At 41.6% G+C, this 144,179-nt stretch overlaps 1 protein-coding gene and 2 pseudogenes across 1 annotated transcript; all 3 read right to left on the minus strand.

Annotated features, from left to right (window-relative positions):
• Positions 1-1,934: 1,934 nt before the first annotated feature.
• LOC133248195 (antigen WC1.1-like) lies at positions 1,935-66,759 on the minus strand. Its single transcript, XM_061418017.1, is given in 21 exon segments — positions 1,935-2,109; positions 5,079-5,216; positions 6,093-6,182; positions 6,568-6,705; positions 7,249-7,281; positions 7,525-7,839; positions 7,928-7,969; positions 15,241-15,555; positions 16,639-16,953; positions 17,030-17,122; positions 26,043-26,360; positions 26,454-26,636; positions 26,639-26,752; positions 32,204-32,518; positions 42,721-43,035; positions 44,175-44,489; positions 44,566-44,658; positions 53,113-53,430; positions 53,521-53,829; positions 60,965-61,285; positions 66,301-66,759. Coding segments are annotated over 21 exon segments (4,299 nt in total). The 5' UTR covers positions 66,374-66,759; the 3' UTR covers positions 1,935-1,963.
• A 16,756-nt stretch (positions 66,760-83,515) lies between these two features.
• Positions 83,516-117,112, minus strand: LOC133248781 (antigen WC1.1-like; annotated as a pseudogene).
• An 18,755-nt stretch (positions 117,113-135,867) lies between these two features.
• On the minus strand, positions 135,868-136,436 carry LOC133248782 (transmembrane emp24 domain-containing protein 7-like; annotated as a pseudogene).
• Between the last annotated feature and the right edge of the window lie 7,743 nt (positions 136,437-144,179).

The following is a 144,179-nucleotide window of genomic DNA, read 5'->3' on the forward strand; positions in this document are numbered from 1 at the left end:
TGGAGTTCACTGAGCTTCTTTGTGTGTCTGCCTTATTTCATCATATGTCTTCTATTTCATCACTTCCCAAGTGAATAGCCATGTGAGCTGCCCTGGAAGAAGCCCTGGGCATCTTCCCATCCCCAAGCACAGCCTCGAACTATGAAGACTGCAAGCATGAGTGTAGGTTGGAGTCCTAGAAACCATCCCGAGTCATCAACCAAGTAACTGGGTGGGTCCAGCTCACAACCAGGCCAGCACTCTCAGGTTTTTTATTAGTTCAGCAGCTTCTCCACATGTCCAGAATGGAATTGGCTGGGGGTGGGGGTGGGGGGGCAGGGAGGGTTGCAGGGGTAGTGCTGTGTAAACGTAATCTTTACTTTGTCACTTCTTCATGCCAGCTCTGTCTACACTGAGGAGTCACAGCAGGATCACAATTACATTTTCAGTTCAGTTCAGTTGCTCAGTCGTGTGCCACTCTTTGTGACCCCATGAATCACAGCACGCCAGGCCTCCCTGTCCATCACCAACTCCCAGAGTTCACCCAAACTCATGTCCATCAAGTCGGTGATTTCATCCAGCCATCTCATCCTCTGTCGTCCCCTTCTCCTCCTGCCCCCAATCATTCCCATCATCAGGGTCTTTTCCAATGAGTCAACTCTTCCCATGAGGTGGCCAAAATATTGGAGATTCAGCTTCAGCATCAGTCCTTCCAATGAACACCCAGGACTGATCTCCTTTAGGAGGGACTGGTTGGATCTCCTTGCAGTCCAAGGGACTCTCAAGAGTCTTCTCAAACACCACAATTCAAAACCATAGCCTTGACTAGATGGACCTTTGTTGGCAAAGTAATGTCTCTGCTTTTGAATATGCTGTCTAGGTTGGTCATAACTTTCCTTCCAAGGAGTAAGCGTCTTTTAATTTCATGGCTGCAGTCACCATCTTCAGTGATTTTGGAGCCCAAAAAAATAAAGTCTGACACTGTTTAAGCAATCTTGAAACATCTGAAAAATAGATGTTTTCAAAGAAGCCCCTGGTCTGAAATTCTTCCTCTAAGAGATCAGTCATGTCAGATGCTTCCATCCATATCTCTGAAACATAAATAGCCAAATGTTCTTATCTTTCTATCTACATCTATTCTTCTGGATCCCCTCTGCCTAGGTCTCCACTTTCTTGCCTTCTTGTCCCATCTGAATACAGGGTGCGGGTGAGCACCAATTTGCCTTCCATCAACTTGAAGATATATATGAACTGATATAATTCACTTAGAAGGAGAGATCCTTGGAGAGACAAGAAATAGCAGCATCCTAAAGAAATGGTAGGAAGAGATGGAAAAGAAAGAATGGATTTATAAGGATTGGATAATCAAATAGACATGGGAGATGAGCAAAGAGGTGTCTGTATCCACTAAAGGAATAAATGAGAGATGAAAAAGGAAGAGGTAGTTATGTACAGTTAGAGTTTTAATTGGCCTGTGAATATTGAGGCAGGATAAGGAAAGCTGTATCCATTCTCTCCCACCAGCCAACCTTCCACTTTGAAACTCATACCCAGTCTGGTGTCCAAGGACAAGTTACAAACTGGTGATGTGACATCTTAGAGGTGTTTATAACTATTTTGTTTTGTTTTGTTTTTCCATGAGTTCATCTTGTTAGGAAGGAGTATGTGAATATAGACCAAGTTTACATCCTTAAGAGTGACCTGGAGCACTTGTGTGCGTGCCCTATTTAGTCTCTAGGACAAGTGAGAAAGCAGGTCAGCTCACTCATCTTTCATTTCCTTTGAGAAAGATGGCATTTGAGGACTGATCTTCTAAAAGCGTTTGACATGGAGCTTGCTAAATTAACAGCACAGCAAAAAGTGAATTTATTAAGAATATTTCATTTTCAGCAATTTTCATATGACACAATTATAGGTCAGCACTACTCTACTGAAATACAGGCAATTAGAATATCTGAGGCTTCATCTCATATTTAATACAGCATCACGAGAAAGTCACTGGGGATGTTCCCAGGGCACTGAGTTCAACATCATCATACCCAGCATCCCCTTTCTTCCCCTGGAGCAGCCAGAAGCTCTCTTCTCCTTCCCCAGGATCAGCTGCCTCTCTGGAGAAGTTCAGGCAAGAGCCTGAAGTAGAAAAGAGAAGTTTGATTAGAACTGAGACAGGAGGATGGGACAGAACTCTCTGGTGGAAGGGAGACAAGCACGTGGTTATAACAAAGCATCCCTGGGACCCAGGTTGGGGAGGGAGGCTCAGGCTATTTCACATGAGTTCCAGTGAGGATGGATCCCAGCTGTCCTCTCAGATCCAGTGCATGTGGTCTCCTGGGCCTCAGTGTTGGGGAAATCCTGCATCACAGGAGACCTGTGCTCAGAAGTTCTGGGAGACCTGCTTCCAGGCAACACAATACCAAGGAGATGCCCAGCAACGGTAAGAATCATAAAAAGGAATTTAAATGTTCTCCTTTCACAGGTGATAGATGCAAATTCACAATAAGAGGGAGACTGGAGACAGGAAAAATCTGAATTCCTCACTCACAACCCAAGTCTGCTCTTAGTTGACTTGACTCCTGTCCCCAAATGTCCACAAATAGTATCACAGGTACACCCACAGATATCTCCTCCCCAGAAACTACACAGGCCCTCAGATGGAGAAATACTCTTTTCTAGAGAATGAGGGTCTTCTTGCAGCTACTGAAATATTAGTTTATTGTGATACACACAGTCAAAGGCTTTGGCATAGTTAATAAAGCAGAAATAGATGCTTCTCTGGAACTCTCTTGCTTTTTCCATGATTCAGCGAATTTTGGCAATTTGATCTCTGGTTCCTTTGCCTTTTCTAAGTCCAGCTTGAACATTGAGAATTTTATGGTTCATGCCTTGTTGAAGCCTGGCTTAGAGAATTTTGAGCATTACTTTGCTAGAGTGTGAGAAGAGTGCAACTGTGCAGTAGTTTGAACATTCTTTGGCATCACCTTTCTTTGGGATTGGAATGAAAACTGACCTTTTCCAGTCCTATGGCCTGGAAAGATATTATTAAAACTGCTAAGTTTTCCAAATTTGCTGGCATATTGAGTGCAGCACTTTCACAGCATCATCTTTTAGGATTTGAAAGAACTCAACTGGTATTCCATCACCTCCACTAGCTTTGTTCAGAGTGATGCTTCCTAAAGCCCACTTGACTTCACATTCCAAGATATCTGGCTCTAGGTGAGTGATCACACCATCTGATTATCTGGGTCATGAAGACTTTTTTTTGTATAGTTGTTCTGTGTGTTCTAGCCACCTCTTCTTAATATCTTCTGCTTCTGTTAGGTCCATATCATTTCTGTCCTTTATTGTACCCATCTTTGCATGAAATATTCCCTTGGTATCTATAATATTCTTGACCAGATCTCTAGTCTTTCCCATTCCATTGTTTTCCTCTGCTTCTTTGCATTGATCAGTGAGGAAGGCTTTCTTATATCTCCTTGCTATTCTTTGGAACTCTGTATTCAAATGGAGATATCTTCCCTTTTCTCCTTTGGTTTCACTTCTCGTCTTTTCTCAGCTATTTGTAAGGCCTCCTCAGACAACCATTTTGTCTTTTTGCATTTCTTTTTCTTGGGGATGGTCTTGATCCCTGCCTCCTGTACAATGTCATGAACCTCCGACCATAATTCATCAGGCACTCTGCCTATCAGATGTAATCCCCTGAATCTATTTCTCACTTCCACTGTATAATCATAAGGAATTTGATTTAGGTCATACCTGAATGGTCTAGTGGGTTTCTCTACCTTCTTCAATTTAAGTCTGAATTTGACATAAGGAGTTCATGATCTGAGCCACAGTCAGCTCCCGGTCTTGTTTTTGCTGACAGTATACAGCATCTCCATCTTTGGCTGCAAAGAATATAATTAACCTGATTTCGGTACTGACCATCTGATGATGTCCACGTGTAGAGTCCTCTCTTGTGTTGTTGGAAGAGGGTGTTTTTTATGACCAGTGCATTCTCTTGGCAAAACTCTATTAGCCTTTGCCTTACCTCATTTTGTACTCCATGGCCAAATTTGGCTGTTACTCCAGGTATCTCTTGACTTCCTACTTTTGCATTCCAGTCCCTTATAATCAAAAGGACCTCTTTTTTAGGTGATAGTTCTAAAAGGTCATGTAGGTCTTCATAGAACGGCAACTTCAGCTTCTTCAGCATTACTGATCCGGCATAGACCTGGATTACTGTGATATTGAATGGTCTGCCTTCATGTATGTGACCGTGAAAAGATATTATTAAAACACTTGTTCCACCTTTGAATTTGGTTTAGTTCAGTTCAGTCACTCAGTCATGCCTGACTCTCTGTGATCCCATGGACTGCGGCACACCAGGCTTCCCTGTCTATCACCAACACTCAGAGCTTGCTGAAACTCATATCCATTGAGTTGGTGATACCATCCAACCACCTCATCCTCTGTCATCTTCTCCTCCTGCCTTCAATCTTTCCCAGCATCAGGGTCTTTTCTAAGGAGTCAGTTCTTCACATCAGGTGGCCAAGGTATTGGAGCTTCTACTTCAGCTCAGTCCTACCAATGAATATTCGAGATTGATTTCCTTTAATATGACTGGGTTGATCTCCTTGCCATCCAAGGCTCTCTAAAGAGTCTTCTCCAACACTATAGTTCAAAAGCATCAATTCTTCAGCGCTTAGCTTTCTTTTAAATATGCTCAATTAATCGATAAGTTTCTCTTTTGGCCATGACATAATGCTTGTGGGATCTTAGTTCCTTGACCAGGGTTGAACCTAGGCCCTAGCAGTGAAAGTGCAGAATCCAAACCTCTGGACCACCAGGAAATTCCGTAATCTATAAACCTTTATGCAAGTATATCACATACAAAGTGATAAGTTTATGTCACATTATGGAGACATAAATGCCAAAAGCAGAGTGATTCTCACTCCTTGCAAGGAGTCTGACAGCATTAAATATGGCATATGGTCAAGATAATGCTACCAAATATATGAGATTACCTATATTTTGAATCTCTAGGGAGGCTGGGCATTGAGGAGCACAAATTCACTCTTTTCAGATAGAAAGATTGCAGGAGATCAACTGACCCCACTCACCTGTCTGAGAGGACCTCACCCCGTCCTCCTTCTCTGGGGGCACTTCCTCCTCATTCCCCTGAGAGGGAGAAGGAGTTCCAGGCACTGGTACTTCTTCAGCATCATCGTAATTTTCATCAGGGACATCAGTCGTCTGATCTGGGGGTTCCAAGAGCAGACAAGGGAGTGGATGAAACCACAGTAAGTGGGTTGGTCTGGGGAATATCTAAGATACCTTCTGACCCAGAGTTTCCAAGTTTCTGAATAGAGGCACCAGTCACTCCTTGTTTCAAAAGACTTTTTTCTCTAAGACCATGTTTCATTTTGATGTGTCCATAGCCAAAACATAGTATTACATATCTCAATATTTTCTGGTGGAAACTACATACCTCAAAGCAACTCTTCCACCATTGAGCATGGCTAAAGTACTTTGACAAATTGTGCTTTACAGATGTTAATTTTTTTTAAACATTGTGTGCCTGTTGTGATTCTGTACACAGAGAGACCAGTCCCAATGTGACACATCACAGAACAGCCAGAGAAGGAGAAGGACGAACCCCATCTGGACACAAGGGATGCCTCTGGTCCATCAAAGGAAAACCATTCCCCTTAAATCTCCTCTCTGTGAGGGAAACTCTCCTCCCCAGAGCCCAGCCAAGGCAGGTCCACCTCTATTTCCTGGACTGGATCTGTAGTCACTGTTGTCCTCACCATCTCTGGTGTAATACAGCAGTTTAGTCAGTGAGAAATCTAACGGGAAGCCTCATGTGGAGACAAACATCACACATCACACAACACACAACATGACCCTCCCCACACCCACGGGACCTGTGTTAAGGCTGAGAAGGGACAGGCCTGGATTCGGAAGTGTAGACAGAGGCTGGGAGGTCACGGGACTCTGAGAGGCCATCCTGCCTCTTTGGAGGAGCTGTCTCTGTGAGCCTGGGGCACACATGGGGTCTGCAGATGCTGAGAAGATGTGCACAGCCAGTGGGTGGTGACAACCAGAGATCCCAGGAGGGCAGAGACACTCACCTGGGCTGCCCAGACCTTCCTTCTGTGTCAGAAGGTAATCGAGCTCCTCATACACAGCTTCAGCAAGAGCATCTTCATAGCTGGATAAGGCTGAGAGATCCCCCAGCAAGTCAGAGAAGCTTCCCCAGATACCCCGATCCAGCCAGCCCACCTTCATCTCCCTAGTGCTCACATGGAGCTGCCAGGACCTCAGCATCGTCTCCTACCCCATGCACCATGTCAGCACCTTCTCCCTCATCTGACCCTGATTACATCTCAGTGCCAACTCTGTCTGGCCTCACAGGAGAGGCCATGACTTATGAGAGTTCACACCCCAGTCCTAAGAACCTCTGTCTACTCAGCCCTTAGAGCTCAGCACGGAGCACATGGAGTCTACAACTCCGAACAGTACCTGGCCCAGGTTCCCCTCCTCATACCTGCCCCATCTCCTGCCTCCACACACTCTCCCTGGTCCCCAGTTCCCCCTGCAGCCCACCTCTGCGCTCTGCTCTCCATCTGAGTAGCTGAGTCACCAGGATGACGAGGACCAGGAAGAGAAGCGACCCCAGGATAAGGCAGAGGACCCCGGGCAGGGAGAAGATGCCAGGGAGAGAATTTGAGGTTGTTCTGGTCCCTAAGGAGAACAGGAAAAAGGGCTGGAGATAGTCTTGGGCACAGAGAAATCTCCTGTGTCAGCATTTTCAGGAGCTCTGGACAATGGCGTCTCAGCCTCATACTGTCAGGGCTCCCCCGGGTCTCGTCCTGAGACAAGTCAACTCCACTCTGGCCAGTGTGGCCCCGAGGCAGAGATGGGGATTGTCAGGGAGCTGCCCTGCAGAGACAGTCTCTGAGGACCCAGCTGATCCCTTCTCCTTGGGCTTCAGGAGACAGAGCATCAAACAGTCCAGGGACTTGCACCTCTCTGATGAGGAGCAACACTCAAGGGCAGGTGGGAGATCCTTAGATTCTACAAGGAAGCCAGACTTCCTTGGACCCCAGGCATGAGAACATTTGACCCTGGACATCAAGGCAGGGGATTTCCCCAGTGTAATGCCCTGGCTCTTCCCCAACAGCCATGGCTCCTCAGACTCTTTCCTCTTCTGAGTTGTCAGAGGGCCCACAGAATAGGTCCCCAGTATTTGAGTGTTCTCTCCTGCCCGTGGATGGATCACAGTACCTGCTGTGGTCGTGGGCAATGTTGTCCTTACACCTAAAGAGAAAAACAGTAGTGTGGGGAAGAAGAATTGGCCAGAATGCAGGGCAACCCATTTTTCCCTCCTGAGCCTGAAATCACCCATCTCAGTCTCCACAGCATCAATGTACAGGCCTCCCAGCTCCCTCATCCTAGATCAGAGGCCCAGCACCCGGGATGTCTGAACACACACTCCCCACCACGCCCGGCCCAGCCCGCTGCCCCAGGTCACCCAGGGCGGACCCCGAGCCCCTCACTCACCAGAGCACCTCACACCAGCATCCTCCTCATGCTTGCAGTCGCTCTGCCCCCAGGGCTCCGCAACACAGTCCCACAGGGAGGACTCCCGGCCCCCGCACTGCACCTCGTCCAGCCAGATGCTCCCATTTCCAGGGCCAAATGCTGCAGACCGCACGGCTTCCAGGGCCTGGCCACAGCCCAGCTGCTGACACACCACCTCAGCCTCTGCCAGGCTCCAGGAGTCATCGCACACGGTGCCCCAGGAGCCGTTGTGCCACACCTCCACCCGCCCTGAGCACTCGCTGTCTCCTCCCCTGAGCCGGAGCTTCTCTCTGTCTGAAAAGGCAGCAGCCCCTCCTGTGACTGCCCTGGTGGGAGGACGGAGCCCCTGGGAGCCACACGGAATGGGGCGGGGCCGACGTACCTGTGCAGGCGGCAGCAGTTGGACAGCTCTTGGGTCTTCTTCCTGCACACAACAGGGAAACAATGGATCAGGAATAGCTGAGGGTGTTCCTGTCCCCACATAAGATTATCTAAGGTCCATGGCTCGGTGCAAATGACATGTGAAAACACAGGCTCATTATCTCCTGGGCTGAAACGTTCACTGCATCTGATCACCTGCTGAAATTACTTTAAATATTTACTTGTTTATCAGTCTTCACACCCCACAGCAAATATAAACACAGACATCTACGAATGTACACACACCCCTCTGAATGAAAGTTCCGTTAGAAGAAGGACCTTGTACATCTTATATGTGCCATGTTTCTGCTACTAGGACAGTGCCTGCTCATTGTATGCACTCATTCAACAAATATCTATGGAAAGCCATTTCAAAATACCTAGAGAGGGGCTTGATAAATATTTATTATATGAACGAATAGACAAATAAAATTCAGTGAAATAAAATTTCTTTTTTTAAATTCATACTAATCTGTGAAATAGTAAACCAAATATAAATTAATGGTAACAGCCTATGATAATAGTTCATATTAAAAATATTCAGTCCAGAAGCACAGAGTCAATTTATATTCAAAATCTCATATACATAATTTTAATGGAAAATTATTAGATAGATTATAAACTACTCTTACCTATTATTCAATGTGACAAGTGGGCAAGTGAAGACTACTGTTGTAAAAGGAAACTCTCTTTTCTAAATTTATTTTTAATTGGAAGATAATTGCTCCACAATGTAGTGTTGGTTATGTGTGTGTGTGTGTTAGTCACTCAGTCATGTCCAACTCTTTGTGACCCTATGGACTGCAGCCCACCAGGCTCCTCTGTCCATAGGATTTTCCAGACAAACACGCTGGAGTGGATTGCTATTCACTTCTCCACTGGATCCTCCCTACCCAGGGATCAAACCCAGGTCTCCTGCACTGCAGGCAGTTTCTTTGCTGTCTGAGCCACCAGAAAAGCCCATAGTGTTGGTTAGGAATCTCTTAAAAAGGAAGTATACAGGAAAGACTTAGTAGAATTCTGAGAAGATATATGGACACATATATGTACACACTGAGTAAGCCAGAAATGTTTGCAATAGTTAAAAAAAGCATATTGATATATCTGTGGCGGATTCATGTTGATGTATGGCAAAACCAATACAATATTGTAAAGTAATTAACCTCCAATTAAAATAAATAAATTTATATTTATAAAAGAAAAAAATAAAAATAAAAATCTATTATAATCTTGAAAAAAAAACTACAGGGGAAAAGTGATGGTACAGGGGAAAAGTGATGGGGGAATGGAAAAAAAAAAAAAAAAGCCTACTGAGAAAAATTTGTATTGAGAAGATGCAGAAATAATAAACAAAAGACTGAAAATATATACAAAAGAATTGAAGCTGAGAGAAATAAATATAAATTCAATAAAACAGAAGGGTAAATAGTACCTGTCATAAAGTATCAATATTTATATATTCTTTCCAGATCATCCTTTCAAAACTCCTACCCACTCTATGCAGAGAACCTCTGAGAAAACGATGGCAGGACCTCTGTGAGCGGGTTGCTCATTTTCATGGTCAAAGACTTTACCACCTCTCAATTCACAGGGTTTAATTGTAGGGAAAATATCATCAACAAAAGGTCTCATAGTTTAATGCCTCTTTGGCCTTCAAATGAAAAAGACAAAGAGATGAGCAAAGAGAGGCAAGGAAGGGAGTGAGCCTCTGCTTTTAAAGTATCTGATCCCACATTCTCTTAGCTATGGGTTTCAGGCAACATCCAGCATACCCTTCAAGGTGCACCTGAATGGGTGTGTGTGTTTGTGTATGTGGAGGGGGAGGGAAGGAGAGAGAGAAACAGAGAGAGAAATGTTGAAGGAATAAGGTGCTATGGTTTGACTATTTGTTGCCCTCGCAAACATTTATTTCATTCAAAATTTACTGCTGAAATCTCATCCCCAATGTAACAGTATTTAGTGGTGGAGCCTCCTCAAACTCTTCCAAAAACAGAAGAAAAGAACACTTCCAAATTCATTTTATGAAGCCAACATCAGTCTGATACCAAAGCCAGATAAGGACACCATGAGAAAAGAAAATTATGGGCTAATACTCTGATAAATACAGGTGAAAAAATCGTCAACAAAATATTAGAAAACTGAATTTGAGAATACACTAAAAGAATCATACACCATGATCAAGTGATATTTGTTGCAAGGATACAAGGATAGTTCGACATTCACAAATTAATCAATGTGATACACCAAATAAACAAAATGAAGGTAAAAATCATATCCTCAAAGGATACAGAAAAAGTGTTTGACAAATTCAACATCCACTTACAGTAAAAACTCTTTTACTAAGTAGGTATAGAAGGATTGCATCTCAACATAATTAAGGCCATATGAAAAGTACACAGCTAACATCATACTTGACTGTAAAAAACCAAAAGCTTTTCCTCTGAAATTAGACACAAAACAAAAATGTCTACTCTCACCACTTTTATTCAACTTAGTTTTGGTAGTCCTATCCAGATCCATCAGGCAATAAAAAGAAACTCAAAACATCCAAATCTGAAGGAAGAGGCAAAACTGACACTATTTTCAGATTGAAAAGTGAAAGTGTTAGTCACTCAGTCGTGTCTGACTCTTCACAGCCCCAAGGACTGCAGCCTGCCAGGCTCCTCTATCCATTGGGATTCTCCAGGCAAGAATACTGGAGTGGGTTGCCATTCCCTCCTCCAGGGGATCTTCCTGACCCAGGGACTGAACCCGGGTCTCTTGCATTGCAGACAGATTCTTTACCATCAGAGTCATGAGGAAAGAAATCCCCTTACATGATATTATATGTAGAAAACACTAAAGACTTCAGCAAAAATATGAGAACTAATACACTCAGTAAAGTTGCAGAAGAAAAATCTGTATACAAAAATCATATGCATTTCTTTACACTAACAACAAACTGCTATAAGAGAAACTGAGAAAACAATTCTATTTACATTTGCATGAAAATGAATAAAATGTCTAGGAATAAATTTAACCAAGGAGGTGAAAGACCTGTACACTGAAAACTATAAACACATCGATGAAAGATACTGAAGATGACTCAAATAAATGGAAAGATATTCTGTGCTCATGGATTGGAAGATCTAATATTACTAATATGCCCATACTACCCAAAGCATCTACAGATTCACTGCAATCCTTATCAAAATTCAATGGAAATTTTCACAGATACAGAAGAAACAATCCTAAAATTTGCATGGAACAACAAAAGATGCTCAATACCAAAGCAATCTTGAGAAAGAATAACACAGCTATAGGTGTCATGCTTCCTGATTTCAAACTATATTACAAAGCTATATTAATCAAAACAGTATGTCGATGGTATAAAAATGAACACAGAGATCAATGGAATAGAATAGAGAGTCCATAAATAAACCCACATTTCTATGTTCAATTAATTTTTGACAAAGAAGCCAAGAATATACACTGGGAAAAGGACAGTTTTTTCAGTAAATGGCATGGGGAACACTGGACAGCCACATGCAAAAAATGAAACTGGACCACTATCTTACACCATTCACAAAAATTAGCTCAAAATAGATTAAAGACTTGATCATAAGTCCTGAAGCCATAAAATTTCTACAAGAACAAACAGAAAATAAAATCCTTGACACCAGTCTTTGTGATGATATTTTGGATTTGACACCAAAAGCAAAGGGAACAAGAGTAAAAACAAGCAGTTGTGATGACATAAGGCTAAAAAGCTTCTGTCCAATTAAGGAAACCATCAACAAAGTGAAAAAGCAACCTGTGGAATTGGAGAAAATATTTGCATATTATATCTCTGGTAAGGATTATTATCCAAAATACACAAGGAGCTCATACAACTCAGTAGCAAAAAACAAACAATCTGATTTTTTTTAATGGACAGAGAACCTGAATAGACATTTTTTTAAAGAATACATACAACTTTCCAATAGGTACATGAAAACGTGCTCAGTACTATTAATCATCAGAAAATACAAATCAAAACCACAATGAGATATGACCTCATATCCTCTAGAAAGGCATTTATCAAAAAGAAGAAATAACAGGAGCTCAGGAGAATGTGAAGAGACAGGAAAGCTTTTGCACAGTTAGAGGGAATGTAAGTTGATGCAGCCCCTATAGAGACAGTATTGAGGTGCATCAAAAATTAAAAATAGAACTGCAATATGATTTAGGAATTTCACTATGGGGTATTTATCTGAAGAAACAAAAACACTAACTTGAAAACCCAATGTTCACTGCAGCAACATATGTTCAGTTGCTAGGTTGTGTCTGACTCTTTGCAACCCCATGGACTGCAGCATGCCAGGCTCCTCTGTCCTTCACTAACTCCCAAAGTTTGCTCAAATTCATGTCCCCTGAACTGGTGATGCTATCTAACTATCTCATCCTCTGTGGCCCCCTTCTTCTTTTGCCTTCAATCTTTCCCAGCATCGGGGTCTTTTCCAATGAGTCAGCTCTTCTCATCAGGTGGCCGAAGTATTGGAGCTTCAGCATCAGTCCTTCCAATGACTATTCCGGGTTGATTTCCTTTAGGATTGATTGGTTTGATCTCCTTGCTGCCCAAAGGACTCTCAATTCAATTGTGGCATCCAAGCAGCACAATTCAAAAGAATTAACTCTTTTTAGCTTCTTCTAAAACCCGGCTCTCACGTCCAGATTTGACTACTGGAAAAAATACCAGATCAGATCAGTCACTCAGTCGTATCTGACTCTTTGCGACCCCATGAATCGCAGCACGCCAGGCCTCCCTGTCCATCACCAACTCCCGGAGTTCACTCAGACTCATGTCCATCGAGTCAGTGATGCCATCCAGCCATCTCATCCTCTGTCATCCCCTTCTCCTCTTGCCCCCAATCCCTCCCAGCATCAGAGTCTTTTCCAATGAGTCAACTCTTCGCATGAGGTGGCCAAAATACTGGAGTTTCAACTTTAGCATCATTCCTTCCAAAGAAATCCCAGGGTTGATCTCCTTCAGAACGGACTGGTTGGATCTCCTTGCAGTCCAAGGGACTCTCAAGAGTCTTCTCCAACACCACAGTTCAAAAGCATCAATGCTTCGGCACTCAGCCTTCTTCACAGTCCAACTCTTACATCCATACATGACCACAGGAAAAACCATAACCTTGACTAGACGGAACTTTGTTGGCAAAGTAATGTCTCTGCTTTTGAATATGCTATCTAGATTGGTCATAGCTTTCCTTCCAAGGAGTAAGCGTCTTTTAATTTCATGGCTGCAGTCACCATCTGCAGTGATTTTGGAGCCCAGAAAAATACAGTCTGACACTGTTTCCACTGTTTCCCCATCTATTTCCCATGAAGTGATGGGACCGGATGCCATGATCTTCATTTTCTGAATGTTGAGCTTTAAACCAACTTTTTCACTCTCCACTTTCAGTTTCATCAAGAGGCTTTTTAGTTCTCTTCACTTTCTGCCATAAGGTGGTGTCATCTGCATATCTGAGATTATTGATATTTCTCCCAGCAATCTTGATTCCAGCTTATGTTTCTTCCAGCCCAGCGTTTCTCATAATGTACTCAAATATAGCTTTGACAATATGGACCTTTGTCAGCAAAGTGATGTCTCTGCCTTTTAATACTCTGTCTAGGTTTGTCACAGAGGAACAAGCCTCTTTTAATCTCATGGCTGCAGTCACCATCAGCAGTGATTTGGGAGTCCAAGAAAAAAAAATCTGTCACTGTTTACACTTTCTCCTCTTTTATTTGCCGTGAAGTGCTGATGATCTTAGGTTTTAGAATGTTGAGCTGTAAGCCAGCTTTTTCACTCTCCTCTTTCACCCTGAATGAGAGGCTTTTTAGTTCCTCTTCGCTTTCTGCCATTAGAGTGGTATCATCTGCGTATCTGAGGTTGTTGATATTTCTCACAGCAATATTGATTCCAGCTTGTGATTCATCCAGCCTGGCATTTCCTATGATGTTCTCTGCATATAAGTTAAATAAACAGGGTGACAATATACAGCCTTGACGAACTCTTTTCCCAATTTGGAACCAGTCGGTTTTTTCATGTCCGGTTCCAACTGCTGCTTTTTGATCTGCATACAGGTTTCTCAGGAGGCAGGTAAGGTGCTCTAGTATTCTCATCTCTTTAAGAATTTCCCACAGTTCATTGTGATCCACATGGTCAAAGGCTTTATGTAGTCAATGAAGCAGATGTTTTTCTGGAATTCTCTGGCTTACTCTATGATCCAACAAATGTTGGCAGTTTGATCTCTGGTTTCTCTGCCTTTTCTAAATCCAGCTTGTACATCTCGGAAGTTCTCAGTTCACTTACTGCTGAAGCCTAGCTTGAAAGATTTTGAGCATAACCTTGCTAGTCTGTGAAATGAGCACAGTTGTGAGGTAGTTTGACCATTCGTTGACATTGCCCTTCTTTGAGATTGAAATGAAAACTGACCTCCTCCAGTCCTGTGGCCAGTGATGAATCTTCCAAATTTGCTGAAGTATTGACTGCAGCACTTTAACAGTATCACCTCTTAGTATTTTATAGCAATATATATGAGTCAAACAATGTAAGTCTTCACTGATGAATGGATAAATAAAATGTAATATAGATTTATATCCACCCATAAAAAAGAAGAAAATCTTGCCAGTTTCAACAACATGGATGGACCTCAAGGGCATTATGCTAAGTGAAACAAATCAGACAGAGAAAGAAAAATACCATATAATCTCATTTATATGTGTAATATTAAAACAAAAACAAGTTCAGAGATGCTGACTAGTTGGTGGCTGCCAGAGGTGGGGGATTTGGTGTGGGCAAAGGTAATAAAAGGTATAAATTTGAATTATAAAATTAATAGGTGAAGAGATATAACATACAGCATGGTGACTATAGGGAATACTGTATTGTCTATTTGAAAGATGGCAAGAAAATACATCCTAAACATTCTCACCATGTAAGAAAAATTTTAACTATATATATGGATCTATATATATGGATTCATATATATAGATATAACTAGACTTACTGTAGTGATCATTTATCAATACACACAAACATACAAGCATTATGTTGCACACAGCAAAAAATTTAATGCTGTATCAATTACATCAATTAAAAATTTTTAATAAATCAAGTTTGGAACATGTAGATTAAATAAGCTCCATCCAAACTTCATTTTATAAACTCAACTTAAACCCATCACTTCGATTTTAAAATATCAAATCTCACTAACAACATCCTACAGGGTTGGGAAAGACACAGAAATAGACATAAGTCACCTTCACATGAGATGTAGGCTTCCTCCTTTGGAGAGCATGAACTGTATTTCCATGGGCCAGAAGGACACTGCCAGAGAGAGGTATCCATTTTCCGACACTGAATTAAATCTACCCACCGGGGTCTAGAACCTTCCCTGAGGCCAACAGAGGTGTTGAGACTTCCACTGTCGCCACATCCAAGCTGTCTGCAGATCACGGACACAGTGATGTCTTCCATGGGGCTGCGGCAGACACTGCCCCAGGTCCCGTTGTAGAAAACTTCCAGCCACCCAGCACACTGCTGGTCCTCGCTCACCATCCTGAGGGCCAGGAACTCTGAGATTGAAAGGGAGGAGACAGGACACAGTGAGAAACCCACTCAGAGCTCTGGGTTTTCCTCTCTCCCCAAACTTGTGAACACTCATCTCTGACCCAGCTGAGGAAGCAAATCCACTAGATGACCAGAGTCAAATCTGTCTCCTTTTTATCTGACTTTGTCCATCTGTGTCTGTCTTTCTAAATATTTCTACCACCATGATGTAGTGAATATAAACTGAGGAAGACCAACCGGGACACCTGAAGGGAGAGGGAGCTGACTCCTGCTTCCTGACAAAACATCTAAAAGAGTGTATGAAAGGGGTGTGATGTGGACAGTGTGGAGGCAGATAGACTAATGGGCCTGTGACTGTTTCCTTATCTGGCAAAGGGGACTTTACAGATGTGATTAAGGTAAGGACCTTGAGATTACCCTGAAATATTATGGATTAACCACCTGAGCACAGTCTAATCCCAATCTTAGACTCACTATCCTTTAGAGTGGAATACTTTTCCTCGTTCTGGTTAGAGGGAGATGTGAATATGTATAACAGTTAGAGAGGTGGAGCGTTGCTGGTCTGATGATGAACAGAAGGGGGTTATGACCAAAGGCAGGCAGGCAGTTTTTAGAAGCTTGAAAAGACAAGAAACAGATTCTTTCCCAGAGGCTGAGAGGTGATGTGACTCTACTGAAACCTTGATCCCCATCCTGTGAGATTCCTGCTGGATATCTAAGCTACAGAAGTGTAAGGAAGTAAATGTGTTGTTTTAAACCATTAACTATGTGCTAATTTTTTACAAAGCAAAAAAACTAGCACCTTGGCTTTAAGACTTCTCTACCATATGTACCAGAAGAGTGAGCCCTGATTTCAAGGAAAACTGAGAAAAGGCTATGCCAGCAAACACTACTGAGAAGAAAGGACCAGAATCTCAAATGCTGCACGAGGCAGTGAAGGCACCTCGTCTTCACGTCTGCTGGAAAGACAGGCTCCATGGGAGGAAGCCTCCTTCTCTGGTCCTTTCAGCATCTCTCCCTCAGGGTTCAGACCCCCGTCCTCCTGGGCCCTCCCCTCCCCCTGCCTGTGGACAGTGTGGAGTGCTGACCTGAGCAGATGACCCCGGCATCCTCCTTGTGTCTGCAGTCGTGCCGCCCCCAACCCCGGGAAGGGCACCTCCACACGTGGGACTCCTTTCCTGTGCAATTCAGGTCGTCCAGCCAGATGGGCCCTGATCCTGCCCCGAAGTGAGCAGACCCCGTGGCATTGAGGGCTTCTCCACAGCCCAGCTGCCTGCACACCACGCGGGCATCATCCAGGTCCCAGTCATCATCACAGATGGTGCCCCAGGAGCCCTGGTCAAGGATCTCCACTCTCCCGGCGCAGGGACCGCCCCCGTCCACCAGGCGGAGCTGCCTGCTGTCTGAGGAGAGAGAAATGGGACAATGGGGCGTCGACCTGGGGAATGAGAAGGGTCTTCTGTCCTGTGGGACCCTCACCTGAGCAGTAGGGGGCGCTCTCCTCTGAGGCCGCAGAGCCTGCAGGTTGAGACAGGAAGTCGTTGCACTGGGGCAGCCCCTGGGTGTGGTTTCCTGAAAAAAGAGCAATGATTAGAAGGTTGGGAAGGTTGAAGAACAGGAAACTCAGTTAAGCAAAATAATTTTTAGGAGGGGAGGGGACTTTGGGGGGAAATGGATACATGTATATGTATGGCTGAGTCCCTGCCTGTTCACCTGAAACTGTAACATTTTTAATCGGCTAAACCCAATACAAAGTAAAAAGTTCAAAATAAAATAATAATAATGACCTAGTGATGGAGCTGAGATGAAAGCTGTAACATACCAGTAAAGTTACCATAATCTTAATGTTCCCTTTCTTTATGAACAGCCCTGGTCGTGACAATGCCACGATTACTGTTTTAAGCCAAGCTTTGCCCTAAGAATGAGTTAAATAAGTTGCTCTGTCCTTAATCCACCACTAAATAGAAGAAGCAAAACAAAATCCTTTCTGAAGGCTTTGTACAATTTTTTATCTACAATGTTTGTGATTTTAAAAACACATATAAAAGAGATCTCATGGAAAACAAGAGGAAAAAGAAACATTTAAAAAATTTCCCAGGGTATTTGGCTCTTAGCGTTACCTGACAGAGAGTTCATTTATTTTTATTAATTTTTATTTGAGCATAATTGCCTTACAACGTTGTGGTAGCTTCTGCTGTACAGCAAATTTAATACATTATATATACATGTAAGGGTTTCCTAGGTGATTCAGTGGTAAAAAAAAAATCTGCCTGCCTAATAGGAGACTGGAATTCCATCCCTGGTTGGGAAGATCCTCTGGAGAAAGAAATGGCAACCCACTCCAGTATTCTTGCCTGGGAAATCCTATGGACAAAGAAGTGTCGCAGGCTACAGTCCATGAGGTCACAAAAGAGTCAGACACAACTCAGCGACCAAACAACAACGAAATATATATATATATATATATGTATATATATCCCCTCTTTCTTGGATTTACTTCCTATTTACATCACCACAGAGCACTGAGTAGAGTTCACTGTGCTATAAAATAGGTTATTATTTATCTATTTTATGTGTTCAGTTCAGTCGCTCAGTAGTGTCCGACTGTTTGTGACCCCGTGAACCACAGCACGCCAGGCCTCCCTGTCCATCACCAACTCCCAGAGTTCACCCAAACCCATGTCCATCAAGTCAATGATGCCATCCAACCATCTCATCCTCTGTCGTCCCCCTCTCCTCCTGCCCTCAATCTTTCCCAGCATCAATGTCTTTTCCAATGAGTCAGCTCTTCACATCAGGTGGCCAAAGTATTGGAGCTTCAGCTTCAACATCAGTCCTTCCAATGAACATTCAGGACCGATTTCCTTTAGGATGGACTGGTTGGATCTCTTTGCAGTCCAAGGGACTCTCAAGAGTCTTCTCCAACACCACAGTTCAAAAGCATCAATTCTTTGGTGCTCAGTTTTCTCTATAGTCCAACTCTCACATCCATACATGACCACTGGAAAAACCATAGCCTTGACTAGATAGACCTTTGTTGGCAAAGTTTATGTGTGCGTGCATGCTAAGTCACTTCAGTCATTTCTGACTCTGTGATACTATGGACTAGCCCATCAGGCTCCATGTCTACGGGATTCTCCAGGCAATATCTATTTTATACTTAGCATCAATAGTGTAGGGCTTCTGAGTCTGGTGGCTGAGGCAGTAAAGAATCCGCCTGCAATGCAAGAGACCTGTGTTTGATCCTTGGGTTGGGAAGATCCCCTGAAGGAGAGCATGGCAACCCACTCCACAATTCATTCCTGGAGAATCCCCATGAACAGAGGAGCCTGGCGGGCTACAGTCCATGGGGTTGCAAAGAGTCGGATACAACTAAGCACACAGCACAGCACATCAATAGTGTCTATATGTCATATATGTCAATTTCAATGTCCCAATTCACCCCACTCTTCATTTCCCCTCTTAGTATCAATATGATGTTCTCTATGTTGGTGTGTCTCTAATTCTGCTTTGCAGTAAGTTCATCTCTACCATTTTTCTAGGTTCCACATATAAGTGATGTTATACAGTATTTGTTTTTCTCTTTATGATTTACTTCATTCTACATAACAATCCTATTTCAAATCCTAAAAGATGATGCTGTGAAAGTGCTGCACTCAATATGCCAGAAAATTTGGAAAACTCAGCAGTGGCCACAGGGCTGCAAAAGGTCAGTTTTCATTCCAATCCCAAAGAAAGACAATGCCAAAGAATGCTCAAACTACCACACAATTGCACTCATCTCACTAGCAAAGTAATGCTCAAAATTATCCAAGGCAGGCTTCAACAACACATGAACCGTGAACTTCCAGATGTTCAAGCTGGTTTTAGAAAAGGCAGAGGAACCAGAGATCAAATTGCCAACACCCACTGGATCATTGAAAAAGCAAGAGAGTTCCAGAAAAACATCTATTTCTGCTTTATTGACTATGCCAAAGCCTTTGACTGTGTGCATTACAATAAACTGTGGAAAATTCTAAGAGAGATGGGAATACCAGACCATCTGACCTGCCTCTTGAGAAACCTGTATGCAGGTCAGGAAGCAACAGTTAGAACTGGACATGGAACAACAGACTGGTTCCAAACAGGAAAAGGAGTATGTCAAGGCTGTATATTGTCACCCTGCTTATTTAACTTATATGCAGAGTACATTATGAGAAATGCTGGGCTAGATAAGCACAGCCTGGAATCAAGATTTCTGGGAGAAATATCAATAACCTCAGATATGGAGATGACACCACCCTTATAGCAGAAAGTGAAGAGGAACTAAAGAGCCTCTTGGTGAAAGTGAAAGAGGAGAGTGAAAAAGTTGGCTTAAAGCTCAACATTCAGAAAACAAAGATCATGGCATCCAGTCCCATCACTTCATGGCAAAGAGATGGGGAAACAGTGGAAACAGTGGCTGACTTTATTTTTTTGAGCTCCAAAATCGCTGTAGATGGTGACTGCAGTCATGAAATTAAAAGACGCTTACTCCTTGGAAGAAAAGTTATGACCAACCTAGACAACATTTTAAAAAGCAGAGACATTACTTTGCCAACAAAGGTCCTACTAGTCAAGGCTATGGTTTTTCCAGTAATCATGTATGGATATGAGAGTTGGACTATAAAGAAAGCTGAGCACCAAAGAATTGATGCTTTTGAACTGTGGTGTTGGAGAAGACTCTTGAGAGTCCCTTGGACTGCAAGGAGATCCAACCAGTCCATCCTAAAGGAAATCAGTCCTGAATGTTCATTGGAAGGACTGATGCTGAAGCTGAAGCTCCAGTACTTCGGCCACCTGATGTGAAGAACTGACTCATTTAAAAAGACCCTGATGCTGGGAAAGATTGAAGGTGAGAGGAGAAATGGACGACAGAGGATGAGATGGTTGGCATCGCCAACATGGCATCACCAACATGGCATCAAACAACATGAGTTTAATCTCCGGGAGTTGGTGATGGACAGGGAGCCCTCTTGTGCTACAGTCAACGGGGTCGCAAACAATCGGACATGACGAGCAACTGAACTGAACTAAACTGAACATAACAATCTCTAGGTCTATCCATGTCTCTGCAAATTTCACAACTTTATTCTTTTATGGCTGAGTAATATTTCATTTTATATACATACAACATCTTCTCTATCCATTCCTCCTGTGAGGGACATTTGGGTTGCTTCCGTCTCCTGACTGTTGTAAATAGTGCTTCAGTGAACATTAGGATGAATGTGTCTTTTTGAATGATGATTCTCTCCAGGTATGTGCCCAGGAGTGGGATTGCTGAGTCATATGATAGTTCTATTTTTAGTTTTTTGAGGAACCTCCAGACTGTTCTCCATAGTAGTTGTGCCAATTTACATAGCCATGTGTAGGAAGATTCCCTTTTCTGCACATTCTCTCCAGCATTTATTGTTTGTAGATTTAACGGTAGACATTCTGACTGGTGTGAAGTAATACCTGACTGCAGTTTTGCATCTCTCTAGTAATTAGTGATATTGAACATCTTTTCATGTATTTGTTAGCCATCTGTATGTCTGGAGAAACGTCTGTTTAGGTATTTTTCCCATTTTTCAATTGGGTTGTTTGGTTTGTTGATATTGAGTTGTTTGTGCATTTTGAAGATCGGTCGCTTGTTAGTTGTTTCATTTTAGTTGCAAATATTTTCTCCCATTCTGACAGTTGTCTTTTTGTTCTGTTTATGGTTTCCTTTGCTATGCAAAACCTTTTAAGTTTAATCGGGTCCTATTTGTTAATTTTTGTTTTTATTTTCTTTACTCTAGAAGGTTGGTCAAAAAAGATCTTGTTGCAATTTACGTCAAAGAATCTTCTGCCTATGTTTTCCTCTAAGAGTTTTATAGTCTGACAGAGAATTTAAATAGCCATGATTAAAGTGCACAAAAAATTAACAAGATGTGTGTCTTGGCAGAGAAATGATAACAAAAACAGACGAAAATTCGACAGCTGAAAAAGTTAACAGCTGAAATTAAGAACTACAGAATGAATCTATCAGCACATTAGATCAATATAAAGTAGAAATAGTAAAATGGAAGATGAGAGGATAAATATTCCTCTATATAGAAAAGCTGGTTACATGGTAAGTGCCTGGTTAACAATACTGTATAACAAAGTTTCCCCCCAAACTTAGCAGTTGGGGGAATTTTTTTTAAATTTTGATCATAATTTCCTGGTCAGTAATTTGGAAAAGACTCAACTTGGCAGTTCTATCTTTGGGGTCTCTCATGTGGTTGCACTTAGATGTTATCTGGGGCTGATATCTCTAAAGATTTGATTGAACTGTGGTTATGTAAGGAAATTCCCTGAAGTTTTTTTTTGTTGTTTTGGGGGAGGGGGAGGGATAAAGGAGCATCCTATCTGCAACTTAATCCAGAAGGATTTTACATACTCAGGGGGAAAATGGGGCAGGAGAGGGACAAAGCAGGAGAGAGAGGGAAAGCTAGAGCAAGACAGAGAAAACTAGAGTGAGAGAGAGAGGGAGAGAAAAGAAAGAAAGAAAGAAGGATTAAAGCAAAATACTAACCTAACATTTGGGGAATCCAGATAAAGTTCAGAGAGAATTCACTCCTTGAAAACCTTCACTAAAGTAAATACTAGTAACATCAAACCCATAAAATGCCTAGGAGGAAACCTAGGTAAAGATGTGCAAAACATCAGAGAGAAATTCAAGACCGAACTAAATGAAGGGATATATTTTGCCAATGAATTGGGAGACTCAATGTTGTCAAAATAAATCATTCTCAAATTTATATACAGATTAAAGCTAACCTCAATAAAATTCCCTGATGCTTTTGTGTGTGTGAAACATGACAAGATGATTCAAAATTTATGATGTTGTTCAGTCACTCAGTCATGTCTGACTCTTTGCAACCCCATGGACTGCAGCACGCCAGGCTTCCCTGTCCATCACCAACTCCCAGAGTTTACCCAAACTCATGTCCATTGAGTCAGTGATGCCATCCAACTATCTCATCTTCTGTTGTCCCCTTCTCCTCCTGCCTTCAATCTTTCCAAGCATCAGGGTCTTTTCTAATGAGTCAGCTCTTCACATCAGGTGGCAAAGTATTGGAGCCTCAGCTCAAAAATGTATACAAAATACAAAAACCAAGAATGACCAAGGCAGTTAGGAAGAACAGCAACAACTGGTGCACTGAGACGACCCAGAGGGATGGTATGGGGAGGGAGGAGGAAGGGGGGTTCAGGATTGGGAACACGTGTATACCTGTGGTGGATTCATGTTGATGTATGGCAAAACCAATACAATATTGTAAAGTAATTAACCTCCAAGTAAAATAAATAAATTTATATTTTAAAAATAAATAAATAAAATCCAACAATCTTAAAAAATAAATAAATAAAGTTACCCAGACTTACTATGTGTGCTTAGTCACTCAGTCATTTCCAATTCTTTGTGACCCAATGAACTACAGCCCACCAAGCTCCTCTCTCCATGGGGACTCTCCAGGCAAGAATACTGGAGTGGGTTGCCATGCACTTCTCCAGGGGATCTTCCCAACCCAGAGATCAAACCCAGGTCTCCCGCCTTGCAGGCAGATTCTTTACCATCTGAGCCACCAGGGAAGGTTCAAGATTTACTATAAAATTACAATAATTAAGAAAATGTGGTACAGGTGGAAGGATAGACAAATGATACAGTGGAACAGAAGAGAAAGTCTAAAAGAAGTGCTCAGACATATGTGCCTTTGGTTTATCACAAAGGTGGCACTGAAGTAAGGAATAGTCTTTCCAGAAAAAGATTCTGAGTCAACTGGATGCCCATGTGAAAACATGACACTTGACCCTTATCCTACACAGATATCAATCCTAGAAGCGCTGTATAATTACATGCAAAAGAAAAGTAATTACACTTCTGTGAGATACTCTCAGAGAATATTTTTGTGATTTTGGAGTAGACAAAGTTCTTTCTAGGAGGATATAAGGAGCTCTATGGACTGGAACAAGGGACTTGTTCAAAGCTGAGACAGGAGTACATCAAGCCTGTATATTGTCACCCTGATTATTTAACTTCTATGCAGAACACGTCATGCGAAATGCCAGGATGGATGAAGCACAAGCTGGAGTCAAGATTGCTGGGAGACATATGAATAACCTCAGATATGCAGATGACACCACCCTTATGGCAGAAAGTGAAGAGGAACTAAAGAGCCTCTTGATGAAGGTGAAAGAGGTGAGTGAAAATGTTGGCTTAAAACTTAACATTCAGAAAAGGAAGATCATGGCATCTGGTCCCATCATTTCATGGCAAATAGATGGGAAAACAATGAAAACAGTGACAGACTTTATTTTCTTGGACTCCAAAATCACTGCAAATGGTGACTGCAGCCATGAAATTAAAAGATGCTTGCTCCTTGAAGAACAGCTATGACAAACCTAGATAGCATATTAAACAGCAGAGACGTTACTTTGCCGACAAAGGTCCAACAAAGCTGTAGTTTTTCCAGTAGTCATGTATGGATGTGAGAGCTGGACCATAAAGAAAGCTGAGCACTGAAGAATTGATGCTTGTGAACTGTGGTGTTGGAGAAGACTTTTGAGAGTCCCTTGGACTTCAAGGATATTAAACCAGTCAATCCTAAAGGAAATCAGTGCTGAATATTCATTGGAAGGACTGATGCTGAAGATGAAGCTCTAATACTTTGGCCACATGATGGGAAGAACTGACTCAATGGAAAAGACCCTGATGCAGAAAAATTCTGAAGGCAGGAGGAGAAGTAGATGACAGAGGATGACATGATTGGGTGGTATCACCAACTCAATGGATATGAGCTTGAGCAAGCTGTGGGAGATGATGAAGGACAGGGAAGGTTGATGTGCTGCAGTCCATGGGATTGCAAAGAGTCGGACATGACTGAGTGACTGAACTGAACTGACTGACTGAAGGAGCACTACATGTACAGTAAAAAAGGTGAATGAATTAACTTAAGATGAGTAACTTGGCTCATTGAAATACACCATACCATTAAGAAAATAAAAATATAAAACAGAATTAAACACAAAAAAACATAATAAATATTTATGCCAAAAGTCATTGTCATGGTAATTTGCACCACTGTATTTGTAATAGTCAAAACCTGGCAACAAACTGAAATCTCTGGCACTAGTTGAATGGATCAATGCATGGTCATGTGATCATTCAAAGGACTACTCTATAGTAATAAAATTGAATACAATGTTGCCATAAACAACATCATGAGTGGGAAATTAGACACAAAATAAAATATTCTATATGGTTATACATAAAGTTCAAAAACTGAAAAAATATTCTATGGCAGTACAAGTCTTAGGTAAGCAGTCTTCCCTGGAGAGGAGGACACAGCTATTGGGAGGCAATAGTGATTCTGTGGTGCTGTCAATGTTCTCTTTGTGGATCTGGGTTGGGAACATGACCTAGGTATACACTTATTGTTTGTACTTTGTTCTCTATTATTATCCTTAAATAATAATGTTTCATAAAAATATTATTCATCTAAGCATTTCTTTCCCTGACATAGCATTTCTTAGCACTTCTTTCCCCTGAAAAAATGAGTGAACAATGAGAAGGTTATGGAGCAGGACCTTACGGAGCCTTCTCAGGACAGACCACCCTCATGTCCTGCACCTGCTTCTGTCTGTAGAAAAGCCTTAGCCAAAGAATAAATTTAATCACAGAAATGAAAATTTTTCAGAAACAAAGGAAAACAGTCAAATCGGATAAAATAATAATAGTTTAACCCTAAACAAAGTCAAGTATTTTTAGTGCCTCCTCATGGGCTATAGCTAACATTCTGAGCCATATCCTTTGAGCTGTTTTGCAGATGCTGAAATCCCAACCAGGTAGTAGAAGTAAATTACATGATGACCAGACTAGTGGGGTGCCTTTTCCTTCTCCAGGGGAATCTTCCCAACCCAGGGATCAAACCTGAGTCTCTTGCATTGCAAGCAGATTCTTTACCATCTGAGTCAACAGGGAAGCCCATAATCTTCTTCATCTTGCACAATTCTAAGAATTGGCCTCAAGGAAATGGGAACAGACCAACACTAGAACTGATGATTAACTGTATTTCAAACAATAAAGGTGACACTGATCAGACCTATTTCAAGATGACTGTCGGAGCTAGCTGTACTATTCTGCAGGTAACCTGTCCCCTACCTCCACCTGTGCACTCCTGAAATTCCCATTTAAAAAGTCTTGTCCCTGATCAGCAAGGGGGAGCTAGTTCTTTGGTACATTAGTCCTCTGTCTCCCCAGAACTGCTGGTTTCCTCAACAAAGCTATCTTTAATTTTATCCCACGCTTGTGTCTCAGTATTGGATTCTTGAGTAATGAGCAGCTGAAACCTGAGTTCAATAATTTCACTACAGAATATCTTCCTTTTTAAGCCTGTTTTCTCTTACTCTCTGCTTTGGGGAAATTTCACTCCATGAGAATCCTAAGTATAGTAGCCCTTCCCTCTCTTACCTGAGCAGATCACAGAGGCTGTGTTGCCATTGGAACAGTCAGGACCACCCAAGGCAGTCACAGGACAACTCCACAGGAAGGACTCAGCCCCTGAGCAGTGAAATCGGGCTGTTGAGATCTGATCACCTCCTTCCACCAAGTGTGGTCCTCTGGGGGTGGAGATGGCAACTCCACAGCCGAGCTGACGACAGACAACATTGGCACTGGCCAGACTCCAGTGGGAGGCACAGAGCGCTCTCCATCGTCCAGAAATCTTCATCTCCACCTGCCCCTCACATTGAGAGGTGCCATTTTTCATAAGCTGGACTTCTGTGTACACTGATAGAAAAAGACAGGATTTCAGTAAAATCTGATTTCTTTTTTAGCTTGAACTGAGTGTACACGGAGGTTAAGTCCTGATGTGCATCTCACCTGAACAGACAACCTGAGCAGCTCCACTGTGGAGACACGTGCCTCCTGGACAGGGCACTCTGGGGCAGGACCAGAGCTCAGGCTCCCCCCCATCACACCTGAACTCTTCAGCCCAGACCTGGCCATCGGACTCTCTGAATGGCATGTGTCCCAGGACAGACACAGCCTTGCCACATCCCAGCTGACCTGGGCAGTGGGGAGTGTGAAGTTTCCATCAGACACTGGGGTCCAGGCTTCTCCAGAATGCACTTCTACTCGCCCTGAGCAGGGTCCATCCCCTCCAGCCAGACGCACAAATCCTAAGAGAAACAAAGAACAACAAACCCGGTGAGTGTTCATTAACCTGGCTTGACAATTGGAAACAACATTCACAGGCGTGAGATGGTGTGAAAGCTTTTCTTTCCAACAGTGGAATAAGAGGGGATAAGAAAAGATAATTTGACTGTCCCTTGTCAAACTGCATTTTCATGAGCAAGTTTCTGAAGAGATATCCAGAAGGATTGAAGGATCAGTTCGGAATGGCTGAATCCCGAGAATATATATTGGTTAGGAATGTTAATTCCTATCTGGGGCATGGAAACTACAGTGCCCAAAGAAACCACACAGTGGTAGACATTCAAACATGTGTGCAGAGCTGAAGTGAGAGTGAAAAAGGTCCATGTGATTCAAGAGCTTAGAGGCCTAAGAGCCAGAGAAGTTTAGAAGTTTAGAAGACCATCCTGAGATTTCTGGGGCTAAAATTCTTGCCAGTTTTCTCTCAGAGCCAATATTCAAATCACTGAGGACAGGGAATATCACACGGGCTGGATCGGAGTGCAGGTATTATAATCTAATTGTGAAAGAAGTTGTCCACGGGTAAGTTTAGAAATGACAAAAGCTCAGAGAGTCATAGGAGAGGGAGGGAATTGTCCTAGCCATCTTTCTTAAAAACCTAGGATTTATCAAGACACCTGGGAGAAAGTGAGGTCTCAGTGGGATTATGCAAGACAATTGAGTTAGTTGATTACTTCATACTAGACATGAGATTCTCAGCAAATGTGAAAGAGTAATGATAATTCAATGTATTCTAACCTTACCTATATGCTAACTGCATATGCCTTTCCTATTTGGATTTCTGAGATAAGAAGCCAGCAAGCTATAAAAAAGGAGAATGAGAGGAAGAGAGCAGACAGCAACAAAGCCATATATACTTTCAGTTCAGTTTAGCTCAGTTCAGTCCCTCAGTCGTGTCCGACTCTTTGTGACCCCATGAATTGCGCACGCCAGGCCTCCCTGTCCATCACCAACTCCAGGACTTCACCCAAACTCGTGTGCATCGAGTCAGTGATGCCATCCAGCCATCTCATTCTCTGTCGTCCCCTTCTCCTCCTGCCCCCATTCCCTCCCAGAATTAGGGTGTTTTCCAATGAGTCAGCTCTTCGCACGAGGTGGCCAAAGTATTGGAGTTTCAGCCTCAGCATCAGTCCTTCCAATGAACACCCAGGACTGGTCTCCTTTAGAATGGACTGGTTGGATCTCCTTGCAGTCCAAGGGACTCACAAGAGTCTTCTCCAGCACCACAGTTCAAAAGCATCAATTTTTCAGCGCTCAGCTTTCTTCACAATCCAACTCTTACATCCATACATGACCACTGGAAAAACCATAGCCTTGACTAGATGGACTTTTGTTGGCAAAGTAATATCTCTGCTTTTTAATATGCTGTCTAGGTTGGTTACTAGGTTGCTGTCTAGGAAGGTTACTTTCCTTCCAAGGAGTAAGTGTCTTTTAATATATACTTTAGAGATTTCTAAATTGCAAACGCCTCAATAGGAATGAAACATAAAAACATTTGGGGGAAAAAAGACTTGTTCAACAAGATTTTAACACTTTTTATCCCCTGTGCTCCTCCCATTTGCCACATAACCCTGCTACCCTTTCTGATTTCTCCCAATGCAGAAAAGAAAAAACAAGCTTAAGAGCTGCAAATAGATGGAAAGGAGACTCCAAAAGGAAAGAACTTCTGTAGGGAGTGAGGTGGAGTGAGTGGCAGGTTAAATGGGGAGTGGATGGAGTATGAGAGAGAGAGACCAAAAAAAGATTGATGATAATGATTTCATCCTTCAGAGACCATATTTTGGATAGAAAAAAGGTAATCCAATAGGAAAAAAACCTGCACATCATAAAGAACAACTTTTTAAATAATTTTCCTGGTTTCTGAGTGTGCTCATGATTATTTATGTACATGGTGGAATTTGTTCAGGTGAAGGACTCTGATTGCATACATTTGTGAACTTTGAAGTCCCAAAAAGAATGATGTAATAGAATAAAAATCGACTATAGAGAGCAGGTGGAGAAGGCAATGGCAACCCACTCCAGTGTGCTTGCCTGGACAATCCCAGGGACAGCAGAGCCTGGTGGGCTGCTGTCTATGGGGTCGCACAGAGTCAGAGATGACTGAAGCGTCTTAGCAGCAGCAGCAGCAGCATAGAGAGCAGGAGAGAACAGAAAATGCACTGCAGAAATTAAAGAATTGAAGGATTAGCTTGACCACTCATACAAGAATGAATGATGAGACAGAGGATGATCTGCTTGCCTTTTTTGTTAATCCATTTCCATCTCCCCAGAGAGGCCTAAGTTAGGACCCCTAATCTATTATGGCTGGGAGTTTGGTCACAGGATACACATCCTAGATAAACGATTTTTAATTAACTGTTTGTTGTTGTTGTTGCTCAGCCACTCAGTCGTGTCTGACTCTTTGCTACCCCATGGACTGAAGAATGACAGGCTTCCCTGTCCTTCACTATCTCCCTGACTTTGCTCACACTCATGACCATCGAGTCTGTGATGCCATCTAACTATCTCATCTTCTGTTGTCCCCTTCTCCACCAGCCTCCAATGTTTCCCAGCATCAGGGTCTTTTCCAGTGAATCAGTTCTTCATATCAGGTGGCAAAAGTATTGGAGCTTCAGCTTCAGCATCAGTCCTTTCAGTGAATATTCAGGGTTGATTTCATTTAGGATTGAGTGGTTTGATCTCCTTGCAGTGCAAGGGACTCTCAAGAGTCTTCTCCAACACCACAGTTCAAAAGCATCAGTTTTTCAGTGTTCAGCCTTCTTTATGGTCCAACTCTCACATCCATACATGACTACTGAAAAAACCATAGCTTTGACTAGATGGACCTTTGTCTCAAAGTAATGTCTCTGTTTTTTAATATACTGTCTAGGTTTGTCAGCTTTTCTTCCAAGGAGAAAGCATCTTTTAATTTCATGATTGCAGTCACTGTCCACAGTGATTTTGGAGCCCAAGAAAAAAAAGTCTGTCACAGTTTCCATTTTTTCCCCGTCTGTTTGCCATGAAGTGCTGGGACAGGATGCCATGATCTTAGTTTTCTGAATGCTGAGTTTCAAATCAGCTTTTTCACTCTCCTCTTTCACTTTCATCAAGAGGCTCTTTAGTTCCTCTTCACTTTCTACCATTTGGGGTGATGTCATCTGCATATCTGAGATTGTTGATATTATATTAATTCCATGAGATTAAAAATTTAGAAAGACAAAGAGAGAAGTATTTCTTGTATTCTGTTTTATATACCCTGATAAAAGTTACATATTCAAATAGGTGCTGGATAATCAGTAAAGTCTTAGGACATATTAAGATAGAGACTTCTGAGATATATTATTTCTTTTTTATTTTCTACTTGATTTTAAAATTTACATAGAAGAGTGAGTGTGTGAAAATTCCAAGAAAATTATTAAATAGAAGGCTGAATAGGAAAAGGAGTACATCAAGGCTGTATATTGTCACCCTGCTTATTTAACTTATATGCAGAGTACATCACGAGAAACTCTGGGCTGGAAGAAGCACAAGCTGGAATCAAGATTGCCGGGAGAAATATGAATAACCTCAGATATGCAGATGACACCACCCTTATGGCAGAAAGTGAAGAGGAATTCAAAAGCCTCTTGATGAAAGTGAAAGTGGAGAGTGAAAAAGTTGGCTTAAAGCTCAACACTCAGAAAACAAAGATCATGGCATCTGGTCCCATCACTTCATGGGAAATAGATGGGGAAACAGTGGAAATAGTGTCAGACTTTATTTTGGGGTGCTCCAAAATCACTGAAGATGGTGACTGCAGCCATGAAATTAAAAGACGCTTACTCCTTGGAAGGAAAGTTAGAACCAACCTAGATAGCATATTCAAAAGCAGAGACATTACTTTGCCAACAAAGATCCGTCTAGTCAAGGCTATGGTTTTTCCAGTAGTCATGTATGAATGTGAGAGAAGGACTATGAAGAAAGCTGAGCGCCGAAGAATTGATGATTTTGAACTGTGGTGTTGGAGAAGACTTTTGAGAGTCCCTTGGACTGCAAGGATATCCAAACAGTCCATTCTGAAGGAGATCAGCCCTGGGATTTCTTTGGAAGGAATGAAGCTAAAGCTGAAACTCCAGTACTTTGAGCACCTCATGTGAAGAGTTGACTCATTGGAAAAGACTCTGATGCTGGGAGGGATTGGGGGCAGGAGGAGAAGGGGATGACAGAGGATGAGATGGGTGGATGGCATCACTGACTCGATAGACATGAGTTTGAGTGAACTCCGGGAGTTGGTGATGGACAGGGAGGCCTGGCGGGCTGCAATTCATGGGGTCGCCAAGAGTCTGACACTACTGAAAGACTGAACTGAACTGAACTGATGTGAATGAGTAAAGATATTAAATATAATAAAGATATATCCTTGTCTGGTCTCTTGCTGTGTAGACATCTTGGGTCCTTAGGCACACATAGCATCTTCCACACCACACCTGGACCTTCAGTGCTGCTCAAAGAACCTCAGAGTTGCCTTCCTCAGCTCCCATTGCCATTCCCCTTCCTCCCAACTACTATAAAACCTGTTCCACCTTCTTCAAAAATTACATTTGTCCTCTTGCTCAAATAAGCCCCCAAACACAAGTCTCTTATATCACTGAAATCATCAAATATAAACTACATAATCTATCATAAAACACAGAAATTCATGTTTTATTACCTCCACCTTTGACTTGCCAGTGCATGACTAAGTGTTCCTCCAAAGTTTGCATTTATTCAGATATCTTAAAGGAAAAATTGGGGAGAGAGACTTTTCTAGTAACAATGAAAGAATATATGACTCGGAGCATTTCATTCACAGTTCTCTAGTTCTACCATCAAAGAACTATGAACATTTACAACTAAATTTCCAAAGGAAACTTGAAATCTGCCACAAATCCATAAGAATCTCTGATTTGTTAAATAATATCCCTTTAGGGATCACCTCTATATATGTAAATGATATTCTCCTATAGTAAGAGTAACCTCCACTCCTACTAGCTTAGTGCAAAATAATGTCTCACATTGTTTGTACAGAAACAACTCCACCCAGGAAAGTACATCCTCATTCTTGTCCCTGCCTCTCATAGCCTCCCTGTGCAAAGAGAATGTGTATGTGGCAGTTAGCAAATGTTTCACTCTTACAAAAAGTGAATTATGAAAAAAAATTATGAGGATTTATTTTAATTGGGAGAATGAATAAAGCTATTTTAGCATCAGGTAAGTCCACTGGAGACGAAAAGAATAGCAGAGACTTATAAGAGGAAAGTATACGATGCTCATCACTCATAGCCACAGTGCACTCAGGGAGGATGGGTAGGCGTCTGAGTCCTCTCTAGCCCACCTATCTCCCATTGCCCTGCTGATCAGACACCAGCTTTCTTGGAACTTTCCATTTTCTCAGCCTGTGGACAAAGAATTGACCATACCTGAGCAGATGACTCCTGCATCTTCTTGATGATCGCAGTTGTGTTGCTGCCATCCCCAGGTAGGGCACCTCCACACTTGGGACTCCTCTCCTCTGCAGTTCACTTCATCCAGCCAGATGGGCCCTGATCCCCTCCCGAAGGAGGAAGAGACAGTGGCGTCCAGGGCTTCTCCACATCCCAGCTGCCTGCACACCACGCGGGCATCGTCCACGTCCCAGCGGTCATCACAGATGGTGCCCCAGGAGCCCTGGTCAAGGATCTCCACTCTCCCAGAGCAGCGACCACCTCCGTCCACCAGGCGGATCTGTCTGCTGTCTGAGCAGAGAGAAATGGGACGCCAGGGGGTTGGGAAGGGTTTTCTGTCCTCTAGGACCCCCACCTGAGCAGTAGGGGGCGCTCTCCTCTGAGGCTGCAGACCCTGCTGGTTCACACACGGAGTCGTTGCAATAGGGCAGCAGCTGGGTCTGGTTTTTTATACCAGTGGCAAGAGAATAATAAGGTTGAAGAACAGGTAGAAAATAAAACAGGAAGTAAGTAAGTTGAAAACACTCTAGTGAGTAGTCTGAGACAGAAGGTGGTACAAGGTTCTATCAGAGTTAACATTCTGATCTGTAGAGTTCTGCACAGCATCAGAGAAAGATTTACAGGAAATGTTAGTCTCTCTACCTGGAGCAGTTAAATGAGTTCAGAGTCACAGGAATGAGCTGGCAGCTGGATGGATTCCTTTCAAAGCACACACATTTTGATGCCGTTGACCTAAGAGTTAAAGGGGTTGAGTAAAGGGAGTGGAGTCAGGAACTGCCCTTATCAGATGCCTCAGATAGCAATCATGAATCCTCTACCATTAGAATCCTTCTCCTTGGTACAGTCATTCAGAACTGAAAAACAAATGGATTCTGTGATATCTTGGTTTACCCCAGAATATTTCATTTGTGGTTCTAAGCTTCAGACTTCAGATCTGGATACTTACTTTCAAAGAATGTGATCTCTTTGAGTTGACTGAACAACTTTGCATGAGGGATGATGTCAGGGAACATTGACACTGGCCAGATTCCATTGGGAATCATAGAATGTTGCTTCTTCTCCCCAAAAAAATATAATCCCTCCTTGGACTTTGTGTCAAGAATCTCTGTTATTCAAATTTTGGAGTTATGTGATCTTTAGGGGGAAATAGTGTGTATGTTTGCTTAGTCACTTCAGTCATGTTCAACTCTTTAAGACCCTATGAACTGTAGCCCACCAGGCTCCTCTGCCCATGGGATTCTCCAGGCAAGAATACTGGAGTGGGTTGCCATGCCCTTCTCCAGGGGATCTTCCTGACCCAGCGATCTAACCAGCGTCTCCTGCATTGCAGGTGGACTCTTTACAGCTGAGCCACCGGCAAAGTTCTTCTAGTTCTATCACTGAGCAGAAATAGGTCACATTCATGCAAGCCCTTGAACAAATAATATTAACAAGCTCACTGTATTCTCCTCTCCTTTTATACATAAAAGTGATGTAAAGAAAGGTTAAAGAATGTCTATCAATGTTGCACTTTAAGTAAATGATGAAGTAGAGAATTAAACCTAAATTGTTCCACTTCCATGGAGAATGGAGGAATTCACAGCAGGCCAATGTGTTTTGCTGGGTCTTGCTGGATACAACTTAAAAAGCTGAAAAATGTTTTTTAAGAAAGAGTAAATGTTACTTTCCCAACAAAGGTCCATCTAGTCAAGGCTTTGGTTTTTCCAGTAGTCGTGTATGGATGTGAGAGAAGGACTATGAAGAAAGCTGAGCACCGAAGAATTGATGTTTTTGAACTGTGGTGTTGGAGAAGACTCTTGAGAGTCCCTTGGACTGCAAGGAGATCCAACCAGTCCATTCTAAAGGATATCAGCCCTGGGATTTCTTTGGAAGGAATGATGCTAAAGCTGAAACTCCAGTACGTTGGCCACCTCATGCACAGAGTTGACTCATTGGAAAAGACTCTGATGCTGGGAGAGACTGGGGGCAGAGGGAGAAGGGGACGACAGAGGATGAGATGGCTGGATGGCATCACCGACTCGATGGACGTGCGTTTGAGTGAACTCCGGGAGTTGGTAATGGACAGGGAGGCCTGGCGTGCTGTGATCATGGGGTCACAAAGAGTCAGACACTACTGAGTGACTGAACTGAACTGAACTGAAATGTATTCAACATTTGTTGACACAACATGGACTAAATATGTTAAAATTCTAAAGAGTGGAGGTTATTTCGATGTTAGCTAAGGATCTATAGCTTCTTTTTCTCTGGGAATTTGCTGATTCATTGCATAATTTAATGATTCTGAATCTGGGCTTGGGAAAGCAGAGGACTACTGTTGTGACAGGAAGCAATCATAATTTGGGAGTTACCTGGTGCTGGAGTGACAAAATTAGAGTCTTGAGAGCCTCTCTCACACAGCACGTTTTCTCCTCAAATATCTGCCCAGTATGTAAGCTGTGAAGGACAGGAGGCTAAAGAACTATATAAAAAGACTTGGAAAGCAGAGTCTTTCTCATTCTCTTGGGTACTGAGCTACCAAAGAATCCAGGCTCTGAACTGAAATCTCTGAAATCCCCTGTCACAGGGACAGAAAAATCACAGGTGGACCGGGTGCTACCAAAACTGCAACCCACACTTATTACAGCTCAGTTTTAGGTTATATTTAGATATTTGAGTGATATACACCCCTTCCCCCATCTGCCTAGCAAAACAAAGGGTAGATCCTTTCAGGTATTAGAAAATGTATCAAGAGTATCTTACTTTTTCATATATAATTTATAGCATTCAACAAAAAATGACATGACATTTGACAAGTTAGGATAACATGACAAATGACCAAAGTGAAAAAAAGAGATAAGAGAATGCAGAGACACACATGATAGAAATGCATAAGGATTTTAACTACAATCAGTGTATTTAGGGGAAAGGAGAGAAGGGGAGAATATACAGGTACAAAGATGAAAAAATTAGCAAATAATCATAAACAAATAAAAATAGCAATGGAACCATTGTTGACCTAAAATAAAATATCTAGGGTTAAAAGTGAATGGATAAGTCAAACAAATTTTAGATAGAACTTAGAATACAGTGATTTAGGGGAGTCATAAAGATGAGAGATGAGAAGTAAAAGAAAGAGTAGGAGAGGGAGAAGAGATACAGAGACAGAGAGACAGAACTACAGAAGTCATATTTGAAGGTATAATGATAGAGAATTTTTTAAAAATATAAATGGAAGAGTTTTCATACTCTTCCTAGTAAAGCTGCTGAAAATTAAAAGGAAAATCTGAAATAATAACAGATTTATTTAATACTAAAGGAAGGGGGAAAAGGGGAGAGAAAAGGGAACATAAAGCATGTGGATCAATTAAAAGCAAATGGCAGATACCAACACATCAATATCACTAACTGCATTTACAGTGAATGGATTAAGATAAAACAAAACTGGTGCAAATGTTACTTGCAAAACGATCACCTTATATTATGAAAACAAAGAAAGGTTGAAAGTAAAATGATGGAAAAAATGTACTAACTATAAGAAAACTGGAGTAGCTTTATCGACGTCCCAGAAAGTAGACTTTAAGAAAAGATACACTAATTGACAGTAGTGCTGAGAGAGGGCATCAGAGGGCAGACAGACTGAAACCACAATCACAGAAAACCAGCCAACCTGATCACATGGACCACAGCCTTGTCTAACTCAATGAAACTAAGCCAGGCTGTATAGGGCCAACCAAGATGGACAGGTCATGGTGGAGAGGTCTGACAAAATGTGGTCCACTGGAGAAGGGAATGGCAAACCACTGCAGTATTCTTGCCTTGAAAAACCCCATGAACAGTATGAAAAGGCAAAAAGATAGGACACTGAAAGATGAACTCCCCAGGTCAGTAGGTGCCCAATATGTTACTGGAGATCAGTGGAGAAATAACTCCAGAAAGAATGAAGGCAGAGAGCCAAGGCAAAAACAATACCCAGTTGTGGATGTGACTGGTGATAGAAGCAAGGTCCAATGGTGTAAAGAGCAATATTGCATAGGAACCTGGAATCTTAGGTCCATGAATGAAGGGAAATTGGAAGTGGTCAAACAGGAGATGGCAACAGTGAACGTCAACATTCTAGGAATCGGTGAACTAAAATGGACTGGAATAGGTGAATTTAACTCATATGACCATTATATCTACTACTGTGGGCAGGAATCACTTAGAAGAAATGGAGTAACCATCAAAGTCAACAAAAGAGTCTGAAATGCAGTACTTGGATGCAATCTCAAAAACAACAGAATGATCTCTCTGTTTATTTCCAAGGCAAACCATTCAATATCACAGTAATCCAAGTCTATGCCCCAACCAGTATTGCTGAAGAAGCTGAAGTTGAATGGTTCTATGAACACCTACATGACTTTTTAGAACTAACACCCAAAAAAGATATCCTTTTCATTATAGGGTACTGGAATGCAAAAGTAGGAAGTCAAGAAACACCTGGAGTGACAGGCAAATTTGACCTCGGAGTACAGAATGAAGCAGGGCAAAGGCTAAGAGAGTTTTGCTAAGAAAACACACTGATCATAGCAAACACCCTCTTCCAACAACACGAGAGAAGACTCTACACATGGACATCACCAGATGGCTGACACTGAAATCAGATAGATTATATTCTTCACAGCCAAAGATGGAGAAGCTCTATACAGGCAGCAAAAACAAGACCAGGAGCTGACTGTGGCTCAGACCATGAACTCCTTATTGCCAAATTCAGACTTAAATTGAAGAAAGTGGGGAAAAACACTAGACTATTCAGGTATGACCTAAATCAAATCCCTTATGACTATACAGTGGAAGTGAGAAGTAGATTTAAGAGACTAGATCTGATAGACAGAGTGCCTGATAAACTATGGACAGAGGTTCGTGACACTGTACAGGAGACAGAAATCAAGACCATCCCCAAGAAAAAAAGAAATGCAAAAAAGCAAAATGGCTGTCTGAGGAGGCCTTCCAAATAGGTGTGAAAAGAAGGGAAGCAAAAAGCAAAGGAGAAAAGGAAAGATATACCCATGTGAATGCAGAGTGCCAAAAAATAGCAAGGAGAAATAAGAAATCCTTCCTTGGCAATCAGTGCAAAGAAATAGAGGAAAACAAAAGAATGGGAAAGACTAGAGATCTCTTCAAGAAAATTAGAGATACCAAGGGAACATTTCATGCAAAGATGAATAAAAGACAGAAATGGTATGGACCTAACAAAAGCAGAAGATATTAAGAAGAGGTGGCAAGAATACACAGAAGAACTGTACAAAAAAGATCTTCACGACCCAGATAATCACGATGGTGTGATCACTGACCTAGAGCCAGACATCCTGGAATGTGAAGTCAAGTGGGCCTTAGAAAGCATCACTACTAACAAAGCTAGTGGAGGTGATGGAATTCCAGTTGACCTATTTCAAATCCTGATGATGCTGTGAAAGTGCTGCACTCAATATGCCAGCAAATTTGGAAAACTCAGCAGTGGCCACAGGACTGGAAAAGGTCACTTTTCATTCCAATCCCAAAGAAAGGCAATGCCAAAGAATGCTCAAACTACCATACAATTGCACTCATCTCACACGCTAGTAAAGTAATGCTCAAAATTCTCCAAGCCAGGCTTCAGCAATACGTGAACCGTGAACTTCCAGATGTTCAAGCTGGTTTTAGAAAAGGCAGAGGAACCAGAGATCAAATTGCCAACATCTGTTGGATCATTGAAAAAGCAAGAGAGTTCCAGAAAAACATCTATTTCTGCTTTATTGACTATGCCATAGGCTTTGACTGTGGATCACGATAAACTGTGGAAAATTCTGAAAGAGATGGGAATACTAGACCACCTTACCTGCCTCTTAAGAAACCTGTATGCAGGTCAGGAAGCAACAGTTAGAACTGGACATGGAACAACAGTCTGGTTCCAAATAGGAAAAGGAGTACCTCAAGGCTGTATATTGTCATCCTGCTTATTTAACTTATATACAGAATACCACATGAGAAATGCTGGGCTGGATGAAGCACAAGCTGGAATCAAGACTGCTGGGAGACATATCAATAACCTCAGATATGCAGACGACACCACCCTTATGGCAGAAAGTGAAGAAGAACTAACGACCCTCTTGATGAAAGTGAAAGAGGAGAGTGAAAAAGTTGGCTTAAAGCTCAACATTCAGAAAACTAAGATCATGGCATCCAGTCCCATCACTTCCTGGCAAATAGATATGGAAACAGTGGAAACAGTAGCTGACTTTATTTGGGGGGCTCCAAAATCACTGCAGATGGTGATTGCAGCCATGAAATTAAAAGACGCTTGCTCCTTGGAAGGAAAGTTATAACCAACCTAGACAGCATACTAAAAAGCGGAGATATAACTTTGCCAACAAAAGGTCCATCTAGTCAGAAGCTATGGTTTTTCTAGTAGTCATGTGTGGATGTGAGAGTTGGACTGTAAAGAAAGCTGAGCAATGGAGAATTGATGCTTTTGAATTGTAGTGTTGGAGAAGACTCTTGAGAGTCCCTTGGACTGCAAGGAGATCCAACCAGTCCATCCTAAAGGAGATCAGTCCTGAGTGCTCACTGGAAGGACTGATGTTGAAGCTGAAACTCCAATATTTTGGCCACCTGATGTGAAGAGGTGACTCATTTCAAAAGACCCCGATGCTTAGAAAGATTGGGGGCAGAAGGAGAAGGGGATGACAGAGGGTGAGATTGCTGGATGGCATCACTGACTCAATGGACATGAGTTTGGGTAAACTCTGGGAGTTGGTGGTGGACAGGGAAGCCTGGGGTGCTACAGTCCATCGGGTCGCAAAGAGTTGGACAAAACTTAGCTGCTGAACTGAATTGAACTGAACACTAATTGAATTAAAGAGAGAATTTTCATGATTATAATGAGATGCACCCTTAATAAAGATATAAACATCAAAATTCAAGAAAGGTAACAGAACATAGCTTTGAAATATACTTGACAGAATGAAAAGAAGAAATAGGCAAAATCACAATCAAAATGGGGGATTTTTACTGTATCTTTTTCAGTAGCATACAGACCAGACATACAAAAAAACAAAGAATACAGTAGATGTACAACAAAATAATCAGCACGTTTAAGTAAGTAACACATAGAGCAATGCACCCAACAATGCAAGAGTTCACATTATTGTAAATGCACTAGGAACAATTATCAAAAATGACCACATAATAGGACAAAATATTTCACTCTTTGAATTCATACAGAGTATTTACTCTGACCACAGTGGAATAAAATTAAGAATTAAAAAGAAAATATTGTTAGCCATCCCTATTTTGGGAAATTCAGCAGCACCCTTCCAAAAAACACCTGAGTCTGGGAATAAATTTAAAATTTACCAAATATTGTGAAATAATGGTAATAAAAATACAATAATAATAACAAACACAAAATAATTATATTATCATAAATTCTTCTAATGAAACTCAAGTAGTGCCTAAGGGGCATTTATACCCTAGATTTAGAGAAGAGGAAAGACTGAAAGTGAAAAAAATGTAAGCTTCAATTAAGAAACTAGGAGATGAGAAAGCCTAAAGAATATAGAATGTTGGAGTTAATTAAAAAAGGAATAATAATGAATGGAAAAGAAGGTAAGCGTAAGATGGAAAACATAGGAAAAAACCCTTTAAACATGGCTCATTGAAAATTGATGAACACTGATCAATACCAATGAAGAGCAGAGAGTAAATGAAGTTAACAATACCAAGAATGAAAAGGGACATCACTACAAATCATACAGATTTTTTGGTCATAGTTTTTGTGTTGTTGTTTGTTTGTTTTTGGCTGTGCTGTAGCTCGTGGGATCTTAGTTTCCAGGTCAGGAATTGAACCTGGACCCATGACAGTGAAAGTCCAGAGATTTAACCCCCGGATTGCATAGTTTTATTAATAAAATGTATACATTTCATGTGGATAAGTACACAGAAAGTGTCAATTTCTCCACAGCCTTGCAAACATTAGGTGTCTTTAAAAAAAAAAAAAAAACAGTCATTCTGACATGTGTGAGATGATATCTTTCTGGTTTTGATTTACATTTCCCTGATGATTGACAATGTCAAGCATTTTTCATATACCCACTGGCCATTTGTATGTCTTCTTTAGAGAAATGTCTATTCAAGCCCTTGGCCTATTTTTTAATTGAGTTATTAGGTTTTAGATTATTTTTTTCTTGAGTTGCAGGAGTTCCTTATTTGTTTGGAAATTAACACCTTATATAATTTGTGCTAGCTTGCTTTTTCACTCTGTTGATGTTTCCTTTGGCTTGAAGATTTTTAGTTTGATATATTCCCACTTGTCTATTTTTGCTTTGTTGCCTGTATTTTTGACATCATATCCATGAAATCATGAAGCAATGTGTTTTTATTTTGTGATGAAGCTATCACATATCTAAAATATAATTCTTATCTGGTGATGATATTATACAATCACACATAGTAAAATAAATTCAGATAAATAAATGAATTCAAAATTAGGTTTTGAATATTCTTTAGTGGAACTGTAAAATTATTTGCAGAAAATAAAACTTGATTCAATATTATTTTGAGATTAAGAATGGCATATGAAACATTTCATTAAGGGCAGAAGTCAAAAGTAAACCATTATAGATTTGATAACATAACCCCCCCATTCATATATATAACCTTAAACATATATGCAAAAAATGGGGGAAATATTTACAAAAATATTTAAGAAAGAGTAAGTGATGTTTGTTTATAAGACTATAAAGAAAGCTGAGCAGCTAAGAATTGATGCTTTTGAACTGTGGTGTTGGAGAAGACTCTTGAGAGTCCCTTGAACTGCAAGGAGATCCAACCAGTCCATCTTAAAGGAGATCAGTCCTGAGTGTTCATTGGAAGGACTGATGTTGAAGCTGACACAACTGAGCAACTGAACTGAAGTGATGTTTGTTTATAGAGAGTTCCTATAAATAAATAAAAATTTTAAAACATTCTAGAGAAAAAAATATTGTCATAAAAGATATCTTAACTGTAATAATGAGGTGGATGAAACTGGAGCCTATTATACAGAGTGAACTAAGCCAGAAAGAAAAACACCAATACAGTATATTAATGCATATATATGGAATTTAGAAAGATGGTAATGATAACCCTGTATGTGAGACAGCAAAAGAGACACAGATGTATAGAACAGTCTTTTGGACTCTGTGGGAGAGGGCGAGGGTGGGATGATTTGGGAGAATGGCATTGAAACATATATAATATCATATATGAAACGAGTCGCCAGTCCAGGTTCGATGCATGATACTGGTTGCTTGGAGATGGTGCACTGAGACGACCCAGAGGGATGGTACGGGGAGGGAGGAGAGAGGGGGGTTCAGGATGGGGAACATGTGTATACCTGTGGTGGATTCATGTTGATGTATGGCAAAACCAATACAATATTGTAAAGTAATTAACCTCCAATTAAAATAAATATATTTATATTAAAAAAAGAAAAAACTGTAATATAGGAAAGAAGATAATATTTTTGTATATAGTGTTTGTGAAAGTCGCTCAGTCATGTCCAATTCTTTACGACCCCATGGAGTATACAATCCCTGGAATTCTCCAGGCCAAAATACTGGAGTGGGTAGCCTTTCCCTTCTCCAAGGGTGTTCCCAAGCCAGGGATAGCACCTAGGTTTCCCACATTGCAGGCAGATTCTTTACCCACTGAGTCATCAGGGAAGTCCAAGAATACTGGAATGAGTAGCCCTATCCCTTCTCCAGTGGATCTTCCCGACCCAGGAATCAAACCGGGGTCTCCTGCATTGTAGGCGGATTCTTTACCAGCTTAGCTACCAGGGGAGCCCTAATGTGGATTAAAAAAAAAAAAACATGATGCATGTTCTTATGTCAAGACTATGAAGAGAATAATGCTCTCTTTTAAAATTAATTATTTATTTGATTGTCCTGGGTCTTAGTTGCAGCATGCAAATTCTTACTTGTGGGATCATAAGAAAAAAAAATTGTAACTACATGTGGTGATGGATATTACTGTACATGTGGTGATGATTTACCAATATGTACAAAAACATAAACACTATGTTTTATACTTAGAACTAATATAATGTTACAAGAATTACATCTGAATTAAAAATTTTAACAAACAAGAGTGGAATATGTGGATAAAATTAATTTCATCCTTACCTCATTTAGGCTTCTCTGGTGACTCAGACGGTAAAGAATCTGACTGCAGTGTGGGAGACTCAATTGCGATACCTAGGTTGGGATGATCCCCTGGAGAAGGGAATGGAAACCCATTCCAGTATTCTTGCCTGGAAATTCCATGGACAGAGGAGCCTGGCGGGCTATAGTCCATGCAGACACAAAGAGTCGGACACGACTGAGTTGGACACTAACATTTTCACTTAATGTCATTTTGTGGACCCAAATTAAACTCATCACTTAGATTTTAAAATATCAAATCTCACTGCATCCTACAGGGTTGGGACAGACACACAGAAACAGACAGTAAATCACCTGCACACCAGATATAGGCTTCCTCCTTTGGAGAGCATGAAGTGTAATTCCAAGGGTCAGAAGGACACTGCCAGAGAGAGGTGTCAGTTTTCCGACACTGGATTCCATCCACCCACTGTGGCCTAAAACCTTCTCTAAGAGCAACAGAAGAGTTGAGGGTTCCACTGTCCCCACAGCCAAGCTGTCTGCAGATCATGGACACAGTGATGTCTTCCATGGGGCTGCGGCAGACACTGCCCCAGGTCCCATTGTAGAAAACTTCCAGCCACCCAGCACACTGCTGGTCCTCGCTCACCATCCTGAGGGCCAGGAACTCTAAGGTTGAAAGGGGAGGAGACAGGACACAGTGAAAATTTTGCTGCATGTTCTAGGTTTTCCTTTCTTCTAGAAATGGTAAACATTCATCTCTGACCTTGTTCAAGAGATACCCACTAGATGACAAGACTGACATCGCCTCCCTTTTAACTGACTTTGTCCATTTGTGTCTGTCTTTCTATTTCTACCACAATGGTGTAGTGGATATGAACTGAGAGGAAGACCAAATTGTGTGGGCACTAGTCAGGGAGGGGCAGCTGAATTCTGCTTCCTAAGAAAATCGTTGAGTATGTTAAGGGATGTGATGTGGATATTAGGGAGATAGGCAGAATAATTAACCCAAAAATGTCTACATCCCAGGCTCTGCAACCTGTGAATATGTTACCATACTTGACAAAGGGGATTTACAGATGTGATTAAGAAAAGGACCTTGGGATGGTGAGATTAAGCTAGAATATTGTATGAACAATGTGAGCCCAGTCTGAGCACATCCTTAGACCCACTATCCTTAAACATGGAATACATTTCTTAGCTCTGCCTAAAGAAAGAAATGTGACTCTGGCTCATATCTGGAGGCCTGCAGCATTTCTGGTCTGATAATGGATGAAGGAGGCTGTGAACCAAGGGATGTAGACAGTTTCTAGAAGCTTGAGAATTCCATGGACAGAGGGGCAGGGCAGGATATAGTCCATGGGATCGCAAAGAGTCAGACACGATTATGTGACTTTCTTTTTTTTTTTTTTTTTTATCTAGAATATTGAAAAGACAAGAAATAGATTCTCCCCCAAAGGAAATAAATATATGTTGTTTTAACCCACTAATTTAAAATTGTTACTGAAGCAAACGGAAACTAGTACTGTGGGTTTAAATTTTTTGTATGTAACTGGAGAGAGAGCCCTGCTTTCAAGAAAAACTGTAAAAATCGGCTCTGCCAGGAAACACTGCTGAGAAGAAACGACCAGATCCGCAGCTGCTGCGGGAGGAAGTGAAAGCACCTCGTCTTCACGTCTGCTGGAAAGACAGGCTCCACGGGAGGAAGCCTCCTTAGCTGGTCCTTTCAGCATCTCTCCCTCAGGGCTCAGACCCCGTCCTCCAGGGCCCCACCCCTCCCCCACCTGCGGACAGTGTGCAGCGCAGACCTGAGCAGATGACCCCCGCGTCCTGCTTGTGTCTGCAGTTGTGCTGCCCCCAGCCCCGGGAAGGGCACCTCCACACGTGGGACTCCTTTCCTGTGCAGTTCAAGTTGTCCAGCCAGATGGGCCCTGATCCTGCCCCGAAGTGAGCAGACCCCGTGGCATTGAGGGCTTCTCCACAGCCCAGCTGCCTGCACACCACGCGGGCATCGTCCAGGTCCCAGCCGTCATCACAGATGGTGCCCCAGGAGCCCTGGTCAAGGATCTCCACTCTCCCGGCGCAGGGACCGCCCCCGTCCACCAGGCGGAGCTGCCTGCTGTCTGAGGAGAGAGAAATGGGACAATGGGGCGTCGACCTGGGGAATGAGAAGGATCTTCTGTCTTGTGGGACCCTCACCTGAGCAGTAGGGGGCGCTCTCCTCGGAGGCCGCAGAGCCTGCAGGTTGAGACAGGGAGTCGTTGCACTGGGGAAGCACCTGGATCTGGTTTCCTGAAGAAACAACAATGATCAGAAGTCTGGAAGGGTTGAAGAACAGGAAACTGAATTAAGGGAAATAATGACCTGGTCAGTTAGTTAGTTAGTTAGTTCAGTCACTCAGTCGTGTCCGACTCTTTGAGACCCCATGAATTGCAGCAGGCCAGGCCTCCCTGTCCATCACCAACTCCTGGAGTTCACTCAGACTCACGTCCGTTGAGTCGGTGATGCCATCCAGCCATCTCATCCTCTGTCATCCCCTTCTCCTCCTGCCCCCAATCCCTCCTAATGGAGCTTATATGAAAGCTGTATTCAGTTCACTTCAGTTCATTCACTCAGTCGTGTCTGACTCTTTGCAACCCCATGAACCACAGCACGCAAGGCCTCCTTGTCCATCACCAACTCCCGGAGTCCACCCAAACCCATGTCCATCCAGTCGATGATACCACCCAACCATCTCATCCTCTATCCTCCCCTTCTCCTCCTGCCATCACTCTTTCCCAGCATCAGGGCCTTTTCACATGATAGAGTTCTTCACATCAGGTAGCCAAAGTACTGGGAGTTTCAGCTTCATCAGTCCTTCCAATGAACACCCAGGACTGATCTCTTCTAAGATGGACTGGTTGGATCTCCTTGCAGTCCAAGGGACTCTCGAGAGTCTTCGCCAACACCACAGTTCAAAGCATCAATTCTTTGGTGCTCAGCTTTCTTTATAGTCCAACTCTCATATCCATACATGACTACTGGAAAAACCATAGCTTCTGACTAGATGGACCTTTGTTGACAAAGTATTGTCTCTGCTTTTTAATATGCTGTCTAGGTTGGTTATAACTTTCCTTCCAAGGAGTAAGCGTCTTTTAAGTTCTTGGCTGCAGTCACCTTCTGCAGTGATTTTGGAGCCCAAAAAATAAAGTCAGCCACTTCTTCCACTGTTTCCCCATGTATTTCCCACAAAGTGATGGCGCCAGATGCCATGATTTTCATTTTCTGAATGTTGAGCTTTAAGCCAACTTTTTCACTCTCCTCTTTCACCTTCATCAAGAGGCTTTTCAGTTCTTCACTTTCTGCCATAAGGGTGGTGTCATCTGCATATCTGAGGTTATTGATATTTCTCCCAGCAATCTTGATTCCAGCTTGTGCTTCATGCAGCCCAGCATTTCTCATGATGTACTCTGCATATAAGTTAAATAAGCAGGATGACAATATACAGCCTTGAGGTACTCCTTTTCCTATTTGGAACCAGTCTGCTGTTCCATGTCCAGTTCTAACTGTTGCTTTATGACATGCATACAGGTTTCTCAAGAGGCAGGTCAGGTGGTCTGGTATTCCCATCTCTTTCAGAATTTTCCACAGTTTATTGTGATCCACACAGTCAAAGGCTTTGGCATAGTCAATAAAGCAAAAATAAATGTTTTTCTGGAACTCTCTTGCTTTTTTGATGATCCAGCAGATGTTGGCAATTTGATCTCTGGTTCCTCTGCCTTTTCTAAAACCAGCTTGAACATCTGGAAGTTCATGGATCACATATTGCTGAAGCCTGGCTTGGACAATTTTGAGCATTACTTTCCTAGCATGTGAGATGAGTGCAATTGTGCAGTAGTTTGAGCATTCTTTGGGATTGGAATGAAAAGTGACCTTTTCCAGTCCTGTGGCCACTGCTGAGTTTTCCAAATTTGCTGACATATTGCATGCAGCACTTTCACAGCATCATCTTTCAGATTTGAAAGAGCTCAACTGGAATTCCATCACCTCCACTAGCTTTGTTAGTAGTGATGCTTCCTAATGCCCACTTGACTTCACATTCCAGGATGTCTGGCTCTAGGTGAGTGTGAGTGATCACACCATCATCATTATCTGCCGGGAGCTGGTGAGGCATTCCACTCATGACAAAGGTCATGAGGAAGGAGGCTCGGCATACGCAAAGGCGGGATCGAGCCTCAGGAGTCCCCCGGATATTCTCGAGCATCTACCCACCAAAAACCAGAGTCTGCCTACTTTATTGCTTTGTGCTCTCACCTCTGACTTTACTGGGGGCTGTCCCCCACCACCATCTCGCTCTCTCTGTCAAAGAGTTAACTTACAGCTCCAATTAATAAAGTTCCTGGGCAATTAGGAGTGTTTAAATCCAAACCCCTCAGATGGCTCTCTAACTCGCCTGACAAGTTTACCCGGACTCCTACAGCTATGTATACGATTGTTTACAGTCTCCCAACCTCGAGAGACACAGGAAGCTTAAGATATTCAAATAGTTTAGAACCTCTCAGAGAGTTAGAAACTGTCAGAATAAACTAGTAAAGGATTTCATTGATGAGCCAATGCTTGTTGCAGAGTTTCCACATCCCCTGAATTGTATCCTTGAATGTGTATTAATTAATACAGTTGGTACGTAGAAAAAATAAGTAATGGCCTTGGTGTTAGTAACTTTAGACCCTTAAGGTAATAAATTCTTTCCTTTGTTGTAAACCCATTACACATCTGCCCTATAGGAATGCAATTTTATCTTCGGAAGATGGCGCCAAACCTTAAAATAATTACTCTTAGAGAAAATAAGTCTTTGTTGATAAGTCCTTGTCAAGAGTCATAAAATGTTAATAGGCCTTCTGGCCAGAAGATGATGTAAATCACCTAAACCATTTGTATATAATAAATTTGCAGGAAAGAAACCTTGGTTTTTGATAAGGATCAAAAACTACTGACTTTGCATCCCCTATTATCCTCTATGTGTAACTTAGGGTATATAAGTCCCTGTTAAAAATAAAGCTACGGGCCTTGCTCACCAACGCTTGGTCTCCCCATGTCATTCTTCCCTTTAACTTCTGGCTGAAGTCTCCATCTGGAACGTGGATATCCTCTGCGACCATTTATCTGCCTGGGCTTCTAAGACCCACTCAAGAAGGTGTCTAAAGTGGGGCACCTTCCGCTATTCGAGAGGGTGCCTGCGGCCTCCATGGTCAGAGCTAACCTGGTGTCACAGGTTATACTGATTTTCCACATAAACCAAGCTACTCAGCCTCTTTTCTCCACTGAATTTTCCTACTGAGCTATCCTCATTCTATTACTCTTATATCTCTAATTAACATTTGAATAGTCGCCTAGGCCGTCTCTCCTTCGAATACCCTGGATCAGCCGGGGCTGGACCTCGGCAATTATTCAGGTTGTGAAGATCTTTTTTGTATAGTTCTATGTATTCTTGCCACCTCTTCTTAATATCTTCTGCTTCTGTTAGGTCCATACCATTTCTATCCTTTATTGACCCCATCTTTGCATAAAATGTTCCCTTGGTATCTCTAATTTTCTTGAAGAGATCTCTAGTCTTTCCAATTCTGTTGTTTTCCTCTATTTCTTTGCATTGATCACTGAGAAAGGCTTTCTTATCTCCTTGCTATTCTTTGGAACCCTGCATTCATATGGGTATCTTTCCTTTTCTCCTTTGCTTTTTGCTTCACTTCTTTTCACACCTATTTGGAAGGCCTCCTCAGACAGCCATTTTCCTTTTTTGCATTTCTTCTTGGGGATGGTCTTGATTTCTGTCTCCTGTGCAATGTCACGAACCTCTGTCCATAGTTCATCAGGCACTCTGTCTATCAGATCTAGTCCCTTAAATCTACTTCTCACTTCCACTGTATAGTCATAAGGGACTTGATTTAGATCATACATGAATGGTCTAGTGGTTTTCCCCACTTTCTTCAATTTAAGTCTGAATTTGGCAATAAGGAGTTCATGATCTGAGCTACAGTCAGCTCTCAGTCTTGTTTTTGCTGCCTGTATAGAGCTTTTCCATCTTTGGCTGCAACGAATATAATCAATATGATTTCGGTGTTGACCATCTGGTGATGTCCATGTGTAGAATCTTCTCTTGTGTTGTTGGAAGAGGATGTTTGCTATGAAAGCGGTGACCCAGCAGTAAAGTTATCATACTCTTATTGTTCACCTTCTGTGTGGAGAGTTCTGCTTCTGACAGTATCACAATTTTTGTTTTAACCCAAGTGTTGCTATAAGAATGAGTTAAATAAGTTGTTGTATCCCTATATCTATCCCTGTGCTGTGCTTAGTTGCTCAGTCATGTCAAACTGTTTGTGACCCCCATGGACTATAGCCCACCAGGCTCCTCTGCCCATAGGATTTTTCAAGCAAGAATACTGGAGTGGCTTGCCATGCCCTCCTCCAGGGGATCTTCCCAATCCAGGGGTCAAACCCAGATCTCCCACATTGCAGGCAGATTTTTTACCATCTGAGTCACCAAGGAAGGCCAAATCTATCCCGAAGTAAAAGCAAAACAAAATTCTTTCTGAAAGATTTCTACAATTTCTTCAATGTCTAACTTTAAAGCAAACACTTAAATAAAATAGATCTCGTGAAAAACAGAAAGGAAAAAGGAGGCATTGGAAAGAATTTCCCAGATTTTTCACCTGCTAGATTTACCTGACAGAGAATTTAAATAGCCATGATTAAAGTGTTTATGGAAATAATAAACAAAATGTGTATCTTTGCACAGAAATAACAAAAGTGAAGTACATCTAGAGCTGAAAAATGTGTTAGCTGAAATTAAGAACTAAAGAATAATAGTAGTCATGCACTAGCTCAGCATAAGGTGGAAACATCACAGTGCAAGATCAGAGGATAGTCTTCAATGTAGAAATTCAGGTCACATGACAAGAGTTCTGGTGACATTGTTGTATAGAAGATTTTCCCCCAAAATTTAGCCCAGTTCAGTTCAGTCACTCAGTCATGTCCAACTCTTTGTGACCCCATTGGCTGCACCTCGCCAGACTTCCCTGTCCATCACCAACTCCTGGAGCTTGCTCAAACTCATGTCCATCAAGTCGGTGATGCCATCCAACCATCTCATCCTCTGTCATCCCTTTCTTCTCCCACCCTCAATCTTACAGCATCAGGGTCTTTTCCAATGAGTCAATTCTTCTCATCAGGTAGCCAAAGTATTGCAGCTTCAGCTTCAGAATCAGTCCTTCCAATAAATATTCAGGACTGATTTCCATTAGGACCTACTGGTTTGATCTCCTTGCAGTCCAGGGGACTCAGAGCAGTCTTCTCCAACACCACAGTTCAAAAGCATCAATTCTTTGGCGCTCAGCCTTCTTTATGGTCCAACTCTTACATCCATAAATGCCTACTGGAAAAGCCACAGATTTGACCAAATGGACAATTGTCAGCAAAGTAATGTCTCTGCTTTTTAATATGCTATCTAGGTTTGTCGGAGAAGGCAATGGCACCCCACTCCAGTACTCTTGCCTGGAGAATCCCATGGGTGGAGGAGCCTGGTAGGCTGCAGTCCATGGGGTCGCTAAAGAGTCGGACACGACTGAGCGACTTCACTTTCACTTTTCACTTTCATGCATTGGAGAAAGAAACGGCAACCCACTCCAGTGTTCTTGCCTGGAGAATCCCAGGGAAGTGGGAGCCTGGTGGGCTGCCATCTCTGGGGTCGCAAAGAGTCGGACACGACTGAAGTGACTTAGCAGCAGCAGGTTTGTCGTAGCTTTTCTTCCAAGGAGCAGATGTCTTTTAATTTCATGGCTGCAGTCACCATCTACAGTGATTTTGGAGCCCAAGAAAATAAAATCTGTCACTGTTTCCATTGTTTCCCCATCTATTTGCCATGAAGTGATGGGACTGGATGCCTTGATCTTAGTTTTTTGAATGTTGAGTTTTAAGCCAGCTTTTTCACTCTACTCTTTCACTTTCATCAAGAGGCTCTTCAGCTCCTCTTTGCTTTCTGCCATAAAGGTGGTGTCATCAGCATATCTGAGGTTATTGATATTTCTCCTGGCAATCTTGATTCCAGCTTGTGCTTCATCCAGCCCAGCAGTTCACATGATACACTCTGCATATAAGTCAAATAAGCAGGGTGACAACATACAGCCTTGACATACACCTTTCCCAGTTTGGAACCAGTCACTATTTCCATGTCCAGTTCTAACTATTGCTTCTTGATCTGCATACAGGAGGCAGGTCAGGGGGTCTGGTATTCCCATCTCTTTCAGAATTTTCCACAATTTGTCATGATCCACACAGTCAAAGGTTTGGCATGGTCAATAAAGCAGAAGTAGATGTTTTTCTGGAACTCTCTTGCTTTTTCTGTGATTCAACAAATGTTAGCAATTTGATGAACATGAAAAGGAAAAACTTTTAGCTGAAGAAAAAGAATATATACTTCATTTTGCTTATGACTTTGGGTCATTAATCAGAAAAAGACTCAGTTTGGCAGTCTTCCAGTGGGGTCTTTCAGTGCTGCAATTAGATGTCACCTGGGGCTGAAGACATTTAAAGACTTGACTGAACTCTGGTTCTGTAAGGAAATTCCCAGAAGTGTCCTAAGGGTAAAGGAACATCATGGCTTCAACTTAATTCAGAAAGATTTTACATATTCAGGAAGAAATGGGGCAGAAGGGGAATCGAGAAGGAAAGACACTCAGACACACACAGAGATTAAAGGGAAATATTGATACTAACATTTAGAAACCCAGGTAAAGGTCATAAAGGAATTTTTATATAACTTTCCCAACATTTTAATGTCTCAAATGACATCAAAATTTTAAAAATTAAAAGATGAAAACAACTCAAAGAGAATTCATTGCCAGGACACTTCCACAAAAATACTCATGACATCAAAAATAAAATACCTAGGAGAAATCCTAGTAGAAGATGGGCAAAATCTCTGAGAAAAATTCAAGATCTAACTGAATGGAAGGATGTATTCTGTCAATGATTTGGAAAACTCAACATTGTCAATGTCAATCATCCTCAAATTTCTTTGTCTCCTCTCAAATTTTTAAATGTAATCCCAGTGAAAGTACCCTTAAGCTTTTCTTTTGGCAAAAATGACAAGCTGATTTCTAAATTGATACAAAATACAAGCAACCAAGAATGACCATCACAGTTGCTAAGAAAAGCAACAAAGTTAGAGGAGTTAATATAAAGTAACTCTTGTAAATTAAAGTTATTAAGACTAACTACAAAGTTTGAAACTCTGCTCCTGCTGCTGCTAAGTCACTTTAGTCGTGTCCAACTCTGTGCAACCCCATAGATGGCAGCCCACCAGGCTCCCCCGTCCCTGGGATTCTCCAGGCAAGAACACTGGAGTGGGTTGCCATTTCCTTGTCCAATGCATGAAAGTGAAAAGTGAAAGTGAGGTCACTCAGTCGTATCCGACTCTTCGAGATCCCATGGACTGCAGCCTACCAGGCTCCTCCGTCCATAAGATTTTCCAGGCAAGAGTACTGGAGTGGGTTGCCATTGCCTTCTCCATTGAAACTCTGGGAGATAGTAAAGGACACGGAAGCCTGGTGAGCTGTAGTTCATGGGGTCACAAAGAGTCACACATGACTTAGCGATTGAACAACAACAATGACAAAGTTATGATAATTAAGAAAATGCAGTAATGGTGCAAGGATAGACAAATGATAACATGGAACAGAATAGAGAGTCTTAAAAAGGACAGACATACTTGCCCTTCTGCTTATGACAAAGGTGGCACTGAAGAGGGGAAAAGAATCTTTTCAGAAAAAGATTGAGTAATTGGATGTCCATATGAAACCTGACCCTCTTCTTACACCGATATCAATCCCAGAAGGAATGCACAATTATATGCAAGAGAAAAAGAATAAAATTTCCATAAGACGCTCTTGGAGAATGTTTTTATGATCTTGGAGTAGGCAAAAATTCTTTTTTAAAGGCTATAAGAAGCATTAAATATACAGGAAAAAGTTGGCAAGTTACGTTTCCATAAGATTAAGAAATGAGTTCATCAAAGGACACCATTCGATTAAGAAAAAGAAAATAAAAGACCAAGGGTTAAACATGGAAAGTAAGTAACACATATTTGCATCCAAAGACATTGTCATGGTATGTTGTAATATCATATTTGTAATAGTCAAGAACTGGAAACAACTCAGATTGAAACTGTCAGTAGAATTGATCAGTACATGGCCATGTGATCATTCAAAGTCATACTCTACAGTAATTAAAAAAAAATAAAGTGCTACAATATACAACATCATGAGTGAATCCCAAACATAATCTTGAGTCTAAAGAAATTAGATACAAAAGATGCATCATACTGCATCATTTTATATAAAGTTCAAAAATTGATAAAACTTTCTACGTTAGTAGAAGTTCAGTAAGTGCTTTTTCCTGTCGAGAGGAGACGACAGTGACTGTGGTGCTGGGGACATTCTCTCTGTTGCTCTGGGTTGGGGTTCATACTGAGGTCTATACTTACTGCTCCTACACTGTTTTCTGTGATTATAAGTAAGCAACAATGTTGCTTAAAAATATATTATTCCCCTTCACACTTCTTGCCCTGGCCTGAAAAATGAAGGAACAATGAGAAGATCCATATTTCACCATGAAGTATCTGACTTTGAAGTCCATTTTCCCTCACTCTCTGCTCTTGGAAACATTTCACTCCAGGAGCATCCTGAGTACCAGTAGCCCTTTCTTCTCTCTTACCTGAGCAGATCACAGAGGCTGTGTTGCCATGGGAACAGTCAGGACCACCCAGGGCAGTCACAGGACAACTCCACAGGAAGGACTCAGCCCCTGAGCAGTGAAATCGGGCTGTTAGGATCTGATCATCTTCTTCCACCAAGTGTGGTCCTCCAGGGGTGGAGATGGCAACTCCACAGCCGAGCTGACGACAGATAACATTGGCATTGGCCAGACTCCAGTGGGAGGCACAGAGCGCTCTCCATCGTCCGGAAATCTTCATCTCCACCTGCCCCTCACACTGAGAGGAGCCATTTGTCATGAGCCGGACTTCTGAGTATGCTGGTAGAAGACAGAGTTTCAGCAAAATCACATTACTTTCTCACCTGAATAGGGTGTTCACAGATGTGAAAGGCCTGACCTGCATCTCACCTGAACAGACAACCTGAGCAGCTCCACTGTGGTGACAAGTGCCCCCTGGACAGGGCACTCTGGGGCAGACTGAGAGCTCAGGCTCCTCCCCCTCACACCTGAACTCTTCAGCCCAGACCTGGGCACTGGACTCTCTGAAGAGCTCATGTCCCAGGACAGACACAGCCTTGCCACAACCCAGCTCTGCACAGATGATCTGGGCAGTGGCAAGTGTGAAGTTCCCATCAGACACTGGGATCCAAGCTTCTCCAGAATGCACTTCTACTCGCCCTGAGCAGGGTCCATCCCCTCCAGCCAGACGCACAAATCCTAAGAGGAAACAACAAAACCAGTGTTCATGGTACTGACTTGAAACTGCACATTACAGGCCGTGGTGTGAAAGTTTTTCTTTTTAGAAGTGGAACATGTAGAGAGTCTTTGATAGTTAGTGTCATAATTGAATTTTCTTGAGCAGGTTTCTAAACAGAAATTCAGGAGGATTACAAGGTCAGTTTGGAGTGGCTGAATCCTAAGAACATACACTTTGAGACTGGTTAGAAATCTGAATTCCTCGGTCTAGGAGCCTAGAAACTACAGAGCCCAATTCAGATCATTGGAATGGCTGAATACTGGAAACACATCTTTTAGCATTGGTTGAAGAAGTGAATTTCTCATTTAGCAGCCTAATACCTACAGATCCAAGGATAATGTGTAATATGCCAGCACTTGAAAGTAGAGATATGCAGAACGGAACCCACCCAGAGAAACATGGGCTATGATATGAGAGACCTAGCATCCAGACAAGCTTAGAAATCTTTCCTGGAATTTGTGGGGCTAATATTCTGATCAGTTTTCTCTCCCAGGAGCTAGTTCTCAAGTGACTTAGGTGAGGGAAAGTCTTGAGGCTGGATCCATGAGGGGATGCCAACCTGTAGATGGGTGACGCCTCCAGAGAAGAAATATGGACATTATTACTAATTCGTGTTTATGTCATCACATCTTGTCTTTTCAATGGCAAAAATTCCATTAATTTCTTCAGTGACCTTAGTGGGAAAGAAGATGAGTTAAGAAAACTCAGAGAGTCACAGAGAGAGAGTCCCAGCCATCTCTCTTGAAATCCTAGGATTTGTCAAAGGACCTGGTAGAGTGTGTGTTCTCAGTGGGACCTTACCAGACAGCTGAGTTTCCAGATCATCTCCTATTAAAGGTTTTTCTTCTGAAACAGGACTCATAGAAAATGCTAATTGATTTTAATACTATCATTGTACTAATTCTAACAACAGAACAATATGCATTCTTCTCAAGCACAAATGAAATATTCTCCAGGCTAGGTTACAAATAAGTCTTAACAAATTCAAAAATATTAAAATAATATCTTTCATGACCATAAAGGAATGGAAATAAAACTCAATAGTAATAAGGAAACAGGAAATTCATGAATATATAAAAATTAAACCACACTCTTCTATTTTAAGACTGTTTTCTCTACTTCTATTAAGAATGCCATTGGGATTTAGATAGGAATTGCATTAAATCTGTAGATCACTTTGACAAGTACAGGCATTTTAACAATATTACTTCTTCCAGCCCAGAAGCACAGAATGACTTTCCATTGATTATATTGTCTTTAATTTCTTTCATGCATGTTTTACAATTCTAAAAGAAGATGGCATGTTGAATGGTTTACAATTCTAAAAGGAGGAAGAAGAAGGAGAAGGAGGAGGAAGTGAGCAAATAAGCCATCATTTGGAGAGTTCCAAGTTGAAAAAGCCTCAATACAGACAAAATATGTAAATATTTGTGGGAAACACTTGTTGAATAGGTTGTTAGCATATTACATCACCCTCTGCTCCTCCCATCTACCACTTAAGCTGCTATCCTTTTTCATTTCTCCCACTTCAGACAAGCAAACACAATTTTAAAAGACACAGATGAATGGAAAAGAAAATCAGAAAGGATAGCTACTGCTGTAGAAGTAGGGTGTAGGTGGGGCATACGGCAGGCAAGGTGGGATCAAGGAAGTTTTAAAACTAAAGGAGAGAAAAATAAATTTTTTTTTTTTTATTAAAAATAAAAGTTCATCATTTGGTCATTAGAGGAACACATTTTGAACAGAATGAAAATAACCCAATGAAAAAACTTTATTTGATTCATCAAGTACAATTCCCTGATTTTTAGATGTGTTCTGATTATTTATTTCTAAAGTTCTTACTGGTAAAGGACTGCTTAGTGATGCCCAACATCCAACCAGAAAATTATTAGAATTTCCAAAGGGGAAAAATGTAACCCATAACACATTTTAAAAAATAATCATTTAAATCAACTTCAGAAATTACAGAAATGATTGAATTGGCTGAAGATATCTTTAAACCACTAATATCAATATGCTTAATGAACAATCAAAATAAACAGGGAGGAAAACTAGGAAAAATAAACAAATGAGACTTCTAAAACTGAAAAAATATAGTATTGGAATGAACAATTATTTGGATTAATTACACAAGAGACTAGACATTGCAGAATAGAAGAACTGGGAAGTAAAACACAGCAGTAGAGACTATCTAAACTGAACCAAAGAGAGTAAAAAGGCAGAAAAATATGAATGGAAACTCCATGGCATGTAGGATAATATAAAAATATATAAAATATGCATATTTGGAGATTCAGAATAAGGGCTATGCTGAAAAATATTAAGAAAAGATAAATGAAATCTTTTCCAAATTTATTGAAAACTATAAATCCACTGATTCAAAAAGCTAAACAAACCCCAAACAAGGTAATGAAATCATTCTCAGAAAACATGACAATGTAAATACTGAAATTCAGTGGTAAACAAACAAACAAAAATATCTTAAGAGCAGCCAGGGAAATTTGACACACTATATACAGCAGAACAAAAGGATAAGTATTATTTACTGACTTTTTGTTGGAGGCAGTGAAAGTCAGATGACAATGTAAAAACATATTTAAAGTATTGGGGTTGGGCATTTGTTACTCCAGAATTGAATCACCTATAAAAATACTTTTCAAAACTGAATGAAAATTAAGATGACTTCAGATAAATGAAAAATGATAGAATTGGAGGCCACCAGACACACACTACACAAAACTGCCTCAGAAAGTTCTTCAAGCTAAAGGGACATGACAGCAGATGAAACCATGGATCCACTCAAAGGTATAGAGTCTGTGCTAGATGTTGATTCTCTATTAGAAGATTTAAAGCAAAAATATTAGCAACAAACTACAAGATTCATAATAAATTTATAAGTAGAACGTATGACAATGACAGCACCAATGACCAAAGTGGAAGAAAAGTATAGTGACTGACATTGCATGTTGTGACATAACGTCATTTCAAGGTAGAATGTAATTAAAGATTAGTAATTCAACATGGGCTTCCCCAGTGGTTCAGTGGCGAACAATCCATCTGCCAATGCAGGAGATGCGGTTTTGATCCCAGGTCTAGGAAAATCCCACATACCATGGAGCAACTAAGCCCATGCACCACAGTGAATCTGTGCTCTAGAGCCCGGGAGCCACAACTACTGAAGCTTGAGCACCATAGAGCCTTGCTCACAGCAAGAGAGGCCACAGCAAGAGAGGCCACCGCAGTGAGAACCTCATGCACTGCAACTAGAGAGTAGCCTCTGATCTCCATAGCTAGAGAAAAATCTATGCAGCAATGAAGACCCAGCACAGCCAAAAATAAATAAAAATTATTTTAAAATTTAAAAAAAAATCAACATTATTATCACCTAAAAATCTGATATGATTAATAAGCCAATAGAGTTTTAAGATAAAATAATACACTCAATGATTAAAATAGGAACAAAGATATAACAAATAGCAGGCAAGTACACTTAAACACAATTATATCAATAATTACATTAAAGGTAAATAATTTAAGTACTCCAAATAAAAAACAAGATGATCAGACCAGATAAAATAAGACAAAACAATATACTGCCTATAAATACATATGTGTTTGAATATAAACACAGAAACATATTAAAAAGGTAAAAAATTATATACTATGCAAACACAAATCAGAGAAGGCTGTATACAGTGTCTATATTAATATCATACAAAGTCAGACTATAAGACAAAGAATACATTCAGAAAAAAAGAAACATTTTATGGTAATAAAATACAAAAGAAATTATATACTAGCAAATCTGGTGGCTTAAAAATAAAATGATGCTTGGAAGAAAATTTAGAACCTTGATGCTTCCTTGATACCTACATTAGAATAAACATAGAAACAGAAGAAAGTGATCCAAGACTCAAGAATCTACAAAAGCATCAACAATCATAACTGGAAAGTGAAAGTCACTCAGTCGTGTCTGACTCTATGACCTCGTGGTCTATACAGTCCATGGAACTCTCCAAGCCAGAATACTGGAGTGGGTAGCCTTTCCCTTCTCCAGGGGATCTTCCCAATCCAGGGATTGAACCCAGGTGCCCTGCATTGCAGGCAGATTCTTTACCAGCTGAGCCATAAGGGAAGCCCAAGAAAACTGGAGTGGGTAGCCTATCCCTTCTCCAGGGGATCTTCCTGACCCAGGAATCAAACAGGGGTCTCCTGCATTGCAGGCAGACTGTTTACCAGCTGAGCTATCAGGGAAAATCATAACTGAAAAAGAGGAGTGAAAACTGAGTACAGAAATCAATTAAGTAGAAAGCAAATACAAATCAAAAAAATCAATAGGGTCCATTAGTGATTCTCTTAAAAAGAACATTAACACGGATAATCTTCTAGCAAAACCAATTAAGAAAAAAGAGGGAACACAAATTAACAACACCAGTAACAAAAGGAGGAATATCATTATAGATCTTCCCAACATTTAAAGATAAGAGATATGAACCAGTGTTATTCTAAGTTGAAAATTTTTTGTAAAGTGGGCCTAGTCCTTGAAAATGCATTACTTGTGAAACGCAACTCACCAAAATCTGATACAAAAAAAGAGAAAAATATGAGTAAACTTATATTTGTTAAATAAACAGAATCCGTATTATAAAAACTTTCCTCTAAGAAAACTGCAACCTCCAAATGCTAGCACTTCCACAGAGCTCAGAAATTACTCCCACAACAGGATAAAGGAAGAGAGGGAGGGAAAGAATGAGGGCAGGAAGGAAGTGTAACACAGAGGCTGTGGTGAATGTATGAGTTGACCTGCATCTTTCCTCCTGCAATCCTCGCATCTTCATCCCCTCACCATTTTGCACTTCAGTACTGTAGTACCTGGTGGCTCAGAAGATAATCAAGACTCTGCCTGCAATGCAGGAGACCCAGGTTTGATACCTGGGTGAATACGATCCCCTGGAGAAGGAAATGGCAACCCACTCCAGTATTCTTGCCTGGAGAATCCCATGGACAGAGGAGCCTGGTGGACTAGGGTCCATGGTGTCACAAAGAGTAGGACAGGACTGAAGCAACTTGGAACACTTGCACCACAGTCCTTCTCAATTTGTTTAGCCCCTCATTGAAATCTCCTCCTTATTTCAAACAAGCTTCTCTACAGTCTTCTCTAGTCATTGTTTCTACTCTAGATTTCTCCTAAACACAGTACTCCACTTCCAACAATCCACTACTGAGGGTGAAATTTCTCTTCCATACCTGACTCCTAAGATTAAGCAGAAGAAACTCCAAGAGTTCAATTTTGATTAAGATAATGAAAAGACAAGCTATTCTAATCTTATCTCTACTAAATCACCACCACTTAACTTCATCATTAAAACATGTCTGAAAATACAGAAAAGACAGACCAAGGGGAGGGAACTAGTGACAAAAAGAGAAACAGAAGGAACCTGGAACCATTCATAAAAATGTGAGAGCCTAAGTTAGAGCAATGGTAGTCAGGGAGTACAAACCACAAGCAGTGTTTAAATATCAGAACATTCTCCAATTCTTTACTTTTAAGTGTATCTTAACTGGAATTAATATCAAGACATCAATCTTCTTAGGATGACAACATTCGGAGTTCTAATTTCACAGAAAGTTCAAACATCACACACTCCATTTTCATTCAGATGCTGATTTATCAAAATATGGTAGAGACACCTGTAGTGTTTCCACAAATTTATCTGCAGTTGGAACCATGATTAGGACATTGTGACAATGACAAAGGTTACTTGAGATGCCAGAAAACAGGTTTGCTTAAAGCAAAAGTTTCTAACTAAAATTTAAAAGCACCTTGAAAATAATTATTTTTAATAAGAATAATAAAAAGAATGGAAGAAAACTTTTGAAGAGATGAATAGATTTATGACATAGTGCTGTAATGATTTCACAAATGCATACTTACCAAGCAGTTTTGTATGTCAGTCATACCTCAATAAAGTACCTTTTAAAAAGGAAAAGAATTGTTTTCTTAAGGGCTTCAACTAGAATCATCAAAGATCTGCTGAAGGTGAGATTAGAAAAGATCACTTTTCCAATGATCTTCCTCAATATAAATACCCAAGAGCTGATTAGCTGTGGCTGCTAAAGAACTACTGCAGATGTCCTCAGGGCTCCCTTGTCCCATGATCACATCAGACGGAGTGATTCTTGCCTAAGACCAGCTCCCTATCTTCCTCCAGTCCAGCTGCTCTGATGGGATTAATATCCTGAACATCTAATCCACAATTATGATAACAACTAGAAGCCTCTCTGTCAAATACTGTGACCACCCACCCACACCCTAGTTTCACTGCTGTCTTTACTGCATCCACCTTGGCACAGGTCAAACACATAGACAACACTGAGCACTTCTTAGGAGTCACTTCAGGTCCTCTTAGCTTCACTGCTTCTTATACGTGATGCACTTCAGTTGCTGTGTTGTAAACTTCAAGCCTGCATTTTCCTGCTCCCTCAACATCCCTGCAAATGTGATGTGAGCTCCCCACTCGGTTGATCAGGTGCACCAGTGTGATGAGATTGTTTTCTGCCACAAGTCCAACTTTGGCTTCCTCTGACTGTGACCTAGAGACATTTAAATGCACCAGTGAAATCCCTTCACACCTTTTCCTTGTGTAACTGCACCCTGACCCCTAGTATGGTCACTTGTCCGAGGGTCTTCACATGCCATTTGGGGTCAGGATTGCTTGGTTGAGCATTTTCTATTGTCACATCCTCCACATACCAACATGGAGCAGAGTGACTCTTTTAGACCCTATGAGTATGATAAACCTTGTTGCCCACAACTCTTCTGTGACCCCCCCCCCACCATGTTGCCACACCCTAGTGACCATTACATCAAAGAAAACAGAATAATTACCATGATGAGACTACGTCACAGAAGTCGAACCCAGAAGCTGTATCTGTATGAAACTTTTTACCTCACCTCTCTGTCTCCTGTGACACATCACAAAGATCCTTTATCCAAGTATGCTCTAAAGGCTGTATCCATAATCTCAGTCATTCTGGTAATAAGACAGAGGCTTTTCCTGCTAGAGATCCCCACACAGACCAGACAGGACTTACCTGAGCAGACTACTCCAGCATCATCGTCATGGGAGTAGCTATCATTACGATAGTCTTTAATATTAGAATGCTCACAGTCACTGACAGTTGACTCTGTCCCTTCACAGGAAGTATACAAAAGCCAAATGGGGCCAAGTCCTGGCCCAAAATAAGCCCCTCCAGGAAAACCAATGGCAGCTCCACACCCCAGCTGTCTGCACACGACAGATGCATCCTTCAATCTCCACCTGTGAACATACACTGTGCCCCATTCTCCTTGGTGCTTCACTTCCACTCTCCCCTCACAGCGATGGGCTCCATCCTTCAACCTCAGCTCCAGAGCTGCAAGAGAGACACGGACACAGGACACAGGAGAGATTTTAGGAGACCATGTAGTGGTGTATGTTTAAAATGTAAGCTCTCTGAGGAGTAAAAGAGTGCATGGGATATAGTTTATTGACCTCTGTGGTATAAACATTCCCACCGTGGCTAACTCTAAGCTCCCGATGTGCCATCATTGAATGTGGGGCAGGAAGGGATGCACCAGGTGTTTCTCATGAGCCTGTAGAACCAGCTCCAGGGACACTACCGAGGACAGGCCTTCAGGGACTCTGGATGCTGCCCTCCCTGTAGATGTGCCCAAGGCTACTAGGGCCCAGCTTCCCCATCAGTTACAGCTTGTGGCCCCGGATCCAGGGAGGAATTGTCCCTCTCCTTCCCTGTCCATAGGGAGCATCTCATCCAGCTCAGGAACTGAGGGCTGAGGTAACAGGCTCTGAAATGTCCTGGCTATTCCTGCCACCTGGTGTTCATGTTCTTGTGTAATCCTCACTCGAATGTACCTAGTAACACACTTCTAACAAGTGGAATTTGACAAAAGTGATCAAATGTCACTTTAGCGATTAAGTTTAAAGATGACTCTGGTTTCTGCATTAAAAAGGAGTTCATTTGTAGGAACATTATAGATGGAGACATTACTAGTGTTCAACAACATTTAAAATTCTCTTTTTATGAGCATGTGGAAATAGTAATACTTCCTTGCCTATTTGAAGTTAAGCATAACCATGTGATCTGGCTCATTCAACAAAGTGGCAGAACAAATGATGTCACCTCCACATAGAAATATTTAAGAGCCAGTATATTTTTCTACCACAGTGAATACTGCAGCCTTGTATCACAGTGGGATATAATACAATGGTGGAGAATCCAACAACTTGAGCGCTTGAAGAATTACGATAGCAGAAGTCCTGCCAAAGTGAACTGAACATGTTATATTAGGATAAATTTTGTTTTTTGTTTTTTTTACTGCACCATACCTAGCTTACTTTTACTAAAATGGAAAATAACAGCAGAAAATTGACAGAAAGAAAAATACTAAGATAAAGACTAGGTATATAAAATTGAGAAACACCTGTACTAACATCTAAAACCCCAAGAACAAAAAGAGATGTCAGGGTAGAGTAGACTGAAGCCTTAGATTTACTGAAAGAGAAAAATAAAATCACCAATCTAAAATTCCATACTCAAAACCATTCTCTCAAAGAATAAAGACCTCAAATGTGCCATTACCAAAATGCTGATGTAGGAGACAGCAGCCTCCATCCTATGAAAAAAAGACCAAACTTAGACAGCAATCAGTAACAAAAACAGCTCCAGAAGATCTGAGTACCCTAAGAAGTTTGACCATGGCAAGATACTATCATTTTGGAGGCATCATTACATCCTCCAAACCAGAATTACTCAGTGTCAAGGGTGCCAGGAAAGTTCCTCTCACCAGGAGGGTAAGAGCAGGCTGAGTAACCAGTGTCCCTAGCCTTTGGGGGCACCATATGAAAGTCCTGCTTAAGGTTCACTTCACGCAGACCTGCAAAGCTGAGCCAGTCTTATAGAGATGGCTAGGCATAAGAAAGAAGAGCAAAGGACCAATAGCAACCACATGGCAGGAGAAATCACAGTTCACAGTGACGTGCTCTGCAGACAGATGCAGCAGATTTTACCCCTGAAAGAATTAATAACAGCACAGATGATGGTTTCTGGTAGTCAGTCATGTATGGATGTGAGAGCTGGACGGTAAATAAGGCTGAGCCCTGAAGAATCGATGCTTTCAAACTGTGGTGCTAGAGAAGACTCGAGAGTTCTTTGGACAGGGAGGAGATAGAACCAGTCAATCCTAAAGGAAATCCACCCTGAATATTTATTTAAAAGACTGATGCTGGAGCTGAAGCTCCAATCTTTGGCCACCTGGTGCAAAGAACTAACTCTTTGGAAAAGACCCTGATGCTGGGAAAGACTGAAGGACAAGGAGAAGAGCAGCACAGGATCAGATGTTAGATAGCATCACCAACTCAATGGACATGAGTTTGAGCAATGACATTGTTGGTCTTGGCCTTGGCTGCCTTCCTAGGCCTTCCCACAACCTGTGCACCTGCAACCATCAACTCCCCAATAGAGGCACCTGCAACAGGCCCCCAAAGCCAAATGTGTGCACACCATTGGCTCTGGCCACCACCATCACTGGTCATGACCCTAGGCTCTGGAACCAGAGGCACTGCTGAGAACACTAACTACCATTCCAGTGACAGCAGACCCCCTGCAACACTTGCCAAACACCACACAGTTGTCAGTGCTGTGGACATCAGCAGCCTGAGCCAAACAGCCTCATGCCCTCCCGGACCCAGTGCCACCTTATGCCTCTGCACTTGGCACCCTGCAGTACATTCCAGTGTGCCACTACCCAGAAGTGAAAGGCTTTCTCTACTGAATCAGGACATAGAGTCTGGCAGAGGTGACAGCTTTTTTAAATGTGCAGACATCTACAAGAAAATAAGACATCAAGAAGAATCTGGGGAAAAAAAATCCCACCAAAGGAATACAGTAAACCTCTTGTAACCAGCTCAAATTAATGGAGATCCAAGAATTGCCTGATAAAGAATTCAAAATAATACTTCAAAAGATGCTCAGAGAGTTACAAGAGAATTCAAATATTTATTGATAACAGGAAAATAATACAAATAAAATAAGAGCAATAAAGACATATACTATTTTTAAAAAAAGGAACTAACCAGATATTTTGAAGCTGAATAATAAATGAATGTGTTTTCCAGGTGACGCTAGTGGTAAAGAACCTGTCTGCCAGTGCAGGAGATGTAAGAGACTCAGGTTCGATCCCTGGGTCTGGAAGATCCCCTGGAGGAGTACATAGCAACCCACTCCAGTATTCTTGCCTGGTGAATCCCATGGACAAAAGACCCTGGTGGGCTACAGTCCATGGGCTTACAACGAGTCACACATGATGGAGTTGATTTAGCATGAACACAATACAATGAGTAAACTGAAGAATTCACTTCAGAGATTCAACAACAAACTTGACCAAGGAAAAGAAAAAAAAAAAAAAGAACCAAAAAGTTAGAAGAAAGATCAGTTGAAAGTATCCAATTAGAGGAACAAAAAGAGAATGAAAAGAATATAGAAAGCAGTGGGAACTATGCACACCATAAAGAGAAACAATGTATTGAATGGAGTCACAGGAGAAGTGAAGGAGAAAAGAAATAATGGCTGAGGACTTGGTGAAGTGGATAAGAATACGCCTGCCAGTGCAGGGGACATGAGTTCAATCCCTGGTCCAGGAAGACTCCACATGCCGCAGAGCAACTAAGCTGGTTGCCACAGCTGCTGAAACCTGTGCACCTAGAGCCTGTGCTCTGCACCAAGAGAAGCCACCATGATGAGAAGTCTGTGCACTGCAGCGAGGAGCTGCCCCTGCTTACCACAGCTAGAGAAAGCCCGCATGCAGCCAGGAGACCTAGCAAAGAAAGAAAGAAAGACTGAGAATTTCCCAAACCTGGAGGAAAATCTGGACATGTAAGTTCAAGAAGCTAATAAGTAACCCCAAAATTTCAATTCAAAACAACCTTCTCCAAGACGCACAGAGTAAACCATCCAAAAGCAAAGACAAAGAGAGAATTCTAAATGTCTAAAGAGAAGAAAAATATCCTGTCACCCAAGAGGACTCCCGTAAGGAGATTGGCATATTTGTCCAAAGAAACCTTGCAGACCATGAAGAAGGATTGGTAACGTACTCCACTCTCACTCAGGGGAAAGCAGCTCCCAGTGGGGGACAGGAGAGGGCACGAGAGAAAGTGCTCCCTACAGAGTCACAGCAGATCCTGGGAGGGGAAAGGACCATCCCAGGCTCCCAGCACATCAGGAAATGAGTCACCGGGACTGGGGCAGGGACTTGGGAACTTAGACACCTGAGGCTATGCATCAACTGATCTCTACAGACAAGCGGTCCCCTCTCCTGGATGCAGGCTTCTCTGCTCCCTAATAACACCTGGTGGGAACAGGCGAGGCCAGCAGACAGAACCTCTCACAGAGCCCAGTGCTGGGCAGACACGTCAACAAGCAGAGGGGAGCCTGGGGGATGGGAGCCGGAGAGAGGCAGGCAGGTGCACGATTATCTCTGATCCAGTTACAAGGAGTGGCCATGACACCCAGCCCTGTGGACACCCTGTGTGCTTCACAGGCCAATGGACTCAGTCCATGCTCAGCAGCCCCGTTCCTGTCATGCAGACAGGCTCCATCCCCCTTACACACACAGCCTCACACACTCCCACATACACACACATATTCTCACACAAATTCACACAATCTCCCACGCTACTCAAACACTCCTCACACACCCTCACTCACCCTCACATACTCCTCACACACACTCACTCACCCTCACATACTCCTCACACACCCTCATACACCACTCACACACTCCTCACATACTCCACACACACACATACACACTCTTCACACCCTGACACACACAAATACATAAACTCCTCACGCACATATACCCTCACACACTCCTCACACATTCACACACATACACTCCTCATACCCTCACACACACACACCCTCACACACTCCTCACCTGCACACATACACACACACACAAGCACAGAGCCTACAGGAGCACAGACACAGGAAACACGGGGACCCAGGGGCAGTGCTCACACACCAGGCACATGGAGCATGTAGGAACAGCCCAGAGTCCCAGCTGGGTCAGTCGCTGAAACTTGCACACACTGGGAGCCGCTGGGACCCTAGAAGCTCCCAGAGGACAAGGGAGACAGCAGAGGGGACTCAGGCTGACCCAGCTCAGTCCAGACAAAAACTCACTGCTCTGTAAAATCTGCTGCTATGACCAGTGGACCCCCATCAGGAGACGGACCAGTATTCACAGCCGGAGTGCTTCCCTTTTGGTGAAAAACACTAAAACTGCAGCTCCACAACTCCAGACACCTTTCCCTTCATCAAGGCATCTACTCCCTGCTGTGGATCCAGGACAGAGGGGCAGCTCTTACCTTGACCACCCACCACGGTGCCGAGGAGGAGGACACAGAGTCCCCACAGGGAGAGGTGTCTGCCCAGAGCCATCCTGACCCCACGTCCTCAAGGTCACAGTCCCAGCTGCAGGATCAGCCTGTGAGGAGGCGTCAGGGTGCCGACAAGGGTTTATATAGACCACCCCTTACACCCTCCCTCCTGAGAGCCAATAGCAACACCTTTCACCATTTCAGGCATTATCGGAGGCTGCATCTGCCACTTTCTTCAGCTCAGACACCAATGAGCTTCTGCATCTTCAACATCTCCTTATATGAGCAACACGGTCCTTTGACCTCCTGCTTCCGTGGTCCTGAGAGCCGGGCCCCATAATCAGGGCTGGCGTAGAAAACTATGAGTACCTTTCCTTCCTCTGATCACCCTGGCCGATCCCCAAGGACTGTGAGATTTTGCAGAGTCAGGTTGTGGAATCGATTGGCCCACGGGGAATAACTCTAGTGGAATCAAGCACTGATCTTCCAAGTACTGAGCTCAGGGCGGAAGCCAAGTACTAGAAGAAGGTTTGAAATACAAGAATATTTGTCAGGCCAGAAGAAAATGAGGACAAGGATTGCAGGAATTCACAGGTGACCATGTAGAGGGTGAGGTGGAAACCATTAAGTTGAGGGGATGAGTCTGAAGGTCTTTCTTCTCTTCTCAGACTGATCTGGAGACTGGATCCTGGAGAAGGTGTATTTATGCTCAGTTGTGTCCTACTCTTTGTGACCCCTGGGATGTAACCCGCCAGGCTCCTCCGTCCATAGGCTTTCCCAAACAAGAATACTAGAGTGGGTTGCCATTTCCTTCTCGAGGGGTTCCTCTAGACCCAAGGATCAAATCCATGTCTCCTGTGTCTCCTGCATTGACAGGGAGGTTCTTTATTGCTGAACCACCTGGGAAGCCCTATAAGGGATTTTCACACATGCTAAATCCCTTTCCCTTTATTGCATTTCATTTTATGTGAAATACCCCTTTCACCTAGTCAACAAATGATGCTTCAGGAGAGAGAGATTGCTGTTACAGGAAACAAAGAGAAAGTAGTAGTCATCATTCAACCCTAGCCCTCCAAAATAGGAGTGGGGATCTCTAGAAGAAAATATATAGCTTAGAAAGATTAACATTTTCTAAACTTCACGATTTCCCCCTTTGGAAAGGGAGAGTTTGGTTTGATAGGATTCAGAACCCACCTGTATTATTAGCTATAACTAAAGAAGATGAAAAATATTATTTAAGGGAACTGCCCCCAGAGAGAAGGATAAATAGAAAGTATTCTGCTGCACTGTGGCTGCAGGCAAGGGGCAAAGAAGAGGCAAATGAAGCAAAAAAGAGAAGAGGGTTCATTCATTCTGAGTTCAAGAGGAAAGTTGGCGGCAGGAATGGAATTCCAGGTGGACTGAGGGCACAGAGCCAAGCAGGAGGGACTGATGTCCAGTGTGGCCATTGCTGCCTTGTTGTGTCCAACTGATGAGAGAAGCCCCCAGATGCTCTCCAGAGAGTAGCCCAGGGATGTTGTATAGAGACAGAGAAGGGCAGTAAGGATGCAAGACAGAGCTCCCCCATCGAAAGTCAAGGTCACTAACATACTGCCCTCATTCCTCATACTCGCTCAGGCTCAAGATTCCCATGATACACCTTCTGGTCCACACAAACCCACCGTGAGGCCCCCTCACCCTGACTCATCATTTCAGCACAAACTTGGGAAGGACCCACCTGTGACACAAACGCCCCAGAGTCCCCACCAGAGCTCAGAGATGGCGTCACACCCTTCCCCACCCACACCTGAAGGTCTTAATGAAGCCAACACGGAGCGAAGCTGTGGACCAGCCCACAGGCCTGTCACATGCCCCACTGGAAGGACCCCTCATCCGGTCAGCAGACACAGCTTCTCTGTCCTAACATACCCATCCTTCCTACTTGAGACTCAGGTAAATGAAAAGGGAAAAAAGTCAATTGAACACATGCTTTTCTCCCTCTAAATATGTTAATATTAACCTGTTATTTTATAACACTTACTTGTCCTGTGTTCCTCTGACTTCCAAGCCCCCATCTGTACATGAACCCCATCTCCTTCTGGATGCTTAGCAAAATAGTGATAATAACCGATTATAAATGTCAGAACCAGAATATAAACTCAGGTGCTAAGGTAGGAACAGGATCTGCTCAGTCACTAGAGTCGATGCTCTACTCCCCGTGGGTCCCAGAGTCACCATTCCTTACCCAGTTATGGACTCTGCAGCATCACCGGAAACCACCAGACAAACACCTAGAACACAGGACGTGCTTCCTGGAGTCCAGTCATTCCTCCCACAGGATGACACAGAGATGAGTTTAGTGAACCAGGTACACGTGGTCTCACCTCAGGATTGAGATCTCGTAGGTAACATACTGTTAGGGACTCCATACCCCGTTACAAGGATGGAGTGGGCTGGAAAGAGGGGTTAACCCAGGACTGGCAGGCTGTGCCCAGGCAGCACCCTCTACCCCAGAGCTGGGGATACAGGGTCAGCATGGACCAACTCACCCTCTGATGAAGGTTCGTCTTCTCTGACACATAAGGAAATCTCAGTGTCCCATCTCATCCAAGATTTGAAGGAGGGAAGCTTTAGGGAGGACACTAACCCAGCTGTGTCCATATGAACTTTAGGGGTCAGGAGAACAGGCTCAGGAACCAGTCTTCCCTGGCCTGACTCAGAGCTCAGCCACATACCATGTGTGTGACCTTGAACAGGGTCCTTACACTCTCTCTATAGTGGCTTTGTCTGTAAAAGAAGAGTTATACTTGTGTATAGATGACAGAGTTTTGGTTAGAATTAAATGAGTTGGCATTAGTAAGAGATATAACTTGTCAACAATAGTACATCATCTTGACGGAGAAACAATATTAGGGCCCCTCTGTCCATCCCATCCCAGGAATCCCAGGACTCTAGAACAGGAATTCAATTCTGTTACCTGGAGCCTTGACTGGAGCTGTCAGAACTCTCCCAGGAACCACATGCTGTGACGGTGATTGGGGCCAGAGTTGCGAGTCTTCCACATATTGCCCCTTCTCTCTGTGCCCCAGAGAGAGGTTCTACTGCTCATGAACCTCGACCTTACCAACTGTGAACCTCATGAATTAAGTTGTTTACTTGCTAATTTTACTTTATAAATGGACCTGGTAAAGTTCTGTGTCTAATTAACCTCCTTATCCCCAGTGCCTGCTAATTAAAAATCCTAAAAGATGTCTCTTGTATACCTGAATGAATGGATGTCAGCCAGGTATTTCACACAAATCATTTCAATCAAAAGAAATTTTTTGAGATATAATTTAACTTGATATAAAGACTTAACAGAACAATGCAAGTTGTGTCAATTGTTGTAATATTTCAATATGATTAAATGGTATAAGCTATGTATGGTTCATGTCTACACTTTTCTGCAATGAATGCAGTCAATTGCAATACCAGAAATAAGGCTAGCCCCATTCCAAGAGCAGTGCTGAGAGAGCCAGTTCTAAACAAAAATGCTGCATCTTTGTATATCTGAAGATAAAGAAGACAGACCTCAGCACACTGACAGGTGAACACCATGAAGCCTCCTGGTCTGGTTTTAATCAGATATGGCCATGTGGTCCAGATGTTTATATACTTATCTTTTGGCATATTTTCAATTCAAACCACACATAACTGTAACAGGAAGAAATTCTGTTATAAAAAAATTTAGTTTAACAGCTTCTGTATCGAATTAGAAGTACAGAAGTAAAGAGCAGGAAGAATCCTGTTCTTTAACTTAGACTGTTTATTTCATCTTATGGATTGTAAAGCAATACAATATGTACAGTTATTATGCCCATATCACCATGAAAATATGGAGGTTTCAGAGGTTAAGTAATCTCTTTGCTGGGAAAATTAATAATTAAATATCCTTGGTAGAGGGACATTTTCAGGACCAATCAGAGTGACTAATATACAAAATATTTTTGGATTAAAAAATAACTGTACAACTTTAAAAGGAAACAATTAATTGATTTGTTACACCAAAGTTTTGGAGGCCCACCTCACCATCTGTGTTCCTTGTATGGATGAGACCAAGGTTGGTAAAGGCTTCTTTACTAAAGACCACTTCATCACAAGGGCATGTGATGAGCTTGGGCATGAGCTGGCTGAGGTCCAGCCCATCCTCTCTCTTCAGCCCTTTACAGTCTATAACCAGCAACATCTAACAGAGAGCGTAGCACTGAATTGACCTCATTCATTCCTCCATAGTGCAGCTTCAGATATCTAGAGACCAGAGCAATCAAAGCTACTAAATCAAAGACAAGCAGATTCTAAATGGAAAGCGTGCAGACCAAAGACACTTCCCCACTGCTGTTGGGAAGTAAGAAACCCTCCCACCCCAGACACCATCTGGGGGAGGAGAGACAAGAAGATGTCTCCTTAAATACAGGAAAACCAGTCTCAGCAGGGAGCTTCAACTAGAGTTGACAAGATAATTATTATCATAAACCCGAGCTAACTTGGGGGACAAATTTTAAATGGGAGAGTCTGTGTTAATTTTGTGGAACTTTCAATCCATGCAAACACCACTTGCTACTGCACAAGATGAAATCAGTTATAAAAATAGTGAATATTACATTTATGCATATTTGAATTCTAGAGGACACATTTTCAAGCCCACTACAGAAAGAAAATATGTGTATCTTTCCCTGTTTTTAGATGCACAGAGTTGTCACCTCCATGAACTCTTTCTAATTCTTGCAGCTCAAAATTACTGCTGTGTCTCTTCAATCTGTAAAAACTTTCTTATTGTCTCTAAAATGGAGGTTTCTTGAGAGCAAGTATTGTGTCTTGTTCTTCAATGTCTCTATAAGGTCAAGTAAAGACATAGAGAAGGAGTATAACAAACATTGGATAAGAAATGAATGCATGAACAAATGCTGAAAATCACTATGCAGTTGGTGATACTGAGTGGGGAAGGGAGGTGGGGGCAAAATCTGACTAATCCCCCTCAGCACAGACTGAGGTGGAGTGAGGAGTCAGAGACACACCAGCCAAAGGATCCAAATAGAAAATGCCTTCAAGCCCACTCCGGGAGGGTCAGATTACATTCAATCTCTGCACAAAGCTGTACCTCAGAAGCTCCTCCAAGGTGAGAAAAAACTGACAGCACTGCTCTCAGGAGTTCTACTGAAGGATGTGGATAGACAGTAATACTTGTCAAATAGCTGTATTTCTACTCCCTGGTGACTCATTCTGGCCAATGAAACATGGGTGGTGTCACCTGTGTCACTTCTGAGTGGAGGCATGAAATGCCCAAATGTGACTCTCTAGTCTCTCTCTTTTTCCTGCCCCAGAGGCTGCATGTTCCAGATGCTGCATGTGCAAGAGCCTCACTGACCACAAACATCTGTAGGTTGTGATGAGTGTGCGTGTGTCTGTATATGAGTGTGTGTGTATGTGTGCATTTGTGTCTGTGTGTGTGTATTTATATATGTGTGTATTTGTGAGATTTGGGGGTCACTTTATCCAGTAGCAGAGCAGAGTCTCTTCTGAAGGATATAAAGGAGAAAGAAGACTTGAAAAGAAGATAGAATCTGTCACATGAAGCAGGTACTTTCCTGGATCTCCCCTTCCTTCCGTGTCTTCATCCCAAGCTGTTCCCTCAGGTCTCACCTTGTTTCCTCTGTTGGGCTTGGTTGTTTCTCAGTCACCATTTCTGATTGACCAACAACTAGATGTAAGTCCAGTCTAAGAGCACCCACCCCTGGTACATCTCCTGTTCCCTTTACATCACTCTGTGCTGACAGTCAGGCTCAGTTTCCCGAATTTGTCTCTTAGCATCTTGACCTTCATCCTTAAACAGCTCTTCTTTCCTCTGAGTTAGTCAGTTCATCATCTTTGATCCTGTTTTTACCTTCCACCAATCCTGTACTAATGAAAAGGCAACATGTACTTTCTAAGCCCCCTAAGTCTTTTCTTGATTTTCTGAACAAATTTGATTCCTGGATTTAGTGTTCCATGCACTTAACAACGGAGAAGGCAATGGCACCCCACTCCTGTACTCTTGCCTGGAAAATCCCATGGACGGAGGAGCCTGGTAGGCTGCAGTCCATGGGGTCGCTAAGAGTGGGACACGACTGAACAACTTCCCTTTCACTTTTCACTTTCATGCGTTGGAGAAGGAAATGGCAACCCACTCCAGTGTTCTTGCCTGGAGAATCCCAGGGACGGGGGAGCCTGGTGAGCTGCCGTCTATGGGGTCGCACAGAGTCGGACACGACTGAAGCGACTTAGCAGCAGCAGCAGCAGCCCTTAATAAACTACTTCCCCTTTGGTTAAGAAATGATTTTGCTCAATATTTTTTTACTCATCTCAAGAAAATGGCTGTTTCAAAACCTATATCCCTGTGAGCACAGCCCTAGGGCTTCCCTCATGGGACTTGGAAAGGGCTGGTGTAAGGAGAGGCTGGAAAGTGAAGCTTCATTAGCTTCATGATTAATCCACCTCTGCTCAGAGTTGATGTAATGACCAACTCCAGAGCTATTGACCTCCTGTGGGTGGTCATTCTTAAGCCTCTTAAACCCAAGATTAGTGCCACTGGGATGGCCCTCATAGTTCAAAGGCTGAGTGGTTGCTCAGACTTGAACTCTATGAACTGATGCTCTATTGTACATGGAGCTTTGGTGCAGCTGAGTCCAGGCTGCAGATCAGGATAAGAACACTGGAAACACAGCAAAAAGTGCTCCTCCTTTAACATCTAAAAGTCTGTGAACAGATTCTCTTTTCCTTATCATCGAATCCTTCTGCACCTGGGCATGCTCTCCAAGGCTCCTACAGGCTGCAGGCATCTGCTGAGGCCCTGCCAAGGCCCAGGATTGGAGTGAGGCCTGTTCCTGTGTATAAGCTCTGTATTTCTACTCTCTATAAGTTAATAGATGCTCAGTTCAGTTCAGTTCAGTCTCCCAGTCGTGTCCAACTCTTTGCGACCCCATGCATCGCAGCACGCCAGGCCTCCCTGTCCATCACCAACTCCCGGAGTTCACTCAAACTCATGTCCATCGAGTCGGTGATGCCATCCAGCCATCTCATCCTCTGTCGTCCCCTTCTCCTCCTGCCCTCAATCCCTCCCAGCATTAGGGTCTTTTCCAATGAGTCAGCTCTTTGCATCAGGCGGCCAAAGTATTGGAGTTTCAGCTTCAACATCAGTCCTTCCAATGAACACCCAGGACTGATCTCCTTTAGAATGGACTGGTTGGATCTCCTTGCAGTCCAAAGGACTCTCAAGAGTATTCTCCAACACCACAGTTCAAAAGCATCAATTCTTCGGCGCTCAGCTTTCTTCACAGTCCAACTCTCACATCCATACATGACCACTGGAAAAACCATAGCCTTGACTAATAGATGCTCAGCTAACGTTTATTGAATGACTGAATGGTACTATTCTAGACTTTTAAAAGAAAGTACCTTAAATATAAAGAAATAGTTCTGAGAACATCATTTAGCTAATTGATACCTTTTTTTTTTTTTTAAGTCAAATGCTTTCAGCAATTAACAGGGCAAAATTTGATTTTCTTTTTTTTTTTTATTTTATTTTATTTTTTAAATTTACAATATTGTATTGGTTTTGCCATATATCAAAATTAATCCACCACAGATATACATGTGTTCCCCATCCTGAACCCGCCTCCCTCCTCCCTCCACATACCATCCCTCTGGGTCGTCCCAGTGCACCAGCCCCAAGCATCCAGTATCATGCATCGAACCTGGACTGGCATCTCGTTTCATACATGATATTTTACATGTTTCAATGCCATTCTCCCAGATCTTCCCACCCTCTCCCTCTCCCACAGAGTCCAAAGACTATTCTATACATCAGTGTCTCTTTTGCTGTCTCGTATACAGGGTTATTGTTACCATCTTTCTAAATTCCATATATATGCGTTAGTATACTGTATTGGTGTTTTTCTTTCTGGCTTGCTTCACTCTGTATAATAGGTTCCAGTTTCATCCACCTCATTAGAACTGATTCAAATGTACTCTTTTTAATGGCTGAGTAATACTCCATTGTGTGTATGTACCACAGCTTTCTTTATCCATTCATCTGCTGATGGACATCTAGGTTGCTTCCATGTCCTGGCTATTATAAACAGTGCTGCAATGAACATTGAGGTCCATGTGTCTCTTTCAATTCTGGTTTCCTCGGTGTGTATGCCCAGCAGTGGGATTGCTGGATCATAAGGCAGTTCTATTTCCAGTTTTTTAAGGAGTCTCCACACTGTTCTCCATAGTGGCTGTACTAGTTTGCATTCCCACCAACAGTGTAAGAGGGTTCCCTTTTCTCCACACCCTCTCCAGCATTTATTACTTGTAGACTTTTGGATCGCAGCCATTCTGACTGGCATGAAATGGTACCTCATAGTGGTTTTGATTTGCATTTCTCTGATAATGAGTGATGTTGAGCATCTTTTCATGTGTTTGTTAGCCATCTGTATGTCTTCTTTGGAGAAATGTCTATTTAGTTCTTTGGCCCATTTTTTGATTGGGTCATTTATTTTTCTGGAACTGAGCTGTAGGAGTTGCTTTTATATTTTTGAGATTAGTTGTCAGTTGCTTCATTTCCTATTATTTTCTCCCATTCTGAAGGCTGTCTTTTCACCTTGCTTAAAATTTCCTTTGTTGTGCAGAAGCTTTTAAGTTTAATTAGGTCCCATTTGTTTATTTTTGCTTTTATTTCCAATATTCTGGGAGGTGGGTCATAGAGGATCCTGCTGTTATGTGTGTCGGAGAGTGTTTTGCCTATGTTCTCCTCTAAGAGTTTTATAATTTCTGGTCTGACATTTAGATCTTTAGTCCATTTTGAGTTTATTTTTGTGTATGGTGTTAGAAAGTGTTCTAGTTTCATTCTTTTACAGGTGGTTGACCAGTTTTCCCAGCACCACTTGTTAAAGAGATTGTCTTTAATCCATTGTATATTCTTGCCTCCTTTGTCAAAGATAAGGTGTCCATATGTGCATGGATTTATCTCTGGGCTTTCTATTTTGTTCCATTGATCTATATTTCTGTCTTTTGTGCCAGTACCATACTGTCTTGATAAATGTGGCTTTGTAGTAGAGCTTGAAGTCAGGCAGGTTGATTCCTCCAGTTCCATTCTTCTTTCTCAAGATAGCTTTGGCTATTCAAGGCTTTTTGTATTTCCATACAAATTATGAAATTATTTGTTCTAATTCTGTGAAGAATACCCTTGGTAGCTTGATAGGGGTTGCATTGAATCTATAAATTGCTTTGGGTAGTATGCTCATTTTCATTATATTGATTCTTCCAATCCATGAACATGGTATATTTCTCCATCTATTAGTATCCTCTTTGATTTCTTTCACCAGTGTTTTATAGTTTTCTATATATAGGTCTTTAGTTTCTTTAGGTAGACATATTCCTAAGTATTTTATTCTTTTCATTGCAATGGTGAATGGAATTGTATCCTTAATTTATCTTTCTGTTTTCTCATTATTAGTGTATAGGAATGCAAGGGATTTCTGTGTGTTGATTTTATATCCTGCAACTTTACTATATTCATTGATTAGTTCTAGTAATTTTCTGGTGGAGTCTTTAGGGTTTTCTATGTAGAGGATCATGTCATCTGCAAACAGTGAGAGTTTCACTTCTTCTTTTCCAATTTGGATTCCTTTTATTTCTTTTTCTGCTCTGATTGCTGTGGCCAAAACTTCCAAAACTATGTTGAATAGTAGTGGTGAGAGTGGGCACCCTTCTCTTGTTCCTGACTTTAGAGGAAATGCTTTCAATACCATTGAGGATTATGTTTGCTGTGGGTTTATCATATATAGCTTTTACTATGTTGAGGTATGTTCCTTCTATTCCTGCTTTCTGGAGAGTTTTTATCATAAATGGATGTTGAATTTTGTCAAAGGCTTTCTCTGCATCTATTGAGATAATCATATGGTTTTTATTTGTCAATTTGTCAATGTGGTGTATTACATTGATTGATTTGCGGATATTGAAGAATCCTTGCATCCCTGGGATAAAGCCCACTTGGTCATGGTGTATGATCTTTTTAATGTGTTGTTGGATTCTGATTGCCAGAATTTTGTTAAGGATTTTTGCATCTATGTTCATTTGTGATATTGGCTTGTAGTTTTCTTTTTTTGTGGCATCTTTGTCAGGTTTTGGTATTAGGGTGATGGTGGCCTCATAGAATGAGTTTGGAAGTTTACCTTCCTCTGCAATTTTCTGGAAGAGTTTGAGCAGGATTGGTGTTAGCTCTTCTCTAAATTTTTGGTAGAATTCAGCTGTGAAGCTGTCTGGACCTGGGCTTCTGTTTGCTGGAAGATTTCTGATTACAGTTTCAATTTCCATGCTTGTGATGGGTCTGTTAAGATTTTCTATTTCTTCCTGGTTCAGCTTTGGAAAGTTGTACTTTTCTAAGAATTTGTCCATTTCTTCGACGTTGTCCATTTTATTGGCATATAATTGTTGATAGTAGTCTCTTATGATCCTTTGTATTTATGTGTTGTCTGTTGTGATCTCTCCATTTTCATTTCTAATTTTATTGATTTGATTTTTCTCCCTTTGTTTCTTGATGAGTCTGGCTAATGGTTTGTCAGTTTTATTTATCCTTTCAAAGAACCAGCTTTCGGCTCTGTTGATTTTTGCTATGGTCTCTTTTGTTTCTTTTTCATTTGTTTCTGCCCTAATTTTTAAGATTTCTTTCCTTCTACTAACCCTGGGATTCTTCATTTCTTCCTTTTCTAGTTGCTTTAGGTGTAGAGTTAGGTTATTTATTTGACTTTTTTCTTGTTTCTTGAGGTATGCCTGTATTGCTATGAACTTTCCCCTTAGCACTGCTTTTACAGTGTCCCACAGGTTTGGGGTTGTTGTGTTTTCATTTTCATTCGTTTCTATGCAAATTTTGATTTCTTTTTTGATTTCTTCTGTGATTTGTTGGTTATTCAGCAGTGTGTTGTTCAGCCTCCATATGTTGGAATTTTTAATAGTTTTTCTCCTGTAATTGAGATCTAATTTTACTGCATCGTGGTCAGTAAAGATGCTTGGAATGATTTCTATTTTTTTGAATTTACCAAGGCTAGCTTTATGGCCCAGGATGTGATCTATCCTGGAGAAGGTTCCGTGTGCGCTTGAGAAAAAGGTGAAATTCATTGTTTTGGGATGAAATGTCCTATAGATATCAATTAGGTCTAACTGGTCTATTGTATCGTTTAAAGTTTGTGTTTCCTTGTTAATTTTCTGTTTAGTTGATCTATCCATAGATGTGAGTGGGGTATTAAAGTCTCCCACTATTATTGTATTATTGTTAATTTCTCCTTTCATACTTGTTAGCATTTGTCTTACATATTGCTGTGCTCCTATGTTGGGTGCATATATATTTATAATTGTTATATCTTCTTCTTGGATTGATCATTTGATCATTATGTAGTGACCTTCTCTGTCTCTTTTCACAGCCTTTGTTTTAAAGTCTATTTTATCTGATGTAAGTATTGCTACTCCTGCTTTCTTTTGGTCCCTATTTGCATGGAAAATCTTTTTCCAGCCCTTCACTTTCAGTCTGTATGTGTCCCATGTTTTGAGGTGGGTCTCTTGTAGACAACATATGTAGGGGTCTTGTTTTTGTATGCATTCAGCCAGTCTTTGTCTTTTGGTTGGGGCATTCAACCCATTTACATTTAAGGTAATTATTGATAAGTATGATCCCGTTGCCATTTACTTTATTGTTTTGGGTTCAAATTTATACACCGTTTTTGTGTTTCCTGTCTAGAGAATATCCTTTAGTATTTGTTGGAGAGCTGGTTTGGTGGTGCTGAATTCTCTCAGCTTTTGCTTGTCTGTAAAGTTTTTGATTTCCCCTTCATATTTAAATGAGATCCTTGCTGGGTACAGTAATCTGGGCTGTAGGTTATTTTCTTTCATCATTTTAAGTATGTCTTGCCATTCCCTCTTGGCTTGAAGAGTTTCTATTGAAAGATTAGCTGTTATCCTTATGGGAATTCCCTTGTGTGTTATTTGTTGTTTTTCCCTGGCTGCTTTTAATATTTGTTCTTTGTGTTTGATCTTTGTTGATTTGATTAATATGTGTCTTGGGGTGTTTCGCCTTGGGTTTATCCTGTTTGGGACTCTCTGGGTTTCTTGGACTTGAGTGATTATTTCCGTCCCCATTTTAGGGAAGTTTTCAACTATTATTTCCTCAAGTATTTTCTTATGGTCTTTCTTTTTGTCTTCCTCTTCTGGGACCCCTATGATTTGAATGTTGTAGCGTTTAATATTGTCCTGGAGGTCTCTGAGATTGTCCTCATTTCTTTTAATTCGTTTTTCTTTTTTCCTCTCTGATTCATTTATTTCTACCATTCTATCTTCTAATTCACTAATCCTATCTTCTGCCTCTGTTATTCTACTATTTGTTGCCTCCAAAGTGTTTTTCATCTCATTTATTGCATTATTCATCATACATTGACTCTTTTTTATTTCTTCTAGGTCCTTGTTAAACCTTTCTTGCATCTTCTCAATCCTTGTCTCCAGGCTATTTATCTGTGATTCCATTTTGATTTCAAGATTTTGGATCAATTTCACTATCATTATTTGGAATTCTTTATCAGGTAGATTCCCTATCTCTTCCTCTTTTGTTTGGTTTGGTGGGCATTTATCCTGTTCCTTTATCTGCTGGGTATTCCTCTGTCTCTTCATCTTGTTTAAATTGCTGAGTTTGGGGTGTCCTTTCTGTATTCTGGCAGTTTGTGGAGTTCTCTTTATTGTGGCGTTTCCTCGCTGTGTGTGGGTTTGTACAGGTGGCTTGTCAAGGTTTCTTGATTAGGGAAGCTTGTGTCGGTGTTCTGGTGGGTGGAGCTGGATTTCTTCTCTCTGGAGTGCAATGCAGTGTCCAGTAATGAGTTATGAGATGTCTATGGTTTTGGAGTGACTTTGGTCAGCCTGTATATTGGAGCTCAGGGCTGTGCTCCTGTGTTGCTGGAGAATTTGCTTGGTATGTCTTGCCCTGGAACTTGTTGGCCCTTGTGTGGTGCTTGGTTTCAGTGTAGGTATGGAGGCGTTTGATGAGCTCCTGTCAATTAATGTTCCCTGGAGTCAGGAGTTCCCTGGAGTCAGGGTTTGGACTTAAGCCTCCTACTTCCAGTTATCGGTCTTATTTTTACAGTAGTCTCAAAACTTCTCCTTCTATACAGCACTATTGATAAAACATCTAGTTGAAGCCCAATGCCACAGAAGTAGCTGCAGGTTCTTTGGAGTCAAAAAGGTACAGTCACTGGCTAAGGAAACTTTTTAGTCCTCTGGTTATATGTGAAAGCAACTGAAGACCCCATAGGTTTAAGTTTCATTTGCTGCAAGAAGTATTTTCCTCCTTGACTGCAGAGTTCTCAAAATTTGATTTTCAAAAAGAAGGTGCATATCACCACCAGATACATCACAACAAACTCTGAAAATCTCTATCTCTAAGGATACACAAGACAAACCACAACACACTCACATGTCTTCTTATTAAGTCTTAATCAGAACCAACAGAGGAGACAGGGTATTGGGATGATTTATCATTTGGCAGTTTTTCAATTAAAACCACACAAGAATGTCACAGGATGAAAATTTGCAATTAAAAAAGTACAGCTGCACCATCTATATGATATAAGGAAGGAGATGAGGTGCAGAAAGAGTTCTTTGGCTTATAATAACAGACAGACTAATTAGTTTTTCACTTTGTGAAAGGAGAGTCCTCTGGGGCTGATCTTGAAGGATGCTGTAGAGACCAGGACAACTCGACTGTTCTGTACAACAGTTAGAACTGTGAACTGATGATTTTGGATAATGATGTGCTTTGATTTTTTTTTCTCTTTACGTTTTGTGAATCTACTGTAGGTTTTTACATTTTTATTGCCACATGGTTCACATAAAATATCTTATAGACACAGTAGCCTCTATTACACTGATAACAAATTATTTTCAATCACATACAAAAGCTCTACCTTTTGATCCTCTCCCTACACTTTCTGTTTTTGATGTCAGAATTTACCTTTCTTTATATTGTATATCACTAACAAAATATTTTTCTCTACAGTTATTTTAATACTTCCCCTAGACTAGAGCTAACTGGTTAACACACTACTATATTCAGTGTTAGAGTATTCTGTATTGGATTACACATTTACATTTACAAGTCTGTTGTAAAATTTCACTTCTTTCATGTAATAATTAACATCCTTCATTTAGCTTGAAGAACTCCCCTCAGCAATCTTGTAAGACAAACCTGTGTTGGTGAACTCCCTCAACTGTTGTTTGTTTGGGAACGTCTTTATCTCGTCTTCATTTCTGAAAGACAACCTTCCTGAGAAAAGTATTCTTGACTGGCAGGTTTACTTTCTTCAGTTTGAATATATCATCCCTTTCTCTCCTGGCTTGACAGGTTTCTTCTCAGAAGTCCACTGATATTCTTAAGGGAATTCCTTTTTTGTGAGCATTTGCTTTTCTCTCGATGCTTCTAAAATTCTCTTTGTCTTGATTATAAACAATGTGTCTTGGAGACGATCATTTTGAGTGAACTCTGAGAGGTGACCTATTAGCTACATGAACTTGGAGGCCTAAGTCTCATCAGATGTGTAACTTATCTGGTATTATTTCTTTAAGTACAATCTCTGTCCCTTTCCCCTCCTCTCCTCCTTCTGGGACTCCAATAATGTGCAGGTTGTTACTGTGAATGTTATCCCAAAGTTCGCACAGGTTCTTTCACACTTTTTCATTCTTTTTGCTTCTTTGTCCTCTGGCTGGCTAATTTCAATTTTCTTGTCTTGTGCCTCAAAGATTTTTATGCTGTTGCTGATGCTTTCTGTAGCATTTTTTTATTTTGTGCATTTCATTCATTGTAATCTTAAGCAACAGAATTTCTGTTTGGTTCCTTCTCTTTTTGTGCCTCATTGCACAGCTTGAGGGATCTCTTTTTTTGCCTCTTGCACAGTTGCCTGACCAGGATAGAATACAGGCACAGCAGTGAAAGCATCGAATCCTAACCACTAAACCAACAGCAAACTCCCTGGTTGCTTCCGTTTTTATGATTTCAGTCTCTATACAGAAAAAACAAAAAATGGAATTTATTCTGCAGAGCAACTTAGAGCCTATGCACAACTACTCTGTGCTCTAGGACCCGCAAACTGCTAATAGGAGCCGGCATGCTACAAGTACTGAAGCCTGTGCACCTAGAGCCTGTGCTCCACAACAGGAGAAGCCCCCACACAGTGAGGCCTGCTGTCCACAAAGAAGAGTAGTGCCTGCTTGCCACAACTAGAGAAAGCCCATGTGTGTCAACAAAGACCCAGTGAAACCAAAAATTGAAAACAATAATAATAATAAATAACTTTTTAATCTTATTTTGGTCACATATTCTTTCCCTGGATTTGATTGTTTATCTGCATTTTTGGGGGCTCCCTGAGCTTCTTGGTGGATATACTTTATTTCTTTCATCATATGTCATTTATTTCATCACTTTCCAGTGGTGAACAGCCATGTGAGCTGCCCTGGGAGAAGTCCTGGGCATCTTCCCATCTCCAAGCACAGCCTAGAACTATGAAGACTGCAAACGTGACTGTAGGTCGGAGCCCTGGACACCATGCAGAGCCATCATCCAGGAACTGGGTGGGTTCAACTCACAACCAGGCCATCACTCTCAGGTCTTAGATTAGTTCAGCAGCCTCTCCACATGTTCATAATGGAATTGGGGGGAAGGGGGGTGTTGTGAAATGTAATCTTTACTTGGCCACTCCTACGTGACAGCTCTCTCTACCCTGAAGAATCACAGCAGGATCACGTTTACTTTTTCAGTAGTAACCAGATTAAAGGAATCTTGAAACAATTTGTTTTCAGAGGAGCCCATTAGTCTGAAATTCTTCCTTTAAGAATTCAGTCATATCAGACCCCTCCATCCACATCTTTGAAATGTAAATAGACAACGTACCTGATTTTCACATCTATCTCTTCTTCTGGATCCCCTCTGTCTAGGTCTCACTTTCTTGCCCTCTTGCCCCACATGGATGCAGGGTGTGGGTGAGCACCAATTTGCCATCCATCAACTTAGAGAATGAACTGATATAATTTGCTCAGAGGGATAGATAATTGGACAGACAAGAAATGGCAATGTTCTGAAGAAACAGTAGGCAGGGATGGAAAGAATGGATTCATAAGGATTTGGACTAGACATGGGAGAAGAGCAAGGAGGAATCTATATCTGCTTGAGGAATAAACAGATAAAGTAACCTAGGGAATGAGAGATGAAAAGGCAGACGTAGTTACCTAGAGTTAGAGTTTTAATTGACCCATGAACACTTGAGCAGAATAAGGAAAGCTGTATCCATTCTCTCCCACCAGCAAATTCCCACTTTGAAACCCACACAGAAGTCTGGTGACCAAGAACAGGTTAAAAACAGGTGATGTGACATCTCAGGGAAGAACATACAGGAATGTTCAGGATTGGGTTTTTTCCATGAGTTTGTGAAATGAAAATATCTCCTGCCATATCAATAAACAAGAAATGTCACAGCCATCAATGATTTCTGGTCTCCAAATGTGAATGAGGGCTCCCAAAACGGATCCAGGGGATGCTGCCACCCCCCATGGTGATTGCTGAGGAGCTGGGGGAAAGCAAGAAGCAACCACCTGCCACTCCTTAAGGTGAGCCGGGAAACAGGGTTGGCCCCAGATAGCTGAGCTGCATATGGAAAAATTGAATCCAGTGAGACCAGAGGCTTGCATCTTCCCATACATACATAGAACGCTACATTCCTTAACTTGGTACCTGATCTTTGATCTTCAGACTGCCTGCTCCCTTTGTTGCAAAATTGCATACAGCCTGACTTCCCCTACTGCCTCTTTGGAGCAGTTTTCTCAGAGCTACTGAGATTCTATATCTCCAGGGCTTGAAGTCTTAAGCATTCCCACCAAATAAAATAATTCTACAGGTTCTGACTATACTTTTTGGTCAACAAAGTCATCTTGCTAGGACGGAGGGTATGAATGTGGACCAAGTTTAGATACTTTTTCTAAGTAAGAGTGACCCAGAGCATCTGTGTTCCTGGGCTAAGTCATGGCCTCATTAGCCTTTGAAGAAGGTGAGAAAACAGGGCAGTGCACTCATCGTGTATTTCCTTTGAGGAAAATGGTGTCTGCGGACCAATCCTCTAAAATCATTTGACATGGAACGTGGTAATTATTAACAAAGCAAAAAAAGCCACTTTATTCAGAATATTTCATTTTGAGCAATTTCCATATAACACAATCACAAGTCACCACTACTCTATTGAATACAGACAATTAGAATATCTGAGGCATTATCTTGTATTTAATACAAATCACAGGAAAGTCACTCTGCAAGTTTCAGGGGCACTGAGTTTAACATCATCGTATCCAGGGTCCCTTTTCTCCGGGGCTCTCTTCTCCTTCCCCAGGATCAGCTTCCTCTCTAAAGACATTCAGAGAAGAGCCTGAAATAGTAAAGAAAACTATGATTAGAACTGAGACAAGGGGACCAAACAGTGCGGTGGAAGCTAGTTAAGCAAGTTGTGATAACAAACCATCCCTGGGACCCAGGTGTGGGCAGGGAAACTCAGACTATTTCATGTCAGTTACAATGAGGATGGATCCCAGCTGTCCTCTCAGATCCAGTCCATGTGGTCTCTGGGACTTCAGCTCCTGTGGAAACCCTGCATCACAGGAGACCTGTGCTCACACAGGAGGTATGTGAAGATCTGCCTTCAGGCTACACAATCAGCAATGAAATGCCCAGGAATTGTAAGAGCATAACAATGAATTTAAATGTTCTCCTTTCACAACTGACAAACGTGAAATCACAATTAGATGGAGAGTGGAGACAGGAAAATTCTGAGTTCCTCAATCACAAACCAACTCTGCTCTTAGTAGCCTTGATGCATGTTCCTAAATGTCCACAAAGAGTATCACGGGTGCAGCCACAGATGGCCCCTCCCAGGGACCACACAGGCCCTCAGATGGAGAAATGCTCCTTTCCAGAGAAAGAATGTTTTCTCTTGACCACTAAAATATCTGGAGGAAATTAGACCTTAGCTGATCACAAACTCTGAATCAATTGTTAGGTAGTTAGAATGGGAAAAAGGAGTCCAGAATAGCGGTGGCTAAAAGACAAAGAAGAGAAAAACCCACGAAAATAGAACAAAAGAAGGTCCAAGGACTGGAATGAGAACCTCAGGTGAAACAAAGAGCCCTCCTGGCTAGCCCAGTTTACATAGAGTAGGCTCAGGGGAGGAGACAAAACATATAAAAAGAAGAGCCAAAACTGAGCCTCTATCATCACCTCTCTTTGCTTCTTTTGGGTCAACCTGCCCTCACACCTCAAGGATGTATTTTCCTTTGCTTGCCAAATAAAACTGAGCTATAACTGAGCTGTAACTCTGGTCCATCTGCCACTTTAAATTTTTGCTGTAGTGAGACAGAACCAAGGAAATCACACACTCCCCCGACACAATGATCCACCCACATGGCTTAATGTTAAGGCCACCATATACCATAGACTCTGTACATGTCATTGCAACCTTATAAACAGAGCTAATCTTAAATTACCAGAATGCCTCACAAATTTCAATACTGCAATAGTTTTTAAATCTCTATCTTTCATATACAGGACAGCACTGAGATGTTATAAAAAACACTTGTCTATTTTTGGATTTCATAAATATGCTCAATTAATCTATAAGCGATCTATTTCTTTTGGCCACTACACAATGCTTGTGGGATCTTAGTTCCTTCACCAGGGATTGAACCCAGGCCATAGCAGTGAAAGTGCAGAGTCCTAACCACTGGATTACCAGAAAAGTCCCTAATCTATACATTTTAATGCAAGCATATCACATATAAAGTGAAAATTTATGTTGCATTATAGAGCTGCGGCTGCTGCTAAGTCACATCAGCTATGTCCGATTCTGTGTGACCCCGTGGATGGCAACCCACCAGGCTGCTCTGTCCCTGGGATTCTCCAGGCAAGAATACTGGAGTGGGTTGCCGTTTCCTTCTCCAATGCATGAAAGTGAAAAGTGAAAGTGAAGTTGCTCAGTCGAGTGCAACTCTTCACGACCCCATGGACTGTAGCCTACCAGGCTCCTCCATCCATGGGATTTTCCAGGCAAAAGTACAGGAGTGGGTTGCCATTCCCTTCTCCATGCATTGCTGCTGCTGCTGCTAAGTCACTTCAGTCGTGTCTGACTCTGTGCGACCCCATAGATGGCAGCCCACCAGGCTCCTCTGTCCCTGGGATTCTCCAGGCAAGAATACTGGAGTGGGTTGCCATTGCATTCTCCATCTCCATACATTATGGAGACATAAATGCTAAAAATACAGTGATTCCTCATCCCCAAGGAGTCTGACATCGTTAAAGATAGCATATGGTTGTGAAGTGAAGTGCTAGTTATTCAGCTGTGTCTGACTCTTTGCAACCCTATGAACTGTAACCTATCAGGCCCTTCTGTCCATGGGATTCTCCAGGCAAGAATACTGGAGAGGGTAGCCATTCCCTTCTCCAGGGGATCTTCCTGATCCAGGGATCAAACCCCAGTCTTCTGCATTGCAGGCAGATTCTTTACCACCTGAGCCACCAGGGAAGCCCATCAAAAGCATGAGATTGCCCATGTTTTGAAACTGTAGAGAGGCTTGGCATTGAGGAGCTCAAATTCACACTTTCCTGGACAGAGACCAAAGATTACAGGGGATCAGCTAATCCCACTCACCTGTCTGAGACCTCATCCCATCTTCCTTCTTTGGGAGCACTTCTTCCTCACTCCCCTGAGAGGCAGGAGGAGCCCCAGGCACTGGTACCTCTTCAGCATCATTGTAATCCTCACCAGGGGCATCAGTCCTCTGATCTGGGACTTCTGAGGGCAGAGCAAGGGTCAGATGAAACCACAGTAAGGGGGTTGGGTCTGGGAAATACCTAAGATCCCTCCTGACCCAGAATTTCTGAGCTGCTAAATGGAGGCACCAGTCACTCCTTGTTTCAAAAGATTTTTTTCTCTGAGACCACGTTTCATTTTGATGTGTCCATAAACCAAAACATGATTTTGCATATCTTAATATTTCCTGATTGAAAATATATATCTCAAAGCAACTCTCCCACCATTGAACATTACTAAAATATTTTGACAAACTGTGCTTTACAGATGTTATTTTTAAAACCAGTGTGTGTCACTTGTGATTCTGAACACAGACAGCCCAGCCCCAAATGTGAGACATCACAGAACAGCCAGAGAAGGAGAAGGACAGACCCAATCTGGACACAAGGGATCCCTCTGGTCCATCAAAGGAAGACTGTTCCCGTTACATATCCTCTCTATGAGGAGGGACTCTCCTCCCAACACTCAGCTGAAGCAGGTCCACCTCTATTACCTGGAGCAGATCTGGAGTCATGGCTGTCCTCACCATCTGACAGGAAGCCTAAAGTGGAGAAAAACATCACACAGCACACAGAATGACCCTCCCACACCCACAGGGCCTGAGTTACAGCTGAGAAGGGACAGGTCTGGCTCCTGCAGTGTAGATGAAGGCTGGGGGCTCAGAGGGCTGTGAGAGGCCATCCTGCCACTTTGAAGGAGCCACCTCTGTGAGCCTGGGGCATGAGTGGAGTCTGCTGATGCTGAGAAGACATGCACAGCCAGTGAGTGGTGACAACCAGAAGTCCAAGGAGGGAAGGCAGAGACACCCACCTGGGCTGCCCAGAAGACACTCCTTCCGTGTTGCAAGGTCATCGAGCTCCTCATACATGGCTTCAGCAAGAGCATCTTCATAGCTAGATAAGGCTGAGAGATGCTCAGCAGGTCAGAGATGCTGCCCCAAACACCCCGATCCAACAGGCCCACCCTTCATCTCCCCTGTGCTCACACAGGGCTGCCTGAACCTCGGCATTGTCTCCCACTCCATGTACTGTTTCAGCACCTTCTCCCCTGTCACCTGAATCCACAGTTCAGCCCCAACTCTTTTTGGTCTCATAAGAGAGGCCATGACTTATGAGAGTTCACGCCCCAGTCCTAAGAACCTCTGTCTATTCAACCCTTAGAGCTCAGCATGGAGCATACTGAGTTCTGCAGACTCAGAACAGAGACCTGGCCCAGGTTCCCCTGCTCACACCTGCCCCATCTCCTGCCTCCACATACTCTCCCTGGTCCCCAGTTCCCCCTGCAGCCCACCTCTGCGCTCTGCTCTCCATCTGAGCAGCTGAGTCACCAGGATGACGAAGACCAGGAAGAGAAGGGCCCCCAGGATGAGGCAGAGGACCCCAGGCAGGGAGAAGATGCCAGGGAGAGGATTTGAGGTTGTTCTGGTCCCTAAGGAGAACAGGCAAGAGGGCTGGAGAAGGTCCTGGGCACAGAGAAACCCCCTGTGCCAGCATTTCCAGGGAGCTCCAGACAATGATATCCCAGCCTCAGACCCAAGTGCACTGACAGTGACTGGGGTTCTCCAGGTCTCATCCTGAGACAAGTCAACTCCACTCCAGCTGAGGCAGAGCTGGGGATTATCAGGGAGATGCCCTGTCGAGATAGCTTCTGAAGACCCAGCTCTTCCCTTCTCCTTGGGCTTCAGGAGACAGAGTGTCAAACAGTCCTGGGACCTGCACCTCACAGATGAGGAGCAACACTCAAGGACAGGTGGGAGAACCTTAGAATCTGCACCATGGGAACCAGACTCACTTGGATTCTGGGTATGACAACCTTCTGACCCTGGGAACCAAAGCAGGGGATTTCCCCAAAGTAATGCCCCGACTCCTCCCCACCAGCCAGGGCTCCTCAGGCTCTTTCCTCTCCTGAGCTGTCAGAGAGCCCACAGAACAGGTCCCCAGTATTTGAGTATTCTCCCCTGCTTGTGGATGGACCACAGTACCTGCTGTACTCAGGGGCAATGTTGTCCTTGCACCTAAAGAGAAAAACAGGAGTCTGGAGCAGGGTGATTGGCCAGAATGCGGGGCAGTTCATTTTTCCCTCCTGAGCCTGAAATCACCCCTCAGTCTCCACAACATCAATGTCCAGTCCTCCTGGCTCCCCCATCCTAGATCAGGGCTCCAGGACCAGGACACTGTCTGAACACAAACTCCCCACCACCCCCAGCCCAGCCCACTGCCCCTGCACTGCCCCAGCTCACCCAGGGTGGACCCCGAGTCCCTCACTCACCAGAGCACCTCACACCAGCATCCTCCTCATGCTTGCAGGCGCTCTGCCCCCAGGGCTCCGCAGCACAGTCTCACAAGGACTCCCAGCCCCCGCACTGCACCTCGTCCAGCTAGATGCTTCCATTTCCAGGGCCAAACCCTGCAGCCCGCACGGCTTCCAGGGCCGGGCCACAGCCCAGCTGCTGACACACCACCTCGGCCTCTGCCAGGCTCCAGGAGTCATCACACACGGTGCCCCAGGAACCGCTGTGCCACACCTCCACCCGCCCTGAGCACTCGGTGTCTCCTTCCGAGTCTCAGCTTCTCTCTGTCTGAAAAGGCAGCAGCCCCTCCTGTGACCCCCCTGGTGGGAGGAAGGAGCCCCTGGGAGCCACAGGGGAGGGGGCGGGGCTGACACACCTGTGCAGGGGGCAGCAGTTGGACAGCTCTTGGGTCTTCTTCCTGCACACAACAGGGAAACAGTGGATCAGGAACAGCTGAGGGTGGTCCTGTCCCCAAATAATATTATCTAAGGTCCTTGGCTCAATCCAAATAACAGGTGTAAACAGAGGCTCATTATCTACTGGGCTGAGACATTCACTGCATCTTAGCACCAGTTCAAAAAACTTTCTCTATTTACTTGTTTACCAGTCTCCACATCGCACAACAAAAGCAAACAAACAGACACAGAGATACACAAACACACACATGCACATTTTGTAGAGTCAATTTCAACTCATCCCTTAGATTGGAAAATATAAAATCACTCTAACAACACCCTACAGGGTTGGGACAGACACAAAAACAGACAGTAAGTCACCTGCACACGAGATATAGGCTTCCTCCTTTGGAGAGCAAGAACTGTATTTCCAAGGGTCAGAAGGACACTGCCAGAGAGAGATATCAGTTTTCTGACACCGGATTCCATCTACCCACCGGGGTCTAGAACCTTTCCTAAGAGCAACAGAAGAGTTGAGGGTTCCACTGTCCCCACAGCCAGGCTCTCTGCAGATCATGGACAAGGTGATGTCTTCCACTGGGCTGCAGCAGACGCTGCCCCAGGTCCCATTGTAGAAAACTTCCAGCCTCCCAGCACACTGCTGGTCCTCATTCACCATCCTGAGGGCCAGGAACTCTGATTGAAATAGGAGGAGACAGGACACAGTTAGCACTCCGCTCAGTGCTCTGGGTTTTCCTCTCCTCAAGAAACTGTGACCATAAATTCCTGACCCTGCTGAGGAGGAGATACCCACTAGGTGACAAGACTGAAGACAAGATTTGTCTCCAGTTCAACTGACTTTGTCCTTTAACGTCTGTCTTTCTACTTCTACTACAATGATGTAGTGGATACGAACAGAGAGGAAGACCAACCTGGACTTCTATAGGGAGAGGAGATGAATCATTCTTCCTGACAAAACCTCTAAAAAAGTATGTGAAAGGGAAGTGATGTGGATATTGGGGAAGTGGGCAGAATATTGAACCACAATTGTCTAAGTCTTAATCCCTGGAAGCTGTCAATGTTACCTTTCAAGAGAGACTTTCCAGATATTTTTAAGACTAGAAACTTAGGACCTTGGGATGGTGATATTAACCTGCAACATTATGCATTAACCAAGTAAACCCAATGTAATCATATTCTTGGGCTTCCCTGGTAGTTCAGATGGTAAATAATCTGCTACAATGCAGTAGCCCCAGGTTCGATCCCTGGGTCAGAAAGATCCCCTGGAGAAGGGAATGGTAACCCACCCCAGTATTCTTTCCTGGAGAATTCCATGGACAAGAGAACCTGGTGGGCTACAGTCCGTGGGGTCACAAAGGGACAGACATGACTGAAAAATTCAACATGCATACACACAATAACATCCTTAGACCTACCATCTGCAAAACTGGAATTCTCTTTTTGACTGTGTTTAGAGACCTTTTAGAACTAACACTCAAAAAAGATGTCCTTTTCATTATAGGGGACTGGAATGCAAAAGTAGGAAATCAAGAAACACCTGGAGTAACAGGCAAATTTGGCCTTGGAATATGGAAGGAAGCAGGGCAAAGACTAAGAGAGTTTTGCAAAGAAAATGCACTGGTCATAACAAACACCCTCTTCCAACAACACAAGAGAAGACTCTACACATGGACATCTCCAGATGGTCAACACCGAAATGAGATTGATTATATTCTTTGCAGCCAAAGATGGAGAAGCTCTATACAGTCAACAAAAACAAGACCAGGAGCTGACTGTGGTTCAGATCATGAACTCCTTATTACCAAATTCTTAAATTGAAGAAAGCAGGGAAAACCACTCGACCATTCAGGTATGACCTAAATCAAATCCCTTATGATTATACAGTGGAAGTGAGAAATAGATTTAAGGACCTAGATCGGATAGATAGAGTGCCTGATGAACTGTGGAATGAGGTTCGTGACATTGTACAGGAGACAGGGATCAAGACCATCCCCATGGAAAAGAAATGCAAAAACGCAAACTGGCTGTCTGGGGAGGCCTTACAAATAGCTGTGAAAAGAAGAGAAGCGAAAAGCTAAGGAGAAAAGGAAAGATATAAACATCTGAATGCAGAGATCCAAAGACTAGCAAGAAGAGATAAGAAAGCCTTCCTCAGTAATCAATGCAAAGAAATAGAGGAAAACAACAGAATGGGAAAGACTACAGATGTCTTCAAGAAAATTAGAGATACCAGGGGGACATTTCATGCAAAGATGGGCTCGATAAGGGACAGAAATGGTATGGACCTAACAGAAGCAGAAGATATTAAGACGAGGTGGCAAGAATACACAGAAGAACTGTACAAAAAAGATCTTCACGACCCAGATAATCACAATGGTGTGATCACTCACCTAGAGCCAGACATCCTGGAATGTGAAGTCAAGTGGGCCTTAGAAAGCATCACTACGAACAAAGCTAGTGGAGGTGATGGAATTCCAGTTGACCTATTTCAAACCCTGAAAGATGATGCGGTGAAAGTGCTGCACTCAATATGCCAGCAAATTTGGAAAACTCAGCAGTGGCCATAGGACTGGAAAAGGTCACTTTTCATTCCAATCCCAAAGAAAGGCAATGCCAAAGAATGCTCAAACTACCACACAATTGCACTCATCTCACATGCTAGAAAAGTAATGCTCAAAATTCTCCAAGCCAGGCTTCAGCAATACGTGAACCATGAACTTCCAGATGTTCAAGCTGGTTTTAGAAAAGGCAGAGGAACCAGAGATCAAATTGCCAACATCCACTGGATCATGGAAAAAGCAAGAGAGTTCCAGAAAAACATCTATTTCTGCTTTATTGACTATGCCAAAGCCTTTGACTGTGTGGATCACAATAAACTGTGGGAAATTCTGAAAGAGATGGGAATACCAGACCACCTGACCTGCCTCTTGAGAAACCCGTATGCAGGTCAAGAAGCAACAGTTAGAACTGGACATGGAACAGCATACTGGTTCCAAATAGGAAAAGGAGTATGTCAAGGCTGTATATTGTCACCCTGCTTATTTAGCTTCTATGCAGAGTACATCATGAGAAACGCTGGACTGGAAGAAACACAAGCTGGAATCAAGATTGCCGGGAGAAATATCAATAACCTCAGTTATGCAGATGAAACCACCCTTATGGCAGACAGTGAAGAGGAACTAAAAAGCCTTTGATGAAAGTGAAAGTGGAGAGTGAAAAAGTTGGCTTAAAGCTCAACATTCAGAAAACAAAGATCATGGCATCTGGTCCCATCATTTCATGGGAAATAGATGGGGAAACACTGGAAACAGTGTCAGACTTTATTTTTCTGGGCTCCAAAATCACTGCAGATGGTGACTGCAGCCACGAAATTAAAAGACGCTTACTCCTTGGAAGGAAAGTTATGACCAACCTAGATAGCATATTCAAAAGCAGAGACATTACTTTGCCAACAAAGGTCTGTCTAGTCAAGGCTATGGTTTTTCCTGTGGTCATGTATGGATGTGAGAGTTGGACTGTGAAGAAAGCTAAGCACTGAAGAATTGATGCTTTTGAACAGTGGTGTTGGAGAAGATTCTTGAGAGTCCCTTGGACTGCAAGGAGATCCAACCAGTCCATTCTAAAGGAGATCAGTCCTGGGATTTCTTTGGAGGGAATGATGCTAAAGCTGAAACTCCAGTACTTTGGCCACCTCATGCGAAGAGTTGACTCATTGGAAAAGACTCTGATGCTGGGAGGGATTGGGGGCAGGAGGAGAAGGGGACGACAGAGGATGAGATGGCTGGATGGCATCACTGACTTGATGGACATGAGTCTCAGTGAACTCCGAGAGTTGGTGATGGACAGGGAGGCCTGGCGTGCTGCGATTCATGGGGTCACAAAGAGTCGGACATGACTGAGCAACTCAACTGAACTGAACAGAGGAAGTTGAGACATGGAGGAAAGGTCAGAGGAGAGAATGTTGTCTGAAGAAGAAGAAAGAGGGCTCTGAGACAAGAAATGAGGCCACACTGAAGCCAGGAAAGGCTGGGAAAGGAGTCCTCCCCAGACCCTTCAGGAAGAACGCAGCCGTGTGGACACTGGGATGTTGGCCCACGGAGAGCCTCATCAGACTTCTAGCATACAGAACTGAACAGAGTAAGATTGTGCTTTCATTACAACATCCACAGGATCTCCAGACTGTACTACCACAGGGAACAGAGGAAAGAGCCCTATTTTCACATGGAAACTGTGAGAAACGGCTCTGCCACGAAACACTGGTGAGAAGAAAGGACCAGAATCTCAGCTGATGCAGGAGGAAGTGAAAGCACCTCCTCTTCAGGTCTGCTGAAAAGTCAGGCTCAATGGGAGGAAGCCTCCTACTCTGGTCCTTTCAGCATCTCTCCCTCAGGGCTTAGACCCCCGTACTCCAGGGTTCTACCCATCCCCCAGACTGTGGACAGTGTGCAGCACAGACCTGAGCAGATGACCCCCACATCCTCCTGTGTCTGCAGTCGTGCTGCCCCCAGCCCCGAGAAGGGCACCTCCACACGTGGGACTCCTTTCTTGTGCAGTTCAGGTCGTCCAGCCAGATGGGCCCTGAGCCCGCTCTGAAGTGAGCAGACCCATGGCATTGAGGGCTTCTCCACAGCCCTCAATAAGGCTGCACACCACGTGGGTATCGCCCAGGTCCCAGCCGTCATCACAGATGGTGTCCCAGGAGCCCTGGTCAAGGATTTCCGCTCTCCCGGCACAGTGACTGCCCCCGTCCACCAGGCGGAACTGTCTGCTGCCTGAGGAGAGAGAATTGGGACAGTGGGGTGGTGACCCCAGGGGTTGAGAAGGGTCTTCTGTCCTGTGGGACCCTCACCTGAGCAGTAGGGGGCGCTCTCCTCTGAGGCCGCAGAGCCTGCTGGTTCCGAGCGGGAATCGTTGGACTGGGGCAGCATCTGGGCCTGGTTTCCTGCAGAAACAGCAATGATCAGAGGGCTGGGAGGGTTGGAAGTTCTTAAACATATCTGCAAAATCTTTACTGTCATATCCACTGAGAATTCAGATCTATGACTCCTCTTGAAGCTTTGCTGACCTTCGTGAATTCCTAGTAACCAATAGAAGTGAGTGAAAGTAATGTTCAGTTCAGTTCAGTCGCTCAGTCGTGTCCCACTCTTTGCGACCCCATGAATCGCAGCACGCCAGGCCTCCCTGTCCCTCACCAACTCCTGGAGTTCACTCAAACTCACGTCCATCGAGTGGGTGATGCCATCCAGCCATCTCATCCTCTGTCGTCCCCTTCTCCTCCTGCCCTCAATCCCTCCCAGCATCAGTCTTTTCCAATTAGTGAACTCTTCTCATGAGGTGGCGAAAGTAATGTTAGGTAGGTAGAATAGGAAGAAAGAGTCCAAAATGGCGGTGGCTAAAAGACAGGGAAGGGAAAAGCCTGCGAAAATAGAACAAAAGAAGGTCCGAGGACTGGAGTGAGGACCTCAGGTAAAACAAACAACACTCTTGGCTGGCCCAATTTACATAAGACAGGCCCAGGGAGAAAAAAAAAAAAAAACATATAAAAAGAGGAGCCAAAGCTAGCTCGCTTGCTCTCTCTCCCACTCTCTGGGGCGCTCTTTGCGTCTTTGGATCAACGTGCCCTCATGCCTCGAAGATGGATTTTCCTGCTATCTTCTAAATAAAATAGAGCTGTAACACTGATTTGTCTAAGAGCTATAACATGGTCCATTCGAGACCTGAGAGCTATAACACGGTCTATCCAAGACCCGAGAGCTGTGACATGCCAAGGGGGCTTTAATATCCGTCACTCCAAATCTTTGTTGTGACGAGACAAAAACCGAGGAACATACACTCGCCTGACAGTAACATTGCTTGGCTCTCAGCAGTAGGTCTGAAAACTCAGGCAGCTTCCTGTGCAATCACTTAAGACTTTGCTTTAAGGCAAGTCTTTACCCTGTTGAGACTCTGTCCTGCAGAGATTGTCATGTGCAGGTCTCTGGTCACTCAGTTCAATCCATCTGCCAGGCCTGTTCATGAACCATCTTGGATTCCCAACCCAGTTGTGTCTTCAGATGATGTCAGCCCCAGCTGATACTGGGCTACAACCTGATAAGACTACAAGACAAATACAAATCTGAGCACATCCCTAATTCTTTATGCAGGAAACCATGAGAAAAGATTAAAAGGAGTTTTAAGCTGGTAAGTTTTGAGGGAAATTTTGTTATGCAGCAATAGTAACTAAACACTTAAACTTACTATATCACTAAGAATTTATGAAGACAAATGAAGTGTGTGTATTGTATTCAAAAGGACTTGTATATGCATATGCATAGCATCTTTATCCATAATGATCAAATTTGGGATGCCACCTAACACTGGTGACATTGCTTTTGGAACAAAGCAGCAGGCAGAAGCTAGATGGGGTGGAGGAGATTATTAACAGAAACCTGATGGGCTTGGGCAATGCTGTCGATGAGGACTGAAAGGAAGTGAGGAAATACCACTGGGGCTGAAGGAAAAATGCACGGTGATCTGTGTTATGCAGAATAAAATGGTCACTTTAAATGACTATATTTTAAAGTCATTTTGTTTCGTGGGAACAGTAACTAGAAAACACTCTCAGCTTCAGTAACTCAGTAGTGAAGCAGCAAAACCAATCACTAAATATTTAGAAGATCTGAATGGTGTGATTACAAAATGGAGTATGTCCTGCCGCATCAGTAAACAAGAATGTCACAATCATCAGCAATTGGGGGCCTCCAAATGTGAATCTCTGAGCCTGGGGGGCACCACAAAGGAAGCCCCAAAGGAAGAACAATGCCTGTGATCCAGCAGCTATCAGCTGCCTCAACTCCCTACAGTGAGCAGTGAGCAGAGAACTAAGGATGTAATAAAATCAAGAAGCTGGATCCTGGCCCCAGATAGCTGAGATGCATATAAAAAGAATGAATTCAGTGAGCCTGGCTGCTTGCATCTTCCCATGTATAGAAGAGTGCTAAGTTATCTGGTTTTCCTTAATGAACAATAATCTTTGATGTTCAGACTACCCACCTCCTTTGTTGCAACTTTGATATAACCTGACTCCTTCCCCACCTCCTTGGAGCAGTTTCTCAAGGCTGCTTGACATGTTGTCCCCCAGGCTCAAAGTCTTGAGAATTCCCACCAAACGGAACAGAATTCTTAACTTCTAGGTTGTGACTATTTTTTTTTTTTAGGTTGTGACTATTTTTTAAGTTAACAGATTTAACAAACATACATCTCAAAATTACAGAATACACCTTATTCCAAGCACTTACAGGCCATTTACTAGGGCTTATCATATACAAGAAGTCAGATCCAAAAAAAATTTTAAGGGCTAAAATCATTTTTTTTAATATTTTTTTTTTACTAAAGTAGAATTAAGCTAAAAGCAGAAGACAGATAGTAAAACCTTCTTTCCTGAGGTATAATATTCATGCAACAAAATATATTGAGCATATTTTCATAAGTTTTGACAATCACATGTGCCAGTGTACCACAATTAAAATTCAACATATATAGGATTACCCCAAAAGTTCCTACATGCCTTTTGCAACCAATAAAAGCCCAACAAACGCAGACCCAGGCAAATACTGATCCATCTTCCATCACAGTGTTACCGAATCCAAGCTCACTCTGCTCACCGCACAGCAGAACAATGAATCCAAGTGACGAGTGGTTGAGACAAGGAAGAGACTTTAATGGGGAAGACGGTTGCGGGGTGGATGTAAGGCTAGCACCTCAAAATAACCATCTTATCAGGGCCTGGTTGTCAGGTTCCTTTATGGATCAGAGATGAGTGAGAGGTGAGGAAACAAAGTAAAAAGACTATTCAACCTTTGCAAATGTCCCCTAGAATGGCTGTCCTCAGGCAGGGGGATGTATTAGTTTCATTTCCTTACAGTCCTTCAGTTCAATTCAGTTTAGTCGATCAGTCCTGTCCAACTCTTGTGACCCCATGGACTGCAGCAGGCTGGGCCTCCCTGTTCATCACCAACTCCTGGAGTTTATTCAAACTCATGTCCGTTGAGTCGGTGATGCCTTCCAACCATCTCATCTTCTGTCATCCCCTTCTCCTCCCGCCTTCAATCTTTCTCAGCATCAGGGTCTTTTCCAATGAGTCAGTTCTTTGCATCAGGTGGTCAAAGTATTGGAGCTTCAGCTTTAGCATCAGTCCTTCCAATGAATGCTCAGGACTGATTTCCTTTAGGATGAACTGGTTGGATCTTCTTGCAGTCCAAGGGACTCTCAAGAGTCTTCTCCAACACTAGAGTTCAAAAGCATCAATTCTTCAGTGCTCAGCTTTCTTTATAGCCCAACTCTCACAACCATACATGACTACTGGAAAAACCATAGCTTCGACTAGACAGACCTTTGTTGGCAAAGTAATGTCTCTGTTTTTTTATATACTGTCTAGATTGTTCATAACTTTTCTTCCAAGGAGCAAGCAGCTTCTAATTTCATGGCTGCAATCACCATCTGCAGTGATTTTGGAGCCCCCAAAAATAAAGTCTGTCACTGTTTCCATTGTTTCCCCATCTATTTGCCATGAAGTGATGGGACCAGATGCCATTATCTTAGTTTTCTGATTGTTGAGTTTTAAGCCAACTTTTTCCCTCTCCTCTTTCACTTTCATCAAGAGGCTCTTTAGTTCTTCACTTTCTGCCGTAAGGGTGGTTTCATCTCCATATCTGAGGTTATTGATATTTCTCCCAGCCATCTTGATTCCAGTTTGTGCTTCATCCAGCCCAGCGTTTCTTCACAGGTGGGCAACTCAGGTTATCTCCCTGAGGCAGGCCATCGTATAGGTTTACAATAACAAAAAAGAGTTAAAGTCACAGAAGAAGATTCAATGTAAATTTAAAACTAACCCTTCCAGGTTACAACAGTAGATTAGTTGTGTTTTCTAGGATTTAATAAAATCATACAATAGGTAATCCCTTTCACATGGCTTCTTTCAGTTAGCACACACTGAGATTTTCTGTGTAGTTGGATTTATGAGTAGTTTATTCTTTGTACTGTTTAAACCCTTACATAGTTGAATATGCCATAATTTGTTTTCCATTCTTTCTCTAAAGAAAATTAGAGTGGTATATCATTCTTTTAAATAAAAATATTCTGACTTTTCTAGCTTAAATTTTTTATGGACATATCTTTTCATTCCTCTTGGGTAATAGAAATTTTGAGTAACATAAAGTTGTCTAAGAGCCATTTTCTTATACATTATCATCATCAGTATATGAAGGTTCTAGTGGATCAGTATCCTTCTCCAAACTTGGAATTGTCAGTCTCCTTAACTCAAGCCATTCTAGTTTGTGAATTTATATCTCATGCTTTAATTTGAATTGCCTTAGTAACTAGTGATATTGAGTATCTTTTCATTTATTTATTGGCCATTTGTATATCATCTTTGGAGAATTGTCTTTCTTAATCTTTTGCCCACATTTAAACTGGGTATTTCTTATTTTTCTGTTATAAATTTTTCACTTACTTGGGATACAAGTCCTTTGTTAGATATATTCATTGCAATTAATTTCTTCCTATCAGTGGAATGCCTTTTCATTTTCTTAATGTTTTCTTTCAAAAAGAAAAATATTTTAATTTTGATGAAAATCACTTCTGATTTTTTAACGATTAATGCCTTCTCCAGGATCATGATAGTTGTTCTTATATTTTCTACTACAAGTTTTATAATTGAATTTTTATGGGAATAACCATTTATTGGAGCTACTTTGATGGATTGGGGGCTTTCTGCAGAGTGAAGATGGAGGGAATGGGACTTAACAATGTGAAATAAGGATAGCAGTTTATTTTCTCCCATGCAGATATTCAGTTAGCAGATTATTTTTTGAAGATATTATATTTTCCCCTTTGAAATATCTCTGTGTCTTTTATGTTCTGTTGATCTATTTATCTATCCTTATTCAATGACCACATTGCTCTGGATACATTGCACAAAACTTGAAGTTAGTTTGCTTCTATTTTCACCCTTCTTTTTCAAAATCGTTTTGTCCATTCTAGTTCCTTCACATTTAAATATATAATTTAGAATTGAGTTATAAAGTTCTACAAAAATATTGCTTGGATTTTGATTAGAATTAGATTGATCATATAGATCAGCTGAAGAGAATTGACAACCCTCTTATGTTTTCAAATCCATGAACCTGGTATACATCTTTCTTTTTTTAGATGCTCTGTGACTTTCAATGTAAAGTCCTTTAGATATTTTGTTAAGCTTCTTCCTACAAATTTAACAGTCTTCATACTATGATAAAGGGAGTCAGATGACTGAGATGGTAAAGAGTCTGCCTGCAATGCGGGAGACCTGGTTCAATCCCTGGGTTAGGAAAACGCCCTGGAGAAGGAAATGGCAACCCACTCCAGTACTCTTGCCTGGAAAATCCCATGGACAGAGGATCCTGGTAGGCTACAGTAGATGGGGTCACAAAGAGTCAGACATGACTGAGTGACTTCACTTATTTATACTATGATAAGTAGAGTTTTTCCAAATTTTCCCTATATTTTGCTACTAATAAAAAAAATACCACTTATGTTTGCTTTATGCTTCATTGATCATTCGTGAAGACAGTTTGTGTATGTGGATTAACTGTATATAAGTCATCAATCTGCGGCCCTAAGAAATGTGAACAAGCTAGTCCTGCATGTGACCAGTGGAGTTTCAAATTTTAAACAGCACATTATATTCATTTAGTTATTCCACTTTATTCAATAATTTTTCTGCTACTTCTATGATTCTTCATCTTTGATTTTTTAACAGTTTAATTATAGTGTTTCTGAGAGAAGGTCTTTTGCATTTGGATTGTAGGGTGACCTATTAGCTTTATCAACTTGAATTTTCAAGCCTCTCCCCAAGTTAGAAAAGTTCACAGCTATTATTCATTTAAATACACTTTCTCCCACCCTCTCTCTCTCTTCTTCTAGACCCCCAATTACTTCAATAATATTTGTATGTCAGATGGAGACCCATGAATCACATACGATATCTTTGTTCTTTTTCACTCATTCCATTGGTTCTCCGTTGACTGATTATTTCAAAGGTTATATCCTGTAGCCAATGATTATATCTTGAATTTGATCTGCTCTGTTGTAGATGCTCTCTATTACATTTTTTCCATTTCATTTATTAAATTCTTCAGCACCAGATTTTTTATTTCGTTCTTTTTATAACTTCTCTTTATTAAATTTCTCATTTTGTTCATCTATTATTTCCCTGACTTAATTGAATTGTCTTTCTGTCTTTTCTTGTAGTTCATTCAGTTTCCTCAAAACAGCTGTGTTGGATTCTTTATGAGCTAGATCACAAAGTTCCATGTCATTGACATGTGTATCTTTGTCAGTTTTGCAAAGTTACTGTTACTCTTTGGTGATGAAATCTTTCCTTGATTCTTCAAGTTCCTTGTAATTTTGCCCTGCTGCTTTTGTTTTAGATGTAGAAGCTGCTGCTGCTGCTGCTGCTAAGTCGCTTCAGTCATGTCCGACTCTGTGCGACCCCATAGACGGCAGTCCACCAGGCTCCCCCATCCCTGGGATTCTCCAGGCAAGAAGACACCCCATCAAATCTTTACTAATTACCCTAAGGGAGAGTGTACTCTTCTCTGACCTTATATAGACTCACTTGCTCTACATTTCTTGTTCCTTCTTGTAACATAAACAAGTTTTAAGCCTCTCTGGTGCTTACAACTCACCAGGAAACCTCTCTTCTGTTTTGCAGAATGTAGTGCTACATCTCAAGTCTGTGATTACCTGCTTTCCCACAGACCCTAGTCTTTTTTTTTTTTTTTTTTTTTTGAGATCACTCCATTTACTGGAGTTTGCTCTCATTTCCACACTTGAGAACATACAAAAGCAGCTGTCAGAACAGTGACAGTAAGTATGAGTTTAGTATTCAGGGAATTGTAGTATCCACAGGCCTAGGGAGGGAGACTTTTCTTGACATTTTCCTAGAGGCTTATGGATGGGCTTCCTGCTTAAGCCCTGAGCATAGTCAGTATGAGTTGCATCCCTTTTACTCCATTTGACATTTTTAATGACCTTTCATGTTTCCTCTCTCCCCACAGTCAAGGAGCTTCAACCCCGGAACTCTGGGTTTTGCTGGAGAAAAATTGGTTTCCCCGGCAGTATTGAGTGGCCACTAGCTCACTGTTCTCCTTTTCCCCCATTGGAGAGGCCCCACTTTATAGTTCAAATTTATGCTGTGTCACCTTGGAGTGAGGGGCAGCACTGGCAAAATTCGTTGATCTCTCCAATCATTCAAACTTTTATTTTGGCTTCAACAGAGTACTGAAATCTCCCCTCAGGAATCCTGGACTTCTAACAAATTTTCTAGGTGTCTAACCAAGTCAGCACTCACCAGGTTTTTCCAGATTTTGCATGACCATAGCCCAGGGGGTTGGGACAGGTTCACTAGCTTCTGGCTGAGTCCAATCTGTACCAACATCTATCTGCCTATTACTGGATTCCCAGGTGGGTGATCATCCTCATATTGGATCCCACAACTTTCACAGAAGCTCTTTTAATCATGGATGTATGGTTAATTACTTGTTATAAAGAGAAGCAAATAGGAGGGATATCTTATACCACTATGATACTGACATCATTTCCTCTTTACCAAGACTTGAACATTTAGCTAAAGTGAAAATTCTTTGAATAGTACCAATTTAAATGACACAAGAACCAACAGAAAATCTGAATCAGTCTAATTTATTAAAAAATACAGAATTTGTGTTTAAATTTTCCTACTATGAAACCAAAAGAAAACAACTTCAGGTTCAGGTGTATTTCACAAAAAAAACAGTTAATAATAACTTGTGAAATCAGAATTTCCTGAATTTGAATAATGTATTTGTACTTAAGAAACACACGCTGAGATATCTGGTAAAGGAATCTGATGGGTATGGTAATTCTCACATGGTTCAGCAGGAAAAAAAAAAAAAAAACCTGACTGAGGTATATACTTATTTCTTATACATCGCTCTCCATGATTATACTTAAATAGCCATGTTTACTTAACAAATGTATTTCCCTTAATGCTTCTTGCCCCTGATCTGAAAAATGAATGAATAACAATGGAACCTGTATTTCATTGTGAAACTTCTAACTTCTGAAGCCAGTTTTCCCTCACTCTCTGCTCTTGAGACCATTTCACTCCATGAGCATCCTGGGTACCAGTAGCCCTTCTCTCTCTTACCTGAGCAGATCACAGAGGCCATGTTTCCATGGGAACAGTCAGGACCACCCAGGGCAGTTACAGTGTACTCCCACAGGAAGGACTCATTCCCCAAGCAGTGATATTGGGCTTTCCAGAGCTGATCATTTCCTTCTGCTCCTTTTGGGGTGGAGATGGCAACTCCACAGCTGAGCTGATGGCAGACAACATTGGCATTAGCCAGAGTCCAGTGGGAGGCACAGATCACTCTCCATCATCCAGAAATATTCATCTCCACCTGCCCCTCACACTAAGAGGAGCCATTTGTCATGAGCCGGACTTCTGTGTATGATGGTTGGAAAAGATAAAACTTCAACTAAATCTCATGTTTTCTCACCTTAACAGAGTGTGCAGGGAAGTTAAAGTCCTGATCTGCATCTCACCTGAACAGACAACCTGAACAGCTGCACTGTGGTGACAGTGTTTAATAGAAAGAAACTGTAAAGTAAAAAAATACAAAGAGAAAAATAAAAATCATTTGTCCTCCTACTCCCAGACATAAATACTGATAATATTTTGAAGTATTTTCCTTCAGTCTGACTTCTTTTCTTCTTTGTATCTTTTTAACTTAATTTTAATTATTCTGTTTTGGTTCTCTCTAAGTTTATTTTCAATCAAATAGAACAAGTCCCAGTATTTAAAAACCAAGAGACACTGTCTTGTTATTTCTCCAAATTACCAAATGACAACACAGAGCCTTCAATCTCCTTGTTCTGCCTCTTCTCTAAATCAGCCTGTCTCTTTTCTGATCTCCCTGAAATCACAAACCTCTGAATTATTCTGATATAATTTAAAGAAAAATGTGATTAAAGAATAATAATTTCAACATTATGGTAAACTCTGAAAAAAAAAAGCATAGCTAATACACCAATAAAGTACATAAAATAAAATATTAAAAACTTCCAACAAAAGATTAAAATAGGAACAAAGAAAACATAAAACAAACAGCAAGTTAGTAAACTTAAACCCAACTATATAAATGATTGTATTAAATTTAAATAATTTAAACATTTCAAATAAAAGCAAAATAATCAAACTAGACAAAAGTAAGACAAAATCATACACTGTATACAAAAACAAACATAATATAAACATGGAAACATATTATAGAGGTCAAAAAAGATAAACCATGCAAACACTGATCAGAGAAAGCTATACTATCTATGTTAATATTGTACAAAGTAAGACTATAGAACAAAGAATATATTCAGAGAGAAAAAAGGAACATTTCATGATGATAAAATGCAAAAGAAATTATGTAGCTTCAGAATCAGTGTGAAGCAACTGATATTGTGTTTAAAAGAAAATTTATAGCTTTGATGCTTCCTTGATACCTGAAGGAGATCAGCTCTGGGATTTCTTTGGAAAGAATGAGGCTAAAGCTGAAACTCCAGTACTTTGGCCACCTCATGTGAAGAGTTGACTCATTGGAAAAGACTCTGATGCTGGGAGCAATTGGGGGCAGGAGGAGAAGGGGACAACAGAGGATGAGATGGCTGGATGGAATCACCGACTCGATGGACATGAGTCTGAGTGAACTCTGGGAGTTGGTGATGGACAGGGAGGCCTGGCATGCTGTGATTCATGGGGTTGCAAAGAGTCAGACATGACTGAGCGACTGAACTGAACTGAACTGAACTGATACCTACACTGTAATAGAAAATAAAACTGAGAGCAAATGATCTAAGATTCCATCTCAAGAACCTATAAAAATACAGGAAATCAAAAGAGAAGAATAAAAAACTAACAAAAATCAATGAAATAGGAAGCATACACAAAAAATAAAATCAATAAAGTCAGTTGGTAATTCTTTTTGAAAGGATAATAAAACTGATAATCCTCTAGCTAAAAAAAAATCAATCAAGAAAAAAAAGAGAATACAGAAATTTAATACCACCATAAATGAAAGGGGGGTTAACATTATAGACCTTTGAATTTGAAGTGTTAGTCACTCAGTCGTGTCCAACTCTTTGTGACCCCATGGACTGTAGCCTGCCAGACTCCTCTGTCCATAAGATTCCCCAGGCAAGAATACCGAAGTGGATTGCCATTCCCTTCTCCAGGGAATCTTCCCAAACCAGGGATCAAAGTCACGTCTCTGGCACGGCAGGCAGATTCCTTATTGGCTGAGCCAGCAGGGAAACCCTTATAGATCTTACCAATATTTAAAAGATATGAGGTATAAAAAAAAACTTTATCCCAATTTGAAAACTGGTCTGAGTCCTTAAAAACTACTTGAAAATACAACTACCAAAATTTGATAGCACAAAAATTGGAAAATCTGAGCAGTCCTGTATTTGTTAAAGAAATAGAATCCTTACTACAAAAACTTCCCACAAGGAAAATTGCCGCCTTGAAATGCCAGCTCTTCCATGGAGCTCAGAAACAACTCCCACATCAAAATAAAGGCAGAGAGGGCAGGAAGGAATGAGAGCAGGAGGGAAGTGTAACGCAGAGGCTGTGGTGAATGTGGGAGTTGCCCTGGATGTTGATTCCCAACCTCCCTTCCTGCAATCCTTGCATCTTCATCTCCTCACCATTTTGCACTTCAGCACCACAGTCCTCAGTTTGTGAAGCCCCTCCCAAATCTTCCTCCTGAACCTCTTGAAGTCATGTCTGTATTTCATGCAAGCTCCTCTACATTCTTCTCAGGTCCTTGTTTCTACTCTGGATTTCTCCTAAACATAGTACTTCACTTCCAACAATCCAGTAAAGGAGATGAAACTCTCTTTCACATCCACTTTCCTAAAATTGAGAAGAAGAAGGAACTCCAAGACTTCAATTTCAGTTAGAGAATTGAACAGACATGCTATTCTCTTCTTACCGCTTCTTCATCACCACTTTGGCCTACCTCCACTCAAACATCACTAAAACATGTTTCTGAAAATATAGAAGGGATAGACCAGAGAGATAAAACTGACGAAGAGATTAGCAGGAAAAAAAAAAAAAAAACAGTTCATAAATATGTGAAAGCCTAAAGTAAAGCAGTGCTAGGAATTAAAAACTGTTATCAAGGTTTAAATGCCAGAGCATCCTTTTAATTTTCAAGTGTATCTTAACCAGAAATTAATATCTAGACATTACATGCCTGCATGCTAAGTCACAATTCTTTGAGACCCCATGGACTGTAGCCCACCAGGCTCCTCTGTCCATGGGATTTTCCATGCAAGAATACTGGAGTGGGTTGCCATTTCCTGTTCCAGGGGATCTTCCTGACCCAGGGATCGAACTCACATCTCTTATGTCTCCTGCATTGGCAGGCAGATTCTTTACCACTAGCGCCACCTGGGAAGCCCATCAAGACATCATTTTTCTTAAAATAATAGTATTAGAGGCTTCAATATCTCAAAGTTCAAACACTGCACACTCCATTTTCATTTACAAGCTGATTAATCAAAATAAAGCCAGAGACTGCTGTAGTGTTTCCACCAGTTTACCTGCAGTTGGAATCATGATTAGGGCATAGTGACAATAAAGAATGTTACTTGAAATGCTGGAAAAAAGGTTTTCTTAAAAGAAAAATTTCTTTCTGAAATTCAAATGCCCCTTGAAAATAATTATTTTTAATAATAATAACAGAAGAAAATATTTGCAATGTTGAATAGGTTTATGCACACACCATAGTAATGATTTCACAGATGTATACTTACCTCCCTAAGTTTCAAGTTGTATACATTAAATATATACAGCTTTTTGTATGTCATCCATACTTCAAAGTAACTTAAAAATGAAAGTAATTCTTTGCTTAGGGGGTCTCAACAAGTATCATCAAAGATTTGCTGAGGGTGAGACTGGAAAAATCACTTTTGCAGAGACCATCCCCAAAAGAGCTGATTGGCTACAAGCTGCTAGAAACCTATTGCAGATGTTCTCAGGGCTCCCCCTGTCCCACCCACCAGATGGCTGACCATTTTCAAAGACTCAGCCACCTACATTAGGAATTCACTGTGATACCTGATTTTCCTCTAGTCCACCTGGTCTATTGGGAATAATGTCTATGGTGTCTCTTCCACCATTGTGGTAACAACTGGAAACATCTCTGGAAGATACTGTGATAACTCCTCAAGCCCTAGTTTCACTGCTGTCTTCACTGCCTCCACCCTGACACAGGTCAAACACACTTAGCACTGAACACATCTCATAAGTCATTCAGGTCCTCTTAGCCTCACTGCCCTTAGTACATGTTTTGCTAGTCATGTTTCCCTGTTGTGTCAACATCCCCACTAATGGGATGTGAGCTCCCCACCCAGGTGACCAGGTGCACCTGTAAGATGACTCTAGCTGCTGCCACAAATCCTCCTTCTGGCCCTGAATGTGATCTAGTGGCATTCAAATGAACCAGTGAAATAGCCTCATGACTTTTCCTTGTGTAACTGCACCCCGACCCCAGTGTTGTCACTTGTCACTTGTCTGTGTGCCTTTTTCTTTTGGCTCCCCATGCTTTCTTGAGCCAGCTCCCTTGCAGCCTCCCTGATACAGTCCCCTCATGCCTTTGGTGACTCTGTTTCTCTGAGACCAGAGAAGCATAATAAACTATGTGTGCCTGCCCCTCTCTTATGTCCTCTCTTGTGGCCAAACCTGACTGGCCATCCCAAAAGAATAAAAAGCAGCTACCAAAATGAAACTGATTCAGCATACTTTTAAATAAAAGTACAATTCAGTAGTTGTACTTCTTTGTAACATTTGACCTCACCTCCCTGCCTCTTATGACACATCATAGAGATGTGAAGAGTCCAACTGTCCACAGGTCTGAAGTCTATACTGTCCAGGGCCAAGCAAGCCCTTACACTCTCTTGAGGACCTAATCATCCAGGAACCACTGATCCACTGTGGTTCCAACCACTGTGACCAGAGTCTTCCCCCAAGGACACTCTAAAGTCTGTGATCTGGTTTTCCCATGATCATTCTGGGAATGAGACTGAGGTCTTTCCTGCTGGATATCCCCTCCCAGACCAGACAGGACTTACCTGAGCAGACTACTCCAATATCCTGGTCATGAGACAAGATATGAGTATAGTTTTTAAAATCAGGTTGAACACAATTATTGATACTCAAAGTTGATTCAGGCTCTGTCCTGTTGCAGGAAAGATAGAAATACCAAATAATGCCAAGTCTTGGTCCAAAATAAGACCCTCTGGGAGCATCAGTGGCAAGTCCACATTCCAAGTGTCTGCACAACGCATTTGCATCCTCCAGAAACCAGTACTGAACATACACTGTGCCCCATTCTCCTTGGTGCTTCACTTCCACTCTCCCCTCACACCTGTGGGCTCCATCCTTTAGCCTCAGCTCCAGAGTTTCTACAGAGACACAGACACAGGACTCAGGAGAGATTTTAGGAGACCATGTAGTGGTGTGCTGACACGTATTTAAAAGTCAGTTGTCCGAGAGGAAAAAATCCCTGTGAATAGCATTTCTTGACTTCTGTGGTACAAATATTCCAACCATGGCCAACTCAAAGCCCCCAACGTGCCATCACTGAACCTGGAGCAGGAAGGGAGGCAACAGGTGTTTCTCACAAGCCTGTAGAACCAGCTCCAGGGACACCACCGAGGACAGGCCTTCAGAGACTCTGGATGCTGCCCTCCCTGTAAATGTGCCCAAGGCTACTAGGGCCCAGCTTCCCCGTCTCAGTTACAGCTCATGGCCCAGGATCCAGGAACGAATCTTCCCTCTCCTTCCCTGTCCATAAGGAGCATCTCATCCAGCCTAGGAACAGAGGGCTGGGGTAAGAGGCTCTAAAGTGTCCCAGTTATTCCTGCCGCCTGTGTTCACATCCTTGTGTAATTGCCACACTCGAATGTACCTAGTAACATGCACCTAACAAATGAAATTTGACAAAAGCTATGTTACTTAAGGGGCTTGCCTGGTGGCTTAATGTCTAAAAAAAAAAAATCTGTGTACCAATCAGTGTAGGAGATAGGGTTTTGATCCCTGATCTGGGACGATCCCCTGGAGAAGGAATTGGCAACTCACTCCAGTATTCTTGCCTGGAGAACTCCATGGACAGAAGAGCCTGATGGGCTGCACTCCATGGGATCCCAAAGAGTTGGACATGACTTAGTGACTGAACAACAAAAACACTGTCACTTGAGAGATTAGGGTTCAAGATGACTCTGGTTTCCCCCTATCTTGCTCTCTGTCTTACTCTGTTGAAGCCAGTTGCCATGGTATGACCTAATTATGGAGAAACCTGCATGACAAGGGCCTGAGGCAGGCCTCTAACCAACAGCCAGCAAGGGACTGAGGCTCTCAGTTAAATAGTCCAGCAATGTCTGAATATTGCTGACATCCAGGTGAGTTGGTTTGAGTGGTTGAAACTTCAGATGATTGCACCTTGTGAGACATCATGTGGCAGAGACCCAGGTAAGTCATGTCAATTCCTGCCCCCAGAAATCATGTGATGCTAGATGTTTTCTGCTTTCAGCTGCCAAGTTTTGCAATAATCTGAAGCAACATATAACTAATGTAGGAGGGCAGGATGCTAAATGAAGTAAGTAAAACAAAGGAACACATTCTTTGATCTCATTTATATGTGGAATCTAAAAAAAACTAAATTCATAGAAACAGAGGGTAAATTGGTAGTTGCCTAGGCAGGAATGGGGGTGGGAGGAAGGAGTGATGATCATCAAGTGGCACAAACTTCCTATGACATTAATAAGCTTTGGGGATGGAATGTACGTGTGACTAGTTGTTAATATTGGACTGTATTCTTGATCATTACTAATAAAGTCAACCTTAAAAGTACTCATAACACACACACAGAAAAAATAATTATATGATGTGATAGATGTGTTAGTAAACTTAATTGTGGTAATCATTCTATAATATATATATTCTTTTTTAATATTTTAATTTTACTGGAGTATAATTGATTTACAATGATGTGTTAGTTTCAGGTATACAGCAAAGTGATTTGTTTATATATATATATATATATACATACACATATATATTCATTCTTTTTTAGATTCTTTTCTTGTATAGATCATCATGGAACACTGATTAGAGTTCCCTGTGCTATACAGTAGGTTCATGCTGGTTATCTATCTTACATATAGTAGGGTGTGTGTGTGTTAATCCCAGACTCCTGATTTATGTCTCTCCCCTACTCCCAGTGTTTCCCCTTTGGTAACCATAAGTTTGTTTTTGGTATCTGTAGGTCTGTTTCTATTTTGTAAATAAGTTTATTTGTATGTTTTTAAAATTAATTTTAATCAGAGTGTAGTTGCTTTACAATGTTGTGTTTCTGCAGTACAGCAAAGGAATCAGCCATATGTATACATATATCCCTTCTTTTTTGGATTTCCTTCCTATTTAGATCACCACAGAGGACTGAGTAGAGTTCCCTGAGTAGGTTCTCATTAGTTATCGATTTTATACAGAGTAGCAGTAGTGTATATATGTCAATCCCAATCTCCCAATTCACCCCAGCCCCTTCTCCCCTCACCCCAGTGTCCACACTATGTCTGTGTCTCTGTTTCTGTTTTGCAAATAAAACCATCTGTTCCATTTTTCTAGATTCCACGTATATGCTTTAATACATGATATTCATTTTTCTTTTTGACTGACTTCACCTGTATGACAGTCTCTGGATCCATCTACATCTCTACAAATGACCCAATTTCATTCCTGTTTGTGGCTGAGTAATGTACCACCGTACATATGTGATATTCGTCTTTCTCTGTCTGATTTACTTCACTTAGTAAGATAATGTCCTACACCCATGTTGCAGCAAATGGCATTACTTCAATCTTTTTTATAGTAATATTCCATTGGATAGGATCACATCTTCTTTATCCATTTCTCTGTTGATTGACATTTAGCTTGCTTCCATGTCTTGCCTTTGTAAATAGTGCTGCAATAAACACCAAGGTGCATGTGTACTTTCAGATTATGGTTTTCTCTGGATACATGACCAGGAGTGGGACTGCCAGACCAGTTAGTGGTCCTAGTCTTAGTTTTTAAAGGCATCTCCATATTGTTCTTCATAGTGGTTGCACCGATTTACATTGCCAACAACAGTGTAGGAGAGTTCCCTTTTCTCCACACTCTTTCCAGCATTTATTGTTTGTAGATTTTTGATGATGGCGGTTCTGACCAGTGTGAGGTGATACCTCATTGTAGTTTTGATTTGCATTTCTCCAATAATCAGGGATGTTGAGCATATTTTCACCTGTTTTTTGGCCACCTGTATATCTTCCTTGAAGAATGTATATATGTATTTCAAACCATCACACCATACACCATACATATATGGTGTGATATTATACCTTATTACATGGTGATTATATCCCAATAAAGCTGAGATATAGACTAAAACTTTTTTGAATGTAAGGGGAAATTGACAGAGGAATAATGGTTATGGGAGCTTGGAATATATTTCTCAGCCTTTAATACTTGAAATAAGCAATTTAGATAAATTATAGTATATACAATTGACATATACTAAACATGAGTGCATATGAGTTTATATATAAGGTTTTACTGTCATTACTATAAATTCTAAATGAATAACTTCATTTCCAGAATGCATAGTCTCAGTTTAAATTTTGTCTCTTTAGGGACACCTTCTCTGCTTCTCCCAGCTAGATTAAGTAACCCTGCTGATGTCCCAACTGATGGTAGTTATCAAAGTTTATTATAAATTCTTGTTTTGGTGCCCAACTGCACTAGACTATAAGTTTTATGAGCCAGGGAGCTTCATTCATCACCACAGGGGCCTCAGCATCTGGGGAACTGCAAAGGGTATGGATTTCATACCACACGAGTGATCCTCTTGCCAATGCAGGAGATGTAAGAGATGCAGGTTCTATCCCTGGGCCGGGAAGATACCCTGAAGTAGGAAGTGGCACCCAACTCCAGTATTCTTCCCTGGGAAATGCCATGAACAGAGGAGCCGGGAAGGCTACAGTCCATGGGGTCACAGAGTCAGACACAACTGAGCATCTGAGCACACAAGCCCATTTTTAAATCAATAAACATTTGTGGATGAAAGTCTAAATAAATTCCAAAAAGGACATGTGGAAATGATGTGATTTAGTGCATTTCTCTGTGGCATTAAAATCAGTGAGAAAAGAATAAGAAACAATTCAAGTATGATATTGAAAAAATAAAATTAGATAGAACTTGACATCATATATAAAATAATTTACACAGTTATTTAGTACTGACATATATTTAAATATATTCACAAAATCATAAGAGTAAGGATAAAATAATTTTCTTAAACTTGATAGGGAAAAGAACACTTATAAGAAGGCTCTGAAAGTAGAAACAAATACAGGAAATTTTTATTATTATTCAGTTGCTCAGTCATGTCTGACTCTTGAGACCCCATGGACTGCAGCACACCAGGCTTCCTTGTCCTTCATCATCTCCTGGAGCTTGCTCAAACTCATGTCTACTAGGTCAGTGATGCCAACCAACAGGAAATTTTAATAGGCAATTAATATTATTAGAAACTTCCCTGAGGGACTTACCTGGTATCCAGTGCTTAGGACTCTGTACTTCTACTGCAGAGGGTGCAGGTTTAATCCCTGCTGCAGGAACTAAGATTCCACGTGCCACGTAGTACAAGCCAAAAGGAAAAGGAAAAGAAAATCCCATGAAACTGAAAACAAGGGAAAGATAAAATGAAACAATAGACTGAAAGAAACATCTTCAGCCTAGAAATGGAATAATTCAATAAGGACAAGGACATGCACCCAAACTATTTGGGTTCAAGTCTTGCCTCTACTTCTTATAACTGACTCATCTTGGGCAAGTGACTTTGCTTTGCCTCAGTGATCTATTTCCGGGGATAAAAAGTATATTCTGCCTTGTAGGATTGTTGTACACTCAAATGAGTTCCTATAAGTGAGTGCAGTATAGGCGGTAGTGTAGTTGTAGTAGATAGTAGTAGTAGTATAAAGAGCTTCCATATAAGTCATGAAAATATGATAAACATCGCAAGTTAAAAAGAACAAATGTCATGAGAAAATAATTCACAAATAAAGGATTAAATTAGTTAATACACACGAGTTTTTGCTATAAAGACAGGCTAAGATTTTAAAATTTCATAAGAAGACAAAGTTGGTGAGGTTATGTGAAAACTAACATTTTCATGGATATGAGAGTTGGACTATAAAGAAAGCTGAGCACCAAAGAACTGATGCTTTTGAACTGTGGTGTTGGAGAAGACACTTGAGAGTCCCTTGAACTTCAAGGAGATCCAACCAGTCCATCCTAAAGGAAATCAGTCCTGAGCGTTCATTGGAAGGACTGATGCTGAAGCTGAAACTCCAATACTTTGACCACCTGATGTGAAGAGCCGACTCACTGGAAAAGACCTTGATGTTGGAAAATATTGAAGACAGGAAGAAAGAGAAGGGGACGACAGAGGACGAGATGGTTGGCTGGCATCACCAACTCAATGGACATGAGTTTGAGCAAGCTCTGGGAGTTAGTGAAGGACAGAGAAGCCTGGCATACTGCAGTCCATGGAATTGCAAAGAATCAGACAGGACTGAGCAACTGAACAATCACAATATTGTAATGGCTTCTGCCATACATCAACATGAATCAGCCATAAGTATACATGTATCCCTTCCCTCTTAAACCTTCCTCCCACCTCCCTCCCCATCCCACCCCTCTAGGTTGTCACAGTGCACCAGCTTTGGGTTCCCTGTGTCATACAGCAAATTCCCACTGACTACCTACTTTACATATGGTAATGTATATGGTTCAATGTTATTCTCTCAAATCATCCCAGCTTCTCTCTCCACCACTGTGACCATAAATCTGTTCTCTATATCTGCATCTCCACTGCTGCCCTGTAGATAAATTCATCAACACCATCTTTCTAGATTCCATATATATGTGCATTAATATATAATATTTTTCTTTTTCTTTCTCACTTACTTCACTTTGTATACAAAGCTCTATGTTCTTCTACCTCATTAGAACTGACTTAAGTGCATACTTTTTATAGCTGTGGAATATTCCATTGTGTATATGTATCACAACTTCTTTATCCATTTATCTGTTGATGGACATCTAGGTTGCTTCCATGTCCTAGCTATTTTAAATAGTGTTGCAATGAACATTGGGGTACATGTGTCTTTTTCAATTATGGTTTTCTTAGAGTATTTTCCCAGTAGTGGGATTGCTGGGTCACATAGTAGTTTTATTCCTGGCATCTTATGGCGTCTCCACACTGTTCTCCACAGTGGCTGTATCCATTTGCATCCCCACCAACAGTCCAAGAGGGCTCCCTTTTCTCCACACCCTCTCCAGCATTTATTATTTGTGGACTTTTTGAAGACTGCCATTCTGACCGATATGAGATGATACCTCATTGTAGACCAATGGAACAAGATAGAAAGCCCGGAGATAAATCCGCGCATCTATGGGCACCTTAACTTTGAAAAAGAAGGCAAAAATACACAATGGAGAAAGACAGTCCCTTTAATAAGTGGTGCTGGGAAATCTGAAATTAGAATACTTCTTAACACCATACACAAAATAAACACAAAATGGATTAAAGACCTAAATGTAAGGACAGAAACTATAAAACTCTTAGAGGAAAACTCTTAGGCAGAGCACCCTTTGACATAAACCACAGAAAGATCCTCTATGACACACCTCCTAGAGTAATGGAAATAAAAATAAGCAAATGGGGCATAATTAAACTTAAAAGCTTTTGCACAATAAAGGAAACTATTAATATAAGCAAGATGAAAAGACAACCCTCAGAATGGGAGAAAATAATAGCAAATGAAACAACTGACAAAGAACTAATCTCCAAAATATACAAGCAGCTCATGAAGTACAATACCAGAAAAAGAACAGAATCAAATAGTGGGCAGACCAGAAAATTACCAGAACTAATCAATGATTATAGTAAAGTTGCAGGATATAAAATCAACACACAGAAATCCCTTGCATTCCTATACACTAATAATGAGAAAACAGAAAGAGAAAGTAAGGAAACAATTCCATTCACCATTGCAATGGAAAGAATAAAATACTTAGGAATATATCTACCTAAAGAAACTAAAGACCTATATATAGAAAACTATAAAACACTGGTGAAAGAAATCAAAGAGGACACTAATAGATGGAGAAATATACCATGTTCATGGATTGGAAGAATCAATATAGTGAAAATGAGTATACTACCCAAAGCAATTTATAGATTCAATGCAATCCCTATCAAGCTACCAACGGTATTCTTCACAGAGCTAGAACAAATAATTTCACAATTTGTATGGAAATACAAAAAAACTCAAATAGCCAAAGCTATCTTGAGAAAGAAGAATGGAACTGGAGGAATCAACCTACCTGACTTCAGGCTCTATTACAAAGCCACAGTTATCAAGACAGTATGGTACTGGCACAAAGACAGAAATATAGATCAATGAAACAAAATAGAAAGCCCAGAGATAAATCCACGCACCTATTGTCACCTTATCTTTGACAAAGGAGGCAAGAATATACAATGGATTAAAGACAATCTCTTTAACAAGTGGTGCTGGGAAAACTGGTCAACCACTTGTAAAAGAATGAAACTAGAACACTTTCTAACACCATACACAAAAATAAACTCAAAATGGATTAAAGATCTCAACGTAAGACCAGAAACTATAAAACTCCTAGAGGAGAACATAGGCAAAACACTCTCCGACATACATCACAGCAGGATCCTCTATGACCCACCTCCCAGAATATTGGAAATAAAAGCAAAAATAAACAAATGGGATCTAATTAAACTTAAAAGCTTCTGCACAACCAAGAAAACTATAAGCAAGGTGAAAAGACAGCCTTCAGAATGGGAGAAAATAATAGCAAATGAAGCAACTGACAAACAACTAATCTCAAAAATGTACAAGCAACTCCTACAGCTCAACTCCAGAAAAATAAATGACCCAATCAAAAAATGGGCCAAAGAACTAAATAGACATTTCTCCAAAGAAGACATACAGATGGCTAACAAACACATGAAAAGATGCTCAACATCACTCATTATCAGAGAAATGCAAATCAAAACCACTATGAGGTACCATTTCACGCCAGTCAGAATGGCTGCGATCCAAAAGTCTACAAGCAATAAATGCTGCAGAGGGTGTGGAGAAAAGGAAACCCTCTTACACTGTTGGTGGGAATGCAAACTAGTACAGCCACTATGGAGAACAGTGTGGAGACTCCTTAAAAAACTGGAAATAGAACTGCCTTATGACCCAGCAATTCCACTGCTGGGCATACACACTGAGGAAACCAGAAGGGAAAGAGACACGTGTACCCCAATGTTCATCGCAGCAATATTTATAACAGCCAGGATGTGGAAGCAACCTAGATGTCCATCAGCAGATGAATGGATAAGAAAGCTATGGTACGTATACACAATGGAGTATTACTCAGCCATTAAAAAGAATACATTTGAATCAGTTCTAATGAGATGGATGAAACTGGAGCCTATTATACAGAGTGAAGTAAGCCAGAAAGAAAAACACCAATACAGTACACTAACGCATATATATGGAATTTAGAAAGATGGTAACAATAACCTTGTATATGAGACAGCAAAAGAGACACTGATGTATAGAACAGTCTTATGGACTCTGTGGGAGAGGGAGAGGGTGGGATGATTTGGGAGAATGGCATTGAAACATGTATAATATCATGTATGAAACGAGTCACCAGTCCAGGTTCGATGCACGATACCGGATGCTTGGGGCTAGTGCACTGGGACGACCCAGAGGGATGGTATGGGGAGGGAGGAGGGAGGAGGGTTCAGGATGGGGAACACATGTATACCTGTGGCAGATTCATTTCGATATTTGGCAAAACCAATACAATATTGTAAAGTTTAAAAATAAAAAAAAAATAGTGGGCAGAAGACTTAAAGAGACATTTCTCCAAAGAAGATGTACAGATGGCTAATAAACATGTGAAAAGATGCTCAACATCGCTCATTATTAGAGAAATGCAAATCAAAACTCCACTTTTAGTATATGATTAAGAGAAACAATTATGGATGGTCCTTACTTAAATGTAAAGAAGTACAGAGCAACTTTTTTCATAATGGCAAAAACATTGAAAACAACTAAATTTCCAATAGAGATGGTTAGGTAAGTATATTGCCTTTCAGTCATATAATGAATTAACTGGAGGCAATTAAAAATTTCAATAGTATTTCTATGATATCCTGTATTTTTTAATTCTGCAATAAAATATTTTAGTGTGTAAAAGAATAGGTAATGATATAGAAAAATGTCCAAAATATATTACTGATTATAGAAACACGTTACAAAATAATATATATTAATACTAAATTATTTAATACTGAGGGTCTAAGCTTTTGTGTCTAATGACATAAATTGCATCTGCAGGATAATTTTATGCCTACGTCCAACATGAATTTCAAGGCTGAAGACACCTATAATGTGTGCCCAGCTCAGAAATCATCAGATGCTCAGAAAAGCCAAGACTATCATATTAAAAGGAGAAAGTCCAATGTTGTATGAAACAGAAGTCTAAAATTTTAGTAGGATAACTCTAAATGGTATTGTTGCAAAGAAAATGAAAAGAGTGCTTGCTTTGGTGAAACACTCTTGCTTCTTAAAAAGCTACTGAGGAAATGGTCTACAGTTTGCCTAGTAAGAGCAGGGAGCTTGTGTCAGAACATCCATTATCTTCCTCCTCATGAAACCAAACCCACCTCTGCCCACCAGAAGCCCTCAGAAGAAGACTGTTGAGCATCTGCTCAGCACTCAAGGAGCAGATACAAGAAGAGAGGGGGCTTCCTGAGGACAGCTGTGGACTGGAGGCTGAGGTCTAGGGGACAACAGCGAGCTCTGAGACAAGACAGGGTGGCACTGAGTCTCAGCAGACCAGCACCCACATCTGAGAGAGCCACCTTCTCCAGGCTGGAGACCAGATTCTCCACAGCCTCATCCCTGACCCCCGCCATCCTCTCACTCAGGGAAACCAGCTCCAGGGAGGGACAGGAGAGGGCATGAGAGAGAAAGAGCTCCCTATAGAGTCTCAGCAGATCCTGGGAGAGGTAAGGACCATCCCAGGCCCCCAGCACATCAGGAAATGTCAGAGGGACTAGGGCAGGGACTCAGGAATTTATACACCTGGGGCTGCACATTAACTGATCTCTACAGACAAGAGGTCCCCTCTCCTGGCTGTGGGCTTCTCTGCTCCATAATGGACACCTGGTGGAGACAGGCGAGGCCAGCAGGCAGAGTCTGTCACAGAGCCCAGTGTTGGGCAGACATGTCAACAAGCAGAAGAGAGCCCAGGGGGTAGGGGAGAGGAGCCAGAGAGAGGCAGACAGGTGCAAAGTATCTCTGATCTGGTTACATGTAGCAGCCATGACCCCCAGCCCTGTGGGACCCTGTGTGCTTCACAGACCAATGGACACAGTCCCTGCTCAGCAGCCCAGTTCCTCTCACACAGTCTCCACCCCCCTTACACACACACACACACACACACTCACCCTCACACATTCCTCACTCACCCTCACACACTCCTCACTCACATACTCTCTCTCTCTCTCTCTCTCTCTCTCTCTCTCTCTCTCTCACACACACACACACACACACACACGCACACACACACACACATGCATGCACACAAGCACAGAGCCTACAGGAGCACAGACACAGGAAACACGGGGATCTAGAGTCAGTGCTCACACACCAGGCATGTGGAGCGTGTGGGAACAGCCCAGAGTCCCAGCTGGGTCAGTCGCTGGAACTTCCGCACACTGGAAGCCAATGGGACCCTAGAAGCTCCCTGAGAACAAGGGAGACAGTGGAGAGACTCAGGCTGACCCAGCTCGGTCCAGATAAAACCTCACTGCTCTGTAAAATCTGCTGCTATGACCAGTGGACCCCGCACAGGAGAGGAACCAGTATTCACAGTCACCATGGCTCCTTTTTGGTCAAAAACAGTGAGGCTGGGCTCCAGAACTCCAGACACCTTTCCCTTCACCAAGGCATCTACTCCCTGCTGCGAAACAGGACGGAGGGGCAGCTCTTACCTTGACCACCCACCACGGTGCCAAGGAGGAGGACACAGAGTCCCCACAGGGAGAGGTGTCTGCCCAGAGCCATCCTGACCCCAGGTCCTCAAGGTCACAGTCCCAGCTGCAGGATCAGCCTGTGAGGAGGTGTCAGGGTGCCGACTGGGGTCTATATAGACCACCCCTTACACCCTCCCTCCCAAGAGCCAATAGCGACACCTCTCACCATTTCAGGCACTATCGGAGGCTGCATCTGCCACTTTCTGCAGCTCAGACACCAATGAGCTTCTGCATCTTCAACATCTCCTTATATGAGCAACATGGTCCTTTGACCTCCTGCTTCCGTGGTCCCTGAGAACCAGATGCCATGACCGGGGTGGTGTAGAAAAGTCGCATTAAAAAGCATGAGTGATTCTCTCTCCCCTGATCATCCTGGCTGATCCCCACAAACTATGAGATCTGGTAGGGTCAGGGTGTGGGATTGGTTGACCTGTGTAGACTATCTCTGGTGGAATCAGGCACTGATATTCCCTGGGACTGAGCTCTGGGTGGAAGCAGAGAACTCCAAGAAGGCTTGAAACTCAAGAATAATTATCAGGCCAGCAGAAAAAAAATGTGTGGGAATTCACAGGTGAGTGCGGAGAGGGTGAGATGGAAACCATCAAGTTGAGGGGATGAAACTGTTGGTCTTTCCCTCCTTCTCAAAATGATCTGGAGACTGGGTCCTGGATCACGTACATGTGTGCTCAGTCATATCCAACTCTTTAAAGACTGCATGGACTTTAACCCTCCAGGCTCCTTGGTCCATGGGATTCTCCAGGCAAGAATACTGAAGTGGGTCCCATTTCCTCCTTCAGGTGATCTTCCTGACGCAGAGATGGTAACTTCGTCTCATGTGTCTCCTGGATTGTCAGGCAGACTCTTTACCATTAATCACCAGGGAAGCCTATACTCTACACAGGTACAATAAAGGACACAAAAGCACAACCCCTTGTCAAGGATGCAGGCACCTGACAATGTACAACACACAGGTGAACAACCTTACGTGTTCGGACATGGGGATGCATGTCCATATCTTTAAAGTTCACAATCTGAAGGTTCATATGTAAGGATTTACTTTGTTAATAGTTAGCTTCATTAATAGTAATAATTTATCAATCATTATCAGAGAGAAAAAGGAAGAAATGAATAAGGATATGAAGGAAGATGGAAAGGAAAATTCCGTATCTTCATTTTTATGTAATTAATCTAATGGTAAACAACTCACCAACCAATACAGGAGACTCAAGAGACATGGGTTCAATCCCTGGGTCAGGAAGATCCCCTGGAGGAGGACATGGAAATCCACTCCAGTATTCTTGCCTGGAGAATCCCATGGACAGAAGCCTGGTGGGCTATGGTCCACACAGTCACATAGAATCGGACACAACTGAAGTGACTTAACATGCATGCCCTGTTACCATAAAAATTGTTTAACATAACTTTTGTTCACATTTCAGACTATTTACTTGTAACTGATACTAAGAACAGGAATTACAATATTTGCAGAATAGGAATTAATTATTTTTCAGAAATATTACATTTTTTACCATATTGCCATATAGCACCCGGAAGTCTATCTGTTCTCTTATGAATCATTCAACCTTCTTGAAAAAGGAAAAGGAAAAAATAAACCTCTCTCTTTCACTCCACTCCAGGTCCAGGTTACTGTCTCTCCCAGGAGTGGCGGGGTTGGAGTATTCCAGGCAGAGGAGACGTCTGTGTTGATGGCTCCTTTCAATCTGTACCCCTGACATTTTCCAGGGCTCACTGCTGGCCCTCCACTCAAGTAGACATTCTGTACAGTCTATACATAGTTCTCTACATAGTCCTTGGTGGGCGCTAGCCTTCTGAGTTCCGAATACTTAAAAATTAACTTTTACAACAGAAGTCCAAGGTCAAATCATAGTCCACTCACTATATCAGTGCACTTGCCCAACACATGAAGGTTTCAGCTTCTTACATGGATATTGATCAGTAGCTAGGTCATGTCCAACTCTTTGCAACCCCATGGACTGCAGCATGCCAGGTTTCCCTGTCCTTCACTATCTCCCAGAGTTTGCTCAAATTCATGTCCATTGAATCAGTGATGCTATCCAACTATCTCATCCTCTACCACCCTCTTCTCCTTCTGCCCTCAGTCTTTCCCAGCATTAGGGTCTTTTTCAATGTGTCAGCTCTTCACATCAGGTGCCAAAGCATTGGAGCTTCAGCTTCAGCATCAGTCCTTCCAATGAATATTCAGGATTGATCTCCTTTTGGATTGACTGATTTGATCACCTTACTGTCCAAGGGACTCTTAAGAGTCTTCTCCAGCACAATTCAAAAGCATCAGTTCTTCAAAGCTCAGCCTTCTTTATGGTCCAACTCTCATATCTATACATGACTATTGGAAAAACTATAGCTTTGACTATACAGACCTTTGTCAGCAAAATGATGTCTCTGCTTTTTAGCACACTGTCTAGGTTTGTCATAGCTTTTCTTCAAAGAAGCAAGCATCTTTAAATTTTGTGGCTGCAGTCACCATCCACAATGATTTTGGAGCCCAAGAAAATAAAATCTGTCACTGTTTCCACTTTTTCCCCATATATTTACCATGAAGTTATGACACCAGATGCCATGATCTTAGCTTTTTGAATGTTGAGTTTTAAGCCAGCTTTTTCACTCTCCTCTTTCACTTTCATAAGAAGCTCTTTAGTTCCTCTTCGCTTTCTGCCTTTAGAGTGGTATCATCTGCATATCTGAGGTTGTTGATATTTCTCCCAGCAATCTTGATTCCAGCTTGTGATTCATCCAGCCTGGCATTTCTCATAATGTACTCTGTTTATACATTAAATAAGCAGGGTGACAATATATAGCCTTGATGTACTCCTATCCCAATTTGGAACCGGTCCATTGTTCCGTGTCCAATTCTAACTGTTGCTTCTTGTCCTGCATACAGGTTTCTCAGGAGACAAGTAAGGTGGTCTGGTATTCCTATCTCTTTTTAAAAATTTTCCACAGTTTGTTGTGATTCACACAAAGGTTTTAGCATTGTCAATGAAGCAGAAGTAGATTTTTTTTTATTCCTTTGCTTTTTCTATGATCCAATGGATGTTGGCAATTTTATCTCTGGTTCCTCTGCCTTTTCTAAATCCACCTTGTACATTTAGAAGTTCTCAGTTCACGTACTGTTGAATCCTAGCTTGAAGGATTTTGAGCATTACCTTGCTCAGCTAATATCAATCGCTATCAGGTTCCACTTTGTAAGCGTGCAGTTTACAGGAATACCACAAGGCGGCAGAGCTGGGAATGACAAATTCCTAGAAGGTAGGGTCAAGTAAAATCTAAGTCCATGGTGTTTTTTAAACGATCACAATATTATTTTCATATTTAAACATCTTAGAATGGTCTGTTGATGAAGACATTGGATTTTCATTGTTTGAACTATAAAGAAATAAATTACAATAGAAATATAGATACTAAATAAATTGATTAGGTAGATTCAAGGATGGATTGATGGTGATAGATGAATATATTCATACATAGATACAGAGACACAATATGTGTATATAAGGGGCTTTTTATACATGCTAAATCCCCTTCCTTTTATTACATTTCAGATTGTCACCAAATGAGGTTTCAGGGAGAGAAAGAGATTGTTACAGGAAATAAAGAGAAAGTAGGAGTCATCATTCAACTCTAGCCCTCCAATATACGATTTTGAAGTCCCAAGAAGAAAATACATAATTTAGAAAGACGAGGCATTTCTAAACTTCACATTTTCCCCCTTTGTATATTGAGGGTTTGATTTGGTAGGATTCTGAACACAACTGTACTATAAAGCATACCTAAAGAAGATACAAAATATAAGTTAAAGGAACTGCCCCAGACAGAAAAGTGAAAGTGAAAGCATTAGTCACTCAGTCACTTTGCAACCCCATGGACTGTAGCCCACCAGGCTCCTCTGTCCATGGAATTCTCCAGGCAAGAATACTGGAGTGGGTCGCCATTTCCTCCTCCAGGGGATCTTCCAGATCCAGGGATCAAACCCATGTTTCCCAGTATTACAGGTGGATTCTTTACCACTGAGCCACCCTGGAAGCCTGTGCCACCATTGTACTGCTCATGAAACTATCTTGCCATCTGTGCACTGTCATGAATTAAGTTGTGTACTTGCTCATTTTGCTTTATAAGCTGGAATATACTTGGTAAAAGTTCTATGTCTAATTCAACCCCATATCCCCAGTGCCTGGATAATTTAAAATGCGAAACGATGTCTGTTGAATAAATGAATGAATGGTACTGAGAAGTGTTTTACACAAATCATCCCTATCAAAAAGAATTGTTTTGAAAACATAATTCAACTTGTTGTGAGGGCTTAATAGCACAATGCGATTTACATCATTTGTTGTAATGACATTCCAATACTATTAAATGGTACAAGTGATGTACAGTTCACTACAACTTTGACATTTTGCAATGAATGCAGTAAATTCCAATAGCCAGAAACAAAGGTAACTCCATTCTCAGAGCAGTGCTGAGACAGCCAGTTCTAAAACCATATAGATGCAGCACATATCTGTGTATCCAAATACACAGTTGACAAACCAGAGCTCACTGACAGGTGAAGACTGTGAAGTCTCATGTTCTGGTCTTAATCAGATATGGCCAAGAGGGCAGGATGTTGATATATTTACCATTTGTCACATTTTCAATCCAAACCACACATGACTGTAACAGGAAGAAAATTTTGTTATAAAAAACATTTCGCTCAATAGTTTCTGTATTGAGAAGTGCAGAAATAAAGAGCAGAGAGAATTCTGTTCTTTGACTTAGGACAACTTTAACTGGCCTGATGGATTGTAAGGCAGTACAATATGTTACAACAACATTGTAATGTAGCAGTATTATTCCCAGTTTGCACATTAGAAAATGGAAGTTTAAGATGCTAAGTTAATCTCTTTCCTTTGGAAGTTAATAATTAAGCATGCTTGCATGAGCAACATTCCCTTAGGACCAATCAGTGACTAAATTACAAAATAGTTTTGATTTCAAAATGGTTTATGTAACTTTAAAAGGAAATAATTAATTGAGATATTATACCAAACTATTGGAGACCCACCTCACCATCTGTGTTCCTTGCATGATGTACCAGGATTAGTAAAGGCTCCTTTACCAAAGACCACTTTATCACAAAGGCAGGAAGGAAAGAGCAAGGTCACGAGCTGACTGAGGTCCAGCCCATCATCCTTGTTCAGCCCTTTGCAGTCTATGATCAGCAACATCTAACAAAGAGCTTGGCCCTGAATTGACCTCATTCATTTCTCCACAGGTCCAGCAATCAGATGCCCAGAGACCAGACCAGATCAAAGCTACTAAATCAAAAACAAGCAGATTCTAAGCAGAGAGCACGCAGACCAAGGACACTTGCCCACTGCCACTGGAGAGTAAGAAACCCCCTTGTCCCAGACACCATCTTGGAAGGATAAACAGTGAAGATGTCTGCTGAAAAATTGATTTCAGCAGGGAGTGTGAACCTAGAATCGGCAAGATAATTATTACCAAAGGAGTCAGAGACACACCAGCCAAAGGAATCACATAGAAAATGCTTTCAAATCCTACTCAGGGAGGGTCAGATCACGTTCAATTTCTGCACAAAGCTGTATCTCAGAAGCTTCTCCAAGGCAAGAAAAAACTGACAGCACTGCTATCAAGAGTTGTACTGAAGGATGTGGCATAGACAGTAATACTCATCAAATAGTTATTTTTCTAGTCCTCGGTGATTCATTCTGGCCAATGAAACGTGGGTGGTGTCACCTGTGTCACTTGTAAGTGGAAGCATGAAAAGTCTGAGTATGACTCTCTAGTGTCTCTTTCCTTCCCCAGAAATTTTTAGCTCATTTTGTTATGTGCCACTTAATCTCCCAAACCAGATTTCGAGGAGACTGGCTCTGTGTTGCCACTGTCTATAATTTAATAGATGCTCAACTAATGTCAGGGGGGCTTCCCTCATAGCTCAGTTAGTAAATCATCTGCCTGCAATGCAGGAGACCTGGGTTCAATTCCTGGGTCAGGAAGATCCCCTGGAGAAGGAAATGGCAACCCACTCCAGTATTCTTGCCTGGAGAATCCCACGGACAGAGGAGCCTGACAGGCTACAGTCTACAGGATCGCAAGAGTTGGACACAACTTAGCGACTAAACCACCACCACCACAATTAATGTCTATTGAAAGACTAAACGGCACTGTGCTAGACATTTAAAAGGAATTACCTCAAATAAGAAGGAATATTTTTATGACATTACTTAGGTTATTGCTATTTTCACTTTAAAAATACAAGATTTCAGGGGCTTCCCTGGTGGCTCAGTGGTAAAGAATCCACCTGCCAATGCAGGAAACATAGGCTCTACCCCTGATCCCACATGCCTTGGAGCAGCTAAGCCCGTGTACCACAACTACTGAGCCTGTGCTCTAGAGCCTGTGAGCAGTAACCACTGAGCCCATGAGCTGCAACTACTGAAGCCCACAAGCCACACAGCCCGAGCTCTGCAACAAGAGGAGCCACTGCAATAAGAAGCCTGAGAGAGAGTAGCCCTGCTCGCTGCAACTAGAGAAAAGCCTGTGCAACAACAAAGACCCAGCACAGTCCAAAATAAAAATAAGTAAATAACTATTTTTTTTAAAACATAGGATTTCAGCAATTAATAAGGCAAATTTAATGTTCAAAAACAAGCAGTTTGTTGCTAACATAACAACCAATTCTGCAAATCTCAGGCTTGAAAGATATACAAGACAAACCACAATATACCAGAAGGTGGAGGCAATGTGGCTTCTTATTAAGTCTTATCAGATCTGATAGAGGAGACAGGATATTTATATGTGATTTATCATTTGGCTGCTTTTCAAGTAAAAACCACGCAGGAACATCACAGGAAGAAAAACTGCAATTAAAAAAGTACTGCAGCCTCGTCTATATGACATCAGGAAGAAGATGAGCAGGAAGAGTTCTTTTGCATAAAAATGAAAACAGCTTCATTAGTCTTTCACTTTACGAGAGGAGAGCCCTCTGGATCTGATCTCAAAGGATGCTGTAGAACTCAGACAGCTCAACTGCTCTGCACAACCTGTCAGAGGAGGAGCAGGAGGGTCAGGCTACAGAGACAGGACGTATTAGTCCTGACAAATTGCTAGGATTTTCCCAGGAGACTCAGTGGCCCAAGAAGTCTGGACCTCCCTGATCTGTAACTTATTGCTGCTTTCCCAAAGCAGAAAGAAATTAGTCATTAAAGATGAAATTAAATGTTCATACACACACATGTCACTACATTAACTCAGGGTATGTAGCAGGATGTAGCCTTAACTGTGAGAAGGGAAGGAAAGAAATCAAAGTATGAGAGAGGGCCAGGAAACAGGGGCTTTGAGGCATCCATCCAAGTAAAGACTGCAGAGACAGGCAACCTTATAGGGAAGTTAATAATAAGTTAATTAATTGACTGATTGGCTCTATTGTCTCTGGATTTCACAGATGTTCATGATCAAACACAGGAAGTTTGGGTTTTTTTTTTTAAAAAATGATACTTGTTTTGAAGTCTCATATCCCCTTTTTTATAATTTATTTATTTGGGGTTGTGCTGGGTCATTGTTGCTATGTGATCACTTTCTCTAGTTGAAGTGAGAACTCTTCATTCTGGTACACAGGTTTCTCATTACAGTGGCTTCACTTTGAAGAGCAGAGGCCCTAGATCACCAGGCTTCAGCAGTTGTGGCACTCAGGCTCAGTTATCCACGGCATGTGGAATCTCCCCAGACCAGGGATAAAACCTGTGCACCTGCATTGGCAGGCAAATTCTAATCCTCTGTACCACCAGGAAAGTCCAGTTTGAGTTCTTTTTGGCTATGAATTTGCATAACTTTCCAAATTTTAGGAAATAGAGTGGCTGGTAAGGCTTTTCTATATGGACTTTTCCAAAATTGATAAACTGTAATATTTGTATATAGTAACAAGAAACCAACTTAGCTTACCAAAACATTCAGTAAAAATACCAAGAATACGCCACCATGCCACCCACACTCTTAGCAGAAAGGTACTTGTGGGGTTTGGTGGAAACAGCCAGGGAGGTTTAGCACAAAGAATTATGAGTGCTAAATATCACTTTTCAGAGGCAAAGAGCTACAAGGACAAAGAAAGAATCAAGATATTGAAACCCAGAAGACAGTGAATTATAGAATCCAACTAGAAATCCAAAATCATCTTTTATATGAATTTACCAGAATGATTCCTGTAGGAATTTTTATATGAATTTACCAGAATGATTACTGTAGGAATTTTTCCCATAAGAGACAGTAGAAGAGAAAGCCCATGGAAATCCTCGCATCACACAAAATACATGTTTTAAAGAAAGTGGTATTCCTCACGTAGAAGGAAGGCAGATGCCTGAATGGTATGGTCAATATGGGCAGACTGCAGCTAAAACTGAATCTGCCTCCTCCCACCATAGGACGATGGGCTGAAGGCTGGGTAAACAATACAACCAATGAAGCATCTGTATGAAACCTCACCAAAACCAAAAGCGCAAGATTATTTAGAGGATGGTAGAAAAAGTGTCAAGTGAGAAGTAAGAAGAATATAAACTGTGTGTTACAGAAATGGAGTGCTTTAGTCCCTGGAACACAGGTTAATAGTGAAGAACTTCTCTCTGTCCTAAGAGTCCTTCACTGGAAGAAAGTGAGGCAGTTTGGAGGAGGCTAGGGTGAAGACTCCAACCTGTAGCTTTCTGGAACCTGCATGGCTTAGGACTAAATCCATTTCCTGATGCCCTGAGGATTTCTGAATTATTTTCTGGTGAGATTCTCCAGATGTAATCCACTCTGGTCCCCATACTAAGGAGATTTACCATCGTAACACTTTAAGGAGGAGGCCAACACTTCATCTTCCAGTACTTCAATGACTTCTGTCTCACCCATGAAGAGAGGGTCTCTGACCATATATGCCCCTCCAGCCATTGTCTCTATTCCCTAATCCTTTTATTTTAATTGAGCTACAATTAACATATAATAGTATGTTCATTTCATGTGTACAACATAATCATTTGATATACAGCAGTCTCCCCTTATTCTCAGAAGATACATTCCAAGACCCCAGAGAATACCTGCCACCATGGACAGTATCAAATCCTATTACAAACTGCTTTTTCCTATACATACCTATGTGTGCTGCTGCTACTGCTGCTAAGTCACTTCAGTCGTGTCCGACTCTGTGCGACCCCATAGACGGCAGCCCACCAGTCTCCCCATTTCCCTGGGATTCTCCAGGCAAGAACAATGGAGTGGGTTGCCATTTCCTTCTCCAATGCATGAAAGTGAAAAGTGAAAAGTGAAAGTGAAGTCGCTCAATTGTGTCCGACGCTTTGCGACCCCATGGACTGCAGCCTACCAGGCTCCTCCATCCATGGCATTTTCCAGGCAAGAGTACTGGAGTGGGGTGCCATTGCCTTCTCCAATACCTATGTGTGATGAAGTTTAATTTACAAATTAGGCACAGTAAGAGAATATCTGAATTGCAAGCATCATTATTCTTGTGCTGCGGGGCCATTATAAGTACCATAAAATGAAAGTCACTCAGTCATATGCGACTCTTTGCGACCCCATCAACTTACACAGCCCATGAGATTCTCCAGGCCAGAATACTGGAATGGGTAGCCTTTCCCTTTTCCAGGGGATCTTCCCAACCCAGGTATCAAACGCAGGTCTCCCTCATTGCAGGCATATTCTTTTCCAGCTGAGCCACAAGGGAAGCCCAAGAACACTGGAGTGGGTGACTTATCCCTTCTCCAGTGGATCTTCCCAACCCAGGAATCAAACGGGAATCTCCTGCAGTGCAGGTGGATTCTTTACCAACTGAGCTATCATGGAAGCCCTTAAGTAACATAAGGGTTATTTAAACACAAGCACGGCAATGTCCAGACAGTCAGTTTGGTAACTGAAGACGGTTGTTAAGCAATGAATGGTGAGTAGCACCTACAACTGCATACACTGAACAAAGGGTTGATCCATACACCAGGTTGGAGGAAGGAAGAAGGTGCAAGATCTCATCACCCTACTCAGGACAGTGAACAGTTTGCAACATATTAATTTATTTATTTATGGGATTTTCCATTTGCTATTTTCAGGTGATAACTGAACCACCAGAAAGGGAAACTACAGGTAAGTGGGGATTACTGAATGCATATGTTACAAAATGTTTAGCACCAGTGTGGTTAACATCCATCACACTACCAGATCAGAGCAGATCAGATCAGTCGCTCAGTCGTGTCCGACTCTTTGCGACCCCATGAATCGCAGCACACCAGGCCTCCCTGTCCATCACCAACTCCCAGAGTTCACTCAGACTCACGTCCATCGAGTCAGTGATGCCATCCAGCCATCTCATCCTCTGTTGTCCCCTTCTCCTCTTGCCCCCAATCCCTCCCAGCATCAGAGTCTTTTCCAATGAGTCAACTCTTCGCATGAGGTGGCCAAAGTACTGGAGTTTCAGCTTTAGCATCACTCCTTCCAAAGAAATCCCAGGGCTGATCTCCTTTAGAATGGACTGGTTGGATCTCCTTGCAGTCCAAGGGACTCTCAAGAGTGTTGGAAGAGTGTTCTCCAACACCACAGTTCAAAGCATCAATTCTTTGGGCACTCAGCCTTCTTCACAGTCCAACTCTCACATCCATACATGATCACAGGAAAAACCATAGCCTTGACCAGATGGACCTTTGTTGGCAAAGTAATGTCTCTGCTTTTGAATATGCTATCTAGGTTGGTCATAACTTTCCTTCCAAGGAGTAAGCGTCTTTTAATTTCATGGCTGCAGTCACCATCTGCAGTGATTTTGGAGCCCAGAAAATAAAGTCTGACACTGTTTCCTCATCCATTTCCCATGAAGTGATGGGACTGGATGCCATGATCTTCGTTTTCTGAATGTTGAGCTTTAAGCCAAACTTTTTCACTCTCCACTTTCACCTTTAGAGGCTTTTTAGTTCCTCTTCACTTTCTGCCATAAAGGTGGTGTCATCTGCATAACTGAGGTTATTGATATTTCTTCCAGCAATCTTGATTCCAGCTTGTGTTCCTTCCAGTCCAACATTTCTCATGATGTACTCTGCATATAAGTTAAATAAACAGGGTGACAATATACAGCCTTGACGTACTCCTTTTCCTATTTGGAACCAGTCTGTTGTTCCATGTCCGGTTCTAACTGTTGCTTCCTGACTTGCATACAAATTTCTCAAGAGGCAGGTCAGGTGGTCTGGTATTCCCATCTCTTGAAGAATTTTCTAGAGTTTATTGTGATCCACACAGTCAAAGGCTTTGGCATAGTCAATAAAGCAGAAATAGATGTTCTTCTGGAACTCTCTTGCTTTTTCCATGATCCAGCAGATGCTGGCAATTTGATGTCTGGTTCCTCTGCCTTTTCTAAAACCAGCTTGAACATCTGGAAGTTCATGGTTCACATATTGCTGAGCTAATATCGTTAACTATATGTTAATAGTCACCATCCGAATCTATGGGGTCCTCAGCCCTCTTAAACAGCATGACTAGCCCAGTACAACCTCCATACCCAGGCTCTCAATACCCAGAAGCTTCTGCTCCTTGCAATATAACATTTCCCCATCGTAAAACAAAATAGGAACTCTTTTTTTCCCAGTTCTTTAGACATATAATTAACATATTTGTAAATTTAAGATACATAGCATGATCATTTGATACATGTAAATATTGCAAAATGTCCCTGGTGGCTCAGACAGTAAAGAATCTGCCTGTAATGTGGGAGCCCAGGTTCGATGCCTGGGTCAGGAAGATCCCCTGGAGGAGGAAATGGCAACCCATGCACTATTCTTGCCTAGAGAATCCCATGGGCAGAGGAGCCTGGCGGGCTACAGTCCATGGGTTGCAGAGAGTTGGACATGACCAAGCGATTTTCACATACATACAATACAATAATTACCATTTTTTAATTTTACAGTGATAACTTTTAAGATCTACTCTCTCAGCAGCTTTCAAGTATATAATACCATATTGTTACCTATAGTCACCATGCAGTCCATTAGATTCCCAGAACTTATTCATCTTATAACTGGAAGTTGGTACCCATTTGTCAACATCTCCACATTTCCCCCAACCCCAGCTCCTGTCAGCTAATATCCAGTCTCTGTTTCTATGAGTTTGGCTTTTTTAGATCCCACATATAAGTGAGAGAAATTAAATAGATAGTCTTGTTTAGGCTTCAGAGGCAAAGCAGAGCAGGCCTCAGACCTTGCTTCTAACCTGCTTGACCCTGCCCTAACTACTCCTGTGTCAGCCATGCCTGCTGTCATTGCTGGCTGAGAGGCACCATAGACAGAGGGTGGATCTCGGAGTTTGTTGAGCCCCTGGAGAGGATCTAGCCAACTGGGGACTTAACTACATTCCAAGATTTGCAGACCAAAGCAAACAGCATTGTAAAAAAATAATAATAATAATTAACATGATAGCAGAGCTGCAGTTTTGCTCACAGGCTCATGATACCATTTGCAGCCTGGAGATTGTAAGCAGGAACCCACAGACAGCAGTCCAAAGCCTCACCCATGGAATGGACAGATGGGCTGCCTAGGACCTTTTCCCAGTGAGGATCCCAGATGTGCTGTGTCAGAGGACTTCCCAGCGCTGTTTAAGCCTGGATGTTGGTCAAAACCCAATTTAGTGATGTGTCCTCTTCTATTTCTCTTTTCTTTTAATGTTAGTATGTTGAAAGTAAGCTAGATAATTCTCTAAGAAATATAATTTATTTGTATAGAATGAGTGACTTATTTTGCTAAAAAATCCTTTGAACCTGAGACAAAAGTGAAAACTTTCTGCAAAACAATCATACTGCATTTTTATTTCTTTATATATATATATATATATATATATATATATATATATCAGATCAGATCAGTCGCTCAGTCATGTCTGACTCCTTGCGACCCCATGAATCGCAGCACGCCAGGCCTCCCTGTCCATCACCAACTCCCAGAGTTCACTCAGATTCACGTCCATCGAGCCAGTGATGCCATCCAGCCATCTCATCCTCTGTCGTCCCCTTCTCCTCCTGCCCCCAACTCCTCCCAGCATCAGAGTCTTTTCCAATGATTCAACTCTTCACATGAGGTGGCCAAAGTACTGGATTTTCAGCTTTAGCATCATTCCTTCCAAAGAAATCCCAGGGCTGATCTCCTTTAGAATGGACTGGTTGGATCTCCTTGCAGTCCAAGGGACTCTCAAGAGTCCTCTCCAACACCACACTTCAAAAGCATCAGTTCTTGGGTGCTCAGCCTTCTTCACAGTCCAACTCTCACATTCATACATGACCACAGGAAAAACCATAGCCTTGACTAGACGGACCTTTGTTGGCAAAGTAATGTCTCTGCTTTTCAATATGCTATCTAGGTTGGTCATAACTTTCCTTCCAAGGAGTAAGCGTCTTTTAATTTCATGGCTGCAGTCACCATTTGCAGTGGTTTTGGAGCCCAGAAAATAAAGTCTGACACTGTTTCCTCATCTATTTCCCATGAAGTGATGGGACTGGATGCCATGATCTTCGTTTTCTGAATGTTGAGCTTTAAGCCAACATTTTCACTCTCCACTTTCACCTTCATCAAGAGGCTTTTGAGTTCCTCTTCACTTTCTGCCATAAGGGTGGTGTCATCTGCATATCTGAGGTTATTGATATTTCTCCCGGCAATCTTGATTCCAGCTTGTGTTTCTTCCAGTCCAGCATTTCTCATGATGTACTCTGCATATAAGTTAAATGGTTAAATAAATAAGTTAAATAAATAAAAAGTTAAATAAGTTAAATAAATATATATATATAAATTTGTTTAATTTTTGAAAACAATAGTCATAGGGTCTGCTTTGTCCTATTTAACAAAAAAATGTTACACATTTACAAACTGAAGCAAAAATGGATAGTATAGAGATTTAAAGGAAACCTTTAAAAGAATAAAATTGCTTTTCAGTCCACTGTGTTTTCAAAGTTGATTATCATCAAACCAGGAATAAAGCTGTGAACCCCAGACCATCTGCTTCTTTAATAAAAAGAATGTTTAGATTATTAGCAAAGTAATATTTTTAAATGTATCTTCACACAGTTGGAATTTTAGTATAAACTTGCATATCAAGTCCCTTCCCATTATTTATTCTACTTTAAAAATATATACAGCTAATGATGTTTAAATAAGTATTCTCAGCCAAGTGTCCAAATATAAACATTTGAGAAATTCAAACTGTTGCAACAAGTTATAAAAGGATTAAAGAAAAAAGATGAGCTACAAATTATATAGGAGAAGGAAAAGTTTACGTAGTAATCATATGCAGGTAGACATGTATTTTCTAATTTTTATATACATACCTATTAAGTATAGACAAGCCATCAAACTTTAACAAGTTACAGACTAGATTAAGTCAGTATTATTTTCTACAACAAGTAACAGTGGTGATTTAAAACTTTTTAATATACTTCAATAGTTTCATCACAGGTTATTTGTGGTAATAGTCTTTAAATATCATGAAGTTTTGATAGGCACAGATTAAATAAATGCATTATCTATGCCAAACTCAGCACTTTGATGATACCCAACTCTGCTTAATTGTGGTGTAACTATCTGAACACAACAGAGTAGGCAGACAACCAGAAAAGGACATTTACCATACTCTCAGGTTAATCACTTTAACATTACTGTTTAAAATTTGCCGATCTAAATATAGAGGGACACTTAAAAAGCTGTAGGACAACTCCAATATAAGAACCCCAACAGAGAAATCTGCAAAATCTTAAACTTCAGTGCTTAATCCATTGATAAATATTGTTGAAGGAGTAGCTATTTGGTCTTCAAACATTTTAGAATTAAAGGGTTGAAAATATGTTCATCCTTTGCTACACTGTAGCATTTTAAATTAGAAAGCAGGACAACCTGAATTCATCTTGCTCTTACATGCAGAAGTGTATGTGCATTTTAAGACAACTAAGAATTAAGAGCTAACTTCTAGTCCCTGGTGGTAAGTGACTAAAATTGCTGTCCAATCAGTATTCTGTGGTACTACATACCAAAGTCCTAACAATATGCCATTCATATTGCCAGCACTCATCACTTTTAGGTGGGGAAGAGAAACATGGAAAAAGCAGTAGTAATTTTTTTTTAACAGCATAAGAGCTTTAAACACAATTTTTCATCATCTTGTATTCTATCCTAGAATACTTGGAGCAAAATCTTATTTCAGTCAGCTCAATCTATACAAGTTATAAAATATAAATACAGACTAAACCCTATGGTGTATAGAAAATGCATTGTTTAATACTCATTGAATGCAGTACAACCCAATGAACCCAATGAAGATTATCAAATAAGAAAAACACACACAACATTCTAAATTTTTAAATCATCTTCAGTTCAGTCGCTCAGTCATGTCTGACTCTGTGACCACATGAGCCGCAGCACGCCAGGGCCTCCCTGTCCATCACGAACTCCTGGAGTCCACTCAAATCCATTTCCATTGTGTCGGTGATGCCATCCAACCATCTCATCCTCTGTCATCCCCTTCTCCTCCTGCCGTCAATCTTTCCCAGAATCAGGGTCTTTGCAAATGAGTCAGCTCTCTGCATCAGGTGGCCAAAGTATTGGAGTTTCAGCTTCAACATCAGTCCCTCCAATGAACACCCAGGACTGATCTCCTTTAGGATGGACTGGTTGGATCTCCTTGCAGTCCAAGGAGTCTTCTCAGGAGTATTCTCCAACACCACAGTTCAAAAGCATCAATTCTTCGGAGCTCAGCTTTCTTTATAGTCCAACTCTCACATCCATACATGACCACTGGAAAAACCATAGCCTTGACTAGACGGACCTTTGTTGGCAAAGTAATGTCTCTGCTTTTGAATATGCTGTCTAGGTTGGTCATAACTTTCCTTCCGAGGAGCAAGCGTCTTTTAATTTCATGGCTGCAATCACCATCCGCAGTGATTTTGGAACCCAGAAAAATAAAGTCTGACACTGTTTCCACTGTTTCCCCATCTATTTGCCATGAAGTGATGGGACCGGATGCCATGATTTTCGTTTTCTAATGTTGAGCTTAAGCCAACATTTTTAACTCTTCTCTTTCACTTTCATCAAGAGGCTCTTCAGTTCTTCTTCACTTTCTGCCATAGGGCTGCTAAATCAGAAATTGTATGAATTACATGTGCAAGACAAAAAAACAATAACAACAAAAAGAAAAAGAAAGAAAAAACCACAGAAACTAACTACTCAGTGCATCACACCCACTAGAATAAAATGTATGGCACTTTTACACTTTTACTTTCATATTACTACTACTACTAAGTCACTTCAGTTGTGTCCCACTCTGTGTGACCCCATAGATGGCAGCCCACCAGGCCCCGCTGTCCCTGGGATTCTCCAGGCAAGAACACTGGAGTGGGTTGCCATTTCCTCCTCCAGTGCATGAAAGTGAAAAGTGAAAGTGAAGTCGCTCAGTCATATCCAACTCTTAGCGACCCCATGGACTGCAGCCTACCAGGCTCCTCCATCCATGGGATTTTCCAGGCAAGAGTACTGGAGTGGGGTGCCATTGCCTTCTCCACTACTTTCATAACTTTCATATTAACAACTGTCAATTTAAGCTGGGAATGACTCCAGACCTTAAAACCACATTAGAGCAAGAACTAGTCAATTCAAATGTTTACAATGAAACAGATCACCTTTTTTCTTTGTAAAAGCACTGAAAATGTAACATGTGCTAATAACTCACTAAAAGTTTTCTCATGTCATTTTGCTCCCCATTGTAGTGTCTTAAATTATTCTGTAATTATTCTACCTGTTAACAATAGTCCGATTTTTTTAAGGTTTGTGTAAACTCTATTATGTTACTGAAACATACTTGCTCCTGTGAGGTCAGAATATCTTTATGAAAGAAAAAAAATAACATAACTGGTTATATAGATCATAGAATAAACCCAAAGAACAAAAATGACATTTTCCAAGCTACTGAGAAAAAAATTAAACCGTGATGTGTCAGTTTAAAATTTTATCAATATTAACTAACATTTCTATGATAGATTTGTCTCCTCATAAAATTAAACAGTGCAGATTAGGGCTTTGGCTACAGTTAATCACATTTGGTTTTCTTAAAAACAAAACTTTATTTACTATAAACAACTAAAAGTTAACTTTCTTCCTCCACAACACATGTTGACATTAAACTAAAGGCTTTGAAAATATCCACAACTTACCAGAAAAGTACTTTTAAATAGTTAAAAGGTATCAAAATGACTAAAGTTTAGTGTGCAAAGAGTAGATAGTAACAACCCATAAAAATGTAGATCATTGTGTTGAATATTTTTGAATAGCCCAAAATAAGCCCCAAAGTTTTTCTACCTTTACAAATAAAAAAAAGGTGTCCTTTCCACAGCTTGGGGATATGCATTGTACATCCCTCCCCCCACCCCCACAGGTGTATGAGTAAGATTCTAAAAATGTTGCCAATATTAACTTCTTCTGTACCTAAAGTTAATTAGAGGACAGCAATATTACAGTGGCAATGTAATCAATTCTCAAAATGTAGTTAAGATTCAACACAAGTTGTCCTGGTTCTTTTATCTGAGAAAAAGCTTTTTAAAAGAAATACCTGCCCTATGCTAACCACCAGAAGAATGAGGGCTTCTCTTACTAACCAGTAGGTCACTCATGTATTTAGATCCTCAGCGCTGCTTCGGCCTTGAGCTTCTCTCAATCAGAAGTGAGTCTGATAGTCAATGACAGATTTCAGAGCTTCATGAATTGAAACACAGACAGATTGCATCTAGGTAAGAGCCCTGACTCGATTGTCACCAGGAAACAAAGGTGGATCTTCTCCAACTTGAAAATCAAAATATACATTTTTATGTGTGAAAGTAGAAAATTCTTTGCTGAAGCAAAATTTGTATGTCCCATTTTTGGAGGCTGTGAAGGTATAATTATCATACTGTTTCTTCATCTCCTTATACAACAGGATCTTCTAGTCGACAATCTACATCACAGTGACCACCAGTAATTACCTGGAACTGGAGGGTGCACTTGGTGCCCTGTGTGATGTCCTCGTGGAAACACTGCTTGGCATTGTCAGGCAGCTCGAAGGTGCTCTCGCAGGCGCTGCCAGAGCCTGGCACCAGGAACAGCAGCATCAGGAGCAGCCTGCAGTACCAACGGCCCATGGCGGCCACCCAGCACTGTGTGGGGCAACCCGAGACGGTGGCCCCAACGGAGCTGCAGGGACTCGGGGTTGGGTCTGCACTGACTCACTGCACGCTGCAGGCCTCGGCTGAGGTGGCATCACGAAGACGCACTGCCAAGATGCTCCGAGCCTCGGAGAGATTCAAGATGTGGAGCGAGTTGCTGGGTATGGTGGAAAGTACTGAGTGACCAGGGCCCAGATGCCAGAACAACCTGGGGAGCAGAAGTATAGCCAGCAGAGGACAGGTGGAAAAAAAAAAGCTATTTTTATTTCTTGATCTGACTTATTACATTAGCATAATGCCCTCAAGGTCCCACCACGTTGTCTCAAATGGCAAGATTTCCTTTTCTATGGCTGCATAATATTCCACTCTGTGTGTATGTATACACATATGTATATATGTACATGTATATATTGTCCTTAAAATTCTTCCAGTGATGTACATGCAAGTTGTTTCCCTGTCTTGCCTATTATGAACTATGCTGCAATGAACATGGAGTTGCAAATACCTCTGCAAAATAATAATTTCATTTCCTTTGAATATATATCCAGAAGTGAGATTGCTGAATTATATGATAATTCTGCTTTTATTTTTTGAGGAACCTCCAAACCATTTTCCATAGTGGCTGCAACAGTTTACTTTTTCACCAAAAGTGCCTAAGGGGTGGGTCCCTTGTCTCCAAATTCTCACCAACACTTACCTCCTAATTTTTTGATGACAGGTATTCTGACAATGTGAGATGATATCTCACTGTGATTTAATGTATATTTCCCTGATGATTAGTGATGTTGAGCATCCTTTTGTGTATCTCTTGGCTATTTGTACGTCTTTTTCTGGGGGAAAAAATGTCTATTCAGATCTTTTAATCGGGTTATTTACTATTTTGCCATGCAATCATATTAGCTCCTCATGTATTTTGGATAATAACCTGTTGTCAAATATATGGTCTGAAAATATATTCCTCCTTTCCACAGGCTGCCTTTTCGTTTTCATTTAAAAGCAGAAGCTTTTTAGCTGGAAGTAGTTCCACTTGATTTTTGCTTTTGGTGTCATTTCCAGAAAATCATTGTTAAAACCAACATTATGGTGTTTTCCTCTATGTTTTCTTTTAGGGTTTTATAGATTCAGATCTTACATTTCAGTCTTTAATACTAATACATTTCAAGTCGGTGTGCATGTGTTGAGTAAGATAGGGATGCAATTTTATTCTTTTGCACATGGTTATCCATTTTCCCAATACTTTCTGTTGAAAAGACTATCCTTTCCCCACTGACTATTCTTAGCCTCCTGACTGTAGTGTAATCTATTTCTCCTTTTAGAGATGTTAGTACTTGCTTTTATATTTAAATGTTCTGATGTTGGATGTATATATATAATGATGATTGCTTATCCTTGATAAATTGAATCCTTTATTCTAATATAATAGCCATCTTTGTCTCTTTTTACAGCTTTTGAATTAAGGTCTATTTTGTCTGATATAAGTATAGGACCTCGGCTCTCTTTTCGTTTCTATTTTCATGGAATATAATTTTCCATCTATTTAATGAGCCTATGTGTATCCTTTTTTTATTTTATTTTTAAACTTTACATAATTGTATTAGTTTTGCCAAATATCAAAATGAATCCACCACAGGTATACATGTGTTCCCCATCCTGAACCCTCCTCCCTCCTCCCTCCCCACACCATCCCTCTGGGTCGTCCCAGTGCACTAGCCCCAAGCATCCAGTATCGTGCATCGAACCTGGACTGGCATCTCGTTTCAGTATCCTTAAAAGTGAAGTGACTCTCTTGTAGCAACATATAGCTGGGCTTTGTTGTTTTATTCATTCAGCCACTCTATTTTGATTGGAGGATTGAATCCATTTACATTTAAAATAATTACTGATAGATAAGGAATTACTAATGCCATCCTATTGTTTTCTTGCCCCCACATTTTAGTTCCTTGCTTCTTCCTTACTTGTGATCTTCCTTTGTGAACTGATAATTTTGGATGACGGTGTGCTTTGATGTCCTTCTCTCTACCTTTTGTGTGTCTACTGTAGGTTTTTACTTTTTGGTTTTCAAGAAGCTTACAAAAGACACTTTACAGAGAGAACTGACAGTTAATTTTATTCAGATAGCAACTTAATTTCAATCCTCCACAAAATTTACCCTTTTTCTCACCCTCCTAAATATTATGCTTTTGCTCTCACAACAGAACTTCTTTTTATATTGTGTGTCCACTAACAAATAACACTTTGAAAGATTATTGTGTACAAGAAGCCATTGCCTGTGATTATATGTAAGAATTCACATAATCTTCACAGCAATCCTGCAAGATAGAGCTTTTAACATCCCTATTCTACAACGAGGAAAATCAAGTTCAAGACTCGTCCGAGGTCACCCAGCGAGCAAATGCGATATTGTGAAGCCAGGCAGTCTGACTCCAGAATCTATGGTCTGAACCATGACTCCTTCCCTAGAAATCCTGGGTAAATGGTGTGGGAAATAAAAGGTAATCTTGGAGGTAGCAAAGCGATTGGCTCCTACTAAGGTCCTCTGGCGCCATCTGCTGTTGATTCGGGGTTGGCACTAGCAAACGGTCTGGATTCCCTCTAATGGTTTTGTCTTCCTCTTACTGAATCATATACATGTGATGTTTTCTTCTTATGTTTGGATCATTTATTCAAATAAAGAGACTGAGATTAACTGGTTCTCATTTAACTTATGATGACTTGAACTGGTTGATTAAACTGGGAAGGATTGAAAAGCAGAAGATGATGATTCCAAAATGAGTTTTCCTCTGTGAGTTTTGGAGCTGGTCTGACTTGCGCTTACCTTAACCTGGTCCAAAGAACTTGAAATTACTTTGGCTTTCAGAACCATCGGCACGTAAGAGGACTTCAGATATATAACAGTGGTGGCAATCATAGTTTTTTCTGCACAGTGGTGGTTCCCAGATGTTGTTAGTGGCATCAGCACATAAATATTTTGAACCGATGAAGCCTGTGGAGTCAAGTTTAGAGGAAAAGTGATCTAAGCTCTGTCCTCTTGAATTTTTTCAAAATTATTTGAAGATGCTATCAAGTTAGATACACATTTATTCAACTTGAGACAAATAATTTCTTTCTTTGTTACATTTGCATTTAAGTTGCCCAGCAGGAAGGAGGTGTGAGTGTTCCCAAACTGCTAGGAAACTTTTACTGGAATATTAATAGAATTTGTTGCTGTTGTTCTTTAGTCACTAAGTTGTGTCCAACTCTTTTGTAACCCCATGGACTGTAGCCCACCAGACTCCTTTGTCCATGGGATTCTCTAGGCAAGAATACTGGTGTGGATCACCATTTCCTCCTCCAGGGGATCTCCCAACCCAGGGATCGAACACATCTTCTACACTGGTAGGCGGATTCTTTACCACTGAGCCATCTGGGAAGCCCAAAATAGAACTTAAAGGAGAACAAAAGATACAGGTTTAGGTGACAGCCTTTTCTCAAGACAAAGGCCCCACTGCCTTAAAGTGTGGGATAAATGTGTGATTTACTAGAAATCCTAGGACACTCTGTTTAAGTATTTTTTCCTGAGATTAGGGGCAAGGATTTTCCCCCTGATTGGACTATTTCTTTTTTCTTTGAAACACAAGACTCCCTGTAATGGCCAATGTGACCAAACTTTAATAATTTTCATCTAATGTTTGAACAACTGGGAGTTGGTTTCCCTATATGAGTGCCTGGGAACATTGAAAGACAGTGAGCAGAAAACCGCAATTTCAGGACTGCAAGGGAACCCCAGACTTTGGACTCAAAAGCAGCATCTGCAGCAGTGATATATTTCTGGAGAAAAGAAATGGGTAAATTGAAAACAGAAACTGAATCACAGATATAGGAAATTAAGATAGGGGTAAGGCAGAGGAACCAGAGATCAAATTGCCAACATCTGCTGGATCATCGAAAAAGCAAGAGAGTTCCAGAAAAACATCTATTTCTGCTTTATTGACTATGCCAAAGCCTTTGGCTGTGTGGATCACAATAAACTGTGGAAAATTCTGGAAGAGATGGGAATACCAGACCACCTGACCTCCCTCTTGAGAAATCTGTATGCAGGTCAGGAAGCAACAGTTAGAACTGGACATGGAACAGCAGACTGGTTCCAAATAGGAAAAGGAGTATGTCAAGGCTGTATATTGTCACCCTGCTTGTTTAACTTATATGCAGAGTACATCATGAGAAACGCTGGACTGGAAGAAACACAAGCTGGAATCAAGATTGCCGGGAGAAATATCAATAACCTCAGATATGCAGATGACAACACCCTTGTGGCAGAAAGTGAAGAGGAACTCAAAAGCCTCTTGATGAAAGTGAAAGAGGAGAGTGAAAAGTTTGGCTTAAAGCTCAACATTCAGAAAACGAAGATCATGGCATCCGGTCTCATCACTTCATGGGAAATAGATGGGAAAACAGTGGAAACAGTGTCAGACTTTATTTTTCTGGGCTCCAAAATCACTGCAGATGGTGACTGCAGCCATGAAATTAAAAGACGCTTACTCCTTGGAAGGAAAGTTATGACCAACCTAGACAGCATATTCAAAAGCAGAGACATTACTTTGCCAACAAAGGTTCATCTAGTCAAGGCTATGGTTTTTCCTGTGGTCATGTATGGATGTGAGAGTTGGACTGTGAAGAAGGCTGAGCGTCGAAGAATTGATGCTTTTGAACTGTGGTGTTGGAGAAGACTCTTGAGAGTCCCTTGGACTGCAAGGAGATCCAACCAGTCCAATTTAAAGGAGATCAACCCTGGGATTTCTTTGGAAGGAATGATGCTAAAGCTGAAACTCCAGTACTTTGACCACCTCATGCAAAGAGTTGACTCATTGGAAAAGACTCTGATGCTGGGAGGGAATGGGGGCAGGAGAAGGGGACGACAGAGGATGAGATGGCTGGATGGCATCACTGACTTGATGGACGTGAGTCTGAGTGAACTCCGGGAGTTGGTGATGGACAGGGAGGCCTGGCGTGCTGCGATTCATGGGATCGCAAAGAGTCGGACACGACTGAGTGACTGAACTGAACTGAATGGATTAAGAGATAAAACTACACTGTATGAAATAGATAAGCAGCAAGGATATTTTGTACAACACAGGGAAATATAGCTATTATTTTGTGGTAACTTTTAATAGAGTATAATCTGCAAAAAGATTGAATCACTCTGTTGTACACTATGCCTGAAACTAATAAAAGATTGGAGAAGGCAATGGCAACTCACTCCAGTACTCAACTACCACTTCAATTTAATTTTTTTTTCTGGTGGCATCATGAGCTCAATGGACATGAGTTTGAGCAAATTCCAGGAGATAGTGAAGGACATGGAGACCTGGCATGCTGTAGTCCATGGAGTCACAAAGAGTTGGACACGACTTAATAATTGAACAGCAACAATTTTAAAAAAGAAGAAATGATAAATTGAAAAAAAAAAAAAACCCATTTGTATATTCTCCACTAAAGGAAAATTTGATTGAGATTCATTTGCCTGTCTCTAGAAGAAGGAAATGGCAACCCACTCCAGTGTTCTTGCCTGGAGAATCCCAGGGACAGGGGAGCCTGGTGGGCTGCCATCTATGGGGTTGCACAGTGTCAGACACAACTGAAGCAACTTAGCAGCAGCAGAATATTTTTAAATTTAAAGGCCAGCAAATGCCTCAATTGCTATGGATGATATAAGAAAGCCCATTAAGCATTCTACATATATCCTGGAAGAAATCTCAAAGGCTACTGTGGTAGATCATTGTAACACAGTCAAAGAAATCACACTTCCTGAGGATTCACATGTGATAGTAATTGCAATTACTATCTTAAATCTGTATTTATATTTCATCCTTTGTAAAAAACTTAGAATACAAACTTGAAACTTAATTGTCTTAAATGTTTTCATAGCTAAAATGTCATTCTTCTGATTAGTTTGGATTTTTTTAATCTAGCAATGGGTGAATAATATTTTTTCTGGAGTTTCTTCTCTGGCAATTATAAAAGACATGTTTGATTTATAATAAATGTTAATTTTACTCATATTTTTTCCAAACTGTCTGACTATATATTTGAGGACAAAAAAATGTCATGCTTACTCAAGAACTATTTTTTTCTGAATAGCATCTGTTAAACTATTGTGGAATAAATGAAGCAGCTTGTGGGGATTTTTCCCTGTGACTTGGAAACGGCCAACCTGAAAGAACAACACTTGGACAGTCTCTGCAAGGACTGACAAGTTTATTTCTATAGTCAAGCCTTTTTATAGGAGCAAGGAACAAAGAGCTTAGAGCATACGGCCAGCAGAACACGTACAAGACTAAGATATAATCAGTAAGAGATACTTCAAAGAACAACGCATTCTTAATGACCCATGTATTTATCTATGACCCATTTTCTCAAGCAACGTCTTTTATGTTTAATTGTTAAATCTTGGCGCCGAGCATAGCCAAAGGCAGGAAATGTTCTTCAGCAATCAGTACACAATGCCTGGGTACTTCTGGCCCTTCACCATTTCCCCAAGGACCTTCTCCTTCAAGGCTATTTTGCACTGTGCCTCCCAACATATCCTCCTTTTGTTTTTAGTTTAAGCACGGCAGCTGCTAGTTGGACTCCATCATAGGAGGCACGGAGTCTTGAGTAGAGACATCTGTATAGAATTATGTAGTGCCATACCAGATAGGGTTCCTACTGTAACAATAGATATTAGACTAAGAATGCCAGCAATAATCCATCCTATTCTGCGCTTTGACCTCCTTAAGCCATATTTGAGCAAAACAGAGAAATACAGAGTCGGTCCATGGTTCTGTGAGATTAACAGGAAGCCACAATTCAGATCTTTGCTTGACTATTGCAATGTTGACATAATGATATGAAATAGTATGGTTTAAACACGTATACAAGGCATGTGTTATACAGTTAACAACCTTAGCAGAAAGATCTATGTCGAAGTTACCTACAATAAACATGTACGGGAGGTGCACACAAGATTGGATATAACCTGTACTATCGTATAAAAAGGTATAGTTTTGAGGTTTTAAGGCTTTTGCAGTCCCATACACACTGGCAAAGCACTCCAATGCAGCAGCAATCTTCCACACATGCCATTGCTCAGGTCCTACGGTAGGGGTTCAGACGTTGACATTTTCTCTTCGGCTTCTCTATGGTCATTGACGTGACCTTTCGCGTCAGCTGTGTCACCTGTCGGGGGAGTCTGGTCTTGGGGTCCTTCTCAGTAATGGACATGGTGAAGTGGAACCCAGATTTCTTCTCCATCTGCAATGACGAGACCGTAAGCTCTGCCTAGGAGTCGTAAGATTCCTGGCAACCATTGATTAAACTGCTTATACCATATTGGTGTGTTGGCTTCTAACGGTTTCTTACTGTTTTCCTCTGCAAAATGTCTGTCTGCACGAGTATCAGAACTATCTTTTAGTAAATTTTAAAAATTTAAGGAATAAAGAGTTAAAGGTAATAACAATTGAGGGTTCATAGGATAAGAAGTGTATCTCCTCTTCCATATTCCCCCTTTCTGTTTTAATAAATGAGTTTTAAGAGTACAATGGGCTCTTTCGATAATTTTTTGATCCTGGGGGTTATAGGGTATCTCTGTGATGTGTGTTATATTCCATTCCATTAGAAATGAATGAAACAAGTGAGAGGTAAATGCAGGCCCATTATCTGTTTTTAAGACCGAAGGTAGTCCCATAACAGGGAAGGTGAGTA

This window comes from Bos javanicus, chromosome 5 (genome assembly GCF_032452875.1).
Source record: "Bos javanicus breed banteng chromosome 5, ARS-OSU_banteng_1.0, whole genome shotgun sequence".
Lineage (NCBI taxonomy): Eukaryota > Metazoa > Chordata > Mammalia > Artiodactyla > Bovidae > Bos > Bos javanicus.